This window comes from Mustela putorius, unplaced genomic scaffold (assembly GCF_011764305.1).
Source record: "Mustela putorius furo isolate JIRA1106 unplaced genomic scaffold, ASM1176430v1.1 tig00000281_pilon_pilon_pilon, whole genome shotgun sequence".
NCBI lineage: Eukaryota > Metazoa > Chordata > Mammalia > Carnivora > Mustelidae > Mustela > Mustela putorius.
Window position 1 is genome coordinate 31,233,294 of NW_025421343.1, and position 137,886 is coordinate 31,371,179.

Genomic DNA, 137,886 nt, shown 5'->3' on the forward strand with positions numbered 1-137,886 from the left:
AGGGCACTCAACTCTACTTGGACACTTCAAGGTACGGGGAGCTCACCCCCTCTGAGGGGATTCATCCTGTAGAGGTGCCCGAGCCTCCAGGACCGCCCGGGCGGACCTGGCGCCTCGACCTTGGCCCTGTTGAGTGGGCTGGCCTCCGCTCGGCCGCACCTGGCGGGGGTGGCCGGTCGGGTGGGGATTGCGGTGCGGATGGGCCGGCTGCTGTCCCCAGCCCCAGTGCTGAGGCAGGCAGAGTGCAGTGGGCTCTGGTGGAGGTCGGGAGAACTGCAGGGTGAAGGCCGCCGGGGGCTCCGCGGGCTGCTGGGGGGGAGGCACTTGACACCGGCCGGGGGAGAGGAGGGGCCGCTGTCCCTACGGCCAGTGCTGGATGCGGGGACCCAGAGAAGAGGCAGCGCCAGGTAGCGGGGCGCCCCGCGGGGGCGTGGGGCTGGGGGGTGGGAGGGCTGCAGCCAGGCCCCCGGCGGAGTGGTCCGGAACGCGACCGCGGCGGGGTGCCCAGGCCCCGCGCAGGGTCGTGGCCATGCGGGGTCCGGCCCTCCGTCTCGCAGCGTGCGGAGACCCCCCGGCGGGGCCGTAGGGGCCGGGAAGTCGGACCGAGGGCGCTAGGACCGGCCGCGCGCCCAGGCCGCTACCGCCGCGGCGCCCCGGGGCCCCCCAGTCGGCGCTGCCTCCCGGGCCGGCTCCGCAGCGCCGGGGCCGGGGCCAGCGCGGCCGCGGGGGGCGAGCAGCGGGCGGAGGCCTGGGCCCGCGGGCGGCCGGAGGGAGGGAAGGAGGAAGGCGGAGAGAAGGGGTGGGAGGGGGGGACCCGGCAGAGGAGGCGGAGAGAGGGAGCGCGACAGCGAGCGGAGGGAGGGAGCGAGCGAGGCAGGCAGGCGGGCCGGGAGGGAGGGAGGGCGCGCGGGCGGCGGCGGCGGCGGCGAGAGCAGAGGACGAGCCGGGACGCGGCGCCGCGGCACCAGGGCGCGCAGCCGGGCCGGCCCGACCCCACCGGCCACACGGTAATGAGCGCCGCTGCTGGCGGCCCGGGAGGCCGGCCCGGAGGCGGGCAGGGAGGAGGGGAGGCCGGGCGGGGGGCACAGCGGCGGGCAGTGCCCAGCTCGGGGCACGCTCCTGGACCCCTGCAACTCGGCGCCGGGCGCTCGCGGGGCCAGGGCTGCGGGCGGGGACGGCGGGCCGGGCTGGCCAGGGCGGCGCGGGGGATTTGAGGGTTTGTTTATGTCCCCGCGGGCTCGGCAGGCGCCCCCTCCCGTCCCGCCCGCTCCCGGCGCGGAGCCCCCTCCCCGCCCCCGCCCGGCTCCGGGCTCAAGTTCAAGTCTATACAATGCCGCGGGGGGCCCCCTCCACCGCCGGCCTCGGTCGCGGTGCCCGGCTCGGCGCTGCCGCAGGGGCCCCGGCCTGGCCGCCCCCGCCTTCCGGGCCCTGCCCCCGCCCCGGGGCCCCGCCTGGGGCCTGCGGCCGGGGCGCTGGAGGGCGCGGACCCCGACCCGGAATGATCGGCTCCCGCCGCGGCCCGCAGGGAGCGGGGGAGGGGGCGGGGGCCGGGCCCCGCGCAGGCTCCGCGGCGGCGGCAGAAAATGGCAGCCTGGCACGACCCGGCCCCCCGCCCCTCCCCCCGGCTCCCGGCCCTCCTCGGCCCGGCGGGGCGGGGGACCCGGGAGGCCCCCGGGGGCGGGCCGAGGGGTGATCCGGGGGCCGGGCCGGGGAGCGCTGCGCAGCGATCCTCCTCCGGCCACCTGTGGCTGGGGGTGCGGGGTGCCAGCGGATCTGGGAGGGGCGGCGGGGGTGGGGAGAGTGCCACTTGGGGGGCACACCTCCCCGCGGAGGGCCGGGCGGCGCGAGGGGGGGGACGTCGTGCCTGGCTCCTCCCTGCCCCCGCCGCGGGCCGTGGGAGCCGGGGCGGCGGCGGCGGCGGTGGCGGTGGTGGTGGCGCCGCAGTGTGGGGGCGGGGCGGGGGCGGGTGAAGATCCCGGGCCGGGGCCGCGGGGGCCGGAAAACGCGGGGATGGGAGCTGCGGGCCAGGGCCAGGGCCGGGAGCGGCGCGGGTGGGAGCACCTGGGGTCGCCCCCTGCAGCAGCACCCCCAGTCGTACACACTCACACGCACGCGGACACACTCACGCACACGCACCCCCGCTGGGCCGGTGCAGACGTGTCCTTGAAAGCTTCGCATCTGCACAGTGAAGGACGAGGCCTCGCAGAGGCTGCAGATCGGGGTCTTCGGCCCCGCGGCCCCGCGCCCCAGGAGACCCCGAGCTTCGGAGGCGCAGGCGGCCGCGGTCCGTGTCCCGCCCTCACCCCAGCTCCCCTCCCCCAGGCCGCCCTGCCCTCCCTCCCCCTCGGCGCGGACCGAGCTGGCGTGGGTCCAGGGCCCGCCCCCGGCCTCCCCCAGCCCCCCATCGCTGGGGCCCGCGGCCCTCCGGCTGCCAAACTGCATTTCGCTTTCCTGGAACCTCCCTTCTTGGGGGCACCCACTCCCCTTCCACCCCACTCTATTATTTCCCACTTTTCTCTCCATCCCCAACGTCCTTCCACCTCTCTCTACCTCAAAGCCAGTTGAGTAGGTCTTGCCCTGGTTGGGGAGTGGGGGCTAGCCGACTCTCGGGGGCTTTCTTCCCCTGCTCCTGAGGGGAGCACCCCCGTGGCTGCACCTTGACCCAAGATGGCGTCCAGCACCCAGCTGGGCAGCTCCGACCTCAGGGCGGGGGAGGCAGGGCGGCGGGGAGGTAGTGGGGGCGCTCCCAGAACCACTCCACGCGCCCCCTCTCAAACCAGCAGGGACAGGAGCCTGGGCGAGACGCGCCCTCTGCCCTGTGACCCAGCTTGCCCCTCGCTGCCATGCCCAGAGACTGCCATCAGCATCCCTGGGGGACGGTTCGGTCTTCATGTTTCACCCTGCGCTGCCAGCGGCTGAACCGGCCTCCAGCCTCCTGGGCCGGCCGGCTGCGAGGGGATCCTGGGATCAGGTGCTGCTCTGCTGTGCCTCCTCCCTTCCAGGCAGATGTGACAGCTGCAGCCAGGGAAGCTTTTCTCCTTAGGCGTTGCTGGAGTGTTAGGACTGGCCTGTGGGATCTGGGGAGCCCAGCTGTTAGGCGGAGGGACCCTCTTCAGGCTGTCCTCCGTGCTGGCAGGGGCTATCATCTTCTGGTGGATTCCTGAGCTGCCTGGCTTTGGGAGGCTGGGGTTGTCAGGAGTTCCTGCTGGGTTTCTGGGGCAAGGTGGCCCCCCTCTGCCTCCAGGTCCCACAGAGGAGAGCCTGGTTGGGCTGTTTGACAGGCAACTCCGCGGAAGAGTGAGTCTGCACCTGTGTACGTACCTGTGCTGCACCAACTCGGGCTTCGGGGCTGGCATCTACCTGCCCGCCGCCCTTCCCGGCCCCACTTCTTTGGGCCCTGGCTCCCTCTCTGCCCTCCAGCTGCTTGGAACTTGTCTATAGCTACTCCTCAAATGCATAACCCCAGGCCCAGGCTGACCCGGCTCTCCTTGTCCCCCCCCCCCCACACACTCCACCCCCTGTTGCAGGGGGGAGGCTGCCATGGGAGGTTGTCCTTAGAAAGGTGAATTTCTTGTTGAATTGAGGACTGCCTGTGCATCGTGCAAGGGCTGCCCCCGAGCCCTGGAGAGGACGACCCGGACTGTCATCTGTCAGGGTGTCTGCGGACAGGATTCCTCTGTGGGGTGGGGGTTGGACTGGAGCTTGGAGGTCCATTCCAACTTTGAAATTCTATGGCTCTGATTCTAGTGGTGGAATTTCAGACCCAGGAATGGGGGCGGGGTGGTCTGTTTTCACCACACAGCCGTAATCCGGAAAGGCTTCCAAGGAGAGGAGGTCTGAGAGTGCAAGGCCTCCTGGGGGATGGGCCTTGGAAAGGAAAAGGTGGCATGAGGGGTGGGGACACTGCAGGGACGAGGTTTGTCACAGGTGACCGCACAGAGAGTAAAAATTCAGCTTCCCCGGTAAACCTTCATAGGCTTTGTGTCCTTCTGTAGGCTTCCATGTAAATCCATGTGTGTCCATAATTTCTGAGGTTTTTTTCCCCCCGAGTCCAATTCACAATATGCTCTCGAGTCCCTTGTGGCTATTTTCCTATCACAGTCACAAATCACTGCCAATGGTCCTCTGGAAATGGCTTCAAGAAATGCAGGACAAACTAAAAAATACTTGCCTAGGGTGACTTGGCCCCTGGGGAACTTAACTGTGCCCTGCTCCTGCTCTCTCCCATAAGCCTGTGGTCTCCGCAGGACAAGGACTTGGCTGCCTCTGGGTCACCCATCCGACATTTAGTGGGACCTCCTTGAATGCCGAACGGCGGGGCAGCTTGCTACGCTTCTGTGGTTTTGGTCCCTGCCCTCTCCCTGGCGGTGGCCAGGCAAGGCTCCTTTTGTTGGGAAGCATATAGGGAACTCAGAGGAGTCTTAGCTGCTCCCTAATGGGTACGTTAAGAATAGACCATCGCTGGGCCTGAAATGTTACCATTAGTATCGGAGCCTTAGAATTTAGGCTTAAAAGAGAACTGTGAGCGCTGAGGACACGTGGAGCTGAGTTGGGGGCTATTTGGGTGTGGGGCCAGGCGGGGGTTGGGAGTACTATCCAGACCCTGAGGCCAGAAGAGCCCATCCTGCCTTTCCCCAGTCCTTCCTGCTGCTTGTGCGGACCTGGAGTCCCTGACTGCGTGTGGGGTGCGGGGTGTGAGGTGTGGCCCTTGGGAATTGTTTCCACTTCCACTCGATGTGTAACAGGGGGTAGAGGCAGTCAGGAGCCCTCACCCGCCCTTTGAGGCTGGGCATCTCCGTGGGCCTGCGTTTTCCTGCCTTTGAAGGCTTTCATGGTAAATTAAGGTGCCAGATTCCTTTCCCCCAAAATTTTGAGGGCTTGTTTTCAGTCAGGTCTCTCTTTGACTATTTTTCCCTTAAAAAAAAAAAAAACAAAAAAACCCAAAACCAAATCCGAGTCTCAGACCCCATGAAGTGTCGGAAATGTGTGTGTGTGCGTGCATGTGTGTGTGTGTGTGTGTTCAAGGCTGCCTCCACTTGGCTGAGTGTTGTGGGCAAGACAGGGTGTGGTGTACGCGTGTGTGTGGAGACTTCTCTGTACACGGTGTGCGGCGCCGTGGGGAGAGAGGTGACTTGCTTAGACATGAGCCCGTTTCGAGGCAGTCGAAGTGAGGGCCCTGGAGTCAGCCACTTCCCTGCCGTGAGATCAGGGACAGCTAACTTCATTGCTCTGTGCCTCAGTTTCCTCACCTGTACCGTGGAAATAAGACGCCGCTGTGCTTAAGGTTGTCGTGAGGATTCGCGGGGACAGTGTGCATTGGTCCCACAGCGGAGTGTCCGTGCTCAGTGTCTGGGCAGCGTGGGTGGACCGGTGCTGCGGGAAGTGCGTTCAGAAGTCTGGTCCGTCTTCCTGCCTCTTCTGCACCATCTTGGACAGCAGAGGAAAGTGCTGATCCTGCCTGACAGAGCTCCAGAGGGAGAGGGCTCCTCAGTGCCACCTGGCAGTTGGTTCTGGGAGTGTAACGGGTGGCCCTGCAGTGACACTGCGAACAGGTTGTCTGTGTACTCACCTTAAATCCCTCACTTCACAGTTCCAGCTCTTTCTTTGGTCCCATGTGTGCTTTCCGAGCATTTCCTGTGGGCAAGGCCCTGTGCTGGGATTTGAGGGGACACGGAGTGAGTTTAGGATGAACCCCGCTGATGAATGACCATAGACCGAAGTCACAGGAGAGGGAGAAATGAAGTGCTCAAAGGACAGTACGGTCATAAGGAACTGAGGGGATCAGGGAAGGCTTCTTGGAAGAGGTGGTACCGAAGGTGGGCCTTAAAGCAGTGAAGTGGGGCTTTCAGGCTGAGGGGAGGAGACCAGGCTGTGGGGGATGGGGTGGCTGGAATGTGGAGGAGATGCTAGGCGGTGGAGGGGGGCCCTGGGGGTGCTGGGGGCCAGGCTGAGGCCCCACATCGACTGGTCCCTGTGCTCCGTAGCTCCTGCTTGTCCTGTGGACAATCGTATTGAACCCTGCTTGTAGTGGCTTCTCGGGGTGGAGAGAAGCCAGGGGGATGAAAGTGAGGGCAGGGGAGGGCGCCCTCCCCCCCAGCTCATCTGGTGTAGGTGCTTCATGGTCCCTTTATATTCTGTAGACTCTCCAGTGCTTAAGAGCTCAGCGTGGAGGGAAATAGAGCATATTTAAATCACACAACCCTGGGGCGTGGTGGGGGGGTGTGTGGGGTGGAGGGGGCTGTGGCAGGGGCTGTAGCGGTTAAGGGGAATACCAGCCAGTGACAGCAACTGTGGCGGAATGGGGAGGAGAAGGGTCCTCGGCTTGGTCTCCCATTGCTTCCCCTCACCCAGGCTGAGGTGCCCCGACGTCCAGAACATTCTTCCAAGGGGCTGCGAGCAGGAGGGAAATGGAGGCTGCCGGAGCTGGCTCTGCCCTTCCCTCCGGTCTCCCTCTGCCACACGCAGCTGAACTGAGCCCCTGGTTTGGAGAGGATGTGCCCCAGGCGGGGCTGCAGGTGCCTGGCAGCCCCCAGCAAGGACAGCTCTAGTCAGGGCCCTCCAGGCCACATCTCCCTTGCTGATCACATCCAGGCCTGGCCTGTCTGGAGGACAGCGGCGGGGGAGGAGGTGCAGACGTCTGGGGCTTTCCTAACTGAATCCCGGCAGGGAGTGGAATTTTTTTTTTTTTAGCCATAGCTCAGCGTGGTCCACTCCTGTCCTGCTGAGGTTCCCTCTGACCCCTAAGACTTCCCAGCCTTATTTACTTCTATACCCAGGTTCCTATTTTCTCTTTCCTGCGGTCATGGCCCTGCTCACTGTCATCCCTATTGATCTCCGTTTCTGTTTCAAATGTCAAGGTCATTTTTATTCTGAGCCGGTTGTTAGCCGCCCTGTCTGGGTACACCGAGGGGACAGAGGACCATCTCTCCCAGCTGGTAAGAGGAGGGTCAGAACTTGGGTGTTCTGACTCCTGCTCTAATTAGATGGATCTGGGGGTTGGTGCGGATGTTCTGGACCGAACAGATTACCTAGATCCCTGTGTTCCAGTGGTCCTTACTCGAACAGGTTAAAAGATGCGGAGAAGAGACGTTACGGGACGGTGAGGTCAGATCTGTGGTTTACGGAGCCCTGGATTGGACCGGGCCATGTCATGGTGAATGTCAGGGAAAGCTTGGACTGCGAGGCTGGGAGGCTGGTGCTCTGGAAGTGGCCCCCCCCCCCGCCCCCAGAGGTTCCCCAGAGGACCCTGAGAGAGGCAGGTGAGGGCCTCGGCCCGGTAGGTGGGATCCTCGAACACTCCAGCAAACAGAACCTGTTGGGAAGGGGCTTCTTGAGGGAATGGTCCTGTGTGATTAATTTTAGAGATTCTGAAAGGATAAATACATTTGTGGATAGAGGGAAATCTATTGAGATTTCCCCAAGCCTGTGAAGTGTGGTAGTAAGCGTGTCTATTCTGATGTGTTAAATGTCCATGGTGTGGTGTTGGGTAGCCCACAAAAGCAGTGTGCAGAGCATAATCTTGTTTTTGTAAAGTCCTTTAAAATAAATACAAATATACACGGACAGAAAAAGTCGCTCTGGGAGGATACACAGCCGACCTGTCAAGAAAGCCTTGGCCTTTTTACTTGATATACTTTATACATTTTTGTAATCTTTGAAAAAATGTCAATGCACATGTGTTCCTTTCTTAATGACAACAACAAAAATAAATAAAACCACACTTTTTAAAGCTTCTGGATAAGAATGGGAAAAAGATTTGAGTCATGCTAGGACTGGAAGTTCGACTCTTTTTTATAATGGATAAGAAAGGAGCTTGGAGACTGACAGTAAAGGGTAGGGCCACTAGGTCCCTGTCCTTCCCGGGAGGCCTGTGGGGAGGAATAGTATGGATGCTCTGAGCAAAGGCTGGGGCTAAGGAGGCGAGTGGAAAATAGGCAGCTGGCTGAGTACCCGTCCGTGCCAGAGCCAGTACGCCAAGTTAGCTTTGTCGGACGGCAACTTGAACTCTCAGTTCACCCAGGATGGGAAACAGATCATTGAGGGTCTTCACAGAAGGCTTCGATCTGCCTGTTCTTGTGGTCCAAATGGTTCCCTGGGAGGTATAACCAGGGCCGGGTCCCAGGGTGGAGCTCAGGCGACCCAGCCCCGCACAGAAGGAACAGCGTGAGGAGCCGCACGCAGGGAGGGCAGAGTGGGACTTCAGGAGGCCCCCAGAAGGGATGGAAAGGGTTCTGGGGAGCTCCTCTGGCATGTGGGCTCAAGCTGCGCCCAGCTCTGTGATCGGGAGGCCCACGAGTGGGTGGCAGTGACCCAGGGGACAGGGTGGAGAGGTGAGAAAAGGCAGCTACAAATTCCTCTGCCTGTTGCTTGGCAACAGCCTCCACCTTCCCCATGAACAGCCCCTCCCCCAGCGCCAACCCCCACCCATGGGTGCCCTCTTGGAGTCTGTTTTCCCCTCTGAGGCTGCCCCTTTAACATGACACGAGAAAGAGTATGTGTCCTTGTCTGTCTCTGCCCCACCCTGGATTAAGGCAGGAGCATAAATATGGTACCGTGCAAGCAAGCACAGAGCAGGTCCCTCTGCACCGCAGCTCCCCCCCCCCCGCCCCGCCCCCCCCCCCGGGGCCCCTATAGCCCCCAGCCAGCAGGGGACAGAGGTGCTGGGCCAAGAGGAGATTGGCAGGCAGGGCAGCTGGCAGACCTTGATGCACTTCTTAGCACTCCTAGCCCACAGTTAGCGTGGGCCCGACGTGTCCCTGTGTCCTCATGCCGCAGGCCCAGCATCCGGGTGTAGGGAGGGCCTCAGCCTCTCCCCCGGGTTGCCCGATTCAACCGCAACACTGTCTGAAGCACCTGCTGCTGACCCCAGCACACAGTAGGTGGCCAGGAGGTAGGGGTTCCTTTTCTTTAAGTGGCGTCACCAGAGAGCTGCATAAGGGCTTCTGTGGGGACCGGGCAAGACGACCCCCCGCGAAGGCCCCGTTGCTCCGTCAGCCCCTACAAATATTGTCTGTCATCCTCTCTGTGGGGGCCTCAGGGCCTCGGGAAAGTCAGGATTCAGATGGTTGGTCTGTGAGCCCTCAGGCCCAGATCACCTGATAGCCAGGCCTTTCCTCTGGGTGCACAGACTTCAGTCTTGTTAGAGTCCATGCCCACTGGGGACCGCGCTGGTCCCCTAAGTCCTAGGCCTCCTCTTTCTCGTAGGCCTCTGGTCTCTTTGGGCCCAGAGCAGACGGTGACGTCTCTGCTGGGTCTGGGCCTACTGGCAGGGCCGGCTCTGCTCCTGGCCTGGAGGCCCGGGAGGGTCTAGACCACAGGGACCCAGCAGCTGGCACAGAGCGATGGGTCCTAATGGCTTTATGACCAGCAACAATGTGGTGCCTATTGCCATCGTCTCTCAGCCCGGCTCCCCACCCATCTGGTGGTGGCCTGAGGGCCCGCCTGGTACCAGAGACTCAGCCGGGAAACCCAGTGGGGCCGGGCAGTTGCTGCTTTGGTTTTTTTCCTGTCAACACCCTCAACACAGCCCAGACTCCAGGAGAGCTGGGTTCAGCGGAGCGAGCGGCCAGGGCCCCACCTTGGCAGGCTTGGGATCTCTCGGGTTTCTGTTCAGAGGTCCCCTGCTTCAAAGCCTCAAATAATGTTCATCTGTTCATTTCTCCCAGCCCTACTGTGTGCCAGGCACTGGCCACAAAGACAAAAGAGACGGAGCCAGTCTCCAGGCCCACAGTGCGATGCAGCTGACCAGGGCGAGTGCTAGAATACAGGCTGCTGGAGAGAGCTCGGGGCACCGCGGGCGCTCAGAGAAGGGAAGTCACATTCAGAGAAGAAAGAAAATCAGGAAGAACTTTTTTTTTAAACTGAAATTTAGTTGGCCTATTCTATGAAATGAGCTTCAGGTGTACAACACAGTGATTCGACAGTGACCTAATGACAGAGGCCGTGCTAGAGCAGGGTGTCAAAGGGCAGGGAGCAGTAAGCCGGGGGGCGGGGGGGGTGTCAAGGGCATTTTCTGACCTGATGGGATGTCGGGGCTGGAGCTGGACCCTGGAAGGATGAGATGTAGGGGATGTAGCCTATGGAGATGTTGGGGTTGGAGTAACCAGCCGGTGGCCGGCCGTATTTCCATCTGAGAGAGCACCTAGGGGCCTCTGGGCAGAGACTGGACAAAAGGATGGGGGGAGGGAGCCTAGGCAGAGGGGGAGCAGCAGCGGGGCATGGAGGCGGGGTCCATCGTGAGGCATTTCGGGAGCAGAGCTGGCAGGAGCGGCTGGGCGATGTCCCCTGGCCAGCTGTGCGGGTGGAGGTGGCAGCCACTGAGAGGCACAGGTGGGGGTAGTCTGGGAGGGCCCTGGGGGTGCGTCACGTGGGGGAAGGGACTGCAGTTGGGGGGCCCAGTGTGAGCCCCAGTGCAGCATGACGGATTAAAAGGGCCGGCACATTTTCTTCCGTAAAAGTAGCCACCCCTGCAGACTTTTGAGGAGGGAAGTAGCGGGGTGGGTGGAGAAATTCCTGATGTTTGGGGCTCCGAACGGGGCCTCGCACTTCTCAGGAGCCCCTCAGAAGATGAGCCTCGGGGCGCCTGGGTAGCTCTGCGGTTAAGGTTAAGTGTCTGCCTGCCTGAGGCTTAGGTCCTGGTCCCAGGGTCTTGGGATTCAGCCCCAGCTGGCCTCGGGCTCCCTGCTCAGCGGGGAGTCTGCTTCGGCCTCTGTCCCTCCCCCTGCTCTTGGTCTCTCAAGCAAATAAATAAATAAAATCTTAAAAAAAAAAAAAAAAGTAAGATGAGCCTCAAGGTCTAGTCTCTGTCGCTGGGCTCCCTGGCTGCAGGACCCGGGGTGAGCCCTGTCGCCCTGAAAACAGTATGTCAATTGCAAAGCTGGCGTCCACCCTCCCTTCAGAGGTAGGCCTGCCGGGATACTTGGGGATAGGCTGGGGACAGCAGTTTTGGGAAGCAAATAAAAGAAACAAACAAAAACTTTCTCTAAAATAGAGGTGAGCCTTCTGTATGTCACGGGAAGGGCCATTTCCGAAGAACTTCTAGAAAAGTGATTCGAGCTGGGTTAGCACCACTGAAGGAAGAGGCAGAGTGTGGCAGCGTGCCAGAGCCACCAGGCCCAGTCCTGGACAGACAGGGGTCTCACCTTGGCCCTGCCACCTCCTGGCCGCACCCTTGGGTGGATCACGCACACCTCCCTCCTTGGCCTCGGTTTTACCATCTGCAAAGTGGAGGCAACCTAGCAGGCTTGGGTTTGCTTGTTTGAAACACTGCTTCTTGCACTAAACCTGGGTATTTGATGGCACTCGTCACACTTTCTATGTCACCCATCTTTTAGAAGAATCCTTATGCGGTGGACCTCACAGGTGTTTGGGAATTAACAGCGGCGCACGGTCCCTTCTGGTGCTGAGGAGGCACACACGTGCGTGCCCCTTCTTTCTCTGTCTCGTCTTTTGAGCTGCTTCTTGGTCTTTGCCTCTGGGAGGACTGTCCCACCTGTCTCCTCAGTCAGTTGGGAGGACTTCCCTGTCCTGGGGGACACGCTCCATGGACTCTCAAGCCTGGGTCCGCCCGGGGTATTTGAGAAGCATCTAGTGGGCGACATGGAAATCAGGGGAGTCGGTTCCTTTTCTCTGTGATAAAGAGGGGACAGAACTGTCCACAGCTCTGTGGAGAGCAGAGGGTGAGGGAGGGAGAGGCTCCACACTGTGCCGGGCCCGGGAGGAGCAGGACTGGGACCTACCCCAGGAGCTGCCTGGGAGTGCCAGGGAGAGGGGGCCTGAGCTCTGGTGGGGTCTGGGAGATGAGCTTGGGGTGACCCTGTCTGGACAGTGAGGCCAGCTTCCTCGTTAGCGGGCATACATGGTGACCATTGGCTATCTCCTGCCCCTGCCCCCACCCCCGCGGACATGCAGCCCTGCCCAGGGGGAGACCTTTGGAGCATCGCTGCCTTCTGGAAGAGGCTCTGCTGGGAAGATGGCTTCCTGGCCCGGGCTCCGGGGGGCTGTGATATCGGCAGGAAGGCCTGGGCCAGAGTCAGGCTGTCTCTCGCTGGGTAAGGGGCTGGGGTGGGGACCGCTGTCACCTGAGGGTGGAACCCGGTGCTTCTTGTACAGACCTGCGTGTCTCTCCCGTCGGAAGGGCAGCCCTCTGGAAGCTGGGCCTATATGGACTGAGGGTGTGGTGGTGTAATCAAATGAAACGTACAGCATAATTAATCTGGCATGCCCTTAACGGTATGCATAATTGTGCTGCATGGTAATTAGGTGTAAATGGTAAGCAGTTCACATAAATGTTTTTGTAATTGGTATTAATTTTGCAGAGGCAAACTAAGTTTATGCGGTTTTTTCCTCTTCTTGCTCTGTTAGTTTTCTAGCACAGGCAATTCCTCGCTCTTGGAGGAATTCTATTGCAAATGTTTGTTTATCAGGCAATGTTTTGTGTTTTCTCTCGGAACAATGTTATGAATGGTTATGAGGTTCCCAAGCTGGTTTCCAAATGCCTCTTTGGCCCAGAGCGTAGGTGAAGTGGATGACACGTGGGCAGGGGGTGCCTGGAGTGGGAGAGTGTGTGCGTATGTGTGCGCGCACGCCTACATGTCTGTCTACATGTGTGTCTCCACATGTCTGTGTGTGTCTGTATCTGGCTGTGTGTATGCACGCATGTGTATCTGTATGTGCATGTGCCTCTGTCTGTGTGTATCTGTGTGTACGTGTGTGTGTGGCCACTGTGACAGATTCCGGGCTCTGGTGAAGAGGTAACCCGTTCTTGTGGCTGGGTACCTCGGATTGGGGAACTAGTGGCAGACTCGGGCTCGAGCCCCGAGAGGGGACTCCAGGTCAGGCCACAGTGAGCAAGAGCCACTCGTGGGTGTGGTCTTAAGCCAGAGTCTAGGTTTCCTAAGGACACGTCACTGGCCTTTTGCCCTGATTAATCATATAATACTTTTTTTAAAGACTTAACATTTCTTTAGTGCCCACTGTGTGCCAGGCACTGTGCTCAATGGCTCACTCGGATTCTCTCCTACCTTAAAATGGGTTAATAAAGTAGGGGCTTCTAGTTACTCCATTGTGCAGATTGGGAAACCAAAGCCCACGTCTCTGAGGGGCAGAGCTTGGGGTTCAAGGTGGAGTCTGGCTGAGTCTAGGGCCAGAGTGGGGGAACGAATGGCACCGGGGCTGCTGGGCCAGCGGCTAGTGATTCTGAGAGGTGCTGCCCAGAATCTGGGGCTCTTCTTCATCCTCTCGACCCCCTCCACAAGAGGTTTGGTTTCAGGTGGAGCCGGAGGGAGGAGAAAGCAGATCAGTGACCAGTGGGTGGTCCATGTAGCGGTGGCTCGAGAGGGACTGTGCTCCAACAGGACCTGAGGACCCTTTGGGGGGACATCTTAGTTTTGGCCTGGGAGGGGGTCAGGTGGCTGATCACTTGGTGTCACTTGATCTGGGAGGAGTGGAAGAAGCATGAGCATAGGTGGGGAGAGAGAGCTGTCCTGGCTTGGGAAAGGTGGTGCAGGAGCCCAGAGCCCCCGAAGAAGGCCTTTCCATTGGCACAGTGCCTCGGGGGACTCTGCTAAGCAACCCTAGAATAGGGCTTGTGGGGGGTCACTCTCGGCATGCAGCACTGGGAGTGACCTCACACAGTCCTCTCTGCCTCAAGGGGCACCCGGAGCGGGAGACAGCTGCCGGCCGTTTGGGGGGCCCGCAAGGTGCAAGATGTGAACTCTGACCCCGTCTGTTTGGGAAAGCGGACACGTGCATATACACACGGGAAGCAAAATGACCACAAACAGAAACTGATTCAAGACCCCTGGATGGGTGGTCGAGGAGAAGTAATGGGAGTGGGGGTGCTGAGGGATGTGGGGAGAAGGGGCCCCGTCAGAAGAGAGAATGGTGTGAGTGTAGTCACAAGTGTGGGGGCGGAAGATAGAAGCTGGGGGAGGGACAGTGACCGGTCCTGGAACGAGGGGGTCAGCTATGAAGGGGGGTTCATGCTGCAGTGAGATTGTTGTAGGACTGGGCCAGAGTTTAGATTTTACTGTGCGTGAAAATCCCTGGCATCGTGGTTTTTTAAAAAAAAATTTCTTTTTTAGGATTTTATTTATTTATCTGTCAGAGAGATAGAGAGCACAAGCAGGGGGAGCGGCAGGCAGAGGGAGAAGCAGGCTCCCTGCTGAGAAGGGAGCCATATACGGGACTCGATCCCAGAACCCTGGGAGCATGACCTGAGCCCAAGGCAAGTGCTTAACCAACTGAGCCACCCAGTTTTATTGAGCTTTATTGAGCTTTATTGAGCTATAATTCATCGAGCTATAATTCATATACCATACAATTCACCCATTTAAAAGGTACAATCTGATGTTTTTCAGTACCTGCACGCAGTTGTGCTATCGTCCCCACAATCAATTCTAGAACATTTTCATCGGGTATCCTAGGCTTTGACTGAGAAAGCCATGTGTGGAGAATCTACTGAGCGGCTGGGGTGGGAGGTAGAGGTACGAGAGGCTGGGAGCCTTGTTGTAGAATAACCACCAAGGGCAAGGCCCATGGTGCAGAGGCCCCATGTCCCTCCCCCGGGGGGAGACGGCGGATGGAGGCCTGAGGACCAGGTGCTGCGTGGAGTGTGGGGGCGGCGGCGGGGGACGGGGAATCTCAGTTCTCTTCGGTGGTGGGGGCTCGGCAGTGGAGGGGACGGTGGTGGCACTTCCACAGCGGGAGAGAAGCCAGAGGAGACAGGAGGCATCTGGTTCTCGCAGAATTGGATTTCAGGTGACTGCGGGTCAGCCAAGTGGAGAGGTTCACGAAGTAGACTTGGAAGCCTGAGTTTCTCAGCAGAGGGGAAGTTAGAGGGCAGCGGAAGGTCCAGCGGGACCCCTGAGGGTGTCCACTGCGCACTTGCCGAGACAGAGCAGAGGGGGCCGGGGGTGGGAGAGTCAAGGGCACGGAGCCAGGGGGAGGCGTGGGTGGGAGAGAGAGCCAGAGAATCCCCCGCTCTGTGAACCTCCAGAAGCAGGGGTGTCTTGGGGCTCAGCAGTAGCACTCGAGAGATGATGGACGTACTGGAAGCAGGGCAGTGGTTGGCTGGCATGGAGGCGGAATTGAACTCCAGGACCGGGAGGATGGAAAATTGGCCCCTTGAGGCTGTGGGTGACCGTATCAGTCCGGGCCCATTCAGAAGACAGAAACCACATAGTGATTTGAACAGGAAAAGTTCACTATCAAGACTTATTAACTACAACAGGGGATGAGAGTAATGAGAGATCGGGCTAGTAAGCAGTAACACAAACAGCAGAGAATCTAGAAGCAGCACTTTGAGACCAGCCCCTAAAGGGAAGAGGCCCCCCCAGGGCTGAGACCCTTGCTGGAAACCTGGCCCCTAGAACTCACTGGAAGCCCATCCTTTGCGTCCCAAGGAAGGCTGTGTATGAGGAAATATCTTGCTGGAGGCACAGTCGCCACTAAACCCCCCTTCAAGGGGATTGTTGGGTGATGCTGCTGGCGGTCCCACACGGCAGAAGCCAGGCCCCGCAGGAGCCCCTCCCCACAGGAGCCTGGTGCTGGATGGGGCAGGACTGGGCATGGGGGGGACGTAGGGGAGCCACAGGGACAGCAGGATCTGGCTGCTGGAGGAGTTGTGTGTGGTGCTGGAGCCCTCCGGGAGAGCCCACTGGGTCTAGGAAAGGAGACTCCCTTTTCTTCAGTGTCCCTCCATCCCCCTCTGCTGGCAGAGCGCGACGCCAGACCTGCTGGCCCAGGAGAAATCTTTCAAGGGCCTAGCTCCATTTTCACTGAGCAGGAAATGAAGGATGAATAAATCGATTAGGGGCACCGTCTACTCCTTGGGCTGTACAGTTCCATTTGCACCTTTCACGCACATTTGGGCCCCCTTGTAACTACCAAATAAGCTGTATTTCTACCTAGCAAGACGCAGCCGTTTTTCTCACTGAGGTTCTCACCCTTTTTCCCAGATGAAGAGTCCTAGCAATCATTGTATCAACGGCTGTCTACATGAATAACTTCTCGAATTCAATCACAGTCCCACTGACTATTCTCCTCTTACCTAAGGACTAAATGATAGGGGCGCCTGGTTGGCTCAGTCGGTGGAGCGTGCAACTTTTTTTTTTTTTTTTTTAAGATTTATTTATTTATTTGAAAGAGAGAGAGAATGAGCACGGGCAGGAGGGGCAGAAGGAGAGGGAGAAAGAGAGAAAATCCCACAGAGCCCAGAGCACAGATTCCCAATGCGGGGCCTGACCCCTAACCCTGAGATCACAACCTGATCCCAAACCAAGAGTGGGACACTTAACCGCGTGTACAACCGAGGCTCCTCTGCACATGCGACTCTTGATCTCAGGGTTGTGAGTTTGAGCCCTTAAAAAAAAAAAAAGACTAAATTATAAAGTTAATTTCCAACAACTGGTGTATGAAATAATGGGAAGAAGGAGGAAAAACAAGAAAACAGTTACCATGTGCAAATAAACATGTGTATGTATCAAATAAGTAGAAAATAGTCAGAGCGACTACAGTTCTCCTTTCTGTATTTGTTCGCAAGGCCACATCTGCGGTCCGGCTCCTTTCTCCTACTGTCCACCCTACATTTCCTCTCCTCAGCAGGCCAGGCTTCTCTGACCTGGTGGAGTGACCTAAACTTAGATGCTCGGAGGATCTGAATCCCCGGTTGGCCTGTCGTCTTTGTTGTTGTCACTGTTCCTGAAGTTTTCCCTTAACCTTAACTTTGGGGCATGGAAGTTCTAAGAGATAATTGAGAGAATCCTCTGGATTTCAGACTTGGTCTTCCTTGCCTCTGTTGTGAACCAGCAACCCACTTTCTCTTTGGTAACCAGGATCAATCACCCAAACCAGTGGGGTAACTCCTTTTTTTTTTTTTTTTTTTTTTTCTTCCCGTCTGTTGGTTCAGTGGAATAGGGATCCAAAAAAGCCAGTCTGTTGACTTAGCATCCAGTGGAGCCATGGTGGTGGGGGTCATGATGGTCAGCATTCCTAGAGGGTTTCAGAGACATGGGGTGGGAGGGCTACATGTGGGGGTCATCGGGGAAGTAAGTGAAAAGTCTTGGGAGCTGCCCGGTGTGGACCATGGGCCACCTCCTGGGGAGGGGGGGACAGAATCTGAGCCACTCTCACGGCTGCCCCAAACAGCAGCCCTGCCAGGGTTCACGTGGCTGATTCTCACACAGACTCTCAGCCTGGGCCCCCGGGGTCCCCGGCTCCAGGGGCACGGGACACCCCTCTGGCTGTCCCAGCATGTGTGGCTCCCGACAGGGCCTCTCCTGACTTGCCATGCTCAGAACTGTATGCTCCTTTCTAGAAGTCTGTACTGGCTCTTTTTAATGCCCAAGGACAACTTCAGATCCTTACCAGCATCTATTTTGGGTATAAATCTTTTTTTTTTTTTTTTTCCTCCTTGCTTTTGGGGCTGTGTCATGGTAACCATTAGATGAGCAGAAGAGTCCGATTCAACTCCTCTCTGCTCGTGTGGCCACTACAGTGGCAGCAGCTTGGGGTGATCATGAGAGCTCATGCTGGGGGTACCCTGGCCTCGAGGATGGTGTGACAACCACAAGTCATTGTGTTGTGACTCCAGAGCCAGACAGATGGGCTTTGAAGTGGCAACAGGATGGCAGGACTGTTGGCCTGTTGCCAATGGCTTTTGGTATTCTATGTGCAGCTGGTGGTTTGGACGGGAGAGATGTTTCTGGAAGACAGAGTAATGGTATGATGATGTGCATCTCACTCGTGTTGAGAGAGAATGAGCAGTCCAAAGGAGAGATACTCATCCCCCCCCTCCAGCCCCCCCCACACATCCAGCCCAGTCTTGTGACCAAGAGAGGCTGTCATAGTGGGGAACAGACTTGGCAGATAGACATCTCTGTCTAGGAAGCCCTGATTCCTCCCCTGAGCCTTCTACTGGCCCTCAGCTCACCAGCCCCAGAGCTTATCACCACCCTGGATGGTATGGGGCACAAGATTACTCTCCTGCCTTCTGTCATCTACAGGAGTCATTTGCTCCTCCTCCCAAGCTCAAGTGGGAAATTCTGCTATGACGCTGTCATCTGTGGGCTGGTGTCCCTGCAGGGGCATGAATGGTGGATCTGGGGTGTATGCTTAGCGCTCATCCATGACTGAGTGCTGCCATATTTGTGAGGCCTCTGGAGTTCCATGGACCTGGTTTCATAGCCCTACTCTGGAACTTTCTCCCTGTGCTGCCTCGGAGAGGCAAGAAACCTCTCTCAGCTTCAGGTTCTCCTATTAAAAGTGGGACTACCAAGGGAACCTGCTTTATAAACTTCATAGGATTGTTGTGAGGCTGAAATGGGACAGGGCATGTCTCTAAGCAAGGGCCTGGCACGTGGCTGGTACTCAGCAAATAGTTGAATGAATGACGGACTCGTTGGGCAGGGCACCAGATACTATGATTAGAAGATTGCACTGCTTACTGCCACCCCTACCCCTGTCCCCACTGCACACAGGCAGGAAAGGGAGGCTAACCAGAAACTTTGCTTTCCGACCAGTCTATGCCCAAAGCAACAGTCACAGGTTAATTGTAAGAGGACATGATGGAATGGAACACTCTGGACTTCAGGGTAGAACAGACCTGGATTTGAATTTGGTTCCCTTTAATCCTGACCTTGGGCAGCTTTGTTAACCTCTCTATACTTCCCTTTTCTCATCTGGGAAACCCGGGAAAAGTAGTCCCCGCTTCAAAAGGTCGGAGTGAGGCGTAAGGATCAACGAGATGTTGACATCGTAAAGCTCTGTTCTCCGGAGTTGGCACATCGTGGGAGCTTCCTAAGTACAAGCTCCTGTTTGGGCGATGCAGACTCACAGGCACTTGGGGGATTTCAAGAAAGGAGAGAAAACTGTGGGCTGGATTAGTCAGGAACTAACAGTTGTTCGAATGTATTGCGTATTTTCTTCGTGCCAGGCACTCTTATAAGCACGTGCGATGCATTTCATTTAGATTCTCACAACAGCTCCGGGAAGTGGCTCCTGTCACTCCCCCCCTTTTACAGCTGAGTAAACTGAGGCTGTGGGCCACCGCCTTGCCCCAGGCCACACAGCTGATGGAGGAAACAGGTCAGGATTTGAACCCACGCAGGTAGAAGCCCTTCGGGAGGCTGACATTGGCATATGAGTCAGGACTGTCACCCGCGGGGCGCAGACTCACTCAGACCCCAGGGACAGAAAGGCTCCCACGACCTGGAGGTTCAGAGATGCCCTGCCTTCGGGTACAGCGAGATGCTGCGGGGACCCAGGCAGTGACCACAGTTTGCCATCCCTCTGTCTTCAGCCTTTTGTTCTCGGGCAAGCCCTCCCCTGTGGGCAGCAGCTCCTGACTCACATCCTACCCCTGAGCCTTTCCATTGCACCACCCGGTCCCGGGAGGCGACTGATTGGCCCTGCCCGGTCACGTGCTCACGCTCTGAGGGAGGGGGTGGGGTGGGGTGGGGTGGGGTGGGGTGAGGGGATGAGGTGTGGAGTGAGAGCAAAGACACCCCACTGTGGCCGGTGGGGAGGGGAAAGGCCCCCAGACAGCTGGAAACAAGCAAAGTCCACGAGGGGGAAAGCAGACTTCAGATGCGGGGAGAGAAGGGGGGTCCGCTACAGAGATGGTGATGTGGTTGGTTCTCAGCAGGGCAGATGGAGGGCTTGCCCTGGCGTCGAAGGGGCTCTTAGGGAGAGGACGTTAGGAATGTTCCTGATGGAGCAAGGATTTAGGCTTGGGGGAATGCTGGTTTTGCTTCTGGAAGAGACTGCTTCTGTGCAGGCCCTAGTTGAGGTGACACAGTGGGGTGACAGTGTCAGGGCTGGTTGGGGCATGCTTGGAGGGGAGATTTGGAATGATCTGCGCCTGGAGAGGGGAGGCGGGAATGGTGGGGGGTGGGTGGGGGTAGGGGACAATGTGGTGGGGGCGGGGGTGGGGGCGGGCGGTGACGTGGCAGGTGACGTGGCCGCCATGGCTGAACGGTGGGTCTCTGGCTGAGGTGGGCTGTTGAGTGAGCCAGCGTCGTGGTTAGGGACGTAGGCAGCCGTGACAGGCACAGATGCCTTTTGGGAGGCAGCACCCCGTGCCTGGGCTGCGCCTGCTGGAAGTGATGTTACTGGAAGATAGTCAACGTTTGGTGAGGGGAAGGGGATGGCAGGGCAGGGGGGGAGGTACCACTTCTGTAGCCAGTGATGGAACTCTGTGTGGGTGTGAGGAGTTCTCTGGTCATGGTTATGCTGTGGGATGTGATGGTTTCATAGAGCGACAGAGGTGGAAGGGCTGAGCTGCGCTCAGAGAGGAGGATGGAAGCCGAACCCAACAGAAGGTTGCAGTGGGGGAGGGGTAAGACCGCCTTCCCATCCCCCCTTCTGTCTTCCTAAAATTTCTCTTCTATTTCCTCACAGTAGTACACGCATATCATTGAAGAAGGCGGTCCCAGTGTCTCTTCACCAGAGAGGCTCCCATCCTCTTCCTCTTCTCAGAGGCCACCGCTTTGAGCTCTTTCTTCTAGCAACTTTACAGCTCAGGTTTCTGAGGAATGTGCCTATTTTTGACCCTTCCATTTTAGATATTTCCCATTGATTTCTTATTTAGCAAATAAGATCCTAGCTCTCCTACCTAGCCGCCCTTTCCACTCCCAAATCGTTCTTGTGGTGGGCCCACTCTTAACGGTACATAACAGTGGTTTTTCAAAACACTGGTTTTACGTGTGTATACGTGTGTTGGGGGTCGTATAGTGCCCCGCCCCCTCCAAGACTGTCACATCCTCGTCCCCTGAACCTGTAAATATGTTACCCTTATGTGGCTAGAGGGACTTTGCAGTTAAAGATCTTGAGGTGGGGAGATCATCCTGCATTCTCTGGGTGGGCCTGGTGTCATCAGGAGGGGCCTTAGAAATGAACGATAGACGCAGGAGAGGCCGAGGAGGTAACGGGAGCAGAGACAGAGTCAGGCGGTGAGGGAAGGCCTGGCCGTCGCTGGCTCCGAGGATGGAAGGGACCAGGAGCCCCAGCATGTGAGCAGCCTTTAAGAGCTGTAAGAGTCAAGGGAGTGGATTCGCCCTAGAGCCTCCAGGAAGAATGCAGCCCTACCAGCACCTTGATGTGTAGCCCGGTGACATGAACCATTTTGACCTTCTGACTCCCAGACCTGTGACAGAGCAAATTTATATTGTTTTAAGCCCTTAATTTTGTGGTAATTTGTCATAGCAGCGGCAGGAAGTTTCCATGTGTATATATGTATACATACACATACAGACCCACACACATTACATATGTATGTCTATGGACACACACGTATTTGTTAAATCAACGAATGCAGCTGTGTTCCCAGCCAGGCCTTAGAGGATCCTGCAAGAGTTTCCTTTCTTTTTTTTCCCCGGAAGTTAATAACGACCTTGATTCTCCATCTGCCTTATTTTCTCTGCACCTTCTGCCGACTGCTGCCTCACCTTCTCAGCGCTGTCGGCGGGCTCTCTGCAAGGGCAGTCACGTCCGTAGGACATGTTTTGGCTCTAGTTCTCCAGTGTCCGCTGTCTGGGCAGCGACATGTCCTAGCGGCCATTCTGGGACTTCCTTTTGCGGTCCTCCTTGTCATTCCCTTTGCCTTCTTTCTGGTTGGAGTTCCTGTTTTCTGGATCTCGTGTCTTCCTCTCGTTTGGTTTACTCCCCCTCCTGGAGCACATGGTCCAGGACAGGTACCTGTCAGTATCCGAATCTGTTCCGTTCCCGAGTTTGGATGGCAGACTGCGAACAGTGAGGAGCACCTGTGGTTTTGTCGGATTAAAAAGACCCTTTGGTGGTCTCGGGCATGGCGGCCACAGTACTTCTTAAGTCGCAGTGCTTAGATCTGAACAGTGGCTCTCGATGGCTTCATCTGACCTCTTTTCACCTTAATCCTGGAGAATCCCTTCCTTTGTCTCGGGTGTCTTAGAGGACATCTGCTCGCAGTTCCAGAGAAAGGAGTATCTGAAAATAACTTCATGCTACTATTGCACCTAAATGATTAGGCTGCGTAAAGAATTCTAATGGGAGAATTATTTTAAGAATTCTGAAGGTAAGGGCGCCTGGGTGGCTCAGTGGGTTGAGCCGCTGCCTTCGGCTCAGGTCATGATCCCAGAGTCCTGGGATCGAGTCCCGCATCGGGCTCTCTGCTCAGCAGGGAGCCTGCTTCCCTCTCTCTCTCTCTCTCTGCCTGCCTCTCTGTCTACTTGTAATCTCTGTCTGTCAAATAAACAAATAAAATCTTAAAAAAAAAAAAAAGAATTCTGAAGGTATTGGTCCTTTGTCTTCTTCTTCTTCTTCTTCTTTTTTCTTAAAGATTTTTATTTATTTATTTGACAGAAATCACAGGTAGGCAGAGAGGCAGGCAGAGAGAGAGAGGAGGAAGCAGGCTCCCCGCTGAGCAGAGAGCCCGATGTGGGGCTCAATTCCAGGACCCCGATATCATGACCTGAGCCAAAGGCAGAGGCTTTAGCCCACTGAGCCACCCAGGCAACCGGGTCTTTTGTCTTCTTGCTTTCCACATTAACATTGAGCAGTCTGAAGCCATTCTGATTCCTGAACCTCAGTATGTCACCCTTTCCTCCCTCTGTGCAGGTCCGTTGGATCTGCTCTTTGCACCAGTGTTCTGAAATTTCACAGTGGTGTGCCTTGTTGTGGGTCTGCTTTCCTCCCTTGTGCGGACATGCAGTGGGCCTTCTCAACCGGGCCACTTGTGTCTTTCACTTCTGGAAAATTCTCTTGCACTCTTTCATCAGTAACGTTCTCCTGTTTTGTTTGTTGTTGTTGTTTATGCGACTCCTGCTTTTTACATATGGAAACTTCTGGACCAGTTCTCTCTCTTTTCCATTCTCTCCAATTTTCATTCCTTTTCTGGTGCCCTTTGTGTTGAGTTTTGCGTCTTTACTAGCATGGTTGGTATTTCTAAGCTCTTTTTTGTTGTTTTAAACAGTACCCTGTCCTTGCTTTGTGCATGTAGTATCTTCTCTGTGCACGAAGCGTGTCTTTCCCAAGTTTTGTTCTGGTTTGATTTATTTGTTCTTGTCTCTATTTTCCAAGTCAGAGGCCTCCCTCAGAAGTCTGCTGGTCCCTGGTTGTTCTGTACAGGATTAAGAAGAGGGGACTGGGAGCTCTGGTGCATGATGGTGGGCTTGTTTCCTGGCAGACCACAGTGGTTGGCCCACACAAGCCATTTGGACACCATTTGGGCTCTGGGTGCAGCACCTGTATCTGTAGGCTTTTCCTCTCGGACTGGCAAGATTCTCCAGAGGGGAAGAAGGTGAGGGTCTGGCTACCAGGGTTCGAGGGGCCCAGTGGGGGAAGAGCTTTGGGGCACTCAACACCAGTATTTAAAATAACCTTCATCTCCTTGATTTTGATATATTACTCTGTGGCTCTCCACTGCTCCCGTCAGCTCTGTGCAAAGACCCTGGGTTCTGTGCTCCCTGGAGGGTCAACCGTCAGACTTCTGGGGGCGGGGGGTCTAGGGTTTTTCCTTCTTTCATTCCGTCTGCTTTATTTTCACACATGGGTCCTCTCCACTCCTGGCCTGGGAGATAGCCCGGTGCTGTTGCCTCCATCTTTTAAGGATTCTTGTTACAAATGAGGTTTGTTTTGATTTGATTTTAATTTGAAAGCAGTTCTGTCTGAAATCTGGCCATCACAAGTCTGCTTTCCAGACCCCAGAATTTCGTTGGTGGTGTCTCCTCTTTGTTTAGCCCACTCATGTGACTGTACGTCTCTTAAAAAGCTTTCTACCAAGTTGGATTTAGAAGGTAGTGAAGCTGGGTGTGCATATTCAAAATCCCAGTCCTTTTTCCACTACAGTTTTGCAATTGGAGTAGTAATAATGGTGGCAGTGTCAGGTGTGATCCCAAGACTTTTTTATGATGGGATTCCTTAAACGCTGGTGAAAGTTATTGTCCCAAACATTATTTATGGCCCCCGTGGCCATTAGAAGTATAAAGGAGGAAATAAAAGCTACCTGTCATGGTGGTAGGGTTCTTGGCATGGGTTTTTCTTTGGTGGTGGTTCTTGTGGTACAGCCCTTGGTGTGGGTGAGAAGGGTGCCTCAGTGCCAGGAACAGCAGAGCCATGCTTGGCAAAGGACCATCACGGTGGACGCAGGCTGCTGTGCTGGGACCATGGGCTTCGGGGCAGGTCTCTCCTAGCAGTAGGGCTGCTTGAGAGAAGGAAGCTTCTGAGGCCAGTTGGGAAGCGCTGTGTCAAGTCCTGGATCATGGCCACCACGGTGGGCCCCCTGGCATTGTGCAGCGCATGGCCCGCCTGGCCATATGCTGGATGCTTTTCAGTGATGCGGGTTGACTCTGAGAAACACTTTCTGAGGAACCTACAGACTGACCCGGGTCAGCTGAGTTTGCTTTGAGGTGAGCACACACCACTCAACTATCAGGGGGATATGTGGAGGGAGGGGAGAGGGAAAGAGCATTTCCCTTCCTTTCCGGGGTGTCTGCCCTCAGGGTCAATGCCTTGTGATGTTCTGCTTTTCCCTCCTACTTCCTCCCTCTTCTCATTGGCAATCAGAGGTTCTCTGAAAGTTTCTTTTTTCTTCCCCTCACAGAAGCTCCCTGGATATTTCTAGGCCACAGGGCAGTGCTGAGACAAACATCTGGCAGAAGGTTATCTGCCTCTACTTTGTGCCTTCTTGGTCTTCATGGACCCCATGTTGGGGCCCTGGGACTCCTGAGGGTGTCCCAGCCTTGTCTGCTTCTCCCCTTTGCCCTCCGCACCTCCATCAGCTTGGCAGGGCAGGGCTAGAGGACCCCATGTAGATTATGTCATCCAACTTGCCCATTTCATGGATGAGGAAGCTGAGGGCCGGAAGCCCGAGGCAGGACTAGAACCCACATCTGCTGACGCCAGGTTCAATATTCTCTCCAACCAGACTCTGCCTCTCTTAGCTTCCACATCCTTTTGAAGGTTTTGGTGTGGGGGCTGAGGGGGTCATTGGACTTGTTTGTGCTAACAAACGGTGTGTGGGTTTGAAGGGGAGTCGCCAGCCCATAATGGAGGGAAGCCTCATGGAGTTCTGGGTTGGACCAGTTCTCCCTTGGACTGTTGAGAGCTGTTTCTGGGTGCTGGTGTAAGTTGGGGGACGAAGCTTCCCAGAGATCGGCCTCAGAGCTTTAGCGAGAGAGATCTGGATTCAAGCCTGTGCTTGACCTCTGGAGTAGAGATGGATCCTCATCTTTTTGAGCCTGAGGTTCCACTGTAAACTGTAAACTGTAAAAGGGAGAGTAAGAGTACTAGCAGCTGCCCAAAGGAGGGCAGGCGGGTTTAGCACCGCCTCTGATGCAGAAAGCAACACTCTCTTTGGAGAGACATGCACGCGTGTATCCGTGTATCCGGGCAGCAGGCGTGCATGGAACCCAGTGCCGTGCTGGGCTGAGAAGCACACCTTGCACCTGGAGCTTCCTTAGGGCTCACCTGTGGGGCTTGGGGCTTGGGGCTTGGGGTGAGGTTTTAACTTAAAGCTCCTCCTGTCCAGGCCCTAAGGAGGCTCGTCCCAGCTCCAGCCTCCCCCTCCACACAGGAGGCAGAGCCCACCTCCCAGGGAAGTGCCTCCCTGGGGAAGAGGCTGCACCCCTGGGAGACCCAAGCCTGTGCTTTCTCCAGTGCCTGGTTTTCCAGGGAGCCTTGGTTGGAGGGGGATGGGAGAAGAAGCCCAAGAGGGAGGGGAAGCCGGGGAAGCAGAACGGGAACTGGAAGGGGAAGGGTGTGGGTGGGCCCAGATCCAGCTGCCTCCCACTTTCCTTCTCCTGCCAATCCCCTCCCTGCAGGCGGGTGCACTGGAGGCAGGGGCTTGGCCTGAGTTTCCTCCTGGGGGGTGGGGAGCCCGAGAACTCAGTGTCTGTGAGGGGGGGGGGGGGGGGGGGGGGGGGGGGGGGGGGGGGGGGGCGTTGAATCGCGCAACACCCCCACCCCTAGCTGAGGCCTGCGGCAGGGGCTTTGTTATTTTACTGGCTTGAGGCCCACACCTGAAGCAGGGAAGATGAAAAGCCCCTAAAATTAAGCTGTGTGGGTGTGGAGGGCCCCCTCGAGCCCCCCAGTTTCCCGAGGCAAATGGGGCCGATTCGTGGGGTGCGGAGGAGAGTAGCGTGGCCTGGGCTGTGGCCTCCCCCCACCCAGACGGCCTCTCGGCAGCACTGCAGACCTGGGCCTTCAGCCTGGCCGCAGCCCGAGTTCAACCTCCGCTTTCTCTGGGCCCAGACGCTGGTCCTGAAGTGGGGTGACATTCATTTCACTACATCCTGTGACTGCTGCTCACTTCCTCCACGTGGTGGGAGCCGTGTGGGGGTGGGGCGTGAGGGGAGGACAGATTAGAAGGAAAATGTAGCAGGGCTGGGGACCTCTGGGATTTCCCGGGGGGTGGCTGGGTGGGAGGGAGGGTGCGGGAAGCTTTCAAAGGAGAAAACAGACGTGAATGAAGAGAAGGGAGGAGGCAGGAGGCCGCTGGAAGGCCCAGAAGTGGCGCCCACTGTACCACAGCAACGCGGAGGCCCGGGGAGACTGCTGGTGCCTTGGAGGCAGGAGGAGGCCCTGAGGGAAGCCAGGCAGGACCCTGCCAGCTGAGTCGGCCTCAGTTTCCCCCGCTCTCTGGCGGGCTAGGCTGGCCCGAGCTGCCGGTGAGCTTGGGAAGAGGAGTGAGTTCGGAGGAACAGGCCTCACGGGGTCGCGTGGGGCTGACTGGAGGTGGGTGGGTGTCAGGTGGGGCCCGGGGTTGGGGTTGGGGGTGCCCTGCCGTGCTAACCCCTCTTGTCTCCCCCACAGGTGGAGCTACTGGAAGCCCACACCCCACAGCCAGAGGCAGAGTTTCACCGGGATCTATGATCTAACTCTTGCTGACAAAGACCACGATAATTCCTTCCCCAAAGCCCAGCAGCCCCCCAGCCCCGCGCAGCCCCAGCCTGCCTCCCACCACCCAGCTGCCCGCCATGCCCTCCAGCGGCCCTGGGGACACCAGCAGCTCCGCTCTGGAGCGGGAGGAGGACCGCAAGGTGAGGGACCCTCTGGCCACAGCCGTGGGAGGGGAGGGGGGAGGGTGCAGGAGGGAGGGCCCTCCCCAGGTAATGACAGCCCTGATGACAGCCCTGGCGACAGCCCTGCGTGCTGAGCGCTGGACCGTGCAGCTCAGTCTCCGCACTGGGCCATGGGGAGGGCTGTGTCCCCGTTTGGGCCATGGGTTGTAGACGTTCGGTCCTGGGGATACATCGGGAATTTGAAGCAGTCGCTATGGGATCCAGGCTTTCTAACTCCTCTGGTGTCTGAGCAGAGGTTCAAGCCCCGGGTCTGTATGCAGTGTGGGGGGACAGCCTGGCAAAGTGTCCCCAAACCCAGCTTCCTTTCTGGATTCGCATCTACCAGCTCTGTATCCTCAGGGGGTCCTTGACCTGTCTTAGCTGCCTCTGCTTCTGCGAGGCCAAAGGCAAGTTTGGGGAGGCTCCGTAGCTAGGAGGCCACGTGAGGGCTCCCCCTCTCAGAGCGCCAGGCACACGGTGACACCAGTCATCCTGGAGATGGTGATTTCCTGCCCCTCACCCCCACCCTGGGCTCTGAGTGTCACTTCTGACCATGGAGCCAATGACGTCCTTGTTCTCCGAGCCCCCTGCGGGGTGAGCTTATCACCTTCTGTTGAACTCCAGGACAGGCCTGAATCAAAGGAGATCCCAGCAGCCCCGTAGGGATCCCTGCTTGGCCGCGACAGGCTGCCTGGGACCTCACCAAGCTGCGTCCATCTATAGGCAAAGCTGCCCTGAACCCCAACAGTTAGACTCTGTTTTCACTCTCTGTCAGTGAGATGGTAAACCCCACCACCTTTCTGGGGAAGCTGTGCCAGCCATAGGCCTTCCTGGGGTGTCCTGTCTGCTGTGCCCTGGTCCCCACAGTTTCCTCTGCCTGTTCCCCTTTTCCTGAGCAGGAGGGAGGGTGAATGCTAGGTGGGGGGTATAGTTTGTTCTTCTGGAACCAGAGTGGACACCTGGCACCAGATATGGGCCCCCTGGACACTGCAAGGAGCATCGCATCTGCTTGCCCACCATAGGGGACAGCTCTGAGACCCGCCCCCTGCTTATGCTCCCTGATGCGCCCCCACGCGTGCTCAGCTCCTTCCTGGGCTCCCTCAGCCTTACAGCTTGTTTCTGTTTTCTGAATGGTTTCCAGCCAGTTGGCTCTCAGGAACAACCCTTGAAATAAGTGAGGCAAGGACAGATGGCCCTCGTTTACAGATGAGGAAGCTGAGCCCAGCTACCCAGTGGTGGGTCCAGATGAGAGCCTGCTGGATCAGAACCTTTCCCACTGGATCAGTCCTTGTGTGGAGACATGCAGGTGTGCGCATGAAGCCCTGGCACCTGCCTTCACAGCCTGGAGTCATGCGGGATGCCCTAGTTGGGGGTGTATACCCAGCAGGTCGGGGAGAAAGTGCATGCCGTGGTCCACTGAGCCAGGCTTCTAGAGGCTGTGGGTCCCCTTCTTTCTGAACCCACAGAAAAAGAACAGGCAGTCCAGTTTATCCTCTGGGCCTTTCGAGCTACTCCTGTCTCAGGCAGCAGTCGACCCACAGAGAGTCGGGGCCACCTGCGGCCAGCCACCTGTGGCTCTGCATAATTCCCTACCCCTGGTCAGGTCTGTTTTGCTCCTCTGTTGGATTAGGTGACCCTGAGCTCCCTACCCGGTCTGATGCCTGGACTCGTGCTGACAGAGCTCTGTGTCCGTACACTTGCAGTTGGTGATCAGCTGCCCCGCCCCCTGCAGGTGGGCAAGGTGGGGACAGTCAGGCCAAGCTTCTCTCATTACCAGTGCTGCCCTAGATACCAGAGCCCCTGGCTCCCTCGCATGGAGAGCGGCAGAGCAGGCTCTCTGTTCTGACAGTTCAAGATCGAGAAAGAGCCCTGGACAGAGTCAGAAGCCCCAGGTCCCAGGCCTGAGTCTACCACTTCCTGGAGATGTGACTTCAGGCCATCTGGGCTCGCGTTTGCTCAGCTGTAAAGTGGGGATAGTAACTCTAGCTGTGCCTGTTTTACAGGGTGGTTGGGGAAGTCAGATGAGGTCATGGGCATGGAAATGCCCTGCAAACAGCAAAGTCTGGTCCAATTATGAGGGATTACGATTGCTATTATTATCTACCCATAGTAACTGTTCTGGCTCATGCGGCAATAAACACATACCCGGCCCCAGATCCTGGTGCTGATAGAGCAGGGCCCCTCCCCAGCTGCCCACGCCCACCGGGCGCACACTGGCTCACCTGGCCCACCCCCCCAGCCCCTCTGGGCTGGCTTCCGCAGCTCGGGGGAGCTGCCCTGGGAGCCGCCCTGGGAGCCTCGGCAGAGGGCGGGTAGAGACATTGCCAGTCTCCCACGGCAGCCGGAGAAAGCCAGGCCTGGGGCTGCGGTGCCATGTCACCACGGAGGGGGAAGATGGTCTTGGGCTACCGCCCAAGGAGCCTGGCCGAGTCTCCCGGAGCACCTGGCACTAAGGAACTGTTTGGTGAGCCAGAGGGAAGGGGTGTGGCCACCCGCTGGCCCTGGGCGCCACGTGCCCTTCCAGCCTCCTTCCCGGCCACGCCTTCACGCACCTTCCACTGTGGTACTTCCTGGAACCGCCAGCCCTTTGTTTATGCTTCTTCCTCTGCCTGGTGGGCCCTCTCCCTGATTCTCACCGCTCCTCTCTGGTCAAAGCCCTTGCTGCTTCAGTCTGCCTTGAATTACGGTTTGGACGGGACCCGTGGTTCTTTTGAGAACACTGGTGGCACCTGGAAAGGTTAAGACATGCCAATCAGAGCTTGTGGGGCTGGAGCCCAGCAGTCCTTGTTTTAGCCAGGCCTCTCTCTAGGGCATCTGAGAAGTACCGGTGTGGACAACACCCAGCCCCACTGCTGCCCCCCGAGGGCGGGGCCTGACTAGCCTGGAGCTGGTGCTCAGGAAGTCCCTTGTGGCTAGGGTTGGAAGAAAATGAGAGCGGTAAGACCCTCCACAGGGGAACAGCCCGGGGCCTCGATCAGGCAGGCTGGGTGCAGTGCCAGCGGCAAGAGCCAGCGGTGAGAGCCAAGGAGCTCGCTTATGGCTGGGAGTGCACAGAGACGTCTGCCCAGCATCCATTCGTCCGGCAGCCTCCCCTACCCTGCTGTCCATATGTTGGGTGGGGAGGGAGCGAGTGGAGAATGCTGGGACAATGCAGGTTTTGGGGGGGCTGAGCGCTGGGGTTCTCACCAGGCTGGGTCATCTGGGGAAATGTGGCCACAGTGGAGGGAGGGGGAGGTGGCCTTAGGGGGGATGGGTGGGAGGTGACATCAGGGAGGCCAGGAGCCTGGGTGGAGTATCGGGTCCTGCACAGGGGGGAGGGGAGGGGGAACAGGGAGCAGGAAAGGAGACCGAGAGCATTCCCACCTTGGGGCTAGAAGGGCCTCCTCAGATCCCCACACGTGAATTAGCGCCTGGCCAAGAGTCCAAGCCCCAGGCTGGGCCCCCGATCGTGCGGCTCCCCGCTTTCTTTCCTCCGGCCTCAGAAACACAACAGCCAAGATGCGCCGAGTGCTGACTCCCTGCCAGCTGCTACTTTAAGCTCTGCGCTCGCGTGATCTTCGTTCGCTCTTATTTCGCTCGTAGGGTTGCTCCATAAGGTAGGCTGTATTTTTCAGCACTCTATCTTCTGAATGACTACATGGATGCCTAGACACGTGGGGTCACTTCACTAAGGTCATATAGCCAGTGAATGCTCTTCCGGGGCCGTGGCACTCAGGCAGGCTCCCCCCAGCCTTCCCGCCCGCATAGAGCCCTGATGCCCACAGCCCTGCCCACGGTGCTTCTGCTGCAGGTTCAAGGGCGTTGGTCCAGACTGGAAGTAGGGACGGTCAGAGAATGCTTTACTCAGTGTGGCCATGCTCTTGTCCTGGGGTTGAGGTTTGGGGGCACTTCATCTCCAGTAAGAATTCACATACAAGGCCAGCACGTGCGCGCACACACACAACACACACAGCGGACACACACTCTTCCGTGAAGACAGTGCCGTGGCCACACAGCTGCTTGCCCTTCTTCCCTCCCCGCCTGCGTGCCTCCCTCCCTCCTGCATTGTTTCTCTTTTCTCCTCTTCCTCTCTTTCCTTCCAAGTACCTTCCCCAGTACCAACACAGAGTAGGGCTCCGCAGGTCTGTTGCATGAACCGAATAAACATTCCTAGAGGGTCTAGTAAAGGAGAGGGGGTAGGAAGCTATAGGTCATGCCTATCATTTGGAGCAGGGAGGCCTCTCCTGGATAGCTGGGGAGTAGAAGCGACAGGAGGGGTGCGGATTGATGCAGGGGGAGCACAGCCAGTGTGCTGTGTGCATGCCCAAGTGTGAATGTGTGTGTGGCCAGTGCCGTGGCCGGGCTTCTCCCTCCTCACCCAAGGCCACCCCAGAGGCCTGGCAGGTGCCGACTTCCCTTGGGCACGCACCACTTCCTGCGGGCAGTACACAGGCTTGGGGGCACCCTGGGTGGGCTTCTCCCAGCTCCGCTCTCTGTTGTTCTTGCTGGTCCATAGGTCTGTTGCCTGCTCGGGCACGCTCTGCCTTCATTACACTCAGATGCCCACACACCGTCGCTGAGGGCCGGCTCTTTGCTTTGTAATAGTCACTGTAGGGGTTGTTGAAATAGCAGCCCTCTTAGTACATTCAAGCAGTTACAGAAGAGGCCGCGTTCCCCTTCCCTGTTCAGGAGCCCAGCTAGGAAGAAGGGCGCATCCATTTGTAGCTCAGTGGAGTTGATAAGATGCTTGGGCACGTGCAGCAGGTGTATGAAGCACACGGGGCCCGCCCCTGCACTGACAGGGACCTGTGTGTTCGTGCTGGGATGCTCTAAAGTTCTCTGAGTTAGACAGGACAGGCGTACCTCAGGGAGATTGCCGGCTTGGCTCAGATCACCACTCTAAGGCGAGGATCCCAATGAAGCCAGTCAGATGAATTTTTTTTCGACGTCCCAACGCTGGTACTCTTCTGGAGTCTATCAGGTGTGCAATGACACGTCTAAACAAATTTACACACCTTCATTTAAAAGTAGCGCTAAAACATGCCAACCCTCTGAGCTTCCAGCAAGTTGTAATCGCTAGTCATCGCGACAAATATAATAATAATAATGAGGAAAAATTTGGAATATTGCAAGAATTACCAGAATGTGACACAGAGACTATGACGTGAGCAAAGGGCTGTTGGAAAAGTGGCACCGATAGACCTGCTGGACACGGGGTTGCCGGAGACCTTCAGTTCATCAAACGTGTGCGCTCCGTGCGGTGCGGGGAAAGGAGGTAGCCTGTGCGTGTCCGGCTCAGGTAACCCGCTGTTGATACAGTCGTGAGCGGCATCACTGGGACTCTGGAGACAGGCCTGTGTTTGAATCTGGACTCTGCTGTGTGACTCGCTCATGTGGCCTCTGAGCAGGGAAATGAGAGTTTGACATGGTGTGTGTTTAACACAGGGGCCTGGCATGTATTCTGTTCGTCTTGGGACTCACTTTGGGTAACTAGCTAGCTTGCTACTACCTACCTAGCAATCTCTTTATCTACCACCTGCCTGCACATTCGTGCTGTAGATCCACGGGGCGAGAGTGTGGAAAATACAGGTAGGGTGTGAAAGGTGTGGCCTGAAGGTCCACGGAGAACCTGGCGTGTGGAAGGAAGGTTATTTCTGGGTCCCTGAGAACAGGCAGGCCTGAGGACCCCTCTTCCCTTCACACATTGAATAGATGCAACACTGAAGCCAGAGACAGGGAGCCCTAACTCTTGTTGGGAGAGGCTGTGGCTGCCTTCAGAGGCTCTGGTGTGGGTCCCTCAGGCCTTCAGGGGTCAGGCTGGGGATGGAGCCCCTCCCTGCCAAGAAGCGTGTCCCCCAGGGCCTGGGCGGGAATAGCCGCTCTCAGCTCTACAGAGCAGGAAAGGGCAGGTTGCCGTGGGTATCCCAGATGAGGGGGAAGTGGAGGTGATGCCCTTCCTCTCTGGCACCTCGGCCTGGCCCTGCCCTGCTGCGGAGAGCCACAGGGCAATTAGGGATATTACTTATAATCGTCCCACGCAATGTTTGCACAGTATGGAAGGTCATAGAAAGGAGTTTGCTTGGCTTGGCAATTAACTCACTTAATCCTCACGGCTGCCCTGGAGGCATCTTCTCTCATTATCCCCATTTCAGAGGTGAGGAATTGAGGCACAGGGAGGTTAAGAAAGTTCGCAAAGGTCACGTGGCTATGAACGGTTTTGTCTGGATTCCTTCCCTCTGTAAACCAAGAGAAAAATCATGCCCTATGTAGTGTTGTAGTGCTTCCAGAAAGGGAGTCCCTGGTGGGATGGGTGGGCTGCAGAGGGCTGGGGTAGGCTCAGGTCCACGGAGGGGGACACTCTACTCAAGTACTTCTTTATGTGTTCTCTCTCTCTCTCTCAACTGAGTGTTCTATTTGCTTATCTTTGTATCCAGTACACAGTAGGTGCTGGATAAATGTTTCTGAGCATGCTCATTGGCCTGGCCACAGAGGTTGACGTGGCTGGGCTGGGCTCCTGTGCCTCGGGCCTGTGGCTCATGGAGTCTCCATTCTGGAAGGCCGTGAAGCCCCAGCATGGCACGCAGGTTGTGGGAGAGGCCTGTAGCCCTGGCGCGGGTACCTGGGAAATCCCACAAGCACCACCGTTTTCAGCCATTCGGCACACGTGGAGCACATGCTGTGTGCAGGTACCCGGGAGCTGTGGGGGCGTGGAGAGCCAAACAGGACATGGCCGGGCCCTCCAGGAGCATGGCCTTTTGGGAGGGATGGAGGCTTTCATCCAGATATACAGTGTGAAGCCGACTAAGCGGTCGATGAATATGTGTTGAATATTGTTGAATAATTGAAACAGAGGGCTGATAGCTTTGGGAGGTGACTGAGATCGTTAACACAGGGGGCTTTGGAGGGTATGCGGAAGTATGAGGGTGTGCAGCCATCCCGGGGGCCACCGTGTGGTCACTCTCACCGCAGCCCCATCCCCCCACCCCGCCAGCCCTGGCACGCGGCACTCATGAGCGTGCGTGTGTGTGTGTGTGTGCGCGTGTGTGTGCATGCGTGTGTGCAGTGTGGTGTGTGGTGTCCTGCGGCCGTCACTCTGCAGACCTGGGCCTCAGGCAGCCCAGACTGGGACCAGGCCTGGCGGAGAGGCCAATTGGTTTCACTGAATTCCGCGATCACAGACGGACCCCTGGAGGCCAGCCAGCCAGCTGGCCAAGGCTGTACGTGCTTCTTCTCCCAAAGGGTCTGGGCAAGTGGCTGGCTAGATCCGGCGAGTTCATCCCCTCCACTCAAACACCAACTTGAGACATCTGCTCAGCGGATGCTGGGTCGGTAGCATCCGGTGTGTGTTCTGAAGGGAGCACGTACATCTGGCGGGCTGGCTCCGGGTGGGACATAGATCTCTTCAGGGGAGGGGTCCTGTGTCCGGGCCGGAGCCTCGGAGACAGGATGCAGATGCCAGTGTGTGCCTCTGCCTTGGATTGCCTGTGTGCTCGTGGCTTCCCAGTGACGCACACAGTGACACACGTCGGGAGCACAGAGGGTAGTAGGCTAGAGTGGTGTGTTACAGCAGAAAGACCCTCGAGCTGGGAATCAAAGATTTAAATGTTGGTTCTAAAGCCTTTTCTCCTGGCTCTCTGATCTCTGCAAGTTAGACAACCCCTCTGAGCTTCAGAGTTCCTGCCGGTGTGATGGAAGAAAATAATACGTGCTCCGCTTGCTGTAAAGCAGAAGAATAAAATGAAACAATGTATGTGAAAATGCTTTGTTAATTACCATGTACTGTACAACTGCGAGAGATTATTATCGTCCCAGCCCAGCTCATCAGAATGAGAAGTTGTATGTGGCTTAAAATAATCCATCCAGTGAGCGGTGTTAAAATCTAGGTCAAATCATAGCCTCAGAAGTTTAGAGAGGCTGATGGTAACTACCTAATCTGACAGGCCACCAAATGTGAAGGTGCTTTGAAAGCTGCAAAGAGTTACATAAATGTAAAGCGACATGATTGTGTTTAAGCCTAGAAAGTACATTTTAGTCATCCTGTTTCCTGATTTGAAATCATAAAGATCAGAGCAACCCTGAAACCTCAGGCACAGTTATATTTGTGCTGCTCTGTGGATTTGCATGTGTACCTCTGTGTGTGTGTGTGGACTCCCTTATTGAGTACCTACTATGTGACATTCACTCATGAAGGGATTTTGAGTGCCTGCCTCACGCTAGGTGCCTTGGTCTAGGCACTGGGGATTCTGAGGTTAAGACACACACGGTCCCTCCCCGCAAGGGACTCATGGCCTGTCTAGGATGCTGGCTGGCAGTTACAGTGCTGGGGAGTGGGTGCTGTGGGGGAGAGAGGGTCTGTGGCCTCAGTCAGAGGATCAGAGGAGGGAGCCTGGGGGAAGGAAATCTGGGAAATGAGGTTGGAAGACTAAGGGTTTGCTGGTCAACCTGAGGGGGAGGTAGCTGGGGCAGAAGAAATGGTCTATGCCAAGGTGCCGGGGAGGGAAGCAGCCTGCTCTTCCCCCCTGGTGCAGTCTGTTGGCGATGGGTGGGAGGAAGGCAGGGGGAGAGGAGACTGAGGCCGCCCGCCAGATCCTGGGGGCCTTCCTTCACACGGGCTAAGGAGCTTGGCTTGATCCTGGAGGCCCCTGGAAGCCCCCTCGGCAAGGGCTTAAGCTCTGCAGAGTAACATAATCAGCTTTGCATTTTGGAAAGATCAGAGAGCCCGTGTTCCTGAGTATCTCACTGCAGTCGACCAGCCAGATGCTAGGGTTTGTCTGTAACAGTGAGTGATGGCTGCAAATGCGGGGCCCTGGGATATGCATGGGGATGGGGAGGGCGGGCAGGGGGAAGAGGGAGCGATGCAGTTCTGGGAGCAGTGCCGGTCAGGACGTGTGGCGCAGAAGTTAGTAGTTCTTGACGGACTGTATCATGGGTCAGCCTTGGATATATGACTCCCTCACTGAATTGTCACAGCCTTGCTGTCAAGACGTTACCATCCCTGCTTTGTAGGTGAGGAAAGCAAGGCTCGGGGTGAAGAGCCTGAAGCTACTAGTGAGTCAAGAGCAGGGCAGAATGTCCCCTCACCTCCCCCCCACCCCGCCCTCTCCAAATCCCACCCGACCAGAGATCTCTGCCCCTCTCCTACCACCTGCCACCATAGGGATTGTCTAATTCAGTCCCCTTAGTGGACGGATGAGGAAACCAACCCGGGCTCATGTCTGTTCCGCTCAATTTGTTACTGTTTTCCAGCTGCTCCAGGTCACTGTGGATCGGATTGTTCCCTTTCAGGGTATTAGTGACGCCGCCGCTGAGTTCAGTGCTGCTTGCAGATTTGATAAGCATATTTCACATTCCTTTGCTCAGCCCATCAGCAAAGATATTGAGTGAGCCCGGCCCCATGATAGATGTGAGAATGGACCACTTGATAGGCCTCCTTGAGGGCCATGGCCCTGAGCCATCTGCTCACCCCCCTCTGTGTTGTCTCCCCAACTTGGTGAACTCGGGCAGGCCCGGAGCAGGAGGCCCCACCGCCCTTCTCTGTGCTCTCACGACATCAATACCTCGAGAAAGAGTGTCTGTTGGCCCCAAATAACATGTTTTTCACAGAGCCGTACTTTAGGGCCTGATGGAAGGGACATGGGCCAGGAGTTGCACAGACCTAGGTTCGAGCCCCCACGCAGGCTCTGGGGGGAGATTTCGTTTCTCTGGGCACAAACCAGGGGAGCCTGAGGCCTGAATGCCGGATGGGGCATAGCGCACCTTGCCCTGGGCTCAACACGCGGCGGCCTGCCCTGGTGATGTCCACACTCGCAACACGTCAGGGCCTGGTTCGGGGGCACAGCATGCACGGCATCCGGCATCGGAGCATTCCTTCCTCCTGGGGTGTGTTGAGTGGCGAGCACCTCCTGTGCATGTGCATAGCCCGCGCAGACTCCCCGCTGTCTCGAGGTGGCGCAGGAGCCCCCTGCCAGTACCCCCGGGGGCCCTCCTTCTCCCCGTACTGATGGAAGCCAGGGCTCGGGGGGTCCCACAGTGTCCAGTGTCTTTATTAGGTCGTTGCAGTGGGGTAACCGAGGTTCCTTTGTGCTGAGCAGGGGCTCCGAATGGCCTTTGCATCTCTGGTCCGTTGGGAATCAAACTCAAATGAATCCTTCTGTCAGAAATGCAGTCCTTTAAAGAAATAGTTCATAGCCCAGAATTTCTGGGCAGTAGGAGTCTTTCCATATCCTGTGGCCACCCAGACTGACCCTGATCCACATTGGTGCCCCCCTCTTGCCTGTTGCCTTGTGCATTGCAGTTTGAGGGGCTCCGCCCTGAAGAGTGGCCAGTGGCTTGGCAAGGTCTGGCCTTGTGCTTTCCAGGCAAACACAGGGGCTGAGTGGGCCTCCTGCCACCCCGGAGGATATGGGGGGTCCTGTGGGGGGCATGTGGATTACTCACTACGTGCAGGGCCGGGCGCTGGGCTCTGGGAACTCGCAGTGCACAAAACATACAGGGGGGGGCAGAACGTTTGTTCCTTCCTACTAAAAACTTGAGAAGCCGGCAGAATGGGCACCTTCATGCTCCCCTTTTATGGATGAGGAGAGTGAGGCCCAGAGAAGGGGATAGATTAACTAGCTGATGGACAAGCCGGGCCCCCCCAACCCTTGTTGGTCTTCTCTAAGTCCTGGGCCATTGCGTGACCTCACATGACCTGACATCGACTCCGTTTTGTAAATGCTGAGTGAGCTAGTCAGAATGATCGAGACAGTGCCCACTTAGCTGCGGTGGAGTCAGACCAAAAGCACCATCTCGGCCTGAAATTCACCATCATGGTGTGTAGATCCAGCTGGAAACTGTCACCAGGATTAGGGTGCCTTCTCTCTGCGATCCAGATGATCACCTCTTCTGCAGGGGTGACTGCGGGGATCTCATGGACGGCCCAGAACCAGAGGTCTGGCCTACCGTGGGGTACGTGCCCTGCCCCTCCACAGGCAGTTTGTCCCCACTGTGGCCTTCCTGCTCTCACAGCTTCTCTGCCATGTTTTCCTGAAAAGAGCCTGTCAGGGGTCTCTGGTCCTGGTGCGGACTCTCTCTCCACCCTGGACCCTCCCCTCCCGCCCACAGACAGGCAAACCACAAGCTATTTTGAAATCACAGAAAATGAAAGTTAAGTAGGATGGTGAGGGACATCTTGATTAAATCCACTGGGAACTTGGGCACCCTGCCTTTTTCTCCCGTGGCACCGGTGCTGCTCCGGGGAGGCACCCTTCCCAGGGAGGACTCTGAAGCCATCTTTGGCTCCTGACGTCCTACAGGGGCTTGAAGAGCAGCCCATGGTCCCTCCGCTGGGTCAGGGTCCCTTTCTCCTTCCCCCGCATTGTTTCTGTTTGTGATTAGTCATGCTGGAGCCGGCTGAGTCAGAAGCGACCCGTGGGTGGTTTGTGGCCGGGCCGGTGGAGCGGTGAGGCAGGAGGACTTTCTAGGTTTATGCCTCTGTGCTCCATGAGACAACGCAGCAGGGCCCGGCCCTGCCAGGTGCTGCGTGAGATGGGTCCCCAAACCAGACTTGGGGTCTAGAACTCCATGAACGCAGGGAGGGCGTTCAGACAAACCAAGATGCTGTCCCCGAGATGCTCCTGTGGGGTGACAGGCATACGGGCAAGCACTTTTTTTTTTTTTTAAAGATTTTATTTATTTATTTGACACAGAGAGATCACAAGTAGGCAGAGAGGCAGGCAGAGAGAGAGAGGAGGAAGCAGGCTCCCTGCTGAGCAGAGAGCCTGATGCGGGACTTGATCCCAGGACCCTGAGATCATGACCTGAGCCGAAGGCAGCGGCTTAACCCACCGAGCCACCCAGGCGCCCCAGGCAAGCACTTTTGAGCAGGTGTATTCACAGGGGCCTCGAAAGTTCTCTATCGCTGGCCATGGTCCTCATTCCAAGTGTTGCTCCTATTTCCAATTGCTATATTTAATATTTCTTTTGAGGGGATCTTATTTTCGAGAAAGGCAATCAATTAAATATATGACTCATTTAATTTTTGTACCCATGTAAAATGTGTGTCACGGAAATAAACTCCTATCCAGAAACACACTTTTTTGTCAGAGCACGTGTTGTGATTCTGTGGTTAAGAAAACGTCTCCACCTGGAGGGAGAGCGGCAGAGCGCCGGGGCAGCGGCTTCAACCCCGAAGTCCCCTGAGGTTTTATTTCCGTGGGACCCGAAGGGTTGGCTCCCGCGTTGCCAGGCCAGAGACGGATGAAGGCCAGCCCTGCCAGGGGGAACAGCCTGGAGTGGCCCTGGAAGTGTGGCCATTGTGGGGGTCGGGGGACAGGGGAGGGGGCCTCTTGGGTCCAGCCCCGGCTTCACAGGCTGTGTCTGTACCCACAGGAGGGAGAGGAGCAGGAGGAGGCTCGTGGCAAGGAGGAGCGGCAGGAGCCCAGCACGACCGCACGGAAGGTGGGGCGGCCCGGGCGGAAGCGCAAGCACCCCCCGGTGAGTGTCACGGCATCCCCCAGGCACACACACACGCACGCACACGTGCAAAGGCACGCATGCTCTAAACAGCAGGCAGGTGTGTCCTGCGGGCACCTGGGACCATTGGGGCTGGGCCATGGGGTGCAGTCCTCCAGCTGCCCAGCTCACTGACCTTCCCTGTCCTTGGACCTCTATCACCACCCTCACAACTTTCCTGCTCTCTGCCTTGAACCCGAAGCCTCTAGAGAGCAGAGAACTTGCGCTGTGAGTTGTGGCAGAGCTGGGACTTCCTTCTGGAATGGGCAGTAAGAGAGCCTGCCTGTGAGCCCAGGCCAGCCTGCTCAGGCCCCTTTCTCCCCATCCACACATCCATCCTGGGCCTCAGTCCCACCTGAGAACCTGGAGGAAGGGAGCCCAGGCCTGGGAGTCTGATCAAAGTGAGGAGAGATGCAGGCTGATGGGTCCCTTCAGAATAAAGCAGGAGAACCAGACACTGTTCAAGTGTGGGCTTTGGGGCCAGCTCCAAGCCCAGGCTTCTGGGGGCCAGAACCTTGGAGTCTGGTGGGAGCCCCACGGTTGTCCAAGAGGAACAGTGCTCCGGGGGGGCGGGTATGGGCCGTGGGCTCTAGGTGCCTGCCTGCCGATGCCTCAGCCTCAGAGGCAGAGCCGGAGTCTCTGGCCAGCGCAGAAGACAGCTGGTTCCTTTCTGTCAGCCCCTTCCAGCTGAGAATGGGAAAGTTGAGCAAGTAGGCGAGGGGGAGCTGGGAGCTCAGATTTGTAACTCAGCCCGTCAAGGAAATGTTCTCCTTTGGGGTGGAGAGTCAGGGTGCACAGTGGCCTTAGAGAAAGGGACAGCAGAGGGAGGGAGGGCTGCAGCCCCTGGAGGTGAGAGGCCCCCGGAGCCAGAGGTCAGGCACCTGCACTTACCAAAGTGCACCGCTGCTGATTCTGCTTGAGGACTGGGAGGGGCGGGGAGGGGGGGCAGAAGTTAAGTCATTTAATTGGTAAGTAATTTTAAACATTTTAATATTAAAGCAAACATGGATATTTTATGGCCTGTAATGAAAAATTCACATGAAGTTGAAAGATAAAACGGGGGACTTCAAAGGAATTTCCAGCTTGCAGCAGACTCCAGGCTGTACTCCCCGATTCCCAGGGTGCCCCTCTCCTCTCCTTCTTGTGGGAGAAGGTGGAGGACCCCAGTGTGGGCTGGAGTGGGAGGGGGAGCCAGGCTGAGTCAGAGCCCACTGGTAATTCCCCATCTGCCTGTGTGACCATGATCTCCGGGAGAGAGCTCCACCCCGCCCCCCCGGCCCCTCCCCGGCCCTCCTCCAGGTGCACTGGGGACAAGAGTCACCACCTGTAGCAGATAAAGACCTGGAAACCTTTTGGCTCATCCCTGAGTCCCTAGGACCAGCTGGAGGACCCATCAGTGGGAGGTGGAGTGAGCCCCTGGGGACAGAAAGTGCGAAGAAGTCCCGGGGCAGGTGTGTGGAAATGTCTGGAGAGGGACCAGTGAGAGGGAGGAGAGGCAGGGCAGAGTGGGGGCAAAGGTCAGTGGGGCCTATGCCCTCCCCACCCCTGGCCCCTGGACAGGGGCTTAGTGTAGAAGGAAAAGCACTGTCTTCAAGACTTAACAGACCTATGTTTAAATCTTAGCTCCACCACTCCCCAGCTTGTGATCTTGAAGAAGTCACTGTCTGAACCTTGGCTCTCCCCGCCCCCCCTGAAAAACAGAGATGATAAGGACACATTCCTCCTAGATGCCTGGGGGAATTAACTGTGTGCAAGCCCCAGAGAAAGCCAGTGCTTAGCAAAGGCCGGTCCTGCCCTTGCCCGGCGAAACCTTTCCTCTCTAGGAGGCCGCAGCAACCTCAGTCTGATAGAAGACACAGCACAGGATTTACCGCTTCCCAACTGTGTGGCCCTGAGCAAGTTACTGAGCTTCTCTGAACTTTGGCTTCTTCACTGGGAAAATTCGGCTACCAGTAATACCCGTCCTGTCCACCTGCAGGCGTGCTTTGCAAACAGCCAAGTAGGTCCAACTGTGTAGAGCAGACAGTGTAATAAACCTGTTCCCCTGCAGGGGGGCCTAGGAGCCTGCAGGGGGCCAGGGTCTATCAGACTTTTCAGGTGGGAGCCCAGCCTGAGCCTGGCAGCAGCCCTGGTGGGAGGCACTGTATATCTTGTTTGGGTTAGAGACTGGGTGCGGTCCGGCCCATGCCCCTGCTGCCTCCTGGACTCTCAAGAGAGGCCCCCGGATGGGGGAGAGAGCATGGGGAAGGCAGCTGTTGTGAAAGGGACCCCTTGTACCCTGGGGGAACAGACAAAGACTGACCCCAGAGAAAAGAGTTTGCAGGCCTTCCCAGGCAGCACACCCCCAGGTCCCCAACGTTGGTGCTGCTGCTGCAGCTTGGCTCCTGGTCCCCTGGCTTCTAGGCCGTCTGGCTTGCTTGTGGAGCAGGTGCTCGTCCTGGCCTCCTCCCCTCCCCAGCAGAGGAGCAGAGCCGGAGGGCTTCTTGGGGACCTGGTGCAGCTGTGGCCCTGGGAACAGATTGACCAGGGAGCTTTAAAGCAGCTGAGTGTGTGTCATCCAGCTAAGCCTGGCGCAGATCCCGGCAGGTGGCACGGAGAGGGAAATGCTGGGAAGCCGGCTGAGAGCTGGCTGCGGGCTGGGGTCGTGGTCTGTGCGTGTTCTGTGCTGGGCAGGGAGGAAGGAGGCACAGCCACTGGTGTCCTCACCATCCCCTGGCCCCCAGGCTAAGGAAGCATTGCCCCTCTCCTTGTTTTGTCCCCAGGGGCCATCTGCCCCTGGGTATGTCCCACTCATTCCTGCTCTGGCCTCAGCCTCCTGGCTGCACCCCCGCCCGGACCAGACCCCCGCTGCCCCCCAACTCCACTTTATAACCTCTCAGTGCCAGGCACATGACACCCAGTGAGCACCCACCAGGCTGAGAAGGCCACAATGATAAATAAGACTGACTTTTCACCCTGGTGTGCTAGAGAGAAGAGGGTCACGTTCACTTACGCTAAATAGTGCTCACGGTACATTTCTGTTCAAGAATCCCTAGGGAGGGACCCCATTTCTTTCTTTCTTTTCTTTTTCTTTTTCTTTTTCTTTTTTTTTTTTTAAGATTTTACTTATTGGGGCACCTGGGTGCCTCAGTTGGTTAAGGGACTGCCTTCGGCTCAGGTCATGATCCTGGAGTCCCAGGACTGAGTCCCGCATCGGGCTCCCAGCTCAGCAGGGAGTCGTCTTCTTCCTCTGACTCTCCCCACTTTCTTGTACTCTCTCTCATTCTCTCTCTCAAATAAATAAATAAAATCTTTAAAAAAAAAGATTTTACTTATTTATTTGAGAGAGAGCATGAGCGGGAAGAGGGAGGGGTAGAGGGAGAAGGAGAAGTAGAGTCCCTGCCAAGCAGGGAGCCCAACATGGGGGCTCAGTCCCAGGACCCCGAGATCATGACCTGAGCTGAAGGCAGATGCCTAACTGACCAAGCCACCCAGGTGCCTCCAGGGACCCCATTTCTTATGAGACAAGGTCTGGAATATTCCAAATGACCCCTTCCCACATGATCTCTCCTGCCCCTGCTCCGGGTCTCAGTATCCACAGCTTTTATCATAGAAACCCTCACTTCTCGCTGCCCCCGGAACACACCAGGCACGTTTCTTCCGCTACCTCGCGTACTGGTCCAGCCTGCCCTTCTCTCTCCCTGCCCCACCGTCCCAGACCATCCGAGCCCGTCTCACAAGCCCACCTCAGCCACTGGGACCCTCTCTCCTGAGCTGCTTATAAAATTAATCAAAACGAACACTAAGGAATAAAAGAGGAGATACTAAGCCCACTGATCATGTGCTTGGACAGCTCTGGTCTTTGACCTGCTACAGGTCTTGATACAATGGGAGAATAAGTCATTTGAAACTTTTACGTCAGTTTGATACTGTCACCACATCCATGTGCGTGATTTTGTATTTTACCAAAGGATCCTTTCTTGAGGGAGTGAGAACTAAGAAAACTACAGCTGAAACCTGGCCTTTCACACCAGATAGTTAGGAAGCACACGGAGAGAGCTTGTCCCTTCCACTAGATTTGAGGCTGACTGCCACCCCACCCTGCACTGTCGGCCCACTCACTGAGGCCAGAGACCACAAATAAAGCCTCAGAATCTGGTAGCACTTTATGGCCTACAGAGCCGGCTTTCAGCAAGAATAACCTCCCTGTGGGGAAGTAGGCGGGGCCTCTCATCACCACGCCCACATTCAGATGAAGAGACAGAGGTTCAGGGAGGCCAACTGGGATTTGGACTCCACACGTTCCACCCTGCAGAGCCCGCAGGGCTCGTTCCTCCTCACCACTCCAGTCACGTGCTCTGGAAGCCTGAGTGTCCAGAATCCCCTTTAAGTTATCATGCGAATGCAGGGCTGTTGGAAAGAAGTGTAGACCCAGTCCAAAGAGCATACAGGGGAAACAGAACTCCTATATATAATAGGATTATAGGTGATTGACCTAAGTACCAGAGAGCCTATGGGCCAGCGGGGAAGGCTGAGGTGGGCTGAGGAGTGAGAGTTGGGCCCGTTCAAAGCAGGCAGCAGTCCGCGGCGGTGGCCTCCGAGCCAGGATGCTTGAGCGGAGCCAGCGACAGGAAACAGGAAGCCGGTGCAGGGCTGGGCGGGGCTTAGGAAGGGAGCCGGCACCTGGGCTCAGGGCCTGTGGGCTGGCCGGTGCCCTTGATGGGGAGATGGGACAGCAGTGTGCTCGGCTGGTTTCTGATGGCCGGAGAGTGTGAGCCTGTGTGTGGGTGTGAGCCTCAGGGTGAGAGGAAGAGGCATCTTCCTGTTCACCAGCTCCCGAGGACGTAACAAGTGAGGGCGGCGGAAGCTGGGTCCTGCCTGGTCACAAGCCCAGGCAGCCCTGCCACCACCTTTGTCTTTCATGCCGGTTCCAACGGGGGCGTCAGGAGGGACAGTCTCTGCCCTTGGCCACCAGACCCTGGCTGGGTGACCAGCCCTTTGGGGTGCTGTACCCTGTTTGCTAGCTATATGTATTTATTCATTGAAGATTTATACTCACCAACTTCCTCCAGCGTTATTTTTGCTCAGTGGGAGCATTCTGAGGTCACCTCTTGCTAAGAATAACCCGGAGGGGGAGGGGGAGGGGGGTGCTGGGAGCAGGGGCTGAGCTCAGACAGGCCAGCCCAAAGCCAGCATTACTCACTCCACGTTGGAGGCTAAGTCTCTGTCACAATGCCCAAATGAGTTCAAGAGGGCAAAGCTGCCCCTCTTCGGAGCAGAAGACTTGGGGTATAAACCGGGAAGTTAGGGAGCCATTCAGCTGCAGCTTAAGCCAGCTGGGGACAGTTTAACTCAGCTGTGGGGAGTTGACTCTATGGGTTCATTGGCCAGCCTAATAGGAACTTTCAGTTTGTCTCCCAAGTTAAGACAGAGCCCAGATCCCATCTCCGTGTCCAGGTCAGAATGATTCCTTCAACAATCCCTGGAACCTCAATTCATGGACTTGGTGCCCCCCGGTTTTTAAGCACAAAATTTCCAGAAAGAGTTATCTCCCAACCCTAGCCGCCAGCCCCTCCGAGGGCCCCCCTCACCTGTGAGCCCGTGTGGACACTGCTGGCGCCCCTCTGCTCACGTGTTTCGAAGGTGTGAGGAAAGCAGGTCTGTCACTTGTCTTACGAGGTTCCCGACCTCTCTTGTAACTGAGCCCTGCAGACTGATCTGCCCATTCCTGCACCTGATCGGTCAAAGCAGCACTCACCCGTGGCATCCAGTACCGAGAGGCTGGCCGCTGGGCTGGTCTTCAAGTGCCAAAGACATGTTGCGGGGTGTGGGGTGAGGGGGTCATGTTTCGAAGTCCAGGGCAAAGTGGGAGACTTTCCCACCTGGGACCTTCCTGAACGAAGGTGTGGAGGGACAGATGTGCACGGGGGGGTGGGGGGGACTGCGTGCTGACAGGTGTGGCTGAGCGCCTGAGGGTTTCACGTATGAACACATTAGACCTTGGATGGAGAGGTCTCGGCGGGCGGCCTGAGCGGTTTACACTTTATCGTCTCTGAAATGTGTTTATCTGGAAGGTTTCTGAGGGGGTGGGAGCATGAAGTGAAGGGAGTCATGTTTAGGGAAGCTGGGCCTGGCATCTGTGAGTGCGGTGGGTCGAGCACGAGAGGATGCAGGGAGATAGGAGAGTGGAATGGTGCCAGAAATCACCCCCAGAGCCTGCTGGGGGGGAGGCGGTGGGGGACAGAATTGGCAGGGCCCGGGCTGCTGGCGGCCATAGAGTGGGGAGAGCAAGGGGAGGAAGGAGATGTTTCAGGCCCCAGGGATGGCGTCAGTGTTACTGTCAGAGACAGACTTCTGGAAGAGAGCAGATTTGGCAGCAGCCCTTTTGGGAGGCCCCTCTAGCTGGTCTTAGTAGGGGAGCAGCTCCCAGCATCTCCATTTTGTTTTTCCAGAAACCCTGTTGCTTTTCATCCCTCCCTGGCCCCTTCCTTGGAGTCATATTATAGGGCCACCTCCAGGGAAAGTCACGCACTTCCCCGGGTCTGGCCTCCCTGGGCTTCCTAGTTGCCCGTGGCCTTCTCTAGAGCCCGAGCCGCACCTGCACCATTCCCATGCGGCGGGGACTCGCCGGCAGGTGCATCTGGACAGAGCTGTTGACGCTGCTTTTCTTTCATCATCCTCGCCTGGAGAATTGGGTGCCTTTCGGTCCTGCCACCTTGAGAAAGATATAATCGAACTGGAAAAGCTCCAGAGCCCAGCAGCTAGCTTGATCAAGGAAGGTGGTGCTGCCAAGTGAGGACAGACGAAAGAGATTATGGCTCTCTGGTCCGGAGAGACGGAGGCTGGAGGGGATAGGATTAAAGCTCTGAAATCACATTGTGGGGTGGGGCAGAGGGAGTGTGCCCCAGTGGGGTGCTGCAGGGTGGGGAGATACCCATTTGAAGCTTCAGAGAGGTACGTGAAGCATAGAAAAGAAAGCCCTATTTCCCATGGTGGGTTTCCTTCTTACCAAACCCCAGGCATGGATGGTAGAGGTTGAAAATAGGAATCATTTCAAAAGGGATTTACTTAAATGTATGCATCTCCTATACAGAATGGCTTTTCAGAGAGAGCCTCCAGCTCCTCCTGAAAGCCTTTGAGGCTGACTTCAAAGAGCACAGCCAGGCCCTCTTCCAGGTGGACAGGTGTCTCAGCTGGAGGCGGAACCCGGAGTGGCTCGGCCACCAGCAGGCATGTTGGTTCTTGTGTCCACCTGCCATGGCCAGCAGGGGCATGGACTGCCTGACCTCTGAGGCTCTCCTGGGCCCCGAAGTTCTCTCCTGGAATCAGTGTCTGTCTGTCTGTCTCTGGCACATGCTTACATGGTAGAGAGATCTCTAGGAGGAGGGAGGGAAGAGAGCTCCCCGCCCTGGTGGCAAGGAAAATGGTGAGAGCCCTAGGGCAGGCCCAAGCTCTCCAGAGTTGGCCCTCGTTGGCTTCTGCTTGGACAGCTTCTGCTGTCCCTTCCTCCCCCTGGGGGCCCTTTTAGCTGCTCCACCAGGGAAAAGGAAATCGGAGGTCCTAGTTCCAAAGTCTGGGAGCCTGACTCCATTCACCCCGGGCAGGCTGAGCAGCAACGCTTTGAGGACCTCTCTTGGGAGCTGGCACAGGGTGGCCCTCTCCAGTTCTGTCTGCCTCAAGGCCACTTCCGGCCAATCAGATGCCGGGCTGCCGGCAGAAGGGGCTGCAGGAAGGCCTGGAGCAGAGGGGAGGGGGGGAGCGTGGGCCTGGCACCAGCGCCTGTGGGACAGGCTGCCCTGCTGTTTCCTGAAGCTAGAGTCAACCTGGGAAAACCCATTGCTTGGTCGGGGGCTGGTGAGCCTGCAGTCGTGAGGAAAGGGGGGCCGTCAGTGTGTTTTGGCGGGCACGTCTCTGCCACATCCCTGCACATCTGCTGGGCTGTGTCTCCGGGAGGTGGCGCACCCCTGTGTGTCTGTGTGTGTGACTGTGTGTCTTTAACCAAGAGGCCAAGGCTGGCCGGATGCCAGGGTTCCCGGCTGGCACGGAGCTAGTGCTGCCAAGGGCCTTAAAGGCACAATGGCGGTAACATGGGGTGGGAGGGGCTGCCCCACATCTGCCGGCCTCTGGGCCTCCCTCCCCAGCACTGAGCTGCAATGCGGCGGAAAAGGCCCCTTCCAGCCACAGCCCCTGGCCTCCCACACCGCGGGGGGAGAGCGAGGCAGGTGCCCAAGCCAGCCCGGGGCCCTGGCTCAGACCTCCAGGGGCTTCCAGTAGGAGAGGCCGGGCCCTGGGCCTGCCCCCTCCACCCCTGGGCCCAGGTGTGCCTGCACACAGCTGGTCCCTGTGCCCGGGCTGCCACCAGCACATGGGCTCCTTTCACCACAGATGTCTGGGCCTTGTCTCCTTTGTATTATTTCCCTCATCTCTTATTTGCCAGGTTTTAATTTTTTATGTGTAAATATTATTATTATAATAAAGGGCCTCTGAGAAATCACTTCCTCATTTGGAGCTTCAGCACTCTGCCCCACTTGGGGAGCCCAGGCCTCACCTGGAGAGGGAGCGGTGGGAGTTCTGGGGTCTGAGCCTGATTTCCAGCAAAGGGCGAGGAGGGTAGGGGCTGGGGTCTGGACAGGTTCAGCCCCGAGGATTGCTTCTCGCTTTGCCTCCGGCTTGTCCCTGCAATGGCTGCTGTCAGGGAAGCAGCCGGCGGCCTTTCCCTGGCCCTGCTCAGGCACATCAAAGCCTCGTGTTCCTCCTTGGAACCCTTGGGATTTGAGGTTGGGTTTTTCCAGAGACTCAACCCAAAGGAGGAGCCAGCTTTCAAATGCCTCTCTTGTACCTGGGTCATTCTGGAAGCTTTACCACTTAGAGGGCATGGCACTTGAGGCAAGCCTTGGAGCCTTTTCCCTCTGAAAAGTGCGGGTAACACTACGAATCCGGACAGTCGTGATAATTACACTGATTAATGTATACGCGAATTTATGTGGGTGCTGTGCTGGGGGTGGAGTGGTTGGAAGGGAGACAAACAGAAACCCAAGTCAGCAAAAGCTCGCAAGTCCAGGAGGGAGACTGGCGGGGAGTAAGGGGGCTCAGTGGAGGAGCGCTGTAGTGAGACAGGGTGTGAACAGCTCTGTAAGCAAACGTCACCCGCAGTGGGCTGGGGGTTGGGGGTTTCGTGACCACTGGAGTGGACTTTACCCCCACTTCTTCTGTGCCAGACTGGGGGCGGGGCCTAGCACAAATGCCTCCCTCCCCAGGGGTGTGAGCCTGTGTGTGTGTGTGTGTGTGTGTGTGTGAGAGAGAGAGAGAGAGAGAGAGCGAGCGCGAGAGCGAGCACGCACGTGTGTGGAGACAGGCAGACTTTCAGACATCCTGAGAAGACAGAAAGCAGAAGGGTGGTGACCAGGGGCTGGGGGCCAGAGGAATGGGGAGTTAATATGAAGAGGGGACAGAGTTTCAGTCTGACGTGACAAGAAAGTTCTGAAGGTGGATGGTGGGGACAGTTGTACGATAGGGATACTTAATGCCACTCAATTGTACACTTGGAAATGATTAAAATGGCAAATAACATGTATATTTTACTGCAATATTTCTTTTTAAGTTGTTTTTTTTTTTTTTTTAAAGGTTCTTAGAGGGGCGCCTGGGTGGCTCAGTGGGTTAAAGCCTCTGCCTTCGGCTCAGGTCGTGATCCCAGGGTCCTGGGATCGAGCCCCGCATCGGGCTCTCTGCTCAGCGGAGAGCCTGCTTCCTCCTCTCTCTCTCTGCCTGCCTCTCTGCCTACTTGTGATCTCTCTCTGTCAAATAGATAAATAAATAAAATCTTTTTTTTTTTTAAAGATTTTATTTATTTATTTATTTGACAGAGAGAGAACACAAGTAGGCAGAGAGGCAGGCAGAGAGAGAGAGGAGGAAGCAGGCTCTCCGCTGAGCAGAGAGCCCGATGCGGGGCTCGATCCCAGGACCCTGGGATCACGACCTGAGCCGAAGGCAGAGGCTTTAACCCACTGAGCCACCCAGGCGCCCAATAAATAAAATCTTTAAAAAAAAAAAAGGTTCTTAGAGAAAGGCAGCCTCTGATCAGTGCGCCGACCTTCAGCCCCAGGTTTTTCCATAACAGCACAATTGACATCTTGGGCTGAATCATTCTCGGTTGTGGTCACAGCCCTGTTCTAGGGCGGAGTTCAGCAGCCCCGAGCCCTGTCCCCTGGAAGCCAGCAGTGTCCCCACCCCCCAGGGGATGACTGCTGCCTTCACCAGCTTGGAAGGAGCCACTCACTCAGGAGCCAAGGTGGGGGGTGGCAGGCAACAGAGAAGCAAGAGGTGGTCCTCCCAGGATGGAGGGGTCTTGTCTGGACAGAAGGTAAAGGCCAGCGAATCCTGAGGGACCCAGGAGGTGGTGGGCATGGTCTGAAGATCCAGAATGGGGCAAACCAGCCATGGGTAGGCGCACAGAGGGCAATAGGATCAGGCTTTACCCAAATCTGTTGCTCCCCTCCAGCTCCACTCCCAGGGGAGAGAGGAGCGCTCACGGCCGCCATTCCTGTTCGGCCACCTCCAGCCTCACAGGTGAGAAGCAGAGAAGGTTGAAACTGTCACCTTCAGCTGCTGCTGGTGGCTTCTAGAAGGACCAGGGACTTCTGCGGCTTCCCCTACTCCCATGAGGGAAAAATGAATATTTCAGGGTATGCGCCGTCTCCTTTCAAGGCAACTGAGAAATAAAAGCTAACAAAAACAGTTGCTTCTGACATACAACTAAGTTAAAGCTCCCTCTGCGTCCATGAGCAAGGTGTTGCGGGTCTTAAGCGAGGCTTGGCACTCAGGACTCAGCAGTGGATGCTGGGTGCCTCCCGGGCACCCTCTTCCTGCTGAGGACAGGCCAAGGATGACCGGGGCCAGGAGGGGGCTGGGAGGAAGGCGTGGAGGTAGGGGCAGACGGGTGCAGACCAGCTCTCCTCGTGGCTTCCTTGCATGGATTAGGCTGTTCTCATCAAGGATGCCCCTTTCAGGGTGCACCCAGACCCCCCTGAGAGATGTGGACAGTCGCTTCAGTCCGTTTGCCTGTGGACCTCCTTCCTTCATCTCGATGGTTTTCTTATAGGTAGATTCAACCTGCTCAGTTGCCTGGGCCCCAGAGAGGGAACCCGGGAGGGTCCGGGCCTGGCTGCGGCAGGGTGGACGGGGTGTGTGTGTCTTCTTTTCTTCTTTCCTTCCTTTTTTTTTTTTTTTTTTTTAAGACTTCATTTGTAAGTAGTCTCTATACCCACTGTGGGGCTCAAACTTACAACCCAGAGATCAAGAGTCACATGTTCCACCGAGACGAGCCAGCCAGCCACCCCAGGGTGGGAAGGTTCTTGAGGGATAAGTTGGATCAAGGGCTGGCCTGGGCGGGACTCAGCAGCTTCCCCAATCCCAGAACTTTGGCTAACACAAGGTCATCTGCTCAGTTGGGAGGAAAGGAAGGGTGGGCAGGAGGGGAGGGGGCAGGAGCTGTGCAGAGCGCTTCCCTTGTCCCTCTGGAAGGGGGAGTGGGCTCGGGCTACTGCAGACCGGGGTCCTACAGGGCGGGCCTGGGAGGGATGCTTGATCAGAGCAGGTGAAGGGCAGAGCAGGCCCTCCTGGCTCTCTCTGCTATGGAGCTGGCAATCAACAGGAAGTGAGTCCCAGGGTGAGAAGAGGCCATGTGGTCCCCAGGCAGGAAGTTAGTGACAGCAGAGTTGTCTCAAGCAGCTTGGTGGGGCTGGGAGCCTGCCCCCGTTGGAGGTGTCTGTGGGGCAGCAAGTGGCCAGAAGGAAAAAGGACACAGCCATGGTCAGAGCTTGACTCTGACCTGAATTGCCCAGCCCACATTGGCCCAGCAGACCCCCAGCCCACGTCCCTGGTAGAGGCATGTTCAGAACTCTGTGGTGCCCAGCACCCAGCACGGCTGGACACTGCGGGGGTGGGAGGGGGGCTGTGGAGGCCTGGGCATCCCCCACACTGCTTGAGCTGTCTCAGGGTGAGAGGATTTCTACCAGGGAGGGTTTTTCTAGGTCAGGGAACGCTGTTGGTTTGAGCTGGGAGGTGGGAAAGGCCCTCTCAGTCCTGGACAGAGTGTGTCCAAACACTCAGGGATGGAAGCTAAGGAGAAAGACAGGGCCTACTGCTCCCTTGCATTCCTGCTTCTGACCTTCTGGCTCTGCTGGCTTCAGCCCTCTGTGCCCAAGGCTAGGCTGGCAGAGGACTTCTGGCTGAGGACTGCATACCTTTGCAGATTTCCCTGGGAGCTTCCCCTGGGAGAAGCAGGCCTGCTCTAAGCTACCCCACCTAGCCAGGAAAACAGCTTGGCTGGTCCCTCTGCTCGCCCACAGGCTGCTCTGTGTGCCTGGAGCCTTGTCCAGGGAGGACTCGGGTTTTTATTAATTTATTTTGTCCCTATTGGCCACACTGGGGGTTCCTCAATGGGCAGCTCAGGGGCACCTCAGCAGGGCTCAGAGTTGACGAAGCCTTCGAGATTGACGGCCGCGAGGGGAGGGAGCCCAGTGCTCTCTCAGGCTGTCAGGGTGCGCTTTGAGGGGTACAGCTCTTTGGAGGGAATTTGACAGGCCCTCCAGCAGCTAACCCACCTCTGGGACCCCAATCTATTGACATACGCAGGCGCACGGAACTGTAAGTGCACGGGGCTCATTGCTGTGAAAAGCAAATGGCCCAGAGGCCCACTATTAGGGAACCGTCTGCATAAATTCTGGGGCATCCATTCACTAGAATGTGGAGCAGCTGTGAAGTAGGAGAGACAGATCCATATGCACGAGTATGGAGAGATGCCCACTGTGCTTGTTAAGTGGAAAAGCAAGTTATAGAACACGGAGTAGTAAGACACCCTATTAGGAAAAAAAAATCCTGGATCTGGCTGTGCGTGTGAATCCATGTGTGTAAACATGTAACTCACAAACGATTGTAGACACGTAGAAACAAAGTCTGCAAAGGATCCTCACCAAACTGTTAACAAGGGTTTACCTGTGGTTTTGGAGGTGGGGGATTGAAAAAGGAGCTTTAACCTTTCACCACGACTCATTTTTGTATCATTTGAGTTTTCATATATATCTTTTATAAACAAGGAAAGAAAAAAAGACTTTGATGGAAAAAACCTCAGGGGTCGAGCCTAGGCATCTCCCCTTATAGGTGGGGCAGCCAAGGGGCCCTCCTGGGTAGCGCCCTGGTGAGGTGGTAGGCTAGGCTCGTATTTGCCCTTCCCATAGGTGTTCGTGAATGGAGCCAGACGAGGTTGCTCAGGGCTGGCCTGTACCTATGGACGAGAGCTCAGGGGACACTTGCCTCTTTCACACCATGAGGGCACTTCCATTCCTTCTGAGATGCCCTAGCCTACTTCCCCCAAGGACAGAGTGCCCACCAGCCTCTCCTGCTCCCCAGGCCATCCTTACAAAGTGTGTGACCTTGAGCAAGTCACGGAATTCTCCGAGAGCCTCCTAAGGAAGGTTGAGTGGCTCAAAAAGGGTCATGGTGAGAAGGAGCCTTGCCCACCACGCAGGGGCATTTACAAAGGACAGTTAGATGATTACTCTTGATGTGATTCTTATTACCTGGAACTGTAGCAGTTTCCATTCTTAGACTCTTGGGGATGAAAGGATACATTTCCTATTAGAAGGGGAGCATGAGACACATGCCGGGGTGGGGGGCTTACTGTGGACGCTGCAAACTGCTTGTGGAGGCTGTAGGCTCTCCAGGGTTCGGGGTGCCAGAGAGCACATGGGGTCCAGAGCTGAAGGGAAGAACTGTGCTGGGCTTTGGGGCCCAACAGAATGCTTGTTTGGGAGGCCTCCTTTGACCCTTCCGCTCCAAGATGCAGCTAGTCCCTGTTTGGGTCTGGGCCTTGACAGGCCAAAAGGAAAGCTGGGGGGAATCTGACAAAAGTCACATCAGCCCAAGGTGACCAGAATTGATTGGTGGCACTAGACTCTTCTGAAGAGGGGTCGTGATTGGAAGTAGGGAGAGTGTGAGGAATGTTTGTTTTTTTAAAAAAAAAAAAAATCCTTGATTGATTTATTTTTTGTGAGGCTTGAACTCCTAACCCCGAGATCAAGAGTTGCATGCTCTACCCACTGAACCAGGCAGGCCCTCCAGAATGTTTGTTTTCACTTACACATAGATGTATTTTTTTTCACTTATGTATAGAGGGACGTTTGTTTTTAATAGGGGCCTCAGAGTTGGCTTGGAGGCCCTCTGTCACCTCAGGGAGTGGTGTGGGGGGGCGCGGTGGTGTGGGTCACAGTGTGGGCAGTGAAACCAGGCTGGCGAACCTGCCTGCGTTCTTCTTCTGCTTCTTCTGCTCGAGTCCACAAATCCATTGACCTCAGCGAGTCGGGCCCAGGGATCCCTTGAAACTGAGAGCAGAATTGTGTGTGTATTTGCTTGTGTGGATGCTTAGGTGGACAAGGTTTTCTGGACAATGGGTGGCATAACCTTCACCAGAATTTCAGGGGGGCTAGTGATCCAAAAGAGGAAGACCAGTGATCTAATCTTCCCCTCCTGTTTCTTCATCTTTCCAGGTGGAAAGCAGTGACACACCAAAGGACCCCGCAGTGACCTCCAAGTCCCCGTCCATGGCCCAGGACTCAGGCCCCTCAGAGCTGTTACCCAACGGGGACTTGGAGAAGCGGAGTGAGCCCCAGCCAGAGGAGGGGAGCCCTGCTGGAGGGCAGAAGGGCGGGGCCCCAGCAGAAGGAGAGGGTGCGGCTGAGACCCCGCCTGAAGCCTCCAGAGCCGTGGAGAATGGCTGCTGCACCCCCAAGGATGGCCGAGGAGCCCCTGCAGAAGAGAGTGAGTCCTGGGGACAAGGGGCCACCTCTTCTGGGATCCCCAGGATTCCCCCAAGGGTTAGAGACTGGGGCCAGTAGGCCCCAGCAGGCCTGGGAGCTGGAGGTCTACTTGCCAAGGCTGTACCCCGGGGGCTGCTGGCTGGATGCAGCCTGCACACATGTTTTATTTGGCCCATGTAGTGTTTTAAACATTTTCAAAAATTAGTTGCCAGTATTTAAAAATCAAGAAATTTCACATAAAAATCTGGAGTTTTGGCTTCTCATGGAAAAAAAAAAAAAAAGCTAGATCTGGCAACAGTGGGTTTGTAGAATGCCAACAGTTGCAGGACTGGGGTGATGGCTGTCCCCTACACCCCTTCGTAGGCTGGTTGTGAGCCTCAGTTTCCCTCAGCCCTTACCTGGCCTGCTGCTTCTTCTACAAGACCTGCAGCTCTCGGGGACTACGTGCCAAGCCCCTGGCCTGGGTGCTCCAGGCAGTGGATGCCCTCTGCCAGGAAGAGCCCACTTAGCCTGCCCCAGCACAGAGGTCTCGAACCTGCCACAGTTCAGCTGACTCAGCTTAAGTGTGGTTGTGACTGAGTGGGATGGGGGCAGCGCAGAGGGGGGCGACCGGTGCGCCAGGCCCCTTCCTCCCCAGACTTTTTGGCCTTGCCCTGGAGTCCTGGAAAATTGCCTGCTTTTCTCTTTCAGGTTAAGCCAGTGATTTCAGGGCCAACCGAGCTGTAAACATGTTAGTAATGAGGACAACTAGCATTTGTACCGGGCTTCACAGTTTACAGAGTGTTTCCTCATATATTACCACATTTGATCCTCCCGGGGCCCTGCCAGGTTGTTTTGCATATGTGCATTTTAATTCAAAAAGTCTTCCTTCCAAGTGCAGTTGATGGAATGAGTAAATCGATTAATTGGCATAACTTACTTTGCATGGATCCAAACCCAATATTCATGCGGGATTGAAAGCATTTCCAGAAAAGAGATTTCCAAATTAAAAAAAAATATATATATATATATACCTATATTTCATTCATTTATTATTCAACTAATATTTAATGATGTTCTTGTTATGTGCAAAGCACTTCCTGAGGTACTCTGTATTCGTTCTTTTGGTCCTCCAAACAATCTTCTTCAAGAGGTATTATTATTCCCATTTTAAGGCAGAAAAAAACCTGCCACTTAGCAGATGAAGTGACTCGCTCAGGGCAACCCCCGGAGCCTGTAAGTGGTAGATCCAGGATGCATTCGGTCTTGGCTCTGAAGGTGGTGTGCTCTTCTGCTGTCCCCTTTTATCCTGCAGGGGGGCTCAGGGCTGGCTGGCCGGTAACTGCCCAGCGCTCCTGGCCTCACCTGAGTGCCTTGTGGGTGTGGGTCCTGACACTGGGTGAGAGTGTTCAAGGGGCTGGAGTGGAGGGAAACCCAGGAGAAAAGGGAAAAGAGACCCTCTTCCTCCCGCTAAGAATACCAGGTATTCCAGTGTGGAAACTGGGAGCCCATCAATAAACCCAGCCCCCCGCACCCCCCTCCAACACACAGTGTGCTGATTCCTGGGACCCCACCACGACTGGCTGGGGTAAGCTGCAGGCCTTCTGGCCTGGTGGGATGGAGCTAGAGTTCTCAGGCCACTCTTTTTTTTTTTTTTTTTTTTTATTTGACAGAGAGAGATTACAAGTAGGCAGAGAGGCAGGCAGAGAGAGAGAGGAGGAAGCAGGCTCCCTGCTGAGCAGAGAGCCCAATGCAGGACTCGATCCCAGGACCCTGAGATCATGACCTGAGCCGAAGGCAGCGGCTTAACCCACTGAGCCACCCAGGCGCCCCCTCAGGCCACTCTTAACCCTTGAGTGTTTGCTTTCACTTTGGGGTCTTTCTGTCTTCGGTTCTGTTTGTTCTCCAGAGTTCCTTCTTTAGTCAGTCAATAGGTGTTTGTGAAACCTCCAATTGGTGTGCATGTCAGGATCTGGGCCAGGAGCTGGGGAAACCATCAGGAACAAAAACCTGGTTCTTGCCTTCAAGGACCTCACAGTCCGCTAGAGAGACAGACGTTAATGAGAAATTCGCGCTGAGAGGCATGTGATTCTACAGGGAGATAGGTTCTCTAAGAGAAAATAAACACAGTTCTATGAGGAACTGTGACCAGGGAAACCCCAGCCAGCCCAGCCTGTTCCACGGAAGCGGAAGGATGACTGGGGGTTCACCAGGTGAGGGGTGGTGTAGGAGGGAGTGAAAACAGGTACAGAGGCTCCTGGGGCATGGTGGGGTGTGTGCGTGCACACGTGTGTGTGTGTGTGTGTGTGTGTGTGTGCGCACGCAACATGATCTGCTTTATGTTTTGAAAAAAAAAATCACTTTGCACCCTGGTTCCCAGAGTGAAACAAAGAGGCTGGGAAGGGGGTCAGGGGGCTGCTGCAGGTGTGGAGGGGAGGAGGGCGGCTGTAATGAGGTGGCAGCAGAGGTGGAGAAAAGAGGGCAAGCACCAGGAACCCAAGGGGAAAGGGGGAGAGGTGGTGTCGAGGTGAACTCCTGGGTTTGGGATTTTCGTACATTAAGGGGGACCTTCCTCAGAATGCTCCAAGCCTCCCTGACCTCCCAGTAGCCTCGGAGCATCCTGTGTTGTGTGCTTGTGGGCCTCAGAGCCGGGGGGACCCCTGAAGGCCACTGTGCATGGGCTGCATGCTGAGACTGGTGAGGTGCTGCCCCGGGACATGGCAGTGGTCTGCTGGAGGCTCGGCGGCCCAGCCCACAGCCAGCCCCGCAGAACGCGTACACAGCTGCTTAGTTCCAAGGAGGGAGGAGACTAAGGGCCTCGGGAGGTAGCGATTTGGCCATGGTCTCCCTTCTGTTCCCCTCATTCCAGGTCTCCTCTCAGGAGACCCCATCCCTCTCCCCTAAACCCCTCCCATTAGTTTCTATACAGGAAAACCGGAGGACTTTAAGGCAGCCTTCCTGGGCACACAGGTGCCCCAGATCCTGATAGTACAGCCAGGAGAAAGAAGGAGGAACAGGGGAGATGACGAGTAATCAGGACAAGAGCCACCTGGATAGGCAGGTGGTGGCCTTGGGACTGCTTCTGCACTCCTAGCATTAATGCCGCCATGATTGTAATAGAAACGATGGTCATATGGCTTCCTTTGACTGGATATTGACTATGTGTTGAGTGTCCTATATCCCAGCTACTCAAAGTGGCCTGGGGACCAACTGTGTTACCTGGTATCACCTTCAATTTAGAAATGCAGAATCTCAGGCCCTACCCTAGACCTGTGGCGTCCAAAGCTACATTTGAAAGAGATTCTCATGATTTTGATGGATAGTGAACTTTAAGAAGCCCTGCTCTTTAGTTAGCCATTCTTTTGCTTAATTTTTGTGATCATATGAGGAAAACTCTTATTGTCCCCATTTTTCAGATGGGGAAACTGAGTGTTCAGAAAGGTTAAGGTACTTACCCAAGATAATATAGCTAGTGAAGGATCGGATTAGGGTCAGCACAAAGCCCTTTTCTGCTCAGATTGGGCTAGTGACTGCCCCCTGAGCCAAGCCTGGCCTTAGCCTTGTCATGGAGATTTGGGTTCCTTTTAAAGGAAATTTGGGGTGGTCCCAGCCGAGTATAGGCTTAGACTGATAGGTAAGTGTGGTAGTGTTGGAGGCACCCTGGGCTCTCCTGCCCCCTGGACCTGAGATACTCGAGGGTCATGTCTGAGGCTCCAGGGCCACCCTGGGAGGCACACAGCCACCTGGCCCGCCTGTGACCCTGGGTCTGGGCCAGGAGCAGATGGACTGCAGAGGGAGTGTTGAGAGAGCAGCTGACCCTCCTTGACTCAGGACAAGTGCTGCATTCTGAGGCAGGCCCGTTTGTTGTTTTGCTGAGCCAGGCTGGAAAGTGTGTATGTGTGTGTGTGTGTGATATCTCTCAGTGGGCATGTGCAGAATCTGTCCGGGAGAAAATTCCGGAAAGAAGCCAGTTGGAAACTGCACAAGGAAAAGTACTTCTGTTTGGGGGAACATGGGGGCCAGGGAATAGGGAAGGGGAGAACATGAAGGTGGCGGAGGATAAAGTGAACGGGCTGGGCATTTAGGAGCCCTGAGATCTGATTTCTGCTTTGTCAGTCACTCCACAACACCCCCCCCGGCCCCGCCCAGCCTCAGTTTCCCCACTGGCAAAATCTAGGGGCTGGGCAGGTGCTCCCATCATCTCTATAGCTCCCTTCAACCCTGATTTTCTTTCATCCGAATGAATAGATGATTCCCCATAATGAGATGCCATGGAAGGAAATGTTTGAGAGGTCAGAGGGACCCCGCTGCCGCCAGGCCCGAGGGCGGGCGCCCCCTCCTGGCAGCCCAAAGCCTCGTTGGGAGAACGTCCAGGTGTGAGAGAAAAGTGCGGGGGGGGGGGGGCTAGGGAGCGCTCAAAAATATCGGGGGAGCTGGCTGTGCTGAGCAGAAGCACGGAGGAAGAGACAGCAAGACCGGGTGAGACGTACCTTCAAAGGCCTGTCGTGTAAAGTGTTAGCGAGCACCCCTGTTCCTGGCGTGCGCCCAGGACAGACGCTGGCGCTTTGCCCCCCACCCCCCTCGGGCAGCCGGCTGGGCACCGTCCCTGTCCCTGTTGTGTGGCCCACGTGTGTGCCCGCGCTGGCTGCTTGGACCCCTGCCTCCCCTCCCCTGGGCTCCGGGGGCGCTGTAACCCCTGGGCTGCCCCTCCCCCGGGGGCACACACTCAGAACCCCGGGGCTTCTCTAGTGAGAGAGAGGGAAAGAAACTTCCTCTCCGGGGGCCGGAGGAGGCCTTCAATGCTGTGTCTGGTTTCCGCTTCAGAGCCAGGAGATGAAGTAGGGGCTGTTTTTTCCGTTTTGGGCTCCCCCACCCCAACTACCATGAGCCAGCCTCATTGACCTTCCTGCTTTGAGCCCAAGCTCAGTATTCTTGGCTTCAGAGATAGAAGTTCAGGGGCCCAGGTGGGAGGAGGGCTCACTGTCCCCCCACCCCCACCCCAGGAAGCTCTGGAAGGCATAATCACCCCAGTCCCACAGCCAGGGGTGGCTAGACTGCAAGGTGTGTGCTGGGCCTGGGAAGGGCATCCGGGGGAGGACAGGGATATTCTGGAGGAGTGTGGCTGCCCTCCCGAGTGGGGTCCGGACAGGGACGGCGAGAGGATGGGACTCTCCTATAGACAGAACTTCTGGGGCTTCTGCCCTCCTGGGGAGCCTTTCCTTCTAGGAACTGGAATCCGGGCCTAGCCCGAGAGCCGCAGGGAAGAGGCGGAGGGAAGTGCCTTAGGGAAAGGGATCCAAACTGATGTTTATCGAGCACCTACTACATGCTGCGTCCTGTTCCAGGCACTCAAGGTTCCCAGTAACCTATGATTTTAAACAGTCGGCTCTCTTGATTCAGTGAGAAAACAGGCTGAATGGAAGAGGTTACAGAGGTCACACAGAAACACCTGGAATTCAAGTCTTTTAGAAGAAAGGTTAGGGATGGGGAGTGGGGGTGCAGAGGCAGGTACAGATAACAGAACCACAGTGTTGAGACCTGCAGAAGGACCCTAGAGATAGATCATCTCCAGCCTCATTATCTTCCAGATAAGGAAACAGCCTCAGAAACAAAGTTGCTTCAGCAGAGTCTTGCTCCAGTGGCCCTGTACCCCGCTGCCTCCGAGGACATCTTTGCTTCACTCCCTAGAAGCATACAGCTCCCTTCCAGGGCAGGGGGAGACTGTGGCATCTGGCCCCTCCTCTGGGAAGGGAGCTGTTCCTAGACAGCCCCATCTGTGTGCCTGAGACAGAGTCAATGGGCCAGAAGCCGTGGCCCTGGCTTTTCTATTATTCCTTCGGATTTGGGCCTCCAGAGCTGCCCCAGTCCCTTCTCTGCTCTAGGCCGTGCTCTGAGTCCTTGGGGCCAACATGGTGCCTAGCACGCAGTGGGCCATCAGGTTGGACACATGAACAGTTGAATGGTTAAAGGACCCTTGTCCCCGTGGCAGGGACCCCAGGCACAAGGTGGGGCCTCTGAGCCACTCCTGTAACTCTGCCGACAGTCCCTTTGTTCTTCCCTCTCCACAGGCAAAGAACAGAAGGAGACCAACATCGAATCCATGAAAATGGAGGCAAGTGTTTTCCTCAACCCCCAGGGGCTCTGTGGATCCTGATTCTAGAAGAAAGCCACCTCCCTGACCAACCGTGGCGAATGTGTGTGAGGGGATCCTGAGGTGGTCTGTCCCCTTCTTTACATGTCCCCGTGTAAGGAAGAAAGGAGATGGGTGTGGAGGCTAGAAGCCCCCCAACAAGGCAGCCAGCTGGTCCCCTCTGAGACCAGACGCCTCCCCACATGGTTCATGTCCATGTGCCCCCCCACCCCCCAGCCCGTGGCTCACTTCTCCAGCCCAAACAGGGCCTTGCCCAGCACTCTCAGGGTTGACATCTCTGGCCAGGAGTCAAAGCTCCTGTGTTCTGTTTGAGGTGAGTGCCTCCTCAGTTTCCCCTCAGGAGGAGCGAACCTTGCAGTGGGACTGTCAGTGCCCATCTTAATGCCAGTCTGTCTCTCTGTCGTCTCTCTGTCCTAGGGCTCCCGGGGCCGGCTGCGGGGTGGCTTGGGCTGGGAGTCCAGCCTCCGCCAGCGGCCCATGCCGCGGCTCACCTTCCAGGCGGGGGACCCCTACTACATCAGCAAGCGCAAGCGGGACGAGTGGCTGGCACGCTGGAAAAGGGAGGTGAGGTGCCTTCTGGCCTGGGCCCCAGCCTGCCCCACAGAATTGGAAAACCAGAAGTTAGCTTCAGCTGCCCTCTGGAGCTGTTGTCAGGCCCCAGCCAAGCCTCAGTTTCCCCTTCGGGTTAACCTCTTGCACTTACAGGAAACCGCTTAACTCCTAGGCAGTGACTGGTTTCTTTTTTTGTTCAACAAATGTTTATTGATCACTTCCCATGTCTCAGGTAGTGTACTAAGCTCTGTGCGTATACAATTCCTGGCCTCATGGAGTGGATGTTCTGATGGAGGAGACAGAACAAGTAAAGACAGAAAAGTAAAGGAGGGGCTGAAATAGAGGATAGCAGAAGCCTGCTTTAGGTGGGGGTGGTCAGGGGAGGCTTCTTGGAGGAGGTGGCCTTTTTAAGTTAAGACCTAAAGGAGCAGGAGAGCTGGCTCTGATCTGGTTGCTCCTTGGCCCTTCAGTCTGCACTACCTCCATGCCTCTTGCTGCTAAATCCCTCTACTGGCTAGCTTCTACCACCCCCCACCCTCGACCCTGAACCCCCGCTGCCCGCGACCCCCATGGAGGGTATCTGGTGAGGAGTGGGGGTGGGGGTAGAATGTTCTAGGCAGAGGAAACACCACAAGCAAGACCCTGACTTGTTTGGCAAAACAAGAGACCAGTATGCCCCGCGTGAAACGAGCGAGGGAGAAAGTGGGGTCAGACATGGGGTCCAGCCATGTGGGGCTCTGCAGGTCTTGGCCAGAAGCTGGTATAATTCTGAGTACATGCAAGGAGATAGAATCAGTAAGTCAGTAAGGCTTGCTGATGGGTGGGAGGGGCGAAAGAGGGGAAGAAACGGCAGGTCTCACCTGAATACCTAGGGATGCTTGTGCCGTGTCCTCAGATGGGGCAGGCAGCTGGAGGAGCGGGTTTGGGACTGCTGGGAACTGGCAGTTCAGCCTGAGAGGCCGAGGTGCTTGTAGCCGGCGGGGTAGGCAAGTCCGCACTTCAGGTGCAAAGACTGGAGGACGTCAAGAGCAGAAGCTGCTGTTTAAGTCCAGAGAAACGGATGAGCTCACCTGGCGATAGGGAGAGAGAAGAGCCCAAATCCCAAGTTTCCTCCCTGGAAACTGCACCATTTATGGGCTGCGTAGAGAGGACGACAGGGCTGAGAGGCACGTCCATTGCCTCTGACAACCCGGAGGTAGCTGGTGACTTTTCTAAGAGAAGCTTCCATGGGGGTGGAAGCCAGCCCATGGCAGACCGCAGCAGGGACAGGAGGTGAGGCCGTGGACACTGAAAGACCAAGGAGCCAGCAGCCTATCAAGCCTGATGTGCGGGGCCGCTCTCCTGTCTGATCCGCAGATGGACCTCTGGCAGCAGGAAGGCAGCAGAAGTGGCGTGAGTTGCCACCATCTGGGGCGTTCGCCCCAGGCCTTCAAAGGAAGGCATTGGCCGATTTACACTGTGTGAGTGCTCGCTCTAGAAGAAGTTCAGAACGAGGTAGGGGTTGGTCTGCGTGATGGTCTCCAGTTCCTTCGGGCTCCAGGAAGGCAGAAAATTTCCCTCCTGGAAGCGCCTGGAGAAGGGACCGCCTGTCAAGTTTCCCTGAGAAGAGAGGCACTTGACCCTGAGCTCAAAGTGTGGTCTTTAGGACGAAATTCAGGAACTGGGGCTGTTCTTGCCATCTGGTGGGTTGCCTACTAACTAGCCCCCTGGCAGCCAGTGGGGGCAGGGCGGAGGGATGCATTTTCCTGCTCTCCCAGAGTCCTGGGGCCAGAAGGCTAGGCCTAATGACGTTTAGACCTGGAACACTCATGCACTCTGCGGTTCTCAGACTAGGCTTCCCTGAAGAAGCAGTATGGAAGCCTGCCCTCAGCCACCAGAGAAAAGGGGATCTTCTCTCAATTCACAGGAAAAATTAGGATAGTCGGGGCATTTTCTCAATTTTATCATTTCCACTAGAATTTAAAAAGACTTGATCATGGGCCTCTTGTAGCATACGCAGAAGCAGAGAGAGTGGTGGGCTGAGGAAACCCCCACGTACCTATCACGCAGCTTCAACAAGCATCAAAAGCTTTTCTAGTAAACTCTCAATGTTTGCCATCCACTTCCCCACCCCCAGCCAAGAAAGGTCATTGATGAGCATTAACAGAAAAACTTGGAAAGTTGATTCAACTGCAAATGTTTTAGGTATATGTGACTTGAGATGTAGAGGTCTTCCCCTGCCCCCAAAATATATTTTCTGGGGCACCTGGCTGGTTCAGTCTGTTGAGCACAAGACTCTCGATCTCTGGGTCTTGAGTTCAAGCCCCACGTTGGGTGTAGAGCTTACTTAAAAAAAAAAAAAATATATATATATATATATACTTTTTGCCAATCTTTTCCTTCCTTATTTATATTCTGTGACTAAAGAGTCCATCGAGGATTTGTGACTGTCAGCACAGGAGTCAGAGCTGCTGGTCACCTCAATCTCAGAGTAGGGGGCAGGGGCTGCACTTAGGTGCTGGCCAGGGGCTCAGGCCCCCTTCAGGCTTCCTGCTGCCTGCTGAGGCCTGGCCCCAGTACCATACCCGCCCGCCTTGGGCTGTGCCTGGCGTCTAGCGGACAGCTAGTTGCAGGTAACACAAATGCTGGGGAAACACAGCCAGCTTCAAGACTGCCACGTTCCCTTCAGACTGAAGAGTAGTAACTGTCCTCACAGAGTGGCCTACCAGACGTAAAGAAACCCTTTCACCCCTGGCCACCTCACCTCGTTCCCTGGCATTCGACCCTTTTTTCTGATACTGCCTCCCTTGGCCTTCCTGACCTTGGCCCTGAAGTTCTTCCCCATTTCCTCCAACTGCATCTGCTCAGCCTCCTCCTCTGTCCCGTGGCGATGGCATCCCCAGATCTCTGCCTGCCCCTCTGCCCCCCGCTGCTCTTGATCCCCCTCCTTAACCGCTTAAGGGCTCTCATAGATCCTACCATCTACCTGCCTGCCTCCCAAAAAGACATGTCCCCTCCCCAAAGCATGGTTCCAGATGTTTCCTAGGCAGTGTCACTTGAAGGGCCAGCCAGCCCTTCCTAACCTCAGAATGCAACACCTGCTCTTTAAAACTTCCTGCAGGGCCCCGTTATTGGGCAGTCAGAACTCTCCGTGTCTGTGCACTGTGTAAGATACTGGGGGTACTGGAAGCCTAGAGCATGCCTAGTCATCCCAAGATAGGATGAGGGCTCAGGGTACCTCGGGAAGGGCATCACCCGTGGATCATCCGTGCATCAGCAAGAGGTGGCTTCTGGCTTTTAAGGGGTGAACTGGAATTTAGGAAAGAGAGTAGAAGGGCATTGCGGAGGGAGGTGTATGACCTGTGCAAAGGGTCTGGGGCACAAGGCAGCATGGCCTTTTCAGGATCAGGAAGGGAAGTTCGTGGTGGGGCACAGAATGTGGGGCCTGAGGACTGTGTTGTCCCGTCTTGGGGTTTCCACCAGACCCCAGTCTACACCTGCCCCTTCCTTGGTGCACATGCCCCACCTGGGGGGCCTGCTTCCCTGAAAATATTCCACCAGCTGCATTCCCTTTTGCCATGACACCCTTGTCAATCCAGTTACTAAGTGAGGTTCACTTTTGACTTTTCCATCTGAGATTACCTACCTCCCCAGGCTTTCCTCCCCCAGAAAAAAAAAAAAATGTTTAAGGCGGCTTAGAATATCACGAAAGGAATGAAATGTAAAGTAACTGGGTGAGGAAAAGGAGACGTTTGCTCCTTCCCCCGGGCCGAGGTGGGAATTCCGGCTGGAGGGGGGAAGCTCTTGTCTTCCGTCTGTGCCTTCATGGATTCCCTTCACTTCCTTCCTAAGCCTTTTTTTTATTAATCTGTATTTAGATTTAGCCAGCTGGACTCAGTTTAGATGATCCCAATTTTGTTGGCAACATCCAAAGCATCATAGTCAGGGGCCAGCCGAACGTATGCCTTCTTCTCTCCATCAGGCCTGATTAAGGTGTTGACCTTGGCCACATCCATGTCATCGAGCTTCTTCACAGCCTGTTTGATCTGGTGCTTGTCGGCCTTGACATCCACCATGAATACAAGTGTGTTGTTGTTTTCTGTTTTCTTCATGGCCGACTCAGTAGTCAGGGGGAACTTGATGATGGCATAGTGGTCAAGCTTGTTTCTCCTGGGGGCGCTCTTTCGAGGGTATTTGGGTTGCCTTCGGAGACGCAGAGTCTTGGGTCGTCGGAACGTAGGTGATGTGCGGATCTCTTTTCTTTTTGTGACTGTGGACGCCTTTCAGCACCGCTTTCTTGGCTTTCAAAGCCTTTGCTTTGGCTTCGGCTTCGGGAGGGGCAGGGGCTTCCTTCTTAGCTTTCGGCGCCATCTTCGTAAAAAGCCTTCCTAAGCCTTTTAAGGACTAAGCTGTGCTTGAATCATGACGAGGCCTTGCTCGACAACCTACAGTTGCTTGACAACCTACAGTAGCTCCCCACTGTCTCCCTCATGGTGTCAGGAATCCTCAGGCCGTTTGTCCAGGCATCGGTGCTCCTGTGACTTCCCCCCACCGCACCTCACTACCATTCTTCATGAGAAAGGTCCTCTGAGAGGGACCAGTCCCCCCGTATATTGGCCTCTTCTTTCCTCCCTGCCTCTGCTCCCTCTGGGGTTTCCTTTAGCTGTTCTTCGGGAGTCCGCAAGGCTCTCCGGCTCATCCTGACCCCCTTCTCTGCACCCCATAGCCCTTGCTGTTAGTATTTTTGGCTGTAGCACTCTGGGAAATTTCACAGGGTGTTTTTCACTATTTCTTCCCTGTTAGTCGAGTCGTTCCCCCATCACACCCAGTCTGATGTCGGGCAGGGGACATGGGTTCAGCAAATGGCTGTGGCTTGGCCATGCAGTTGACAGGTTGGTGAATGTGGAACACCTCCTCAGAGAGCTCAGCCCTGCGATTTCTGCCTTGAGGCCCCAAGCCCTTGGTTTCCATAGGGTTTTCCCAGAGGCGCCGACAGGTGTACCTGGAGAACAGCTTGGGGCCCGGGGACCCGTGCAATTAGGTTCTCATGGCTGAGGGGGGATGCCCTGATTCTTGTCCACCCTGTGTTCCTGTGGTTTCTGCTGGGCCTCTGCTGTGCTCCGCCCGGGAGAACTGGGCCCAGGTCCCCACAGGCAGAGAGGGTCCAGGCCCTGGTAGCGGGGAGGGCGGGCGTGAGGTAATTCCTCCTCCCAGGGGAGGTCAAGGCCTAGGCTCCTCTTTCTGATAATTAACAGAACAGAAGGACCCAGGGGGAGTACTCTGGGCTTAGCAAGGGCTTCTCCTATGTATTACTTCATCGGTTCTCACCATGGTGAGGTGGAGGGGTGAGGAGGGCTAGTCAGGCAGTTGGGACATCAGCCAGCCAGAGGGGCCATGGACCCCCAGTTCGTACCACTGCTTATGGCTTCAGGGCTCATGTGAAGCTGGGGGATGCTAGGGCTGTCAGTAGTGTCTTCCCCCAAGCCCGATTTTAAAGTTCTATCAGGGCAAGGGTACCGTGTCCTGCTGATCTAGGACCTGGTCCTTTTTCTGGCTCCCATCCCAAAGGAGGAGGGATTCATGCCTCTTTACACTTGCGGGATGCTTCGTACATACTCGGTAGCGATGATGGCAAATAATCTGTGGTTCTAGTCTCTCGTCCCCTTCCGTGCCCCTCCTATAGCGGGCAGCGCCCCCATCCCCTGCCTCCAGGTTGCCCTACAGGCAGCAAAACTTTCACTTTCCTGAAGGGAAGGGTGCCTTTGGAGGCAAGTTCAAATACCACTTGGTGACTTACCTAGGATGGGACCTCCAGTGTCTCTTGCAATCTCACTGAGCTGAGGTCCCTTGGCCGTAGCTGGCCTTGGCTCTGCAGCGTGTGTCCTGGGCGTGGCTCCTGCCCACGTGAGCAGCCCGTGCCTGTGCCTGTGCCTGCTTTCTGCCTCTCCCCACCCCGAGCTTGGTAGACGCAGGCCCTCTGCGCACTGCTGTCCCCAGGGCTGGCATTCCGGAGGGACTGGGTAAAAGTGTGCTGAATGAATCAATAATTCGAGTCTCAGAATCATGTGGGCTAATAAAGGAATTCTTAATATCCAAAGCTCCTAGAGCAGGGCTTGCCTAAAACAGGAACCTGATGATTTTTGAAATGATTTCATTTATTTATTAATTATTATTATTTTCTCGAAATGATTTTAAATGACACACGTATTACACAAATGCGTTCTTCTTGTAAAAAAAGACTCACCCCTCCCCCATGGGTTTAAGTCCCCCAGCAGAAGCACGTAGTTGTTAGTTTGGTGATAGGACGTGATTTTTTCTGTCCATCTCTGTGTGTATAAATATATAATTTTGTTTCACAGTTGTTTTTGTTTCTTTTCCTTTTTTACATAAATGGAACCACATCATAGTTTCATTTTACAGCTTGGTTTTTCACTTACAATAAGCACCAACAATCTAGCCATGTAATTACGGTTCTATCCCACTGTACAGATTACCACGGTTCTACTTACTTGTTCTCTGAAGTGGGGTGGGGGGCTGTGCGCGGTGTTCATGTTGGTTGAGTGTTTTATCGCGTGAGCACCTGCGGTGGTGAGCATCCCTGGTCCTGCCTCTTTGTGCATCTGTGTTTCTCTAAGACAGACACCCAGAAAGAGAAATGCTAGGTCGAAGGGACTGTGTGCTTTCCATTTTGTCAGGTCTGCCAAATTGCCCTCCAGAAAGGGCAAGGACCAATTTCTGCTCCCATAAACAGGGCATGAGTAGACTTCCACCTTTGCCAGCGTCATTATTGGGCTAATCTAAGGGGTGGAGAAAATGATGTCTTGCTATGATTTAATTGGCGTTTCCCAGATAGTAAGTGAGGTTGGACATCTTTTCATATGGTCTTTGGCCATTTGTGCTGTTGCTACTAGGAGCCCAGCAAATGTTGCTTCTGCTTGCTTTATAACCCCACCGTGCTTCCTGTCCGTCCTGGGGAGAACAGCCTGTGAATGTCCAGAGGCTCGTCTCCTGCTGTGCTATATTCCATTTAATAAGCAAACGCTAAGCACCTACCACGTAGGGGGCCATTGTGCTGGGGGCTTTGGGAATAAGGAGATGAATTAGGTGTGATCCTCTGGGCTTTAGTACAGGAGACTTGAGAAATGGTGGCACCAGCAACGTAAACCATTAAGGACTAAAACCAGATTATGAGCAAAGTATACGGCAAGTAGTTTTAGGTTGTTCTGGTCAGCAGGCATTCCTTACTTATCCGCCGTATGTAAATTTATGACAATGTGAACTTTCTTACAGGATGGCCTCAAAAATAACATCTCCCTTCCAGGAAGTGAGGCCATTTGGGGCAGGCATGACAAGACTACTTTACCAAAAGGCTGAACAGGTTTTTAAAGGTATGTCTGTGACAGCCTGTAATCAGAATGATTTTCAGGGCTGGCCTTTAGGATGGGCTGTGAAAATTGTCATCCTAGAGGCTCCCATGGTCTCCTAAGTAGGTGGGCCGTTTGCACCCTGGAGCGTTCACTTCATCTGGAGGGTACAGAGAAGAGCTCTTAGAACAATCCCCACTTCTTAGGGATGAGAAAGCAAGTGGTAGCCATGGGCGGCAGGGTCTAGCAGCTGACCGCACCAACCCTGGAACCCAGCGAAAGGAGTCGGACTTGACTGAGCTCCTATTTCTTGCCAGGCACTGTGCCAAGAGCGTTCACTTTCACCCCAGAGCTAAGATGTGATCAACTGAACTCGTATATCGGGACCCACCAAACAGAGTCTGCTTCAGGGTGCCCCCCGCCGGGGCGGAAATGTAAACCTCAGTCCATTTGCGATTATGGGAAACACTTGTCCGCAAACCTCACGGGCACCAATCATAGTCGTCTGGCTCAGCTTTTGCGCCAGCTCACCTGAGCCTAAAAAAGCAGGACCTGCTAGCCTTATAAGGAAACTCCTGACTTCCTAGCCAATCGAGCCCTGCTTCCGCCTTGCCTCTCCCAATATTCTAGCAAGCTCTCTCCCATCCAGAATCCCTCGGGGAGAGTGCTCCGTTACGTTTTGGGTTCTGTGCTCCCTGATCCGTGGACTGTTTTCCCGTGAGTAAAGGACATCAAACTCATTAGTAAACTGTTTTATTTTTGTCATTGGACAGATACATTGTCTGCAATTACTATAAGAACTATTTTTATCCCGGTTTTACTGATAGGAAACCAAGATTTCCCCTAGATAAGGAGGTAAGAACCACATGGATATGCTTGTAGAGCATTCCCAGGGCAAGACTGATCTCATGCTGCTCTGTTTTGCACCCAAACGACTCACCTAGAACAGAATCTTCCTGGTTTGCAGTCGTAGCTTTTCTTCCAACTAAAGTATGGGGTTAAAAGAGGGGCAGCGCTAGGTGGCCCAGCAGCCCCCAGCTGCATCCACTCCCCATCTCCTGGGCCACCCACTGTCTTTCCAGGTTTGGGTCCTTTTCAGTCCCTGGGACTGGTCCGCCCCACTCTGCAACTTTGGTCCTAAGCCCTTCCTTCCCTTGAATTGCAGTTTTCTCACGGCTGTCCGTTTGACATTGTGCGATTGGATTAAAACAATGTTGGAATGCAATTCAGGAGGCCTGGTTTCTGGACTCAGCCTCGGCCCCTGATCGATTTGAGAAGGTCTTTCTCCTCTCTGTCTGCACGTCCGCTTCCGTATTTGTAACCTGACGGAAATAGACGTAGCTGACCCCAAAGATTTTAAAATTTTGTAATTTGGGGGTGGAGGGCGGGAGTCCTGCTCTGTGGTGGCTTTGTCTCCTATACTACCCTGTACGTGAATTCCAAATCAAGTATTCGAGTGCGTTCTCAGACCTTACATACGTACCTCTGTAGGAAGCACACCCATAAAGTATCCCGATAAGGATTTGTATAAAGACTTCTGTGACATGGACGTGTTTGGCGCTATAGTCTAGCTTTTTTTTCCGCTTCCCTGCTATCTCTCTTTCCTCCTCTGGTGTTACATGCTCAGATCAGAAAGGTTGACTGTGGTACTATCTTCAGACACCAGGTCTGGGCTGGGGAGGGGCCGAAAAGGGCCATGTTGCAAAGCGTGCTCTCCACCTACCCCCCCATCCCCACCCCCACCAGTGTGTCAACCACACTCCTGTCCTCCTGGGGCATTTCCTTAGCTCGGGAATTCACCTTCCAGCTTCCGGCTTTGGTGGCATCTGCTTAGATCTGCCCCTTATTATTGGTTTCCTTTTCATGAGCACATATTCATTCATTATTTCAAGGACTTGTTGAAACTTAGCTGAGGAAGTACTGTGTGCTCAGGCTTTAAGATAACACCACGTGTGTTTGGGTATCTACCCCATTCCCACATTTTCTAGACACTAAGGAAACAAATGTGGAGGAAAGCCAGAATCCCACCCCGGGATCCCCCTTCCCCTCCAGAGGGGTGGGCAGGTATGGGAATGTCTGCCTGTAGCCCAGTAGGGCCATTTTGGAAATAGGACCATATGGGCCATGGGAGCGACTGACTAGCCCTGCCTGAGGACCTTGGCGCAGGCTTGCCGAAGAGAGGAGACAGCATGCAGGCCTTCCACAGGAGCCGGGAGTCTCCCTGGCAGGAATGGTAGCAGCACGGCATTGGGTGGGCTCCTGCGGCAGGTGCCAAGAAATCCTCTGGGAGTTTGGAGTCCAGAGCACTTCAAGATGGTTTGCATCATTAGTTCAACCTCGGGAAACATTCTCGTAGCACTTTTTTTGTTTTTTTTTAAAGATTTTATGTATTTATTTGACAGAGAGAGACACAGAGAGGGAGAAGCAGGCTTCCCGCTGAGCAGGGAGCCCGATATGGGGCTCGATCCCAGAACCCTGGGATCATGACCTGAGTCGAAGGCAGAGGCTTAGCCCACTGAGCCCCCAGGCGCCCATCTAGCACTTTCTATGAGGCAAAGGAGAATATATAATGGCGATGTTCTCCCTGCTTTGCTTTAAAGAGCAGACGCATGTCCAGGAGACCCCCAGGGACGTTCAAGCCTGGGGAGGCCAGCCTGCCTATATGACTCTAGCCAGTACGTTAGATGAAGGAGCTAATGGGCTTGAATTCAGTTGTTACTGAACACACAACAGCGCTGAGCTGATGCTGGAGGACTTGCTCCCTGGCCCGTCCCAGAGCTGCATGGGGCTGCTGGAGGAGGCTGGACTTTTCACCATGAACCTCAGTGTCAGGCAGGAGCTCTTGGCCGCGGGGGCGCGGGGGAGGGTTGGTGGTGGGGGCGGGATTTCAGGGAAAGAACCACTGAGGGCAAAGAGGAGGCATGAAGCTTCTGGGTTGGGTAGGGAACAGCAAGAGGCTCTGGTACGTCGTGTGTGAGAGTCAGGAAGTGTAAGAAGAGATAAGACGACAGAGGAAGATGGTCAGATCGGCAAAGGCCTTCCTGTCACAGTGAGAGACCGAGGCTTCACTGTGCAGGAGAGAGCAGGGGTGTGAGAGAAGCGAGTGTGGATTTTAGGAAGGTGACCCTGGCGGCATGGCAAGGGAGGCCAGAGCCAAAAAGCTGAGAAGGAGGAGGACTTAGGACAACATTCCATGGCTTTGACCGAGGGTCCAGGTCACAGGAGGCAGACAGGATAGAACTGTCTGCAGTTGGAGGGTGGAGAGAAACCTGCTTTGTTTGGGGACTGGGGGTGGTGGTCTTCATCTGAGCTAGAGAATCCTAGAGGGAGAGCAGCTTTGGGACCGGACGGTGGTGTGGGCTTTTCATTTCCTTAAGGATGTATTTTGATCAGCAGGAGTTCTTCATTTTAATAAGGTCCAGTTTATCCCATTTTTTTTTCTTTCATTTTTTTAGTGTGTGTAGCTCAGAATTCTCTGCCTACCCCAAGGTTGGGAAAAGGTTCTCCTAGGAGGGGCTGGACCTTTGAGTTAGACGTTGTTAGACAAACTGCTTTTGAGAAGTCAGCAGGGTGGCCGTGAATGGGGAGAGGTGTACCAGGCAGCTCAAAAGGTGGGTTCGGAATTAGGGTCCCCGTTGTGGAAGGTGAGTGCACGCTGCAGGGGGAAGGGAAAGGCCTGGAGTGCAGGCTTGGAGAGCAGCCCGCACTGACCCGGATAGTGCGGAGCAGGGACGCAGAGCTCCTGGGAGTCCCTGGCAGCCGGGACTTTGAGGACTTCCCCAGAAGGAGCTCTGAAACCCATTAGAGGACCATTCAAGACCCCTTTGTCGCTAATCTGCAGAGCCCTTTCTAATCTGCGTGAAGTGTCTAGTCATCCTGGCCTCCACCGCTCAGTTTATACTTTTCCCAAGGCCACCATGTCTTGTGTGTGTGTGTATGTGTGTTTGGGTGTGTGTGTATAATTTTCCATTTTCGGACTTGCCATTTTTTAATTACAACTCTTTGCAGTGCCTTATGACTCTTCCCCTATTCCTCTTTAGTCAGTAAATGGTGGGCAGTATAAATGTTTTAATTTTCCATTCCCAACCTAGATGGGTTGAACAAAAATAGGGATGAAACAGCTCAGTCTCCTGAGTATTTGCTTCTAGATGCTGTTTAAAGGGCAACTTTGCGGGGTAAACAGATACCAAAAATTGAGTTGGACTTGCTTTATACACAACAAAAGTGCGATCAGAAGTCAGCATCTTGAAGGGTGTGTTGGTGTAGTAACACTGCATCAGAATCACCTGGGCAGGGCATTCAAAAGGCCCATTCCCAGGCCTCTTTTGGAACGTCCTAGAGGCAGAAGCCTCTTGGGGGGTTCCCGGGAAAGCTGATTTTCTAGCCGGCTCCCCAGATAATTCTGAGACTTACGGAAGTTTGAGAACCACCAAGCTTTGGATGATTCCAAGGAAACCAAACTTGGGACGCAAGTGATTTCCAAAAGATGTCTTTATTGTATCACCTACATTGCGGGGTGCGGGGGGGGTGCTCTGTGCACATTGGGGTCACCGGGGATTTTTGTTTTTGCTTTAACCACCATGGTCTGGGCCCCTCCTCTGGATTTGTTCCTTACATTTGGAATTTAGTGATGGACCCTGCCCCCCCCCCCCCGAGTTTCTGAAGCTCTCCAGGTGATTCTAACGTACAGCCCAGGGTGGGACTCTCCGATCGGGAATCCTGAGCTGGGAAAGATGTGCGGCGTCTAAAGCGGGCAGCGCTAGGGAACTGTTTCCAAACATGGGTGGGGGAGAGAAGACCGGAAAGGACTTGGTACAGGAATTCAAATTTTCCCTTTGGGATGGAGATTGTAGGCGTTCCTGCTGTTTTCAGCAGTTTACCGCTTGGCTCGTCCGCCGGGATCCTCCTGGGGCTTCTCTTAGGACTCTGAAACTTGAGAGGGTCTGCATGCCTGAATCTGAATGGTGGTCCCCGAGGCCCCTCCCTTTGACCCCCAGGCCTAGAGCAGGGGTGGGGGAGGGGAGGGAAGGGGACAGCAGCCCAGGCAGTTTGGGTTTACCAGGTTCCTTTTGACCCATACCCCAAGGTGTGAAATCTACGTTTCTCGCAAGGCTCGGGTTTCTAAAGCAAAGTGACCACATCGACAAGTCCTTAAGCCAACTTGACATAGGGTTCTTTCCACCTGTCAAATGCTGCCCCCCCAACTTCCTTCTGTCCTTCCTGTAACATTCAGCAGATATCCGTGGTCCCATCAGACTGATTAGGAAACCAGGATCCAGAGAAGGTAGGCATTTGCTGAACGAAGCTCCTGGCATCCACTGTGATCCCCTGCTCAGTCTGAGCCCTCCCATCCGGCTCCTGGTGGGGACTCGGTGAGGTACGGGCCAGCCACATGGCCACTTGTACCCCTGCTCCCTGCCCAGACCCCGCCCCCCACTCCCTGGTGGAGCCCTGCACACCCCGCCACTCTGGGCTGAGGGCTGAATGCGATCTGGAGGGGAGAGCTGGCTTTGCGGGGAAGCCTTCCCCTTACTGAGTGGCGCTGGAGCTGGCGGGAAGGAGAAGGCGGGTGGGTCAGTGAGGGACGAGGTAGCCGCTGCTGCAGCTCCAGGAGCCTCGGCGGCTGGGGCTCCCAGGCCCCTGGCATCAGGGAAAGTGCCGCAGTGACTGGAGAGAATGACAGGGCTGGGACGAGTGAAGGCCGCCTAGGGTGATGGCAAGGAGAGATGAGGCCAGGGGTCAGCTAGGAAGGGCCTCCCGACCCTTTCTGTGGCTCTCTGGATCCCTGGAATGCGTGCGAGGGGGACTGAGTGTGTGGATCGTACAGCGGGCGCCCCGGGGCGCCTCCTCCCTCGCACCCCTGCCCTCCCTGTGCTGGGGAGCCGAGGCGGCCGCAGACACCCCTGAAGATCTGGCTGCTCCTGTCTGAGAAACCAGGAGGCTGTGCCCACTCCTCGCTCCCCACCCCGCTGCACTCCCGTGCCCGCCCCCGCCGATCTGGGTCTCCTCCGATTTCCTTCAGCACACGGAGACCGCCTCCCCACCACATAATTTACCACCTAATTGCATGCTGTCTTGGAGGAGGGCTGTGGTTCCATGCGCGGTGGGTCTCGGGCACACAGTCGGGCTGTGAGTAACACAAGGGTGGAGGCCCGTCTCCCCCACCTCCGCAGTGTCCTCCCTGGGCCCAGCGGTGGTGGGTGCTCGGGACAGCTGTGCTCCTGGATCCCGGGGTCGGGCTGGGGTTCAGGTGGGCTCAGATGTCGGCTCCAGAGTACAGCACGGACCCTCCTGTGGGTTCTTCGACTCGCGAGGGGGATGGGGTGCCCCTGGCCCCCAGCGTTTGCCTGAATGCTGCACCTTTCCTGGGCCCAAGTTTGGGGAGGATGGCACAGAGCCCAACAGGCCGGCACAGTGCGGGTTGCCATGGTGACCCTTTTCGTTTCCTTCCGAAGGACGATCGTAGGACGATCGTTTCTTTCAGCCCGTTCATCCTTCATCCGCCTGGGCTGCCACCATTCTCTGCACTCTGGGAACCACGCTGCCCAGCCCCATTACCTCTGCTTTGTGCCACAGGGAACCACTTGTCGGGAGGCTCGGTTCTAAATCACAGTCCAGTATCAGCCGGTGGCGTGTTCTGGCTTGAAGGGGAGCAGTGGGGACAGGCCCTGTGCTCCTGGATCCCGGGGCGAGCTCACCTCAGCCTCTACTTCTACCTGCCCTTCCTCTCTCCAGACCACTTCCTCCTCAGTTAGTGGCTCAGACCCTCTGGGTGGGCTCAGTTCCTGAGGGCTTCGGTTTCCTGGTTTGTAACAAGGACAGCCGGGGCCTTTAGTGGTTTCCACACCTGGCAAGAATCAGAATTACCGAGGGAGGTTTCTCAGTGGATTCCTGGGCCCTGCCCCAAGCCTGCTGATCTCCGCAGGAGGGCCCAAGAATCTGTATTTTTTAAAAAAACCTCCTTGGGTGATCCTAATACAGTTAAACCCAACTGACTTGGGGATTCTCCTGGCAAGATGATCTGTGGGGCCCTTTCGGGAAGGAAAGGAAGCCCTGCCCTGTGCTGAGGACTGACCAGTCTTTCTGGGTTCTCAGAGCTTCTGAAGAGCCCCTCGCAGGCTACTCGTCAGGAAGCGGGTGTTTCCTGGTCAGGCTGGCTAAGCCAAGACCAGGCCCCCACCTTTCCCCCACAGGAGAAGGCTGGAGAGAGAGAATGACAGGAAGGGGGGGCATGTTGCCATAACAACCAGCTCCAGGCGGAGGCCTCCCTTCCAGGGGCTGGTACTTCACCCCAGTAATGGTGGTTTCCATGGAGATGGGTTACTGAGGGACAAGGGGAACATTTGCCCCACTTAGAGCATTAGTGAGGAGCTGCCAGAAGGCAGAACATCTCTAGGTGGGAACCTTGGACCCCTGTCAACGTGAAGCCGCCCCCACCCCCCCAACTATGGCCTCTGCTCTCCAGGTGCAGGTCTGACACTCTCCTGCTTAGTTGCTCTCCCTGCGATTGGTCTCCCTAGCAACAAGTCCTGCTAACTCCTTGCTGTTGGCTCCGTGGCTATTTTTAGCTTCACTGCCAGCAGCCCAGTCCTGGTCATTTGCTTGCAACCTCCATATGGATTGCAGGGGAACAGGCAAACAAAGATTCCCCGGGCTCTTTGGAGGGGGGCCTAGGCATGGACCTCTTAGTACCTCTTAGAATTTTGCTCTGCAAAGTATCTGTCCCCAACTGGGAACTTGGGCAGTGGATTCTGGAGGAGGCTCCCAAGACCATGTTGAATCCCGTTCAGCAAACACTGTTTAAACCCCCCTACAAGGTGCAAGGAGGTCTAGTCCTCACTGCTTCCACCCGAAGCCGAGCGAGGTCCAGGCCCTGCCCTCTAGGAGTTTTAATCTTGTGGAGGAGAAAGATGAGTACACAATTGCCTTAGTGGGCAAATATTGGCAGGTGCTGAGAGAGGCTTACGAGGTGCTCTGGGAGTAAGGTGGAAGAGGGACAGGGTAATTGGGGGGAGGGGGGAGGTAAGGGGAGGGTCCAGAGCAGCACTGTCCCGGCAGAACTTTCTGCAACGATAAAAATGTTTTAAAATCTGTGCTGTCCAGAACAGTCGCCCCAGCCACATGTGGCCCTTGGGACACCCGGAAGGTGGGCCAGTGCAACTGAACTTTTAGTTTTATTTAATTTTAATTAATTGAAATAGCACATGCAGTGAGTCGTGACCCCGTTGGACAGTTTGGGTCTAAAGAAACTCCTGGTGGAGGTAACTGGTGAACTGGGTGGGGGAAGCTAGATGGGATTTGGGCTGGTGGGAGTTGAAGGGGAGGAGTGAGGAACAGCATGAGCAAAGGCACAGAGGCTGGGGAAGGGCATATTTGGGGAATAGCAAGTGGGTGGGCCCAGTGTGGGCCGCGTGATGTAAGCGCTATACAGATTGTGGGAGCCTTGAATGCCGCGTAGAGTGTTGTCTGTAATCAGCAGGTAGTCAGTGTCTCCTGCTCCCGTGGGAGGCTTTTGGGCTTGTAGGTGGGAGATCAGATCAGAATAGACATCCATTTTGACCTCATGGCTTGTTGTCTTGGATATAGCCTCCCTGGCCTTGGGATGGCTGGGAATGCACGTGTGGCCAAAAAAGTATGCCGGGCATCCTCGATGTGTGGCTTTGCAGATGGCTTCATAGGGATCATGGCTTCTCTGGTTTTGAGTAGAGGGACTCAGGCAGTTAAATATCCTGTTTCGTAGAGGCCACATCACCTCCCCGCTCCTTCCAGCACTGGATGTCATGTCAAAGCAGAACACCCAGCACAGCTGACATGGCAATCCCACCTTGACATGTGGGAACTCCTGCTGGGGTTGGAGGGGGGGGGGTGGGATGGGGGGGTGGTCGGCTCTCAGTTCCGTGAGCTGGAAAGTCAGATTAACCGCACTCACTGTGACCATGTTCTTCAGACACACAGGAATGTGACAGATACCATAATGTTAAATTTACCGATTTCTAACGGGACGGGTCCTCCTTGCCACACAGATCCTGCCGCTTGTCCTTTGGCCTTCGGGCAACTCAGTGGTATCAGAGTCACAGGAAGACGTTATTAAGATTAGAAGTTTGCTTGATGAATCCAGGGTCAGGGTGAAGAGTCAGGTGTCCTGAAATAAAGTAATTCATCAGGCCTGCTCTCTCCCTGTCAGGCAGGAAGGGTGCCCTCTCTTTAAGGTCACCCTCTCTTCGGGGCGTCCTGGATATTTCCTCTCCAACACTTCTTTTAGGCTCTTGACATCCACCAGATCTTCTTTTCATTGAGGAGTTCCCCCTTTTCAGCCTACTTTTACCACATTCCCAAGACCTTGCCTTGTTTTGCATGACTCTTCTACTTCTGGCTGACCATCTTTATCACAATCAAAAGACCTGTCTCAGGGCGCCTGGCTGGCCCGGTTGGAATTGATCTCGGGGTCGTTGAGTTCAAACCCCACTTTGGGTGTAGAGATTACCTAAATAAATAAGCAAACTTAGAAAAAAGATCTATCTCAGGAGCCAGCTCTAGAGGATTACTTTGGAAGGCCGAAGACATATGTGACCTGAGGATCCTTGAAGCCTGCCCTGGTTTTTTCCCTGACCTTTTGCTAAGGTCCCCTCTTGTTCTAACTCTGAGGTCTCTTCTGTTTGAGGGTCTTTCTCTGCCCACTGAGCATGAAGAAGACACGAATCTCTGAGTGACTCAGCATCATATGGAAGAGGGGGAAACCTTTCCTCTCTGCATGACTACAGGAGAGGGATGGTACCCGAGGTTGGCGAGGGGGCAACCTTGAGTTTGGGCTTTCTTTTGCTTAAGCTGGGAGCTGTGTAGGAGGAATAAGATTTGAGTTAATTTTAAAAGATAAGAGTAAGGAAGTTTGGCAGGTGGAGGGAAAGGCTACTTTATAAGCGGGCCAAGAGAAAGTGAAAATGATGGCGCTGGTCCATTCGGACACCTTGAGTCCTGGCTGCGTGCATAGACATCGCTGCTTGCTATCTGAAGAAGTCCCAATACCAAAGAGTTGTAGAGTCGAAGATATTATAGCCACGTGGTAATGGAGAAGGAAGTGTCATAGAGGAGATAGAGCGTGTTTAAAAAGAGCCAGCCAAACCAGATCAGAAACTTCATTTGAGAGAAGGCCTGTGTGTGTGTGTGTGGGGGGGGGGATGTTGGAGTGGCCTTGTTTACTGGCCCTGGATGCTGAGCAGACATCAGTGAGAGAAGCAGCAAAGCAAGTCCTATTGCATTCCTTAAAGGACAAGAGCAGGCAGGAGGTACAGATTCATGGTTTCTCATCTCTGCTTGGGGCCCTCCTGAAAAATTGTGCCAGAAACCTTGATGGGGTTGAAAGATGGGCTGGAGCAGAAGAGCCTGTGTTTTGTGGAATGGCTCCTTCTCCTGGCTGTATGGTTGCTGGGCCTCCGTCCAGCTTGGGAGAGGGAAGTTTGAACTTCCCGGGTATTATTTGGAGAAAGCCCTCTCTCTAGTTTGGCATCCTCCTCCCTCTTCAGGGCTTGCTTGCTCTGATGGCCCTTGGAAGAATGCTGAGCCCCAGGAGGGAAGGTGGGCTGTCCTTCCCAGCACATCTCTTGACCTCATTCTGTGGGCATGGCTTCCAGCTGGTATGTTCCCAGCTGACTATGGCTGGAAGCCAGGCACCTGGGGCATTATCTCTTTAAGAGATGCTGGTATCCCAGGGTCTGGGAGGGCAGATGTTATCACTTCTGTTTTGCAAATGAGAAAAACGGACCTCTTGGGGTTAAGTGACTTGTCAAGGTCATGGTGGTGGAACCAGAACCCAAGTCCAGATCTTCCAACAGGTGCTGCTGGCTAAAAGGCCCTCTGCTGCCCAGAGCGATTACGTTCAGTTCCTCTGCTCTTCTGATTCATCATGCAAACTGAAACCAGGTTGATCTTTCCAAAATACCCGTTCATCTGGTCTTCTCAGAAAGTCTGCTCTTTTTCTTCGCTGCTCTAGGATGCATCCATTGGCCTCCTTCTCAGCAGCCTTTAGCCGGAGTCCTACAGGGAGGTGGCAGGTGGAGGTGGGCAGATTTTACTCCCATTCCAGCCTTAGATCTCTTTATTTCCTTCCTTTCTTACCTCATTCCAAATCGGATTCATCTCTGCTGCGCACTGCCTTCCTTAGCCTCATTTTTCATTCCTATTAGCCATTTTTCTGGTGGCTTTCAAGCCAGCCAGGTCGGTGGGGCTTGGTATTTGTGGTATAGTTATCTTCACAGATGTTTTTCAGGGGCCTTTTTCTATCTCCCCAAGTGTAGTTGAATCTGTCAACTCCTTGAAGGCGGGGCCAAGACGGTCTGCTTCTGTGTGGGGTGTGGGTGGAGACTCCGTGTGTGTGTGTGTGTGTGTGTGTGTGTGTGTGCGCGCGCGCCTCCCTGCGGGGGAGGGACCTCTGCTCGGGAGGAGGGAACTCGAATTGGTTGAGGCTGCACCTGGGGGCTGCACCTGGAGGCTCCGGGAGAGGAAAGTCTTTCCTTTGAGCCGCAGATGGTTGTGCTCAGGGATGGGAAATTGCCGAACTTTTCGGGTGTGCCCTCCCCACCATCACCTTGCACACAGGAACATGGGACATTCAGCGCAGATGCTGAGCGCCTAGGGGACCCAGGGGTTTGGCCAGGAAGAGGTTTTCAAAGCCTGAACTCAAGCCACGCTTTTAAGGGACCCCTTTCTATCCACCTGTAGTATGAAGAGGACAGCCCTCTCCCCAGCAGTTCTCGTTCTGGAGCGCTCCCAATTTCTGCAGGCGCCTTCTGTCCGCCTCTGTGTGCTTTGAGTTTTCCCTCCAGCTTCCTGGGCCTCTACGCTCATCTGTAAGCTTTTTCTTGTTTTCTTTTATTTTCCTTTTTTTTTTTTTTTTTTTTTTTTTTGGTTGTGCTTCCGAGAGACTGACTTTTAACAACTTTCTCCTGGCTCTCCCAGGCCGTCCGCAACCTCCTCTCTTCTTTTGCCGGCGCTCCTGGCTCTCTCCGCGCTCCCGGCTTACCTCCGCCGCCGCAGAGCAGCCCCTTCCCTCCCGGTCCCCTTCCCTGCCTCTGCGGGCTCCCCGCCTCGCCCCACGGCGCCCCTCCGAGCTCTCGCAGAGTTGGGGAAGAGGGGGCGGGAGGGCCAGCCCGGAGGAGGAGGAGGGGGCGGCACCGCCTCCAGCCCGGCCGGGGCGGGGTCCTGGGAACGGGCGGAGGCCCAGCCGCGCCCCCAGGCCCTAGCGGCGGCCCGCGCCCCTCGGACGGGAGGAGAGGGGCTGGCCCACTGCCAGCGTCTGAGAGCCGGCCCCCTCCCCCGGCCCGCTTGCAGCCAACCAGGCACTCCAGCGGGGCCCACGTGACCTGGAGTTCTAGACAAAGAAAATGTTCAAGCCCTCCCCCCCACCTCCCCCCTCCCCCTCTCTCTGGCCCCCTCCGCCCCCAGCCCCATCGCCCCCATCCCCTCCCCCCAGACGGGCAGCTACTTACAGAGCTTCAGGGCCGGGGCTCACACCTGAGCCGGACCACAGAGGGGCTGCACCTGGCCTTATGGGTAGGTTCCTGGACGGAGCCCTGGGGAGACTGGGGGCGGGGAGGCGGCAGGGGCCGGTGGGAGGATCTCTGGGCCGCTGCAGCCCTCTGGATTTGAGAAGAGTCAAAGTATGCTTCCCTGGCCCGCAGGAGCTGGCTGCTCTGCCTGGCCTGAGTTCTGGAGATGCTGAGTTAGTGCTGTCCCACCCACTCCCTCCGCAGGAGCCCCAAACCCCACTCTTCCCAGCGCTCAGGTGGGACGTGACAGTGCAGAGCCCAGAGCAGCAGCCCCAGCGTGGGAGCCTGGGGCAGTAGTCATTGAAGGCTGAGGGGCAGGCTCTGGCCCCGCGGAGTTGGGAGCCCAGGAGTTGGGCTGCAGGCAGCGCCTCTCCCCAGCTGGCTGGCTGATGGGCTGTTGGCATTTCCTTGCCGACCTGTGCTGCTGGCTGGGGCACCAGTGCAGTCCTCGGGCCATGCCCACCTTGCAGTCTCTTGGGAGGGACCATTTCTTCTGTGGGTGTCCCTGGGAGCCAGCGGGCAGGCCTACAGAGAGAAGTGGTGCCGGCTGGGAGGGAGCAGTGGGACCCTGACAGGGGCCGGGGCCCATGAGCGGTTACCATGAGGGGCAGCCCGACGGTGGCCCCGGACAGCCTGGGATCCCCTGCGCCAGTGGGGAGTCCGCATGGGCGCCCAGACCTCTGACCTTTGGAACGGGAAGCAGAGGGAGGTGGAGGCGGGACAGCTGCCCAGGAAGACAGGACTGGTCGGGGAGGCCTTGCCTCTGCTAGTGTGGGGTTACCCTTGGCTTTCCCGGCTGGACAAACTCCAGACGAAGTGGCTTCCTTGAGCCGCGGTAGTTGGGGGCGGTAGGGTGTCTCCCTCGTCCTGCCCCACCTCTGGGCCGCTCTGGAGTAGGACCTTGGGAACTGGGGGTAGGAGCCTTTAGCCCAAATGCCAAAGCCCTGAGTTAACCCTTCTCTCTCCCATTGTTTGCCTGGGGAGGAGGGTTGGAGTGAGCGTGGAAAAAAGGCATTCCCACACTGCCCTCGGCAGACTATTCTAATGAGGCCCCTCCCCCACCCAGCCACCGTCTCTGCCACTTCTTCCCCTTTCCTCCTGCCTCCTGCTGCTAACCCACCCCCCCCTTCCTCCTTCCCCCACCCCTGCTGGCCTCGTCCCGATGGAGGCCCCCTTCCTCCTCCTCCTCCGCCTGCCACAACCCTGCTGGGTGCGTGTTCTCCTGCACCCAGTGGGTTGGGGGCGCTGAACAGCCGTCAGCAGCAGCATCTGACAAGCTGGGGGAAGTTGAGGGGGAAGAATAATGTTCAGGAACTTGCTGTGGAGGGGTTGAAAAGAGAGACAAAGAGGCTGTGGGGGAGTGAGGAGGGTGGCATCAGGCACGACTCCCTTCTAGACCCGGGGAGCCCGGCGCCCACCCGCTGCTGCTTGCGGTGCAGGTGACCTCACCTTTCCTCGGAAGGCCCCTCCCGCCCTCTGCCACCTGCACCTTGTTCTGGCCCCACGGGCCTCATCACCCCTGAAGGTCTTGGGGTCACTCATTGCAGCACCCTGGTCTAGATCAGTCACCCATGCCTGAATTTCAAGGAGGTGTGGTATTTCTCTGTGAGCAGACCGGGGGCTCCCGTAGGGCTGCCACAGCTGATTCTAGAAGAGGATGGGCTTGAGTGCACACCTAGGTGCATCTTCTTATGGGGGAGGGGGTGGTAGATGAATGATGGTAGGGAGGGAAGGGCAAAGTCCCAGCAGGTGAGAGAGGGGGCTTGCTTGGGAGGGGAGACAGTTGCTCTGCATTCTCCCCTGCTCTACCCCCACCCCTGCTGGCTTCCGGCTCCTTTTCCCAGCTGTTTGTGGGCTGGGGGCAAAGGATTCATGATCCCAGCTTAGAATGTGTTGAGTCAGGGAGAGAACTAGGATTTCCATCCTCAGTGTTGAAGGGCTCCACCAGAAGCAGGTTTGGTTGGTGGCCTGGAGGCTTGAGATGGAAACAAAAATGAATCTGCCACACAGTAGACCTTGGAGCTTTAACACAAAGGTTCTTGACCTGGCGCCCTCGGATCTGGGAGTCTGTGGGCGACTTTGGAGACCCCTTGGCGTTTTTGATACTTAACATATATCAGATTCTTAAACCAGTCAGAAAAGTTGAGTGGAAATCCTTCAGATGAAATGCTTTTTTAGGTCGAAGCACCTTGGAAGAGCGAGGATTGCTCTAGAATGTGCTGTTCCGTGAGTTGCCAAGCAAAGACAGGAACGCACATGCTTCCGTTTCTAGCTCAGAGTTCTTACACTCCGACTTATTTTCTGATGTTCTTGTTCAGTCTTGAGGGTGGGCTTGTATTCCCAGCTCTAAACTCTCTGGGGAAGCTTCTTGTTGAAAGGCATGTTGGAGATGGAAAGTTTTTCACTAAATGTGGTGGGAACAGGTGGAGAGCCTTAAAGTTTGAGTTCCCAGGTCCCTCAGATTCAGTCACTGGGGTGAAGTTAGGTTGAATGGTTCTCAGAGCTAAGGGTCAAGGATTTCATTCTCTTCTGTAGGGTGATGGGAATCCTGGAGCAGGTTTTGGGAAGGAAGAGCATGAGACAGTGAATGAATGGAGGCTGTCCAAAGGCGAGCATGATTGGGTTTGGGTTGTTAATTTATCAGTAGGGTGTCAGGGAGGACATGTGGCCCGTAGTGTGTTCTCAGCAAACCGTTGTTGAAAGAAAAAATGTATTGATGGATCAGAAAAGCGTGTGTAGAAAGAATGAGCGAATCTAATAACATACATTTGATATAATCTTAAGATTTTAGAATGGTGTGGGAGCAGGCAGGCTCTGACAGGGCTTGAGCAGAGGGGGACCCAGAGCAGTGATTTCATCATGTAGACATCACGACCAGACTGGATGTGTGGACTGGAAGCCAAGACCAGGAATAGAAGGGGTTGATTGCCCAGGAAAATTGTAAAAAGGACGAGAGGATCCAGTTCGTGATTGGGAAGTAAGGTAGCAGAGGACGGAGCCAAGATCTGTGGCCAAGCTAAGCCTCACGAGTACTATTTGGATAGACTCAGTCTTGCCGTGTCAGAGGGTGGGCAGCTGACAGAAGCTGCCCTAAGGAGGAAGCGTTCGTTCGTTGAGCGGCACAAGAGAAGGTTGGAAACCAGCCAAATGATTGGAGTTCACCGACCAACTTCAGATTTTCCCATTTTCCGTGGCAAGCCAGTTGATGAGCAAAGAACTCACCTCCTGTCATTGTCTCCAGACCACAGAGAGATGGAGGAGAGTCCCCCCCCCATGCTGCTGCCCCAGGGTCAAGTGACCTGGAGAGGTCAAGGTAACTTTTGTTCCTTATATCTCCAGGCTGAGAAGAAAGCCAAGGTGATCGCAGTAATGAATGCTGTGGAAGAAAACCAGGGCTCGGGCGAGTCTCAGAAGGTCGAGGAGGCCAGCCCTCCTGCCGTGCAGCAGCCCACCGACCCCGCCTCCCCCACAGTGGCCACCACACCTGAGCCCGTGGGGGCGGATGCGGGGGACAAGAACGCCACCAAAGCCGCGGATGATGAGCCGGAGTACGAGGTGAGCGGCTCACTGCTTCGCCCGCCTCGTCCAGCTCTTTCCTGGGTCCTTCCACTGCCAGCTCTGCCCGTCCTGCTGTCCTCTCTCCACCTGACCCCAGCCTCTTCGGCTCCCCAGTCTCGCTCTGTCTCAGTCGGTTCCGATGGAGCTCCCTCCTGGCTGTCCCGACCCTCAGATGCCCAGGGCTGGGGTTGCCACGGGGGGATCAGGGTGGCAGGGCCTCGTGACCGCCACGTAATGACTTCTGCTCCTTGGGGCTCCAGGACGGCCGGGGCTTTGGCATTGGGGAGCTGGTGTGGGGGAAACTTCGGGGCTTCTCCTGGTGGCCAGGCCGCATTGTGTCTTGGTGGATGACGGGCCGGAGCCGAGCAGCTGAAGGCACGCGCTGGGTCATGTGGTTTGGAGACGGCAAGTTCTCAGTGGTAAGTCGTGGGGTTTGGTGGTAGCCTCGGGGAGGGACGGGTCTGGGTCCCAGGGCCTGTGGTTTGGGGTTGGGGGACCTGGTCTGGAACTGGGGTGGAAGGACTGGGCTCTGCTCACCACCCCCCGCCCCCCGCCAGTCTCCACGTGGGATCAGAAGAAACCCTAGAGAGAAGTGGGCCACCCTGGGGGGTTCAGAGAGCTGGGGTGCCTGCCAAGCTATTGCATTCCAGGACGCTTTCTCCAAAACTCCTTTCCTGCTTGCGTTCTGGTCCTCTCCCACGTTTGGGTCAGACTCCTTTGAGCATCATGGAATTCTGTATCAATCCATCTGGTCCTTGAGGGCAGAGGCTGTCTCGATGCCCCAGTCCCTGCCCATTGCCAGGCACATGGTGGGGGCTTGACAGGTGTGGCAGGAGGAGAAAGCGAGGGCATTGGTGGTTCCTCCAGGTGTGTGTCGAGAAGCTGATGCCGCTAAGCTCCTTCTGCAGTGCTTTCCACCAGGCCACCTACAACAAGCAGCCCATGTACCGCAAAGCCATCTACGAAGTCCTACAGGTGAGCGCCCCTCTGGGTGGAGGGGGCTTGGGCAGCAGGGACTCCTAGCTGGTCTTGGAAGGTGGAGTGTAGCTGTTAGGCAGAGGGTCCACCCACCAGGCCCCAGGACTCCCTTTGTCCCCCATGTCCCCCCCACCCATGGCTCACCCCTTTCTGCACGCCCCTTCTCCCAGCTCTTGCCTCAGGCGGCCCTTGCTGCCCCCTAGCCTGTCCTCACAGCCTCCCTGCTGCGTGTTGCCTCCAGGTGGCCAGCAGCCGTGCAGGGAAGCTGTTCCCGGCCTGCCACGACAGCGACGAGAGCGACACTGCCAAGGCTGTTGAGGTGCAGAACAAACAGATGATCGAATGGGCTCTCGGAGGCTTCCAGCCCTCTGGCCCCAAGGGCCTGGAGCCACCCGAAGGTAAATACAGGTGCCCGGGCCAGCCTTCTGGGACCCCTGCCAGCCAGGCAGCTCCATGCCAGGGCTGGGAAGGCCCTGCTTGGAGAGCGCTGCCAGCTCTGTGGTTGAGAGGCTGAGGGGAGTGGCTACGGGTCTCCCTTTCCGTGGGGTCAGGGGTCAGGATAGGAGCGGGGCTGCCCTGGGACTCAGGATAAGCTCCTCCCCTTGGCTGGCTGGCACTGGAGAGCTGGGAGTTAAAACAAGTTGGGGGCCAGGCTGCACCCCTCTGTTGGCAGAATACAGGAGGGGAGGGAGCCAGTAACCGTGATCTCGTCACCTGCTCTCCCCATCCAGAAGAGAAGAACCCCTACAAAGAAGTTTACACAGACATGTGGGTCGAACCCGAGGCAGCTGCCTATGCCCCACCCCCACCCGCCAAAAAGCCCCGAAAGAGCACAACGGAGAAGCCGAAGGTCAAGGAGATAATTGACGAACGCACAAGAGGTAGTTGGCCTGGCCTTGCAGAGCGTGGCTGGCGAGGCTGGCGTTCAGAGGCGCGGGTGTGGCCCTCCCGGCCCCCTCTGATGCTGGGCTCTCCTCCCCTCTGCAGAGCGGCTGGTGTACGAGGTGCGGCAGAAGTGCCGGAACATCGAGGGTGAGTCCTGATGGCCACTGACTCCCTGGGAGGTCCGTGGTCTGTTGCCCCCAGGACAGGCAGGAGGCTCCTAGCGCGGGGCCTGGTGCAGAGTAGCCTAGGCACTTAGGAAAGTTCAAGCATCATGGGACATCTGTACCCAGTGAAGGCCTCTGTCCGGCCTGTCCCACCACCCCCATCATGCTTCACCCACACGGCTGTCTTCCTGGTGCTACCGTCTTACTTTCCTTTCAATGACACATGCTGGTCATCAGGGTTTGAGAACTCCGGTGGGTCAGAGAAGGGTGGCCTCTCTTGGATTTGTTTGAGCTTGTGACCTTTGGCCTTTTAGTCTTCCTCACCTGCTCTTACCCAGTGGTCCTTAGCGCATCTGAGGGCTGGCAGAGATGGGGGCAGGAGTGTAAGACTGAAGGACTGCCCAGGGACTGTCTGCAGAGGCAGCCAGGGTCCGAGCTTTCTTCTCATAGGCAGGTTCCTGTTCTCGATTATGCATTTCCCGGGTGGGCGGCATTGCTGCTCTGAGAGCTGGGTGGGCATCGCGGTTGGGGCCACGATGGTCCCCCTGTATCATGGGACACCCTCCTAGACGCCTGGCTGGCTCCTTGGGCTGCTGCTTCAGCACGTCCTTTTCTTGCAGCCTTTTTGGAGCGGAGCTTGGGCCCCAAGGTGGGAAGGGGCCCTTTGAAGACAGTCACCCTGTTTTCTCTCCTCCCCTTGGCTTTCCAGACATTTGCATCTCTTGTGGGAGCCTCAACGTCACCCTGGAACACCCTCTCTTTGTCGGAGGAATGTGCCAAAACTGTAAGGTAGGCCCCCGGCAGTCTGTGCCTTCGCCCCCTTTGAGGGGCTCACTGTCGCCTAGAGTAGCTGCTGTGATGACCCTGCGGTCCTCTCTGGACGCAGAGTCCTGATAAAATGGGCCCTTGGGCATTGAAGTGTTTGACTTGCTCTTATTTGTCCTTCCCAGAAAGATTCTGTCCCCCTCGAAAGCCCATTCTGTCACAGTGTCCCAGTCCCTCATGTGGGGCGGGGGTGGGGGGAGGACGGACTGACGGACGGGGGAATGGGCTGCCGCATCCTTGGGGTCCCAAGAGGAAAGCCCGGGGCTGCAGCGAGGGACAAGGGGGGTGCAGCTGCCTCCCTGACCTCGTTTGGGGGCTTCCCGATTCCGCGCACGCTCTGGGTCAGGACACCTGTCGGCCCCGCCCCACCCATGCGGCGCAGTAGGCTGCCGGCTCCCTTGTGCGAGGCCAGCTGTGGTTCCTAGGCGAGGGCCCTGCCTCCTTGGGGCTGGCCCGGCCATCTGCTGCTGCCTGGTGGTCTCTGACCCCCCCGCCCCGCCCCCCAGAACTGCTTCCTGGAGTGCGCGTACCAGTACGACGACGATGGCTACCAGTCCTACTGCACCATCTGCTGCGGGGGACGTGAGGTGCTTATGTGTGGGAACAACAACTGCTGCAGGTGAGGCCCCCCAACTCCCCGAAGCCCCTCCTCTCCTGAGCCCTGGGTCCCTCAGGGTCCGAGAGGGGCCCCCTCCCCACTGCTACACTGGGCTTTCTTCCAGGTGCTTCTGCGTGGAATGTGTGGACCTCCTGGTGGGGCCGGGCGCCGCACAGGCCGCCATCAAGGAGGACCCCTGGAACTGCTACATGTGCGGGCACAAGGGCACCTACGGGCTGCTGCGGCGGCGGGACGACTGGCCCTCGCGGCTCCAGATGTTCTTTGCCAACAACCACGACCAGGAATTCGTGAGTGCTGGGCCCGGGCTGCCTCTTCTTGCCCCGTACCTGTCGGAGCCCGAGGGTAGGCGCAGCCACCAGGAGGGCATGGGGGCCGGCTGGGGGGGAGGGGCCTGAGCTGCCTGCGGGGGGGTGCGGGTTCTCGGAGCTGGAGGGTCTGAAGCCGGAGCCGTCCTGGTGGGCTGGGAGGGCCAGCCGCAGGCGCTCACCTGGCCTGTTGTGCTCGCCACCTAGGACCCTCCGAAGGTGTACCCACCTGTCCCAGCCGAGAAGAGGAAGCCCATCCGGGTGCTGTCTCTATTTGACGGAATTGCTACAGGTGAGCACGAGGCCCCAGGAGATGCTGCCGTCCCCGTCCCGGGTGGGGGAGCTCCGCGTGTGTTTCACGCTGGCCAAACCAAATGATAGTTAACGGGACAGCCGTTGAAATAGTACTCCGCCGAGGAAACTTTCGTGTTGAGTGAGAAGTAAAATCCATGGTCAGCCACCGTGTCTGGCGGGGGGGCACGTGTCTTTGTGGGTGGCGGGGGAGGGCCGTCCCGTGTAGGACAGGGTGATCGTTAGAGATTACTGAAGACTTTGACAAAGCCTCGAAGGACAGACTCGGCAACCAGAACGAAAACATAGGCTACAGTGACTGTAAGTCATGGTAGGAAAACAAAATAAAACCAAAAAACGATCAGTGAGAGTCTGAAGAATAGTTAAATCGCCCGTAATCCTATCATGAGCGTTTTGGTGTGTATCCTTTTCTGTTTTTTTGCATGCATCTATGTATGTGTGTTTCTAGAATCCTACATAGATAGAAAAATAAAACGAGAGGATAGTAAAACTCAGTGTGTGGTAACTCGCTTTTTCATTTGCTGTCGTGACTTTCATGTTGACGCGGAACGGTGTCCTTTATTTGTAAATGTCGCATAGGGTTCCGCTGAGTGGAAGGTGCCATGATTTACGTAACTAACCCTCTGTCGGGTTGTTGACTGTTTTCTCTGTTACGATCAGCGCTGTGACAAGCATCCTCAGACACACGTCATTATACACGTAAACTGTTCTCTTGTAGGGAGAGCTGGGGCACTGGGTAGGAAGGTGGTTTCACGTGGTTCTTGACCTTGCCCGAGAGCCCTCCCGGAGAGCGCTCCTGACTCAGACCCAGCCTCCTGCCATGTGCCCAGGCCGATGGCTCCTCGGAGGGGAATAACCTTCCTCGGACAGGGTGTCTTCACAGGACCAGAGGGGGACAGGCTGTCAGGGGGCCCGGGCGGGGTGGCACCCCAGGCCAGTTGTTTATGTTCTGTGCTCAGCTCAGTGTTGATATTCTATAAACCCAGGGAAGTGAATTTACAGCCTTGGTTTCCCAGGCCAGAACCTCGAGGCCCTCTTAAACCACGCCACACCCTGAGAGGCTATAAAAACTCCTCAGTGGGGAGGTTGGTGGGAGGAGTGGAAGTGGTGGTGCTGAGCCCGGTTTCTTTTTTGTTTTTTTTTTAAGATTTTGTTTATTTATTTGACAGAGATCACAAGTAGGCAGAGAAGCAGGCGGGGATGGGGGGAAGGCTCCCTGCCAAGCAGAGAGCCAGATGCGGGACTCGATCCCAGGACCTTGGGATCATGACCTGAGCCGAAGGCAGAGGCTTTAACCCACTGAGCCACCCAGGCGCCCCTGAGCCCGGTTTCTCCAGAGGCTCTCAGGGTTCTCATTTCCTTGCCCGCAATCCAGCAAACATTTGAGAGGGTCGTGGTAAGGAAGTGAGTGTAGTTTGCTCAGGAGGAAACGGATGAGCTTTTCTGTTCTGAAGAGCATTTGCAACCTAAGACAAGGGCCAAATTAGCGTACAGTGTTCTGAGGAGTGGAAGAGAAATGCAAAGTGCTGGGGCCTTACAGAGGAGAGGGGTTGCTTGCAGGGGGCTGCAGGGGGCAGTGGGGGGTGCTGTTGGGGAAATCTTTATGGAGCCGGTGGTGGCATATATGTTGAGTCTTGGAGAATGGGGGGAATTGCAGCTGGAGGCCATGGGCGGGGGTGGGGTGAGGAAGGAGTGGTCTATGCAGGATGTAGGAGCAGCAAAGAAAAGGCCACCCCAAAAGTCACCTGCTGTTCTCTCTGGTTCTGGAAACCACCTACTGTCTGGTCTTGATGGCCTTCTAAGAAGATCAAAGTAGGCATCCAATAGGCTCCCGAAGGATCCTGCAGCTCACTGGGCAAGGTCGGGCTCAGGCCTGTTGCTGACCCACGTGTCCCCCTGGCCAGAGAGCCCCCTCCCCGTCCCCCAGCCAGACCAGGGTGCTGGGAAGGAGCCCCTGTGACCATGCCTTTCGCTGGCTGGCGCAGGGCTTCTGGTGCTGAAGGACTTGGGAATTCAGGTGGACCGCTACATCGCCTCCGAGGTGTGCGAGGACTCCATCACAGTGGGCATGGTGCGCCACCAGGGGAAGATCATGTACGTCGGGGACGTCCGCAGCGTCACACAGAAGCATGTATGTCCATGTCGTGGGGCCCATCCCACCCTCTCTGTGTCCCTCGCACTTGCTCCTGGGCGCAGCCACAGCCCCCTTGCCTTTTGCTTGTTGACTCTCTACCTTTGTCCTTTTCCCCAGTCTCTCCTCATCTGCCATATTCCTCCTCGTGTGGAGAGGAAAGGGGGCAGATTCCGAGAGGAACTGGGAGCTGGCCTCTGGAGGCTCCAGCTGCCCCCTGGCTATCTTCAGGGCCTTTGTAGCAGAGCCCTTTGGTTCCCATTTTTCTGATCCATTTGGCAACAAGTTTACCAGCCTCCAGGGGCATTTGGAGGGCGTTCAGATGGCCCAGATGGCCTGGCCAGAGTGCACGGAGCAGAGCGCCTTCCCAGCCAGCTGCCCGGCCAGGACCGTCTTCCCTTTAAGTGGCTGCCTTTCCTGTAGGGGGCACATGGTTTCCCTGCTGGCTTCAGAGATGATCCAATTGGATCCTTTCACTTTGTTTAAGAAACTGAGCTCAGAACGGCTCTGTGATTTGACCTGGTGCTGTGTGTGTGTGTGTTATGTACCTATGAATGGATACAGTGAACATACCAAGCCACTGGGTCGTCTCTCTCTGGTGCCAAAGTCCTTTTTTTGCCAAGTCCACAGATGATTTCCTTCTTCCTTTCTGCCTCCGTCCCCCGGACATCAGGTCATCCCCTTGCCTTTATCCTCCCAGATCCAGGAGTGGGGCCCGTTCGATCTGGTGATTGGGGGCAGCCCTTGCAATGACCTCTCCATCGTCAACCCTGCCCGGAAAGGACTCTACGGTAGGTGCTGCGCTCACCCCTCCGCCCTCTGAGCTGGTGCTTCCGCACGTAGGTTTCCTCCTTGGACACTTCTGCCCTGGGACAGCTACTCCCGACGGCCCTGCCCTCCCCCGCCCTCCCCGTGCCCGAGCCACACCACTGCCCCGTGCAGACAGCCCCCGCTGACGGCTTTCTCTTCCGACCTCTCAGAGGGCACTGGCCGGCTCTTCTTTGAGTTCTACCGCCTCCTGCATGATGCGCGGCCCAAGGAGGGAGATGACCGCCCCTTCTTCTGGCTCTTTGAGAATGTGGTGGCCATGGGCGTTAGTGACAAGAGGGACATCTCGCGATTTCTCGAGGTATAGCCAGCAACCTTGGTTTGACCAGCTCACTAATGGCTTCTGCCTTGGACTGCTGCTTTATCCCTGTCTCATCTGCATTGTGGAGCTGGGGACGTGACTTCTGCTTTGCCAGGGGCCTGTTCGGGAAGCCCGCGGGCCTCTCCGTTAGACAGGGAGGAAACACTGGTAGAGGCTGCCTCTGGAAAGAGCCTGTGGTCTGACTCTTAAGAGGTAGTGTGTGGGTGCAGGCCTCAGGTCTTCAAGGACTCGACTGTTCCCAATAGGGTGGGGTGCCAGTCTCCTACTAGAGTTTAGGGTTCTGAGTCGTGTTCCCCTGGGGGAAGCTTTGAGATGGCCACATCAGTTTTCCCCGACCAGAATGGCTTATTCTTTGCTCCCTGACACTGTGACAGATGCTCTGTGGCACCTGGAAAGTAAAAAACATGGCTTACCTGTTTTTATTCCCCCATAATGTGGGTCCTGTGTCCGTGCGGAGCTGGGTCGGAGCACAGAGAGAGAGTTTCGTGGTCAGGCGTTCTCAGGGTGGGTGGGCTGGGAGCTCGAGCCCATTCTCCAGGGTCTTGGGGGTCAGTAACACCTCGAGCTGGTGTTCTAAGTGCGAGCAAGTGTCTGTTTGGCTCATAATCTGGACATACAGTGAACACATCCACATGCACTGGAACTTTCTGGATCAGAGCCTCTGGGTGAGCTCGAGCTACGTTGTCCGATTAGGGTAGCCCTCAGCCAAATGCGGTATTTAAATTAACATTCAGACTCCTCAGTCTCCCAGGCCTCATTTCGAGTACTCATTAGCCCCCTGCATCTACTCCATGGAGCAGTGCAGACAGAACACCTGTCTGTCACCCCAGAATGTGCGGTTAGGCTGCAGTGGTCTAGAATGTTCTAACGAGAGCATGTGTAATGTGGCTGGGTCCCATTCTGGCTTTTCCTGGAGGCTTCAGGCTGTCCTACTGTGAGGCTTCCTGAGAAAGGAAGCAAGCGCTTTTGAGGCTGTAAGGCTCTGAACAAGCAAGATGTCCTGGCACCGTCTGCCCTTCCTCTCTCGCTCATCTCTCATCTTTCTCCTGTTCCGTAGTCCAACCCTGTGATGATTGATGCCAAAGAAGTGTCCGCTGCACACAGGGCCCGCTACTTCTGGGGGAACCTTCCTGGTATGAACAGGTTGGTGAGCGTGCCCGGGCCTGGGGTGGCAGCGGGTTGGCATCTACGGGCCGCTCAGCCCAAGGGGTAGGAGGTCACTGAGTGAGCCTCGGGGGCCCTCTCCCCTGCTCGCCGGCTTGCTGCTCTACCATGTTCTGTTTCCTTCCCTTTGCGGGAGAAGGGGAGTCGGGGTATAGAAAATATTTGCCTGAGAAACCAATGGCTAGCAGTTGAACTAGGAGACTCCCCACATTGTTGAGTCACATCGCCGGTTCTTGTGCCACTGGTGACTGATCTAGAGTCGTCTTGTCCTTAGCCTCCAGAGGTGAAACTCTGGAGGGTGGAGTCGGGATGGAGAAGAGTGGTGCCCACGGCTGGGCCACACCTGCTCTGTGCAGCTTCGACAGTTCTGCTCTGCTTAGTAGCCACGTACTTTGTGGCTTCAGGTCCTTTGTTCGGAGGATGGTCTTCATTTAGGTTCCGTGGGTAGAGATATTAATGTCCAGGAAGGAGGATAACTTCATTTCTTCAGTGTAGTATTTGGATTATAAAAAGGTCTATGAGGAGAAAGGAATAGTGGTTGAGACAGCAGTTCAGGAGCCGAGTGAGAGCTGCCCAGTCTGGATATCTGTTATGCAGGGAAATGTTTTCCAGAAGGTTCTAAGAGGGGATTATCAACCTTGTACCTGTAAATTCTTCCCCTCATGTACTCTGGCTTCAGTCTTCGCTCTCTCTGGGCCATTAGCATAAAATTGTAGGAACATCTTGAGTCTCATACCTGCTTTACAAAGCTGCCGTCTGTTGTGAAGGCTTATTGATGGGAAGGAGGCCTGTCCACGGGATGGCTGACCTGCAGACCGTTGTGTGTGCGCATGAACAGGGCGGAGGCTGGGGGCGTGCATTTTGGCCACGGGTCCCTGTGGGTCGCCACGTTGAGATGGTAGACTGCTGTGTGAAGTGTCAGAAAAGGTCAGCGCCAAAGATGACATTCCATGATCTGCTTCACCCTCTGAGAAGTGACACCTTCAGTGTCACACAATTGTAGTCTTCTGGGGACTGTGCAGAGGTTAAAGCCTTGTAAACCGTACAGTTAAGGTGCTTGCTTTGATGAGTTTCACCGTGTACACACCCATGCAGCCATCACTGTGGTCAAGATACAGAACAGTTGGTCACCCCCAAAGCTTGCTTTGTGACGGATACTTTTTTTTTTTAAAGATTTTATTTATTTATTTGACAGAAATCACAAGTAGATGGAGAGGCAGGCAGAGAGAGAGAGAGGGAAGCAGGCTCCCTGCTGAGCAGAGAGCCCAATGCGGGACTCGATCCCAGGACCCTGAGATCATGACCCAAGCCGAAGGCAGCGGCTTAACCCACTGAGCCACCCAGGCGCCCGGATACTTTTTTTTTTAAAGATTTTGTTTGTTAGCACATGGGTCCGGGGAAGGCAGAGAGAGAGGGACTAGCACACGCCCCACTCAGTGCCGACTCCCAAAGTGGGCCTCCATCCCAGGACCCTGAGATCGTCACCCTAGCCACCGTCAGCCCTTAACCAGCTGAGCCACCCAGGCGCCTCTGGGACAGATACTTCTAGAACTCAGTATATTTTATGACCGGCGAGAAGTCGTTGGGTTTTCCTTCTTCTGGGCTGGTGTTACCTGCTTATTTGTAGATTGAGACGCCGTGGAATTGACGTTTCGGGGCTAACGCTTGGACGGTCTGTGGAGGGCTGCAGTGTGTGTGCGTGTGTGTTCTGGGGAGTTTGAAGGGGGTTATGATGGGTGCGGCTGACAGTGGTACTCCCTTACCTCTCCGTGTGAGTCCTGCCGGCCGGGCCCACACTGCCGGCCACAGCCCCCCCCCCCCCGCCCCCGATCTCTGTCGTCACCTTCTCTTTCTGCCTCCTAGGCCATTGGCATCCACTGTGAACGATAAGCTGGAGCTGCAGGAGTGTCTGGAGCACGGCAGAATAGCCAAGGTCAGCCCCGGCGCCAGAGCCCTCTCTCGGCTGGGGGGTAGGGAGAAGGCCCGAGAGGGCAGGCCGAGCCCAAGCACTCTCCAGGCCTGTGTCCGCAGCGGGTGCGGAGAACACAGTTGAGGTGGCCCCGGGGTCGTGCACCCACTGGGCCAGAGGGGAGGGCCCAGGGGAGAACCTGGAGGGCAAGGAGAGCCAAATCAGAAATCCTTCCCGGTCTTCAGTCTGTCCTGGTTGAGCTTCTCCTGCCGGTCCCATGAGGAGCAGAGGCTTAAGAAGTCTTTGCCGAAGTCCCTGGATCTGCTAGGCCTTGTCAGTGTTTTGGCCACGCCCTCTTGCACCAACCTTCGGGGCGGCGCATTCTGCGATGTGGAAGCTACATTTCTTTCCGGAGAAATCTCCCGGAGCTTGTGTACCAGGCGTCGGGATCCGGGGCTGCAGGTGCCCCCAAGGGGTCTGTCGGGAGCCCCTCAGTAATTCGGCAGCCTTTTGCCTGCAAGTCGCTACACGATGTGCGAGAACCTGTTCTTAGAAGACTTAGGAAGTTCAGCGGCTCGAGCTGCTTCTTCTCAAGTCTTTGGCCTGTGAGACCGGACTAAGGGTGGCCGGGTGACCTCCGAGTGGGAAGAAGAGCAGGGCAGTGGGGTCTGCAGAGGCTCACGCCGGACCCTGAACCCCAGACACCTGTGTGGACCAGGCCTGGTCTGGGTTTGAGTCGCCGGTCCTGGCTTGTGCCTGGCGCATGTGGTGGACGCGTGGCCAGCAAGTGGGGGCTCATTCCTCTTTTCCTCTGCTCGTCTTCCAGTTCAGCAAAGTGAGGACCATTACTACGAGGTCGAACTCCATAAAGCAGGGCAAAGACCAGCATTTCCCCGTCTTCATGAATGAGAAAGAAGACATCTTATGGTGCACTGAAATGGAAAGGTAGTACCCGAGGCTGTGTGCTGGCCTCCTGGGGCGCGTGGCGCATGGCGGTTGCGGCCTCCAAGGGAGGGCTCGCTGCCCCTTCCATCCGGCCTCGTAGCTTCCGCGGATACCACGTGAGCAGTGGGTCTCCCCGAGCATTTCCCGGCAGGTTCCTGTGCATTGTAAGGCCGGGCCCAGGGTCAGAGGGGTCTAGGAGTGGATTTGGGGGGCCATGGCTCCCCGGGGGATCCCGCCAAGCTCCCAGGAAACAGTGCAGCTCCAGGAGCTTCCCCCACTCATGCTGCCCATTTTGGGGACTTCACAAACCGGGACTGCACAGCCTCACGCCCTGACTGGGTGCAAACCAGACCCACGGGCTAGACGGCCTGGCCTGCCAGTCGCCCCATGGAATGGCAGATTAGCCACAGTGACCCTTGACACAGGCGATCAGAGCCGCCAGAGGCCTGGAGCTCCTCTAGTCAGACAGGAGTTTGGCTCCTTCGTTGAGCTCTTGCTCCCATGGGAGAGGTCCTAGGGATTCGTGTTTATTATGGACAGACTTCGGGGACCTGCTGCACCCCCTCTCCAGCAGGGCATATCCCGGAGGCATCTCTCACCAAGGCCAACGTTGTTTCTTTTCTTCTTATTTTTAAATATCTTTTTTTTTTTTTTAAGATTTTACTTATTTGAGAGAGAGACCACAAGTCGGCAGAGAGGCAGGCAGAGAGAGATAGAGAGGGTGAAGCAGGGTCCCCGCTGAGCAGAGAGCCCGATGCGGGGCTCGATCCCAGGACCCTGAGATCATGACCTGAGTCGAAGGCAGAGGCTTAACCCACTGAGCCCCCCAGGCGCCCCCTGACTTCGTTTCTGTCACGTGGCCACTCCCGGGCAGCGGTTGGCTTCTCTCCCTTCAGATCCAAGGCACGTGGCAGGGTGCCCGAGTCATGGCTGGTGACCAGGACAGGAGACACAGCCGGAGGGCGCCCACCCGTGCTCACCCCCGCCCTTTCTGCCTTCTCTCCCCAGGGTGTTTGGCTTCCCTGTCCACTATACCGACGTCTCCAACATGAGCCGCTTGGCGAGGCAGAGACTGCTGGGCCGGTCGTGGAGTGTACCGGTCATTCGCCACCTCTTCGCTCCGCTGAAGGAATATTTTGCTTGTGTGTAAGGGACATGAGGGCAAACTGAGGTAGTGATACAAAGTTAAACAAACAAAACAAAACAAAACAAAAAAACCACAAAACACAACAAAACACCAACAACATGAGGATCGAGAGGAGTATCAGCACCCAGAAGAGAAAAAGGAATTTAAAACAAAAACCACAGAGGCGAAAGTACTGGAGGGCTTTGCCTTGCACAAAGGGTTGGACATCATCTCCTAATTTTTCAATGTTAACCTTCAGTCCTATTTAAAAAAACAAAACCAAGCTCCCTCCCTCCCGCCCCCACCCCTTTTTTTTGGGTCAAACCTTTTGTTTTCTACTCTTTTCAGAGGGGTTTTGTTTGTTTGGGTTTTTGTTTCTTGCTGTGACTGGAACAAGAGGGGTTTTGCAGCAAAAAAAAAAAAAAAAAAAAAAAAGAAAAAAAAAAATCAGTAACAAGAAATAGTAACAATACCGGGAGAGGAAGGATCGGAGAAAAGGAAAAAGGAAATTCTATAGAAAAATCTATATATTGGATTTTTTTTTAAACTATATATCTTTTTTTTTTCGTTGTTGTCTCTAGCCTGATCAGATAGGAGCACAAGCAGGGGACAGAAAACAGTGACACTCAGCGGCAGAATTCCCTCCCAGCCACTGAGCTGTCTTGCCAGCACCATTCCTGGTCCTGCAGAACAGAGCCCAACTAGCAGCAGGGAGACAGAACACACAAGACCCTTTTACACAGTATTTCAGGTGCCTACCATACAGGAAACCTTGAAGAAAATCAGTTTCTAGAAGCCGCTGTTACCTCTTGTTTACAGTTTATATATATATGATAGATAGGAGATATATATATAAAAGGTACTGTTAACTACTGTGCAACTCGAATTCATAATGGTGCTTTAAAACAGCGAGACGAGTAAAAACATCAGCTTCCACGTTGCCTTATGCGCAAAGGGTTTTAACCGAGGCTGGAGAGGGGAGGCAGCTTGAAGGTGAGCGGTTGCCGCCGTGGGCTTTCCCCCGGTACTGAGCAGGGCGGAGGGGGAGAAGCCGGGGCCGCGTTCTCCCGCTCCTCCCTGCCCACGGTGGGGGCGAGAGGAGCCGGCTCGGCCCGTGGAGAGCTGACAGTGGGATTCATCCAGGCTCATGCAATAACCTTGAGACGGTTTTGTTTTTTGTTTTTTGTTTTTTTTTCAAAAAGGAGACACCCTCGGTGAGATGGCAGGATAAGGGGTCTTCATTCCCAATCTCTCACATTAGCCGATTTGAGGGCTCCTTGTGGTGGGATCAGAAATAATCCAGAGTGTGGGCAAGCGACCGTTAAAACCCCACCTGGAGCAAATAAAAAAACATACAAAACGTACTGGTGCTTTCCTGTCTAAGTCGCCTTTTGTGTGTTCTTTTATGAGGCCCTCACCGTCCACCCTCTGTGCACAAGGCGGCCTCCGGCCCCTGGAATGTGATGTTTTTGGTCATCTCCAAAGGCTGCAGTTTTCTACTGGGAGGCTGATGACACCTTTGGTTCTAATTCTTCTTATGGTTCTGGTTATAATTATGTTCGTTTTTTCCAGATTTTTCTTTAAGAAAACAAAAACCCAACCCCCTCCTTTGCGGTTTCAAACCAAGGTGCGGGGAGCAGGGTGCTTCTAGGTTAGCGGTGGCCCTGGTGCCCTGGCTCCCCACCCCTCGGGCCAGGTGGGCCACCGGGCGCAGCGACAGCTGGGCGGCCCGGGGAGTCTCCCAGGGCCAGCCCTCCGGCGCGACCCTCTTCTCTTCTACTTCCCCTCTGAGTCACGTGTGTCAGGGCTGGAGGGAGGACCAGGCCGTCTCTCTCCTCGTGTGTATGATTGGAGTGGTGTGTATTTCTTTTCTAGTACTTGGTCTGATGATCGCTGTGCTCTTACCCGGAGCCGGCAGCCCCTGGAGCTCCCCAGTGCTCGGACACTTGGTCCCACATCCTGCCGCGGCAGGCTGCCCGGCGTTGGCGGTAGGCTGGGCCAGCACTGGGGGCTCCAGGGTGAGGGCCCAAGGGGCAGATGCTTGCCTGGATAGATGGGGTGTAGATATGTGGCATATAGAGATATATATTTTATAATGGGAGGGGGGATAGCACCTCCTGGGACTGGCAGGGCTGGGAGGTGTGCTGTCAAGCACATGGTCCCAAGTTCGCATCCCTAGAAAAGATAGGGCCTACTGTGATAGGCGCTATATAAATACATAGATAGGGTCACGTATAAGAAATGTTATGTAGTGGGGAGCGGGCCGAGGGGGCTCAGTGCTGAGCCTCGGGTCCCACCGCAGACGGAAGCCCCACACTAATCAATCCCACACACATACACGGCAACCGATCTCCGCCGATGCGGACTGGGCGCACTCACACACGCACACCGCCAGGGGCTCCCAGCGCCCTCCTCCCCGGGATTCAGGACTTGGTGGCGCTGGCCCTGCAGCTCTTTACCTCTGTCGCCCTGATTGCAGGTAGACTCTCAGTCCCAGAAGGTGCTAGGTGCTGAAGGCAGGAAAAGGAGGAGGTTTCATTCCCGCAGGTGCCCTCCTCTCGCAGGTAGCGTTCTCTCTCTTTTGCCCCTGGTGATGTCAGATTCTTCTGTTAGCAACCTGTGATACTGACCTGCAACTCTAGGCACCAGTCAAGTCAGCCCTCAACTCCCCCTACCTATTCTCCCCCAACCAAAATAAAATCCACATCTAGGTCTGTCTCGGCCAGGGGGCTTCCATTGGGGAAAAAAAAAAAAATGGGACAGTGAAACTCATCTTTTGAATAAAGTAAATTAGTAATTGGTGACCAAACGAAACCAAGGCTTTGAATCCCTTGCTCATTGCTCAGGAGGAAGCCCGCAGCTGGTGGCCACAGTCTCCTGGGCCTCTTAGAGGTGCCTGGTTCTGGGCTTCAAGCTACGTGTTTCCTGGTCAGATCTTTTTTTTTTTTTTTTAAGATCATGCCCAGTTTGCTTGCTGCCAACTCTGTGATGTGGGGGCAGGTGGCGTGGGGCTGGAGCAGCTGAGGGTGGGGGGGGGGACACCTCTGCCTCTCCCTCATTGGAATCCCTGTACCTAACCTGTGGTGCTTGCCCTTGTCCCCTCCTTCTCCAGCCGGGCTCCATCCTCCCGGCCTGGGTCCACCAGCACCACTCCAGGAGGGCTGCGGGGAGGAGGGGCTGCCCCCGGCAGTCCAAGGTGCTCCCTCCCCCACTGGCCAACGCTATGGTCTTTGCAGCCCCCAGTGTCAGGAACAGCTCTTCACAGGCCTGCCTCTGCGAACAGACTTTCCAGCTCTCCTGGCCCTCCTAGACCTTCTGTCCACTGCTTACGCGAAGGGGTTTGCCTTTCCCGATGGCCCCAAGTTTCACCCAGGGGGTTGGTGTGGTGGCCGTGGAGGTGGCAGGCCTGAGGGTTGAGTGTGGGCTGCCCAGCTTGCTGGGGGGAGGCCTGGTTGTTGTGGCTGATACTTAAAAGAATACTTGTTTCTCCTGGTGCAGCAACCCGACTAGGCCCCAGGATGGACCAGATGAGAGTTCACAATCACCAGCTTTTCTTCCAGCCCACCCCATGGGCTTGGTTCCCCCAGTAGAACTTGGGAGGGTGCAGGGGACCTTGAGAATGTGCCAGCTTGGCCATGCCCGATGCTCGCAACAGTCTGCTGCCAGCCCTGGGCGGGGTTGCTTCTGGGGACGCGGATCTGGTCGCCTCCTAAAGGAAAGCTGTGCTTTGGCTGAGGCAGGGTCGTGTGAGGCGTTAAGGAGGGGATTGTTGCACTTGCTGTGGGTGAAGCTGATGGTCGAGGCGTGGAGCAGGAGAAACCAAGAAGGCCCAGGGAAAATTCCCAGTGGGATTTTTCTTTCTGATGAAATTTGCCCCTGGAAACCAGGGTTTCTAGGGACCGAGGGTGATGCCTCCCCGTTTGTTGCCAATGCCAAGTAGAAGGTGGTGCCAAAGAGATCGGTGGTTTTTGTCTAGGAGGGTGGGGAGGGTTGCCGGGGGCTTGTGCCAGGGTCCCAGAGCCGTTGGTCGCCCACCTGAGGAGGAAGTGTCTCCTGCAGGCGGCTGCTGAGCCCTGTGGTCTGGGTCTCATGCCGCCTGCTGCTAAGCCCCTTCCCCTTGGGATTGGCCGGAGAACAGTAGGCTCGGGGCATCGCAGGGAGAGGGTTCTTGGAGTTGGCAGATGATGCCATGAGTGTATTACTATCTGTTTTTCTCTCTAGACCCCAGAACCTTCCCGCTTTTGAACATTCTTCTAGAAAGCAAACTTCCCCCAAGAGCATCCAGGACCTCTTAGCTTTTGAGACAGGCCTGGGAGTGGTTGGCTGGTGGAGATGCCCATGGGAGTCTTGGTGAATCGCTAGGGTGTGGATTGGACCCGGCAGACCGGGCAGCAGGGAAGGCTGCTGGACCTTGAACTGGGCTCGTGAGGGTCGGCTCCCCATCCTTCCTGCTTTCGCTGGTGCTTCTGGGAAAGCCCAGATGGGGATACCCACAGGAAGGTCTGTGGCAGGAGCGAGGGAAGGAGCATCTCGGAACACGTCTGGGGAACGTGTTCTCTAGGAAAACCGCAACCCAGAGTCTTCCTGGGTTTGATGAGCTAGGTGTACATAAAGTTGATCTTGGAGGAGGTTTTGAACTCCTGTAGCCATTCTGCTTGGCCAGAGGCTTGCTGTGGCATTCGGACTAGTCATTTTTAGAAGACTTGCAGGAGCCCCCTCAAGCTGTGGATTTGGGCCTTGGGGCCTCCCCTGGCACGGTGATCTGGAGAGGGCTGGCTGTTGCCTTTGGTCGAGGGAACAGCAGACCCAAGATTCTGGTGAGAACAGTTTCTCTCCGGGCCCCATTCTGATCCAGGGAGGTGAGGGATCTGAATTTGTCTTCGGGCATTGTCTAGTTGTTTGCTCCCAGTGCTTGTGATCAGAGGTGACATCGGAGTTGTCCTCCGCCGGAGAGTTGAAGGCTTTCCTCCAGCACAGGTTGGGGGCGCGTTGTGGAGGCCTGGCCCGGAGCTAGCATGGCCTCCTGGCCAGACCGTGCTGAGGCAGGGACTAACTGTTTGCAAAATCTGGGAGGAAAGAGAGGGTGATGAGTGGCAAGGATAGACTCCATGGTTCTAGCAGAAGCTCTCGAATCTTTACATTTTGGTAAAGGAAAGCCTGGGTATGTTTGGGAAGCGAGGGCAGCCCCACCTGTCTCCGTGTGTGTCTCAGAGACCTGGCTGAGATGAGCCTTTGCTTGGTGACCTCTCGCCCATCACAGACCCTGGGCAGTGGAGCTTCTGGGGCAGGAGAAATAGGCAGGTCTAAAGCAGTGCAGACAAGGACCGGAGGTCCCTTTGCTGGTTGTGACTGGCTGAATTGCCCGGAGGCCCGCGGACTCCTGGAACTCTGGTAACTGGAAAACCTCCCCGACGGCTCCTCCACCCGAGGGCCGAGGGCCGGGCCGAGGGAGGGCGGGTGGCTCCCCTCTCTGACCCCAGCCCCCAGCCCCGCTGCCTCCAGCCCCTTCCTGTGCCTGAGGAGATGAGCAGGGATCTAAAGCCTCACACCAGTCCTATTTCACTTCCCAGAACTGATTCGGTCGCACAGCTCTAGAATTCACCAACCAACCAAAATGCCGAAATTTCTTAGAATACGCAGAGGGAGGAGATGACTCAACAAGGTGCTAAAACATTTTATTAAAAATATATATTGTTAAATTAAGTCTGCTGTCTGGACAATGACTGTTTGTTTTGTTTTCTTGTAGTGGAGTTTAAAAGAGACTATTATTTTACTCTGATATATTATTATTAAAAAGGCATTTTAACTTTGTACTTGAAAACTAAATGAGCGATTTCATGTGTTTTAGCTGAGGCATTGAAGTAGCGGGTGCTTACTTATTTGTGGGAAATCATGTATTCATACTGAAGAATAAATTCTGTAGCTGATTTGGTAATACCTTTTACTGTTACAGACGATTTCGCTTTGACCCCCGCGGCAGAGCACTTTTACTCCACATTCCACGCAGCTAAATGCAGGACTTACCCCCTCCCCACCCACCGTCCCCCTCCCCCACCCCAGCCTTTCTCCTCAGTTCCTCTTTTTTTTTTTTTTTTTATTCCCTTTGGGTTTTTTTCTTTTTTTCTTTCTTTCTTTTTTTTTTTCCATTTATTTGTTTTCCTGGTTCCAGCATTCTTTCACCACTGTAATGTTTATTTTGTTTTTGTTTTTGTTTTTGTTTTTTAGGGTTGCTTCTCTATTTATTGACAATAATAATGTACATTTCACAGTCTGGTTCTGGGACATCCAAGGAGGGGCGTGGGAGAGGGGGGCCCTCCCCAGTGGGTCCCCAGCTCCGTCCCCCGGTGTTCTGTTGTATCTCTGTGTAAGTGATGCTCGTGACATAGCTGTTTATGAAATAATTAAAGAGGTCAATGCGTACAGCAGATGTAGAAAGTCTGTCCGTTCCGCCTTCATCACATTTTTTTTTTGTGCCCAGAAGAATATAATAAAGCTCCTTTCTAATGTACTTGTGCTGGAGAACACTTGAATAAATGGACTGTTTTTGTGCAAAAAGAAAAACGGAAAAAGCACCGTCATAATGTCCTTTTGTCTTGCGTCTCCTTCCCCCTGACATGACTGTTCACAGCCTTCCTGGAGGGGTCAAGTGCCCGAGCTGGGAGGAACTGGCGTTGGAGCCCGACAGTGTAGTTTCTCGCTTGAAAACGTCACCTGCGTGAGCGCTAAATAGGGGCTGCAGACCGTGGGTGAAAAGAAAAGGACAGTTTGGTCAACCCAAAGCTCAGACGGAAGTTACGTAGTGAGACGAGGTCACTGGAAAAGCAAGTTCTGTCCTGGGCTAAGGGGTAGGTGTTTTCAGGCTGGAGCTGTGAGAAGGGGGAGCCTCTCGTGCCAGGGCCTGGCTCAGGCGGATGGAGGGGTTTTGGTCATGGGCACCGTTCTCCTCCCTAGGAGGTTTCTTGGAGGTAGACAATCTGGACGGTGCAGGGGACCCCAAAACAGATGGAGGCATTTGGCCTAAAAAAAGGAGAGTTTGGCAAACACTGACAGGGCAAGGCCGAGGGGCTGAGATTGTTCTGGGTAGTTCCGTAAGTCAGGCAGAAGTGCAGCCAGTCTGCAGGAAGTCAGGCCATTTCAGCTCAGCTGAAGGTAGATCCTTCTGTGCCCCTGGCCAGCAGTGCACGAGGCTCCTGGGAGGGGCAGTGAAGAGGTACTGGGCAGCCATTTGGGGTTACCCTTGGGCTTCCTTGAAACCCCGAGTCTGGGCTCCTCTCGCTGCCCAGCCCCTCCTCACAACTATCTTGCAAGTGGACGGTGCCTTGTGGCGTGAAGAGCCCATTCGTACGCAATGTGCCCTTCATCCTCACGATTGCCTGTCTGAAAGTCACTAGTTCCCAGTCTTCACCATCTTAAAACCAGAATCTGAACACACATTGGAATGGGGTCTTCCTGCCACGTGTCCGCTCTAATACCCCAGCGTTCCCATCTCTTAAGTACCAAGCCAGTCCCGGCCGATGGCTCCTTGTCTTAAGGGAGGTTCGTTCAAGGTTTCTTTCCTACCTTAGACTGTGGGAGAGTTTTAGGACTGCACAACTTTGTTGGCTGCTTTGAAAGAAATTCTAAAGGGGAAATTTGGGAAAAAGGAAAAAGAATAAGCTTTTCTCATGGGCACTTTTCTTCACAAAATTGTAAATGTACATTGAACTTTTATCCTACTTTTTTCCTCTGTTTTTCAGTGTTGATGTAGAATGCTTTTTTTTTTTTTTTCTTTCCTCAAATGGCTGCATGGTATTTTCTTACTGGATATCTGTTTCTATATATATGCATTTTATTTTAGCTATAAATAGAGCTGCAATAAATATCTTTATGTGTTGGGTTTTTTCCTCCTTTATATTTTGTATTTTCTTCTCCTTAAGCCAGATTCCCAGAAGTGAGATGTACTGGGACAAAGAGATGAAGGTTTGGATTAGCTCCTGACACAGTTGCCTGGTTTCCTCCAAGTGGGCAGCAGACCTGTAGAACAGATTAGCTCTGAGGCTCTCAGTTCAGGAAAAAACAAACAAACACACAAAAAAACAAACAAACCAAAAAACCATGGTCCTTAGTTGGACTAACTCAGAAAAGTGTTAATCCCAGTGGGGGATTGAAGGCTCAAAGCATCCCGCCCCCAACCCCCCAGAAACTAGAAATCTGTAGCGAGAAGCGGGAGGTGGAAACATCATCGACCACTCAATTTTGAAAATGAGCTCATCAGGCGTGCCCACTTGCAGGAAGCCTGTGGAGCATGGAATTCACACTGAATCTTGGAGACTCTGGTTCCAAGGCTGAGGAGAAAAGGGGGGTGTCTTCACTATGGAGTGCCCCAGAGTCATCGGAGCTGGAGATGGCAGGCAGGCACTGTGGGGCCATTTCATCAGTAAAACCCATCTCGTGAAGTTCCTGCATGTAAACAAGGCACCATACGATGGTGGAGGAGTAGGGAGAGAGAGGGAAGGGGCAGAGCTGGGCAGGAGTGAAGTGACAGGGCCCCTAGCCCAGTGGGTCTGCCCAGGTGGGTCTGCCCGGGGCGGGGTGGAGACAGCGCCCACCGCCAGGCCCAGGCTTGCTGGTTCAGGAGAAACTTCCCTGGGCTCAGCAAAACTGACGTGGCGAATGTGGGGTGTACAGAGGAGGGAGGGAGACAAGAGGCTGTCTGGGGGCTGGCTGGTTGGGGAGGCAAAGGCATAGAGCGAGGCCAGAGGTGGCAGGCACGGGCAGTGGGAGTCCTTCCTGGGGGATGTGGGTGGCAGGTGGGGGCTTCCCTGAAGGAGAGTATATTTTGAAGATGGGGGCATAAGGGGGTCACATCCGAGGGGGACTGGGCTTCCCTGCGACGGGCTCCCGACATCACCCTCAAAGCTCCCTTTCTCTTTGGTTCCAATTCACTTTAAAAGAACTAGGCCCGTTAACCTCGGTGGCATATTCTGTTTCTCTCTGCTGGAATCCTGGGGGCGTGCAGCTGCGTTGGGATGAAAGGGCCTGGAGGTTTGGGGGTTGTGAAGGCCCAGGTGCCCTGAACTGTATCAGAAGGGAAAGACAACAGCATTTAGATGCTGGGATCTGAGTCCTGTGTGACCTTGGGTGGGTTAGCTACACGTCTTGAGCTCAGACTTCTGCCTGGAAACCTGGAGGCCCCCACCTTTGACCAGCCCTTGCCTGGCCCTGACTGGGCTCATGGAACAGTGCCATGAGTGGTGTAGATCGCCCGGGTTCTGCCCGGCCCAGTGCAAGGACTCCTGGGATCTCCCCGTCGATCCTTGCCCCAACCCGTCCCCGCTGCCTGCTCGGGGATCTCCCTCCACGAGGCCTGCCCTCGTCTGTCTCCAAATCCCGCTCTGTCCTCCTGCTTGGCCATGGCTCTCCTCTGTCTGGCACCATTAATCTCTCTGTTTGTCCCTGAGCATTTCCTTAATGGCACCATCGATCTTAAACACTCAGGCACACTGTCCCCTGACCTTCCTCCAGATGCCCGCCAGGGTAAACGGTTCTTGCCCTGGACTGCAAAACCCCACCTCCCCAGACGCTCCAGCCACCGGCCTCCTCTGTTCCACTTTACAGCCAAACTTGAAAGCACTCCTGGGATTTGAGGACTTGGCTTTTGTACACCTGTTCTCCTCTGTCTGCCCCACGTCACCTCTCGGGAGCTGGGGCTCGAGGTGGGGGGAGCACCTTCCTCCCCGCAATGTCTTCTTCCCATGGCTCCTGACTTCGTGCCCCGTATCTTCCTAACCCCCCTGGCTTCTTTGGCTTTTTCCTGTTCTGTACCTGTTGGAGGGCTTGGGGCTCCTATGTTTGTTTTCATGCTGGCGTCCCCCGAGGCCCGGGTTCTCCTGTCCAGCTGCCTGCTTGGCCTTTCCACTTGGGTGTGAAACGGGCACTTCGAACATGACCTGTCAAAAACAGAACTCTTGGGGTGCCTGGGGGAGGCCTCTGATTCTCGGTTTCGGCTCAGGTCCCCATCTCAGGGGCATGAGATTGAGCCCCGTGTCGGGCTCTGGGCTGGGCATGGAGCCTACTTCAGATTCTCTCCCCCTCTGTCCCTCCCCTGCACGCGCTCTCTCTCTTTCCCTCTCCAAAACCAAACCACCCCCCCCCCCCCACAAAAGCATCAGAACACTTGGTCTCCCCCTGGCTTGTTCCCATACTTCTCCATCTTGGTAGCTGGCACTTAGTTGGGTCAGCACCCGGAGGCTTGTCCTCGGGTCCCCTTCCCGCCACCTCCCGCTTGCCGCCTGCCAGCTTGCTCTGACACACTCCTCTCTAAAAATACCCTCATTGGGGCCATTTTCCACTAAATTTTGCAGCTTATCCCCAAGTCCTCATCATCTGTCCCTGACTGGTGTCTGTCCCCATCACACCACAGCAGATCTCTCGGCTCTGTTTCTGTCCCTTCCAGCCCTTCCAACACACAGAATAATCATTAAAAATGAAACCCTTTAAAAACCCATCGGCCTGGGTGGCTCAGGTGGGTAAGCATCTGCCTTCCGCTCAGGTCGTGATCCCAGGGTCCTGGGGTCGAGTTCCGCATGGGGCTCCCTGCTCAGTGAGGAGCCTGCTTCTCCCTCGGCCTGCTGCTCCTGCTGGTTCTCTCTCCCCCCACCCCCACCATCAAATAAATAAAGTCTTAAAAAGAACAAAACCCATCAGTTGCATACCCCTCCCGCCAGGGTAAACGGTTCTTGCCCTGGACTGCAAAACCCCACCTCCCCAGACGCTCCAGCCACCGGCCTCCCCTCCCTGGAACGCGCTGAGCTCTTTCCCGTCACAGAGCCTTTGCACGTGCTGTACCGTCCACCGGGACGGAAATCTTGCTTGCCTCCCTCCTCAGCCTGTTTGCCCTCCCTCAGGTCTCAGCTTCCTGCCTGACCACTGCCTGTCACATGCTTCTGTGCCCGCCCCTTTCTCGCCCTCTGGACTTCATGCTCAGGATGTGGCTTACCTGTGTCTTGTCTCTTGTCCTCACTTAAATGAAATCTGGGCAGGAGCGGGGACTTTTCTTGGTTTCTGTGCTACTCCCCGGGGCCCGGACCAGGTCTGTACATAACAGTTTTGATCACTCTTCTGACTCACGTGTGTGGAGTGCTCAGTACGTGCCAGAAATCATTCTTTATTAATCACTTAATCTTCCCAGCCCTCTGTGCTCACTGCTATCCTCCCATTTCACAGATGGGGTATAGACTCCACTCAGTCCCAGGCAATGCCCAAGTTTCAAACCCTCTCCACAAGCCACGGTCTCAGAGTCCTGGCCCTACTCTATCTACCTCTCACACATCTTGGGCTGGTCCCTCAGAGTCCCTGTGGCAGTTCCCTGCTCCCTTCTCAAGGGTCCGGGTGTGCAGCCCCTTGCCCTTCCCTGCTTAGTCTCGGTTCCTTCTCCAACCACCGGCCCAGTGGGCTGCCTGTGCAGAGAGCTGGAAGCCGGGGCATAGGGGAGCCTCGGTAGATTTATTTTATAGCTCTTCTGAGCACAGACATTTCTACTGGCCCTACTTTCCCTGGGCTCAGAGTACGATCTCCCCTCCCCTAATTTTCTGTTTCAGCCTTTTACTTCCTTTGCAGTTCTTGCCGTAATTAGTAATCATTTTGTTTACTCACTGATTGTATCGCCCTCACTAAAATGGGAATCCAGGAGAGCGGGAATGGAATCTGTCTGGTCCTTTACTGTAGCCCCAGAAGCACATTACGTGTTTGTGGAATGAATGGGGAACCACACCCAGCCCCACACCTGTGGGGATCTCCAGGACCTCGGCTCCCAAGAAGCCTCCTGCTGGGCTGAGCAGGGTTTCAGGCGTTTTTTAAAATGTCTGGGCCTCAACTTGGCTTCATGAATGTTGGTTATGCCCGCAGTGCACTAAGGGCCGGGAGAAGGGAAGCCAAGTTCATTACTGAGTCACCACCAGACACAGGAATCCTGCCCCTACCGCTGCAGCCGACAGTGACTGAGCTTCGCATGGGTCCAGACATGTGCCAAGTTCTCTACATGCATTCACTCATTTAATTCCTGTGCAAAGACCTTGTAATTGTGCCAATTTTATAGGTGGGAAAATTGAGGCTCATCAAGAGGACACAACTTGCCAGGTAGCAGCTGGATGGAGGTGTGTCTGACATCCCAGCCCAGGAGGCTGTTTCCTGCCCAATGCAAGGGGTGTCTGTGCTCTCCAGGCAGCCTCCACATCAGAGAGAGTGAACCATGGGTTTTTAAAGAAATCAGTATGACTCCCCAGCTTAAAATTATGTGAATCACACCTTTAAAATAATGAAAAAGGGGTGTGAAAATCATTCATTACCCCACCTCCCAGAGATAACTGCTATTGGAATCTGTTTCTTCCTTTTGCGTGAGACACATCTACAACTTTACTAATTTCAGACCACATTTCTTTGTCAATATCCTGTTTTGAAATAATAATTACTAACTTTTTTTTTTTTTAAGATTTTATTTATCAGAGAGAAAGAGAAAGAGAGCACACAAGCAGGCAGAGAGGCAGGCAGAGGCAGAAGCAGGCTTGATCCCAGGACTCTGGGATCATGACCTGAGCCGAAGGCAGTGGCTTAACCCACTGAACCACCAGGAGTCCCAATTACTAACATTTTTTTGGAGAATTCGGTGTGCCAGATATTATTTTTCTGTTAACATTTTCCCATGAGCATTTTCCCACATCACTGTTCTTTGAAAATACCATTTTCTTTTTTCTTGTTTGTTTGAAATATTTTTTTTTAAGGATTTTATTTATTTATTTGACACGGAGAGAAATCACAAGTAGGCAGAGAGGCAGGCAGAGAGGAGGGCGGGAAATAAGCTCCCTGCTGAGCAGAGAGCCCAATGCGGGGTTTGATCCCAGGACCCTGAGATCATGACCTGATCTAAAGGCAGAGGCATAACCCACCGAGCCACCCAAGCACCCCATGAAATCATGATTTTCAATGGCCACATGTTATTCTGTCTCATGGATGTACCATAATTTATTTGCTCCAGCTTTTCCTCCAGAGGATGTGCGGGGTCCCTGCACAGGCACCTGGCACCATCATCTGCTATGATGACCCTGAAGCCCCCGTGACCGAGATGCACCATGCCTGTAAGGAGCACAGTCTGGTGGGGTCCTTGTTCAATCTGGTGTCCGTATGTGATCACTTTCTAGCATAAATGTTTGAAATGTAATTTCAGGGGGAAGGGCTCAGGACCCATATCAGTTAACTGGTCCTGGACAGACTGTGGGCTCCTGTCGGTGGCCAGCGAGGGTCCCTGAGCCCCCGCCCCATTTGTTAGCAGGTGGAACAGCAGACGGAGAAAGAACAGGAGCGTTAGGGGCTCACCTTTACCTGGGGCCCCCTGGGGGTGTCTCCATGCGGTTCTCAGCGGCCACGTGTGGGGGTGGGCTGTGGCAGGAGTGTAGTGGTGGGGATGAGAAGGTTATTTTGCTGCTCTGAGCCTCAGTTTCCTCGCTTAGGGAAAAGAAGACAATAATGGGCTTATTATGGGAATTACAGTGATACTGTTATATAAATGGTCAGCACCAAGGGCTGGGCTGCCCTAGATGGAAGCACAGTAATTGCTGTGTGTGTGCATGTGTGCGCATGTATGCGTGTGTGTGTGTGTGTGGTAGGTCCAGGAATGGGCATAGGTTAGGGATGTGTACAGGTCTGCAGGGTCACCCTGGCCCGCAGCCTTCTCTCTTGCTGGACTGAGGCTGGGAAGCCCTGCAGTTCGCTGGGCACTGTTCTCCGTCCTAGTCCTCCCCATCTGGGCTTCTGGGTGAACAGAGTCAGAGGAGGGGCCGTGAGCACATCTGGGTTTGCAGCCCCAGAGGACTCCGGGGTGGTGGGAGTCCTTCTTGGAGGTGGAGAGGAAGGGTGGGATCAGGGGTGCTGCTCTCCTTGTCCTAGCTGGCCACAGAGGGGAGTCGGGGGACAAGGGCAAGAAACGGATCCCGCTGGGATTGGTTGCTCACGCCTTCGGAGTTTGGGTGGGGTGTCCGCAGGTCTTTCGTCAGGCTCTCCACACCTGGGGCTGTGGTCCCTGCTGACTGTGGCATATGGAAAACGCACCTGACCCGGGGTCCAAGACTCCTTCCTCTTGGTTCTTACTGCTTTCCGGGCAGGGTGCTTGACATAAGCTGTAGTCCATTCACCTACAAAATGCGCTAAATTTCTGCTTTCACCAGGTCAACCGGGCGTGACTGTGGGAAGCCACATGAGGTGACAGTCATTGAAATCCCTGGTCAAGCTGCTCTCAGGGGCCAGCCTCCACTAGATGCCAGGTCAGGCATGTGGGAGCCCCACCCCTTGGTCCAGGTTTTTCCAATTATGCAAGTCACACTTGTCTGTGGAGTTAAAAAAAAAAAATAGGGGCGCCTGGGTGGCTCAGTGGGTTAAGCTGCTGCCATCGGCTCAGGTCATGATCCTGGAGCGCCAGGATGGAGTCCCACATCGGGCTCCCTGCTTGGCGGGGAGTCTGCTTCTCCCACTGACCTCTCTCCTTTCATGCTCTCTCTCTCTCTCTCTCAAAAAAATAAATAAAATCTTTAAAAAGAGAAGAAAAAAATATACAAAAATATAATATACATTTGTTTGCTTATTTAATAGGCAGGGGGAGGCCTGTGCTGGCCCGAGTTCCTCCACCATCCAGCAGGTTGTCTGGGGACCTCAGCTGGCTGTGGGGAAGGATCCTGGGGGACAGGAGCCTATTTCTCAGGGGTGATCGCTGCCCAGGAGTCACAATGGGACGAGCCAGGGGAGTCACAGGTGGGTGGCGCCCAGAAAACCCAGCTTAATTTAAATTTTAGATAAATAATAGATAATTTTTTAGCATCTGTATATCCTATTTAGTATAAATATGTCTCAAGTAGTCTGTCCTGTATTTTTATTTAAATCTGGCAACCCTTTTGGCAGCCCCCTCCAGCCCTCAGCCCCCTGCAGCAGCTCCCCAGGCCTCTGTACACCTACCTCCTTTTTCTCCTCTTTAACTCTCAGGAGCTCATCCCTCTTCATGCCGCAAGGCCCAAGTCAGATGTTGCCTCCTCTGAGAAGCCACCCTAACTCTCCCGGTGCTTCTAGGACAAACCTGGGGCCCTCTGCTCAGTGGATGTGGGGTCTGCAGGTGCTGCGGGGAGGCCCAACAGGAAGGGCGGCGGGGTAGGCCAGAGCAGGCTCACCTCCTGTACTCATGAAGGCGTGTGTGTGTGGGGGGGGGGTGGGGGTCCATGGGGTGGGTGGACACCACGGGCTCAAACCCTTCCGCTGCTTTCTAGCGGTCTGACGTTTCTCCTCTCCCTTCCCAACATTTTTTTTTTTTGACACCCTGATAAGGTGAAAATAGTCATTGATTTTAATTTATATTTTTAAAATTATGAGTCAGGCTGAGCTGCTAATATGTCTGTTATCCACACAACTCTCTGGATCGGCTCTGACTTGTCTTGCTAGTTCTTTTACTGGGTTCGATAGAAATACACTCGTGCTTTCTTCTCGTGCCTTCATGGTTTGGTTTTTACATTTAAAACTTTGATCTACCTGAAGTTCATTTGGATGTGGACGAAGGCATGGGTCCTCATGTGATTGTTTTCTATTTTTTTAAAAAATATTTTATTTATTTATTTGACAGAGATCACAAGTAGGCAGAGAGGCAGGCAGAGAAAGAAGGAGAAGCAGGTTCCCCACGGAGCAGAGAGCCCGATGTGGGGTTTAATCCCAGGACCCTGAGATCATGACCTGAGCCAAAGGCAGAGGCTTAACCCACTGAGCCACCCAGGCGCCCCCACATGTAATTGTTTTCTAAATGGCCGGCTGTCTCCCCCGGGCTCTTTATGGAATAATCCATTCCCCCGCTGACCTAGTACCACATCTAGCACATTCTAAATTTCCACGTGGACTTGGGGTCTCTTTCTGGTCTCTCTGTTGTGTTTTTTTGACCCTTCTGCCTATTTTTGGATGGTGCCAAATTGGTTTATTTACTCCAGTTTTATATTTCTATTACCTGATATTATTGTTATAATTTTTTAAGGAATGTCCTGGCTATGTTTCCCTTGTGCATTTTCCAGATGGATTTTTGTGTTCTTTTACCCACGTAGTGGGTAAGCAGTAGAAATAATCGCACCATCGTCCCTGTTATGGAGGGAAAGTCCTGGAATTTGAGAAGGTGTTAAAACAGGGCCCCGAGGATCTGGAAGGTTACATGCTATGCGTGTGGCAGGTATGCAGAGAGATCTGAGGACACATCCCATTTCTCACAATACTGTCTTTTAGTCAAGACAAAATGTGTTTTTCCATTCATTCGAGTCTCTTTTCTATCTCTCAGGAAAGTTCCCAGCTTTTCTTCGGATACGTATTATGTATTTCTTGATAAATGACCTTCTATGTAGTTTGGTCTTTGTGTCACTCTTATGAATGCGTTCCTTCCTTCCAATGTACTTTCTAACTGGTCATGTCAGTTACAGGGGATCTTTCTAAAAGGCCAGTCTCGCTCAAAACCCTTCGGTGACTTCCTGTTGCCCCGGGATAGACTCCACACTTGCTCCCTGGCTTACAAAATCCTGGGGGGGTCTGGCGGGGCATCCCCATCCCCCTCCTTCTCTCTTGCTTTCTGGGGTTCAGCTGCTGCACCTGCCCTCCCTCTGCCTGGTCCCTACCCCATTACCTCCTCCCCAAATAACCTTGAGTTCTGAGCTTAATGGAGACCCCCTCAGGGGGAAGGGGACCCCTCAGATGAAGTCAGATTAAGCTGGGACACTCTTTTATGCTTTCCTGTATGACAGTGGGATCAGGAAAACTCTTCTCTGGGAGGCAGGCACCTGCCCGCCTTTTCTGCTGCTGATTCCCCTGCCCTAGCATCGTGCCGGCAGGCGCCAACTGTTGAGTAAAGGCGTATATCTAGACAGCAGTTGTGTGTCCCCCACTTCAGGTCTGGAGCACCCGGACATTCAGGACTGAGGACCCCCACAAGAAGGAAGACACTGTAAGCTTCTCATCTGCCTCCCATGGCTTTGAAGTAGAAGACAATGGCCGGGGACTGTCACTCCACGGGCTGTCATCCAGCCCTCAGCAGTGATCTGTATGAAGGCGGCGTGGCATTGTAGTGGATGACAGAGGCAAGGATCTCAGGATAAAAGCATACGGAGTGATTTCGGCCGGGACGGAAACGCTCTGTAAATACTTGGTCGAATGAATGAATTGGGTATAAAGCAGGCACGGTTGGAAGCTCCAGTAGCATCAAGGGTGTCAAAGTGATGTGATTACTTTTTATTCCCTTACCTTCTGTCTTCTCAGTTGTCTACAATGGACTCAGGCAACTTGTATGATGAAAAAAAAAATTCCCTAAAATTGTGGTCAAAGCTTTTCCGCGATGGCACTGCACTCAGTGGCCACCAGAGGGCAGGGCTGCCCTACTGTCGGGGACCGCAACCTGCCAACCGAGATTTTTCTAAAGACTTGAATGTGGAGGTTTCATTTACTGGCCTAGGGGCCTTCCTGGTGACCGAAATCAATCCCATGTCCCCCTTAGCTAGATCTCAGCTCTCCAGATTGGAGACAAAAGTCTTCTTTTTTTCCCCTTCTTGTGTGAAGAGCACAACTTGTCCCCGGGGCCCCCACTCCCATCTCTGAACCGACCATTGATTGAGAGCTGAGAGTCTTTTCTGAGAATGGGACTTGTCCCTACCTTCATGGAGCTTGTCCCAGGCTTCAGATTCACACAGAAAAACTCAGGGCTGGAGAGATTCTAAACCTTGCAAAAAAAAGTCAAGACCTTGCTTCAGGGGGTGCCTGGGTGGCTCAGTTGTTAAGCCTCTGCCTTCGGCTCAGGTCATGATCCCAGTGGGCTGGGATGGAGCCCATGGGGCTCCCTGCTCAGCGGGAAGCCTGGTTCCCCCTCTGCCCTCCCCCTGCTTGTGTTCCCTCTCTTGCTGTGTCTCTTTCTGTCAAATAAATAAAATCTTAAAAAAATAAAAAAGACCTTACTTTAAGAACCTGTGTTATTTTGTGTGTGTGTGTATTTGTGTGTGTGTCCATTCACACACACGCCAGTGTCTTCTGCTCAGGGACTGCTCCAGGTACAGGGGAAGCCACAGACCCTGTGCTCAGGAGACTTGCAAGTTCGGTGGTGGGTGGTACCCAAGGTGAAGGTGGTGAAAAGTGCTCGGAAGGAAAACGAGCAAGATAAGGGGATTGACAGCGACAGGCTAGGGGAGCCGGGAAATCTCCGATGAGGTTCATTTTGAGCAGAGACCTTCATAAAAGGAGGGAACTAGGCTAGTGCCATCTGGGAGAAGGCAGAGCAAGGGCCCGGAGGCAGGAGTATGTTCAGGTGGCAATGTGTTTGCTCAGTTGGGAGTGTGTGTGTGAGCTGCGGGTCCGGGAGGCGTGTGAGGTCCCACAGATCCGGGGGGCTCTCATAGATTCTGCCTTTCGCTCCGGCTGTGTTGCTGTGATGAAAATAGTCTGTCAAGGCACAAGGTGGCAGCACGGAGACCGGCCGTCCAGGCAAAACGATGGTGGTGGCTTTGCACCTGGGCCACTCAGTAAATACTTGCCGAATGGAGCTGAGCTGTTCCCCACGGAGCTGGCTTGACATCGTGACTTCCTGATCCCCTAAAGAGAATAGAAAAATCACCATAGGAACAAAGCCTCCGAAGGAAAAACTACCGTGGTTTTGGTGGTTGGGGTTAAAGGAAGATCTATTTCTGTTCTCCAACAGGAACCTCGGAGTTCTAAAGGGGAAAGGATCCTGGTCAGAAATCCCTGGCCACGTCTCAAATTTGACAGAGGAATTCTCTGAAGCTCCAGGTGACATGACTGATCCATGGTCACACAGTGTCTTGGTGTCTCTCTTTCTGCTTTGTTCCTTTTCTCAGGCTCTCAGATGGGCCCGTCTCTGTTCCCAGGACACAAATCACCGCCCCCCACCCCCAAGGTTCCTAAGGTCTGCCAGCCAGTGACTCTGGTGCTTGCCACTCGGCCAGGTCATGGCCAAAAGCCCAACCTTGCCTCCTTCTCCCAGGACCCCGAGCTGGCTCTGGTCCTCTCGCCACTTAGCAGGCAATCTGGTTCTCTCACTCCCCATCCACAGCAGGAACAGATTCTGTCCTTTACCGACGTTTTCACGCAATGTGGAGAAGAGGGGGAGTTTGCAGCATCTCTCAGAATTGCAAGTGCCCATGTCTTTGACCTGCAAGTTCTGCCTTTAGGATGTATTCCAGGGAAACAGCTGGAGACTCATATCTCGGGATCACTGTTCAGCATACCGAATCCTGAAATCACCTTGTGCGAAATGCAGCCTGTGACTCCATGCTCTCCTGATCTGCCCCAGCTCTGGCCTCCCCTTCTGGGTCTTTCCTGTGGGCCCCTCTTCCGCTACCCAAGCTCTAAATGGGACTCTTTCTCCAGGCAAGTCTCCCACCACTTCCCCGCTCTGCGTGCTATTTTGGTATGACTCTCAGTTCCTTTGGTTTTCAGTGTCATCTCTATGCGGACTCTCCCCCTGTTAGGTCTTCCTTCTTCCTTCAATCCTGAACTCTTGACTGCCCCAGTCCCGTTCAGCCAGCTGCCATTTGTTTGTTTGTTTGTTTTTTTAAATATAATTCACACACCATAAAATTCACCATTTTAAAGTGCATGTTTCAGTGTTTTTTTTTTTTTAAAGATTTTGTTGATATATTTTAACAGAGAGAGAGAGATCACAAGTAGGCAGAGAGAGAGGGGAAGCAGGCTCCCTGCTGAGCAGAGAGCCCCATGTGGGGGCTCCATCCCAGGATCTTGAGCTCATGACCTGAGCTGAAGGCAGAGGCTTTAACCCACTGAGCCACCCAGGTGCCTCTGGAACATTTTTTTTTAAAGATTTTTATTCATGTATTTATTTGCGAGCATGTAGCGAGGCAGGGGGAGGGGCAGCGGGAGAGGGAGACGCAGACACCCTGCTGAACAGGGACCCCCCACCCCTGAAGCAGGACTCGATCCCAGGACCCTGAGATCATGACCTAAGCCGAAGGAAGGTGCTTAACTGACTGAGTCAACCTGGTGTCCCAATTCCAGAACATTTTTATCACCCCCAAAAGAAACCAGTCACACTCATTCCCAAATCTCCCCAACCCCTAGGCAGCACGTGTTTCCTTTCTGTCTCTGTGGGTTTGTCTATTCTGTCAACGGAATCAGACAGTACAAACCCTTCTGTGTCTGACTTCTTTCACTTAACACTCTGCTTCTGAGGTTTACGCATGTTGTCGCCTGTCTCGGGACTTCATTCCTTTCTGTGTCCCAGCACAATGTCATGTTATGCCACGACATTATGTTTATCCGTTCGACAGTGGACAGACATTTGGGTTCTTTCCATTTGGGGGCTATTATGAATCAGGTTGCTATGGATATTTGTGTACAAGTTTTCATGTGAACATGTGTTCAGTTCCCCTGGATGTACACCCAGGAATGGAAATTACGTTTCACTTTTGGAGGAACTGCCAAACTGTTTCCCAAAGAGGCTTCACCAGCATTCCCACCAGTGGTGTAGGCGTTCCCGCCTCCGGCCTCTACGGATTCCCCCTGGAGGGGCCTCATGGGGCTCCTACAGGCAATGAGTCCATATGTGAACCCTCTCTCCTTTGTCTTGATCCCTGACCCATAGCTGACTGTTCAAGCCAGCCACTTGGGGACCACTCTTCAAACTGGCTACATTCTTAACCTCTTCAATCAACTCATCAACAAGTCTTCTCAGGGCTGCCCCCCAAATAGATCCCCAACCTTTCCATCTGCCCATCTCCACTGCCAACATCCTATCCACTCACTTGAATGGTCTCCGTGGTCTCCGGTTGGGATCCCTACCTCCAGGCTTGCTCCCACCAATCTACTCTGTAGCAGAGTTAGTTAAAAGGAATTTTAAAAATTAAATCAAAATTATACACACACACACACACACACACACACACACACACACACATATATATATATATATATATATTTTTTTTTTTTTTCTAGAAAAATCAGCTATTAACCAGAAGGGACTATGGCCTACAAGCCATCCCTGATCTGACTGCCTGTTACCTCACAGACCTTATCTCCTACCTTTCTGTCTTGGCTCACTCCAATCTAGGCTCACAGGTTTCCTTACTGTTCCTAAAACCCACCAGGACCACTCCAACCACAGGGCCTTTGCCCTTGCTCTAGCCCCTGCTGGTACGCTCTTCTCCCAGATGTCCATGTGGCTCTCTCCTTTGCACTCGTTCACACATCACTCAGTGACGCCGTCTCTTGCCCAGCGATCTGACGTTGTAACTCCTCCCCAGCTCATCCTTCTCTTCGCTTTTCCCCCCATAGCCCTTACCATTCTGTAACATAGTACAGATTGTATTTCTTGTCTCCCCTTCTGGAATATAAACTACATTTTTTGGCTGCTTTGTTGACTTCTGTATCCCTTGTGCCTACAACAGAGCCTTGCCCCAGAGTAGCTCAGCAAGTGTGTGTTCAGTGAGTAAAGGAATGAATGAATGAAGCACAGCCCGTCCCACCACTCGCCTCTTTCCCAACCCCCAGTCTTCTGCCTCAGAAGTGACCACTTTTCGCTCTTTGTTCTGGCTGCTCACTCTGGTTCTCTGCCTAACGGGCTACTGCTGCTGGTTCTGATTTACCCACTGAAACCATCTCTTGACCTCCTTGGACACTGCCCCCACCTCTTTTCCATCGTCCCCAACCTTACATTCTACATTGTGTTAAATCATCAGAACTACGTAAACAGTGTTCTCTGCAAAGACAAATTTGCACTCTATTTCCTTCCTTACCTGGTTTTTTGCTCCTCCTAGTGCTCATGGGTTGTATTGTTTCCTGCAATGTTTATTGCAATCATCACAAGCCTGATAATTCACACATGTGGCACCATATTAGAGATTCTTAGGACTTTTTCTTCCTCTGTGGTCTGTGTCACAATTTGCAATTATACATCTCTTCGAATGTCTTCTCTCTTAAATGTCTCCACTGGAGCATAAGCTTCTAGAAGCTTCTCTGTGTACCAGGGCATTCCCAACACGTGGCATCTCACTCCATTCCTGGCACATAATAGATACTCAATACATTTTAGTGACTAAATGAATGGTTGAAACTGTCCACGAATGTGGCCATTAGTAGCTGGTTGGTTTGACAAATTGTGGAGTTGTCCCTGTTCTGAAATAGTGTTCATTTAGAAACAATAAGCTTGAGAGGCTGAACACTCTTCCTTATCATCATTGTTTTGATTCTTTTTTTTTTTAAGTGCATTTATTTTTTTCAATAATCTCTACACCCCTCTGGGGGCTCGAACTCATGACCCTGAGATCCAGAGTCACATGTTTTTCTGACTGAGCCAGCCAGGTGCCCCTGACTCTGTGGGTCAGGAACTCACTTCCTCATTACTGTTTTTACAGCTTAACATTGTGGGGCACCTGGCTGGCTCCGTTGGAAAAGCGTGAGACTCTTTTTTTTTTTTTTTTTAAAGATTTTATTTATTTATTTGACAGAGAGAAATCACAAGTAGGCAGAGAGGCAGGCAGAGAGAGAGAGAGAGAGGAGGAAGCAGGCTCCCCGCTGAGCAGAGAGCCCGATGCGGGACTCGATCCCAGGACCCTGAGATCATGACCCGAGCCGAAGGCAGTGGCTCAACCACTGAGCCACCCAGGCGCCCCAAAGCGTGAGACTCTTGATCTGGGCCGGGAGCATGAGTTTGAGCCCCATGTTGGGTGTAGAGATTACTTAAATAAATGTTAAAAAACCACAACAACTTAACATTGTGTTTTTTTCCTATGAGACTGAAACATGGTTATGACGTCAGAAAATATAAAAAAAGAAGAAATAAACCCCATCATCTAACTCATCTGGCAATAAGCACTTTTAACGTCTCCAGCATGTCCTTTCCAAGCTATTTGCCTTTTTGTTTTCATGGAAATTCTTCCAAGCTTCAACAGCCTTTACCGCAAATCCCCGCTGCTGGCTTGCAACAACTCAACGACCACATTCTCTTAACAGCGCCCTGTGGCTGTCCCTCCCTGCCAGAAGTACCAGACCTCAGGGGTGCCGGGGTCGCTCAGCTGGTTAAATGTCAGGGTCCAGATCTCAGAGCCCTGATCTCAGGGTCATGAGTTCAAGACCCACTGGGCATAGAGCCTACTCTAAAAATTAATTAATTAATTAATTATAATTAATAAAGGCAGTATCAGACCTCAACGTCACTCTTTGAAGTGTTTTATCACATAGTTTCTGTCTGCTTGCTCCTCAGTGTCATCCTCCTTGAGTGGAGACATACTGTGCGCCACATGCTGTCTTATGTGGCGTTGGTGTTGCACACACCGCTCTGTCCCCGTGGGGCTGGCTGTCACTTGAGCATATGAAAGCACCGTGGTGTATGAAACCAGTCGTCAGCTGATGGATATTCGCGCGCTGTTTCCCTCTTCTCCTCTTACAGATACAAACACCCCTCCCAATACAGCTTCGGGCACCTCTTCCTCCACTTTCTCAGGATAAAAATCCTAGAAATAGGACGGACACGGTAAAGGACAGTTGACAAGATGGAGACATCCAGATCTGCTGTCCGGCAAAGTTGTTTCAGTTTTCATCCCCAGAGCCATGAGCAAGGGCCAGTTTTCGTTTCTGATACCCCTCTCGTGGGTGCCCCCCAGCGCTTCGGTCTCTCTGGGCACACCCGCCACCTGGCCTTTCAGGGAACAGACTCTGTTTCCAAACCCTTTCCTGGTCTCAACAGAGAGCTGACCCCTGACAAACCTCCCCCTTTACCTTTCCGACTCTCCCTCCGCCCCTCCGCCCTCCCTGCTCTGCGACTATCCCCAGCAGCTCAGCATTTCACTCTCCTGTAACCTTGGTATCATTTGGCATCTTCTCTTCAAGGTCATGTATGAATGTCTTTCAAAAGACCAGTTGCACAGAGCCCTGAGATACCGAGGCTTCCATCTTGCCAGGCTCCCGTTCGTGACGACTTTCCCTCTCATGTGACACATGTTCATTGAGGGGCTTTTGGTGGAGAAGCTACATGTCGAAGTCTGAAAGTACAATGACATGGGACACTCAGGTGCGTGCCCACATCTCCTTCAAAGCCTCATCCTCCTTAGTTTCAGATCCGGGGGTTTTCCATACGGTAGCAGGATATGGGAGAGGGAGTCTTGTACTGATTTGTCAGTCATTGTAAAGAATATTTAAAAATATATATATATATATATATAAATAAAAAAGTGTTCGATTTTTTTTAATCAAACACTTATTTATTTATATATATATATTTTAAATATTCTTTTTTAAAGATTTTATTTATTTATTTGATAGAGAGTCACAAATAGGCAGAGAGGCAGGCAGAGAGAGAGGAGGAAGCAGGCTCCCTGCTGAGCAGAGAGCCTGATGCGGGGCTCGATCCCAGGACCCTGGGACCATGATCTGAGCTTGAAGACAGAGGTTTAACCCACTAAGCCACACAGGCCGCCTAAATTGATAAGTTTTTTAGAAGTCATGTCTACACCCAACGTGGGGCTCAAACTCATGATCCTGAGATCAAGAGTCAGAGGCCATGTCTGTCTGTCTTTTGTCTTACAAAAGGACTATGTATTTATTTTAGGAAGTTTGAGTAATAGAGACCAGCAAAAGGAGAAAAAACATCCCACTATTCCCCAGATAAGCATCATTACCATATGGTAGACTTCCTCCCGAGTTTGATGATTTCTTATATACACTCTCTGAAGAGAGCAAAAATAGGATCACACGTAGATATTGACCTACAACCTGCTATTTGTCACGTAATGAGAGCGTGACCATCTTCTCACGTCATCGCACATTTTACTGCAACAGAGAGGTGCGTAATTCCATCAGTCTGAGGGAGAGACTTCTGGAAGCTCATGTTGGCAGCAGCCCTGCTTGCCTCTGGGGTTGGTCGAGAAGAGAACCCCGACTCCTCTGGGCCCCATGGGCTGGCCCATCTCAGGATTACTGGACGGTGTGCCTCCTTGTCCCTCTGCTGTCCTACACACTGACCACCACATCCCGGGCCCTAGGGTTTGAGTCTGTCATTCCCGATGGCCAAGCAAGCCCCTGAGTGGGCAGCGGGGAGGCTGGTTGTGGAGCAGAGACCCCAGGCCCCCCGAGAGCCTCTGAGAGGCACCCCCTCCCCGCCGCCTCCCTCCCCCCTTTCTCCATTCTCCCGTGCCCTTCACATGCCATCAGCAGGGGCTGGTCATCATTAGCATCTAAAACATACGCCAGCAGAGTCATGGGGTCCCGGGCCCTTTGTCTTCCAGCCACTTCACCGGTGAGTGCCCTGAGTGCTGCGGGCTGAAGGCCGTGGGCACAAAGGCCAACGGCTCCCCTGCCCGCTCTGGCCGCCCGATGTTCTGGAAGCCTCCGCCCTCCCCACGGTCCTCTCCCAGCAGCCCCGTCTGGGAAGGCTGCCTCTTCAGCCCCGTAGCCCGCTCCCCCCTCCCAGCATCTCAGGCTTTTCAAAAGCGGAGGGAAGAGGCGGAGATGTGACTCCCCCCTTTTATTCCGGCCTCCCTCCCCTGCCCGCCTGCATTTAGGCCTACGGAAGGGAGGCAGCGAGTGTCCACGAGGAGGTCACGGCTTTGTTAGGGAAAGTCAGAGCCTGGCGGACCATCTTTCTCCCCGCTGGCTTCGGCTGAAAGGGTGGGGGCCCTTAACAACATTTGTTTCCTGTCAATGACGGTCTCGGGGCTTGTGATCTCAAGGCCAGGCCACCAGCAGCCCTGGGGACGTCACCGCAGATCAGAGGTGGGGGTGGACCGTCTGCGCCGCTCGGGGTGGGGGCTGGGTGTGTGGGCGAAGCTGCCTTACGCAGTGGGGGCTCTTACAGAATCCAGAGACCTTCCAGGGCACACATGGCCGCCCTTCCCTTCTCTGACAAGTTGGGGTGTGATTTACCTACAGTGAATGGTCCACGTGCTAAGTACACCTTTTGTGGGCATCTGACAGATGCACACCCCATCAGGACATAGAATATTTTCCTGACTCCAGAAAGTTCCCTCCCCTCTCTTCCCAGCAGACCCTCCTGGCCATCGCCAGGGGCCACACTCAGGGGTAGAGTTCTGCCTGTTGGAAAACTTGATACAAACAGAACCTTCTGGATTCTTCCACCGCATGACATGTTGTTGTTGATCTATGTTGTTGTATGCACCAGTAGTCTGTTCCTTTTCCAAGTAGTATGCCCTCTAGGGAAACACCACAATTTTTAATAAGTTTTTTCCTCCACAATCATCCCCTCTGCATTTTTTCTTGTTTCGTGTTTTTTTCTTCCTTCCTTCCTCCCTCACCCCCTCCCTTCCTTCCTTTTTTTAGTAGGCTCTGCGCCCAGCTTGGAGCCCAATGCAGAGCTTGAACTCATGACCCTGAGATCAAGACCTGAGCTGAGATCAAGTCACATGCTTAGCCCCCTGAGCCCCCCAGTTGGCCCCACCTAGGTTATTTGTACAGCACTGAACCGATCTAAACGTATTTTTTCTTTATAGATGATGCAAATCCATGTACATGTATGAATATGTTTTTCGGGTCCTGGCTTGTCGTCCTGTGTTATACTCCACATGTCACATCTGTACCCACCACAGCTTACACATACCAAGTGGGGTTTCCCCCGGGAAGACTGTTTTCTTTCTCATTCTGTGGTGTTTGGAAGGTATATTATACTGCTCCAGGGGTGACCACTAATGAATACGTTTATTACATAAAACCTTTAGTTATCTCCTGACTTAGAGATTTAGATATTGTGTCTTGGTTTCCCAGTAGAAGCCGTATTGACGTTAGTCATGAACTACTTCTCTCCCTCTCTTGCCCACTGGTCTGCTGCCTGGGATTTTATCTCTGTAAATGGAAATAAACAGCTGTTACTTGATTTTTCAGTTTCAAGATATTGTTTTATTTGCACCTAACAGTCTGAGACCTTATTCTATTTTATGTTTCTTGCCTTCCTGCCTCTCCCATTTGGAGTTTGTTGAGTTATTTCTACATGGTCAGAGCATAGGACCTGTTCTTTTTTAATTTTTTTTTAAAGATTTTATTTTTTAAATTTATTTGACAGAGAGAGATCACAAGTAGGCAGAGAGGCAGGCAGAGAGAGAGAGAGAGGAGGAAGCAGGTTCCCTGCTGAGCAGAGAGCACAATGCAGGACTCGATCCCAGGACCCTGAGATCATGACCTGAGCCAAAGGCAGCGGCTTAACCCACTGAGCCACCCAGTCGCCCCAACATAGGACCTGTTCTTAAAACTTTGCCTCCCTTTGCCAATCTTTTGGGTTTTGTGCTTGGGTTATTTACATTTACATTTAATATTAACCCTTCCCGACTTGTGCTGAAGCTTCAGAACCCTCTCGTGTTGGATCCCTGCAGCTCTTCATTCATGATCTGGGGTCTTTACACCTGAAGAAGAGTTTAGGGCAAGACTAGATCCTTGGTAGCGGCACCTGGGTAGCTGAGTTGTTAGGTGTCTGCCTTCGGCTTGGGTCATGGTCCCATGGTCCTGGGATCGAGCCCGGCATCGAGCTCCCTGCTCAGCGGGAAGTCTGTTTCTTCCTCTCTCACTCCCCCTGCTTGTGCGCTCTCACTGTGTCTCTCTCTGTCAAATAAATAAATAAAATCTTAAAAAAAAAAAAAAGGACTAGATCCTTGGCTCATATTTTTCCATGAGAATGTCACTTTGGTTAAATATTAATTGACATTAACTGTTATTAATCGATAATTAATTGATTAATTGATAATAAATCTAGGATCCCCTCCTCTTTTCTTATGTCTACAGATTCAGCACCAGCCTTTCTCTGTGCCCAATGTCTCTGTCTCTCAAAAAATTACCCCCTTTTAACTAAAGTATTATCGAGATATAATTCACATGCTATACAAGTCATTCATTTAAAGTGCTCAGTAAAATGGCTCTTATTATCTTCACAGAACTATGCCACCATCACCACAGTTTTATTTATTTTATTTTACTTTTTTCCAAAGATTTTATTTATTTATTTATTTATTTGAGAGAAAAGAGAGCACGAGCAGGGGGAGAGGAAGAGGGAGAGGGAGACTCCCCACTGAACCAGGAGCCGCACGTAGGGCTGGATTCCAGGACCCTGCGATCATGACCTGAGCCGAAGGCAAACGCTCAAAGGACTGAGCCACCCAGGCGCCCCACGGATGCATTTTAAAAAATGTGACTTTGGAGTCAGAAGACGGGCCTTCTTGGGTGACTTAGAAACTGGCCCTGCGTGCCTGGGTGGCTCCGTGGGTTAGGCCCTGCCTTCAGCTCAGGTTATGATCCCGGGGACCTGGGATCGAGCCCTGAATGGGGCTCCCTGCTCAGCCGGGAGCCTGCCCATTCCCCCCTGCCCCCGCCCCCCCCCCCCCGCCTCTCTGCCTACTTGTGATCTCTCTCTCTCTCTCTGTCAAATACATAAATAAAATCTTAAAAAAAGAAAGAAAGAAACTGGCCCTGGAGGCAGCTCCCCCAGAGGGCTCTGCCAAGAGCTCCACTCCAAGAGCCCCACTGTCGGCTTCTCGAACAATTGCACAGGGGATGCTCTGAAGGTCATCACTTCCCGCGGGCAAAAACCAAATCAAACTCCCAGAAATCCTTGCGCCACTCTCATTACCACCACCCCTGCCACCCCCGCACTGTGCATGGCCAACCGGGCCTCAGAGCCTTGGCGGATCAGGTCACGGTGCACCGGCTCTGCCCAAGTCTGGCGTCACTCTCCAGGGGCAACGGGACTTGAGGGGATGGCGTGGGCTCTCCGGGCCTCCATTCCTTTGAGCAGGGCATGAAATACAAGATGAGCCCCATCGGGTGGGGCTCCGAGATAGGGACGGAGCTGAGTGCCCGTAAAAAGGCCACTTCAGGCCCCCTCCACAACAGCCACTGTTGCATCTGGAGGAAGGACAATCCAGAGCTTCTGAATGCCTCTCCTGTGATGCACTAATGGATGTACATTATCGTGTCCTTCCTGGCCACCAAGTCACTCTCCTGACTTCAACTCCTGGCTAGAGAACTCTGCTTTCTTTTGGAAAAGCATCTGTCTTGCCTGAGGCCTCACAAAAGCATTTTCCCCACAAAAGGGCTATTATGACCATCTCTGCATTAGAATGGCCGCTGCTGGCATCTGGGCTCTGTCTGGAACTTGCGGGCAGCAGGAACATCAGGTAGGAGAGCTTAGTGTGTCCTTAATGTCTGTGGCATCTCCAACAAGACCCCTGCCTCCAGGAAGTTCACTCTGATTGCACAGGAACAAGCCCCCACTTTGAAGAAAGGGATTAAGACAAGGGAGTGAAGGAAAAAACATACACATGTGTCCATATACCTATGGACGGAGGGGGTGACCTTTATTTAATTTTATTTATTTATTTATTTATTTATTTAAGAGTTTATTTATTTATTTGACAAAGAGAGATCACAAATAGAGAGGCAGGCAGAGAGAGAGAGGGAAGCAGGCCCCCTGCTGAGCAAAGAGCCTGATGTGGGACTCGATCCCAGGACCCTGAGATCATAACCAGAGCCAAAGGCAGAGGCTTAACCCCCTGAGCCACCCAGGCACCCCGTAATTTTATTTATTTTTTAAAAGTAGTTTCCTCACTGGGTGGAGCTTGAACTCAACACGGAGCTTGACTTCATGACCCTGAGATCAAGACCTGAGCTGAGATCAAGAGTCTGATGCTTAACCGACTGAATGACCAGGTGCCCCAGAGTGGGTGACATTTTTAATGTGGGACTGTCAATATGAATTCACAGGCCTGTGTCCCCACTTCCCATCACATGGAAATCGGCCCTGTGTAGAGACACAGGGGGCTCTTTACTTGGGGCTGACCCCTAGAGGACCCCTGGACTCCTCAGGCAGTGGCCGGCAGGGTTCTGCCAGGTAGAAGAGAAGGAAATTCGTCAAGCCACCCCCTGGCTTCCTCTGGGATTTGGGGAGAAAACAGAGATCTGACTAGTCCATGGAGGGGCCTGGAGCAGAAATTTCCAGAAAAACAGGAAAAGCAGGAGAGAGGCCTATAAGGAGGAGGGACAGAGCTTTTTTCCTTGGCCCAGCAGACTCTGCTGTCCCCATTCTAGAAAACTAGCTATTTGGGGGGCACCTGGGTGGCTCAGGTCATGGTCCCAGGGTCCTGGAATGGAGTCCCCCATTAGGCTCCCTGCTCAGCAGGAAGCCTGCTTCTCCCTCTACCTCTCCACCTGCTTGTGTTCCCTCTCTTGCTCTCTCTCTCTGTCAAATAAATAAATGAAATATTTTTTTAAAAAAGCTATTTTTACCACCAAGTTTGACGTTAGATATGAGCTTAAAACCACAGAACCTCAGGCTGGTTGGGATGAAGGGTCCATCTACCCCACAAGCCCGTTTTGCCACTGTTCAGAGGAAACAGACCCTGAGCGGTGATTCGGGCCCAGGTTTCAAGACCCTCCAGCAGCACAGCTGGGCCAGAACCCTGCCCCAGCTTCTTCCTCCACTCTTGACTCTGCCTTTGGACCCTGAGGTGGCTGCAAACTGATTCCTGGGAAGGGGCTGGGTGGATTCCGGCTCCTGGGCCCCCGCTGGCCGTTCCCCACTCTGCCCCACCGCCTCCCTCCCCTCAACCCCCATCCAGACGGAGGCCCAGGCTGCTGTACTAATGCACGCATTAGAGGATAAAAGCAGTCTCAAGGGGCTCTTCAGGAGGCCCCTTCGGCTGTAATAAAGCAAATTAAAACCCCATTCAAGGGTCAATTGAAATCGCTTTCATTCCAATTCTCTGCACAAATTGATTCCTCTTTGCCCTTGGGGTCAAACTGAAGGCCGAGGAAGAGGGCTAGCTGCAAGAGGCTGTGGCTGGGCGTGTGTGGGGGCAGAGCCTAAGGGGGCCAGGGGACCTTCCCCTCTCCCTGGGCCATCAGGGCACCGGGGACCTTCTTCTTTACTCTACTCTAGGCTTCAGGGTCCCTTTTGGAGGCTGGCTCTACATCTACCCCCAAGCCCCATCAAGCTCCCCTTGGAAGCATGCTTAATTAGTGTTCCCATTGGCAAGAATCTACTGGTTCTCTACTGTTTCTCACACTGGCTCAGGAGTCTTGCAAGAATCCTCTTACACACTGTGAGACGGGACTTTAAATGCCCTCAGGGAAGCTCAGAGAAGTAACTCGCCCAAGGTCGCAGAGCTCCTGGTTTCCTCCTCCAAATGTATGAGCCCTTCAGCACCGCCCCCCCATCTCTGAACAGGGTCCCATGGACTAACTATCCAGCTCAGCTGCTTAAACCAGAATGTGGAACCTTCTTTAAGCCCTCCCTTTGATAAATAAATACATATATACATACCCTTCCTTTGCTTCACTCCCACATCTGCTCCAAGTTCCATTGATTCTGACTCTAAAAAGAAGCTGTTGGTTGTTTGCCCTCAGATTGATTCTGCAGACAACAGCCAGAGCCATTTCTTAAAGGAATTCTAGTGGATTCCATTACTCCCTTACTCAGAACTCAGCCTTGGCTTCCCCCTGTTTTTGGCGGAAAATCTGAGTCACCATCTGATGACTGTCACAGCCCTCAAGACCCGTCCCCTCACACTCCTCCATTCCCAGGGTTGCTCCTCTCCGCTTTCTCCCATTCCAGCAGCTCCTGGAACTCTCTTATTTTCTCTACCCCAGGACCTTTGCACTGTCTGTTGCCTCTGCTAAGAAGTTTTCCCCTCCACTCTCCCACTCAGTTTCCTTCATTGTATTTACCACAGTTTGTAATTCTTTATTAATGTGAAAATTAGTAACAGGATGCCTCACCAAAATGGAGTCGCCAGGGAAAGCTGTCACACCCTGCCCCTTGTGGTAAATTACCTAGACTTGACCTTGCACATGGACACTCCTGTACTACTTCAGCTGGAAGAAGAGAAGCTTTCCTCACCGCCCAGGGCCAAGCTCCACCAGTGAAAATTCAGCACATTTCAAACTTCCAGCTGACTTCAGTGTACCTTCAGTTCTTAAGAGCCTTCCCAACTCACCCCTTTTCTCCTTTAAAAGCGCACCTCTCCTTCGTTCCCCAGACTTGCCTGGGTTCTGCTGCAGCTTTTGTGTCCTGGACTGCAGTTCTTTTTTTTAATTCCCGAATAAACCCATCTTTTGCTGGCAACACCAGTAGCAGTGTTCTGTTTCTAAGGTTAACCTTGACTAGCTCATTTTCAATTTCCCTAGAGCTGAATTCCCCACGGGGGTGGCTCTGTCCCGGCACAAGTACGGATCCATAGCCGTGTGTTGAGTGCGTGAGTTGTAGAAGCAAATCTGGGCCCTCCAAGCCAGCACTTTCCCCATCACACCTGGCAGCCTACTCTGCACCACATGAGCACCCACTGGGTGCCTGGTTTGGGGTAGAGAGCAGATTGGACAGTAGCTGCTTCAGAGTCAGCATAACTCAGCTCTTCCCCACCCCCAACCCCCTCCCTTTCTTGTTCTCCCAGTCTGCTCCCCCAGACCCCACTAAATCCTGCCCAAATTCTCTCCCCACAAACCTTGCATCCAGGCAAAGCCTAGGGCCTGAACCTGGCCCTTTAATGACCCTTCCCCCTCCTCTCTCCCTACCTTGCCCTCCCTTCCCTCCTCCACGCCCTGTGTCCAAAGCCCCCATCACCCCATCCACCCTGCTGTGTCCTTCTCAAGGAACCTCCTTTCCGCTCCGCTTGTCTCTGCAGCACAGGGCTGGGTCTGTCCGGGGTCCAGCAGTGTCCTGCTCCTTGGTCTCTTCTCCCAGAGAAAAGTCCCCCTGGCCCGGCCCCAGTGCCTGGAGTCCTTGTGCGTCTTTCCCACCTTGGGCTCCCCGTCACCCACCCTCATCACTGCCCTCCCTGCTCTTTCCTCTCCCCTGGAAGCCACCTCTGCACCTGTCTTTGTAACGCACTCACACCCTGGTGACATTGCTTTTCCAATTAAGCCATCGAAGGTGAAAAGCTGGGATGACGAAGGCAGCCTGGCCTTGTGCCTGTAGCCCAGCCCCGTGGGGGTGCCTCATCTCGCCCCCGGGGACCTCACGCTCAGAGTCTCTGAAGGAACCTTCCCTTCCCTGTCCAAAGACCCTGGGTCTGCTCCTTCCTTCTTGCTTTTTTCCCTACCTCCCTCCCATTCTTTCTTCCACTCCAGGCTGGGCTCTCCTGGGCCAGCGCTTCTAGAATAATAAGGGTAATGGCTAGCCGTGTGCAGGCTCTGCTCTAAGATCTTTACGGGTATTATCTTCTTTCATCCACATGACACATGACAGCAACATGGGTTGGTGCAACCATTTCCCTCATTTCGCGGATGTGACAACCAAATACAGAGAAGCTGGGAATTTGCTCAGAGTCAGACAGCTCAGCAGTAGCTGAGTGGAGCTCAGACCAGGGAGTCTGGCTTCAGAGCTGTGCCCTTAACTATCTGATCAACACTTGTCATTTCCAGACTCCTTGCCCTCTGATCACCCACCCCTCACTGCTACAGAAATCTGGTTCTATTGCTCTCTGACTCAATCCCTAAATGGTTCTCTACTTCCTCCCCTCTAGTATTCTTCTCTCCTTCCAACACATGCACCCAGCCTTCCAGAAAACATAATCGGCTTTCTCTTGCCCTGAGCTCTTTGCATATGCTGTTCCCTCTGCCTGGATGGCCTTTCCTTTCTCCATCCTGGTGGCCTATTACATCCAGACTCAGCCCAACTCAGCATTTGCTTCTCTGGGAAGCCCTTACTGACCACCCACGGCCTCTACTTGGCAGAGCAAACTGCCCCCAGATGCATGCTTTCAAGGCCTGAGACTTCTAGAAAGTCCAGCTCCCCTAAAGCTGCCACATGCAAGAGATCATGTGGCAAAGCTAGAGAGAGACAGAAAGGGATGTCAGAGGAGCCCCAACTCCTCTTGCCCCCAGCTGTCTGAGATCTTTCCAGCCCAGGAACCAGTCTTGTGAATGAGAGGTTTTGATAATTACAGATGCCAAGCTTTAAGCCGCCCCAGCCAATGCCAAGTGGGGCATGGACGTGCTGGCCTGACCCAACCCCATCATTCTGCAGATCTTTGAGCAACATAAGTATCATTTTAAACCACTAAGTTTTGGGAATGGTTTGTAGTATAAATTAGAGAACCAGAACAACCACTACAGGCACTTCAGTGTCTTTTAAGCTTTATCTCAGTTCCTATCTCTATCTCTACATATATCTTCATCTTATACCTCTTCCCCTTAACACATAGTGGCCGTTTTTTATGTCTAGAAATAAGTTTCTATATTACATAAAAGTGTACATGCAATAGAGAAATCAATGAAACCAAAATTGATTCTTTAAAAACACTAAAAAAATCGATGAATTCGTAAGAAAAGAATCAAGAGGAAAAGAGAGATGACATATCAACATTAGAGATGAAAGGGGACCATAATTACAGATTCCATAGATGCTAAGAAGATTATAAGAAGATGTAATAAATAATTTTAAGCCAATAAATTAAAAAATTTAGACGAAATGGATATATTGTTAGAAATAGGCATCTTACTAAAACTGACACAAGAAGAAATAGATTATTAGAATTGTGCTAGTCAAGAGATTGAATCTGTAATTCAAAGCCAATCAACAAACAAACAAACATGCTATCACTGATAAATCATCCCAAACATTTAGGGAAGAGATAAACACCATTGTATACAAATTGTACCAAATTATTAATATGGAGGAGATGGGGGGATAAAGATTTCCAGCTTGTTTTATGAGGACAGCCTAATTTTGACACCAAAATCTGACAAGAATTGTATAACAAAGAAAAACTACAGGCCAATCTCATAAATATGGATACAACATCTTAAGTAAAATATTAACAAATTAAACCCAGTGCTAAATAAAGATAACAAGTCATAATAAATTAGGCTCAATCTAGGAATATATTGTGTAACACTAAAAATCAACACTGTAATTCACCACATTATCAAACAAAGGGGAAAAGTTATATTATCTCAGGCAATCAAAGGCAGCTGTTCTAGGCTTTCAAAAGGAGCTAATGCTAGAGAAGCAAGTGCAATGGTCAGTCCTACCTGGTGGCATCTGCAACCTCCTAATCTATTTATTCTGGGGATAGAAGTTGTAGAAATATGTTTGACGCCTCGGGTGTTGACAGTGCTACTTGTGCCCTCTTGTTTCCAATGATGATCTGATTTTTTTTCTAATTGGATCTGGTCAGCAACCCAATTTTGGTCATAATTCCAGCCAACTTTTGTTCCTGCCTATTTTTGGATCCTGGTTCCCCAACCTACTCAGTGATCCTAAATACAATTCATTGGTCTTTCAGTTCTGCTGTGTGTAATTAAGAACTCAGCTAACTAAAGAAGGACAGAAGCTGGGTCAATCTGAACTTTTTTTCACCTGGCCTTTCTGCTACCATCAACTGCCCCTTAAAGTTAGAAGAATAATACAAAGAAAAATAAGATAAAATCACAATCTAATTTAGAGTGCTCACAAGCCGGGGGGGGGGGCAAGTGTAGGTAGAGGAGGAAGATGGAAAACAGCATGGAATTTGTTCCAGCAAAAAAGGCTACATGTATGGATGGGATGGGAAAGGGATTCTTTGCGGAATAGAGAAAGCCATGTTTCATGTCCCAGGTAGCACAAGTAGCCAAGGAGGGCTTGAGAGAACAAGTAGTGATGGATAAGCTAAATCTTAATGCAGGAGTTCAACTTTCCTGCGTGGCTGGAGAGAGGAAGAATGTTCCAGTTGTGGGAGTAGCATGGACAAAGACATGGAAGCTTGAGAAAGTAGTGTTTATGGGAATAGGAATGTTGTGGATGGTTGAAGTACCAGGATGCAAGACAGACAGGTGGGAGATGACCCTGGAAAGAGGGCAAGGCCAGATGACAAAGTACCTTGTTTACTATTTAGCTTAGATTTTTCCTGTATCCCAAAAGGAAAGGATTGTGGAATATAAAGCCAATGTCACCAACCAGGAATTCTCATGGGAGTGTTGGAGTCTGAAAGAACCTCTGACTGGGGATAAAGAAAGTTCCTGCAACTGGCATATTAAAACAAGCACCTTGAAAAATAAAATAAAATAAAATAAGCACCTTGATCTGAAGTTCAGTTTCATTCCAGCCCTCCCTCTCACCACCCCGTGACTCCTCAATTTGTTTCTCTTTTACTCCAGGTTAAGGTAGAGGCCACAGGAAAAGTACTTCAGCTGCTCTTCCCAGAGCACCCCCTTCCTCTCCCCCACTAATAATAAGTTAACAACACCTTTCTCTCGGGATTTGGGGCACAGGAAGGAGCCTGCTCTGGACTAGACCCCAGGAGGGACAATGCAGCTTGCAGTTCACACCTCCGAGAAGGCAACTTTCCCGGGCCTCTACCCAATGAGTGAACTCACCCCTCCCCCACAACCACACCTTGCTGCCCCGCACTCCTAAACTGGAGCAGAGGGATTGCGATTCCCCATAACATCTTCATCACAGTTTCCAAACGTTGGGGAAATCTGAGGCATTGCAGACGCACTCCCCTTTGTGGGATATTTACCTTCAAGTGTGAACGAGGCAAATGACAGTCCAAGCGCGCACACAAGTAACTTCACCCTCTCCTCAACTACCTCAGCCGTTGCTCCAGGCCTACTCCACACCGGGGTGATAAGCCGCCTGCTTGTCCTAACTGGAGACCCAATACCATCCTTAATTAAGTTATTTCCTGATGGCTGCCAGGTGCGCCCTTCAGCAGGACGGTGTTAATTCCAGCCTCCGGGGACAGAGACCCGGCCCCCTTCCCCAGCACGTATGCCCTTGCGCTAGCCCCTACCGGGAAACCCCCCTCCTGAGCCCTACGGCCCCCCTTCTCATGGTCGGGGGAGTTGCTTGTTACGCTGCCAGGAAGTTCACGTCCGTTGCCCACCAGGGCGAGCCCGGCAGGTATATAAGGACCGAGGAGAGCGACCCGGACAAGGCGGAGGCGGAGGAGGAGAAAGGAAGGAAGAAAAGTCACCTAACGGGGCCGCCGAGCATCCTCGCCCGGCGCAGCAGAAGTCGCCCAGAACGCAGCCTCTCTGCAACAGGTAAGGGTATAGCAGCACGGAACCTCGCTCTTAGCCGGCATCCCTGTCCCTGGGCCCCGGGATGCTTTTGCCCGGCTCCCAATCGCTGACTTGAGGCGCCTTTGGCTCGCTGTGGTCCTGACTTCCCAAAACTTTCCCTACTGAGGGCGGCGTGGTAAGCCGCCCGCAGAGGTGCAGAGGGGGGCAGCCTCCGGATGGTGGGAAAACGGCTGCGGCGCTGAAAGCAGTGCCTTCCAAGAGCGGGCGAGAGCGTCTTCCCCGGGGAGTTGGGCTGTTAGGACTCCCGAGATTTCTACAGCCTTCTCGGGGAGATCTCGGTAAAGCCCCGCCTTTTGGCTCCTCTTCCTCTCGATTTTCTTGGGTAGGTGTCACTTCTTAAAAGCTACCATGTACTGTAGAGCAAATTAATGTCGGAAATGAGAGCGGGAGAGTAAAAGCTAGAAGTTACCATAAACTCCCTGCATTCCAGATTTCTTTAGATCCAGACCTCTGAATCCTTGTTTCTCTGCGCACGATAGTGCACCCGTTGTGGCTGAGCTCCGTCCAGACGCGGGTCTCCTCTGAAAGACCCAGCTGGGGTTAAAACGAGGTGGCCGGTGTGGGAACTGTCCAAGGTTCTGAACCACCCTCTGTGTGTGCCCTCAATGGGACAACAGAGTGGACCTTTAATCCTGAAGACCCTAGATTGCAGGGCAGAAGCAGCCCTTTGAGCTGATAGAGGCTTAGGTAAGGTAGGTTTCCAGTGAAGGAGGGAGAGTCTGCAGGACATTTGGATTCTCCTAGTTTTCCGCACATAAATGGGGAGGTGGTGGTTCTCACAGAATGGCTGGAAAAAGCCAAGGAAAGTACGAGTATGCATTTATTTTGTTAATTGTGAGCATATGCACAGGTTACACGTTATTTAATGACTTAATATTCTTTCGACACTTTCGTTTTAGGACTTGATATGTGTGTATCATGATGAAAGGAGAAAACGCTGCACCTCTGTTCCTCTAATCTTTATAGAAGGGCATGGCCAGTGTCCAGTTTCAGACCGAAAAACACAATGTTTTGCTTAGCTCAAAGAGAATTCACCTACATATATGCAGTTCTAATAAGTATAGTTCTGTTATAAAGTTAATGTCAAGATTAGTAAATTACAAATTTCTATTTATTTTTCCAAGATTTTCAATTATTGATCATATATAACACAATCCCTACTTACCAAAAGCACAACATCTGACATCTCCCATTTCTCTATTTCTTGAAAAAAGGGACACAATATAATATTTGCTCATTAAAAAAATAGAAAATAAACATAAGCAAAAAGAAATCAAGTTGCTTTCCGGAAACTAATGTTTTAGCAGTAGAATGGAATGCTGAGAGGGTGGGCAGCGTGACTGTTACCATGTTGTATGACACAGACAGTCAGTTGGGGAGAGAGAGAAGAAATGCTCTCTGGGGCTTCTCAGTCCTAAAATCATGAGGTAGGTTGTAAGAAAATGGAAATCATCCCAGAATGGCCAGCCTTGAGGAGAACTGAAATATAGTTGAGGGGACTGCCAGATCTGTATGATGTTGCTTCTTTCTTTATTAAGATGTTATTTTACACTTGCCCACGGTGATATGTAATGTCCATTTTTCTGCCTCTCTTGTAAGTCTGACCCAAGTGTGCTGTTTGGTCTCAGAGCTTTAATCTAAATTGCTTTACCCACCAAATCTGGGCTCCATTCTTGAACTGGAGCAGCCTGCCCCTGGTCAAGACTGGACACCAAGGTTGATTGATGCTCTCCTGTTTGCCCCTTCAACCTGAGGCACTCATGGGCCAGCTGACTGGCTGCCAGCGCCATCTAATGGCTGCTCTGAAGTCACTCAGGTTGTGCCTGGCAGTCATTCAAGAAGGGAGCCCTGACCTGGCTCAGCTTTGGGGGGAAGGAGTGGAGGCGGGGCAAAGAAAAGGAAATGCTTTCTGAACTAGACAATGAAAGCCAGAGAGAACTTTCATTTCCAAAACCTTATCCAGAAAAAAGATTTGGCCACCCTCCACAAATAGGAGATTTCTTTTAGGCAAACATTTTAAAATGCAAAAGTTCACTAGGACAGATAAGAAAATCAGCCATCCACACCTTAACGTGAATTGCTTTCCTCAACTTAATTAGGTGTCCTTCTACAGCTGGTTGAGCTCTTTTGAAACCCACAATGATTGTGGGTTGGTGTTGAGCTAATGACCAAACTCAGGGTCAACTCTGGAAGTTGAATTGGTTGAGGGGTGAAAGGAGACAAGGTAGTGGGAGAAGTAGAGGTCTGGGGAAAGTGTTGGGCACCGGAGGCAAAGGGCAGCACCAGTGCTCCCTTCTTTACTGCATCTTGACCTCTTGACTTCAGCATCTGCTGAGAGGTAATTGCTGACTTCCCCCAAAGTATCTTTGGTGGGTTTTCACATTGGGGGGTGGGTAGTTCTCTTCTGTTTTGTGTGTTCACCTCTTTCTTTTCTACACTTAGAGTATCTTCAAGTCCAGCTAGTTCAGACTACATTTGAGAGACTCGGAGAACAAGAGGAGGTCCAATATGTAATTTATACAGAAGATGAGCCAGTATTGAAAGAATGGGGGTCTGCTTTAAAAATAAATATCTTCAGGGGCGCCTGGGTGGCTCTGTGGGTTGGGACCTTTGCCTTCGGCTCGGGTCGTGGTCCCAGGGTCCTGGGATGGAGCCCGCATCGGGCTCTCTGCTCCACAGGGAACCTGCTTCCTCCTCTCTCTCTGCCTGCCTCTCTGCCTGCTTGTGATCTCTGTCTGTCAAATAAATAGATAAATAAATAATCTTTAAATAAATAAACAAATATCTTCAAACCTGCAGGAATCTGAGAAATAGTGATCATCTGAGTGATTTGTGTACAGGACATCATATTATGTTGCTTGAGATTTTGGCCAAATTGGCCAAAGGTTTTATTTGCCTTTACACAAACCTACTATTCATAGGAAACAAGAGTTTCTGAAGAATGATAGGATCCTAGTGGATGATGAGGAGGAAACTTGTCTTGAGCAGGAATTTCAGAGTCCCTTGTCTTTCCCAAGTAACATCCTGGATCTGGAGTGTTAGAACTATGGCTTCATGAAGGTGGTGAAATAAGAAAGTTTAGGGAAACAGGAGAACTTAGCCTTGCTTGTTCTGAACATCCAAATTATTACCTCTCTGGAACTCATTTTCCTCATCTCTCAAATAATGCCTGGAACAAATGATCCCTAAAATAGCTTCCAGTCCTAACCTTCTTTGGGGTCTGATTTTTAACAGGAGACAAAGGGGAAATTGCACATAGGTTGCCCAGGTCCTTCTCCCCTCCTCTCCACCACAACTCACACCAAACTTCTCCTTGAACTGCTCCTGTCCTCAAAAAGCCTTGAGCTCCACAAGTGAATGTGTTGTTAATATTGGCTCACAGTCCTTCCTGGTCAGTGGCCAACATTGTTCTGCTCCTTGCAGGGGTCCCACCAATCTTGTTTGCCTCTGCAGAGCCTCAGCCTGCCTGGAAGATGCCGAGATCGTGCTGCAGCCACCCAGGGGCCCTGCTGTTGGCCTTGCTGCTTCAGGCCTCTGTGAAAGTGAGTGGCTGGTGCCTGGAAAGCAGCCAGTGTCAGGACCTCACCACGGAAAGTAACCTGCTGGTATGTGGGCTGTGGCCGCCATCTTGGTCTGGGCATTGGATGGGACTGTGGTTGGGACTGGGACAGCACATAAGAAAGGGGACTGGGGAAGGGGAAATTCATTCCCAGAGATATGGGTAACTCAGGGCAGGGTAGGAACAGATCTCTAGGGTAAAGTCAGAATTGAGCCAAGGAGGGGAGGAAGCAGCTTCAGGGAGATGGGGGTCGGTCCACAGTTTCTACTTAATTATCTTCCTTCCTTATCTTCTTGTATGAAGACCACTCGATTTTAGCTATTTAGCGATATTGCTGTTAA

General features: G+C 54.2%; 2 protein-coding genes across 6 annotated transcripts in view; both read left to right on the forward strand.

Annotated features, from left to right (window-relative positions):
- Positions 1 to 264: 264 nt before the first annotated feature.
- On the forward strand, positions 265 to 98,300 carry DNMT3A (DNA methyltransferase 3 alpha). Of its 5 annotated transcripts, none has more exons than XM_004745939.3 (23): positions 265 to 407; positions 26,788 to 27,014; positions 39,384 to 39,488; positions 54,029 to 54,299; positions 60,346 to 60,389; positions 60,846 to 60,992; positions 84,205 to 84,420; positions 84,684 to 84,842; positions 85,291 to 85,398; positions 85,643 to 85,799; positions 86,133 to 86,282; positions 86,389 to 86,433; positions 87,160 to 87,239; positions 87,782 to 87,894; positions 87,998 to 88,181; positions 88,407 to 88,491; positions 90,497 to 90,642; positions 91,343 to 91,433; positions 91,623 to 91,771; positions 92,850 to 92,935; positions 94,820 to 94,889; positions 95,692 to 95,810; positions 96,819 to 98,300. In XM_004745939.3, exons 2-23 carry the CDS (start codon positions 26,952 to 26,954, stop codon positions 96,958 to 96,960), a joined length of 2,730 nt encoding a protein of 909 aa, XP_004745996.1. In that variant the 5' UTR covers positions 265 to 407; positions 26,788 to 26,951; the 3' UTR covers positions 96,961 to 98,300. The 5 variants fall into 5 exon arrangements, 4 of the variants coding, with proteins under 4 accessions (XP_004745996.1, XP_044935236.1, XP_004745995.1 ...); XM_045079301.1 differs by lacking the exon at positions 265 to 407 and adding an exon at positions 868 to 1,007; XM_004745938.3 differs by lacking the exon at positions 265 to 407 and adding an exon at positions 25,954 to 26,642.
- A 35,550-nt stretch (positions 98,301 to 133,850) lies between these two features.
- Positions 133,851 to 137,886, forward strand: part of POMC (proopiomelanocortin) — a 6,848-nt gene continuing 2,812 nt past the window's right edge. The window contains exons 1-2 of the mRNA XM_004745937.1: positions 133,851 to 133,947; positions 137,440 to 137,591. Of these exons, the coding sequence (XP_004745994.1) occupies positions 137,460 to 137,591 (132 nt within the window). The 5' untranslated portion in view covers positions 133,851 to 133,947; positions 137,440 to 137,459. The remainder of the gene's footprint in view (positions 133,948 to 137,439; positions 137,592 to 137,886) is intronic.

Bases quoted from the DNA above. Each gene is read 5' to 3' on its own strand.
- DNMT3A (XM_004745939.3), top strand. From the start codon at position 26,952: ATGCCCTCCAGCGGCCCTGGGGACACCAGCAGCTCCGCTCTGGAGCGG. The intron at 87,240-87,781 runs GTAGGCCCCCGG...CCCGCCCCCCAG, and splicing joins GAATGTGCCAAAACTGTAAG to AACTGCTTCCTGGAGTGCGC. The intron at 87,895-87,997 runs GTGAGGCCCCCC...GCTTTCTTCCAG, and splicing joins GGGAACAACAACTGCTGCAG to GTGCTTCTGCGTGGAATGTG.